Genomic DNA, 119,522 nt, shown 5'->3' on the forward strand with positions numbered 1-119,522 from the left:
GGGCTCTCAACAGGGATTTCTGCTTTTAACCACCTGATTTAGGCAGCTCCTCAGCAAGGAAGAGCCTAAAATGTGAGACAGGGCTCCAAATAAAAAATTATATCAATGAACCTGTAGCATTCAGATCCGAAAGCACACCTTGATTTGCTATTAAGAGAAAAGACAGTAAGCTGCCACATTTACAAAGCCGGTGGTTGGATCTTGACTCGTTTCTATTGCTTACTCCTCGGTTATGAATTAGCAAAGCCATCCATTTACACCATCCTCCACAGAACAGACAACCAGTCAGGCCTAGAGGAAAGAAAAAGAAAATACTCCTTATTAAGCAACAGAGTACCCTGTAAAGAAAATATGCTCATTGTATTGGATATATTGCATTAAAAGTTCCCAGTTTTATTAAAATTTTATTGAAATGGTTGTCAAATTCACAGAATGAACAGAGTTTTGACAAAAAAAGTCTAAATCCATTTAAATAACATTTTCCTCATGCTTCTATAAAGAACTTAGAAATGTGTAAAAAAAATTGATGAAAGAAATCCAGCAAACAGGGGGAAAAAAATAAAATACTTTAGAAATAGAAAACTTGAGGTCATACTTTACACAAACAGAAGGTTTGACTTTTCCAGGATACCAGTGCTCACAACACTTCTATCATGTGTCAGGAAGTTCCAGCAGGACTAAGGGATGGACACTGGAAGGAGCAGAACTGAAGGAGGTACTGGAAAGATCTTTCATCACCTCAGGCTGAAGCCGAAATGAGTTCGTGAAGACAGAGCCAAAGAGCTGAGGAAACTCCATGTCTCGGCACCCATGGAGCCAATTTTTGTTTGGATTCAATATCATAGGTTTCTGCCAAGTCCAATGAAAATTTAATTTCAGCTCTCTAAAAACTGGTGTTCTCATTCCTAATTGATTGATTTGGTTTAGCTCCCTCAGATCGAGCTACTGTTCAGAGGCTAAAGAGGAAACAATTTCTTTTTGAAAATTTACCTGAAGATAAAGCACTTCCTGAACTGTTCAAACACATGAGTTGGAGAATGGAAGATCCAACTATTCCCCAGTCATTAACGCTCTCAGTTGCTCTGCTGTGTGATACAGCCCCAAGACTGATGTTCATCTTTTGCTTGGGTAAACTATACCCTTCAGAGCAGCATCCCTCCTGATTTCCACCAGGACAGCTGAGCTCCAGCTCAGCTCCCACCGCAGCTTGGCTTAGCTCTGTGGGGCTGCCTGAAGTGAGCTGTGTGCTTTGTAGCTCCTGGTAGGCTCTGGGTGAGTGTCCTGGGGTGACTTTGTCATGTTGAATTGTATCCTCATTTTTCTGTTTAGCCCAGAAATAAGTTTTGTACCTTTAAGGTTGGATTTAAGAGTGAAGGGGAGGAAGGAGAAGCGTGGAATGTCTGAGGCAGTTGTTTTCAAAACATACAGATAGGAATCTCATCGCTTCGTCTCCTGGACTGTGTTGCCGTGGTGGACAGCAGGAGAGAGCTCTCCTTTACTTTTAGTTAGTTTTTGACTAACTGAAGCAGAGAAGTTCCCCAGAAAGTTTTTTTTCCTTTTCTTTTCCTGGAATTATTTGAACCTGCTCTGGACTGGGGACCCAGGGGAGCACCAGGAGCTTGCACCTGCGGCCCACGGGGGCCTGGCCTGGGCAGCGGCATTTTCCAGTGCCAGACGGACTGAGAACAGACTGAGCTGAGCTACCACCACAGGAGAGAGACTTTCTGAATTTGTCACCTCTTCAGAGCAGTGAGAGGTTTTGTTGTTTGGTATTGTTCATTGTTTGTGCTGGGCAGTGCTTTGCCTGTTAAATTAACAGTTTTTTTCCACTTGTCTCTGAGGAAGTTTCTTCCCAAACCAGTTGGGGGAGAGGCGCTTGGGTTTGCTTCCTGGGGGAGCCCTTGGCCCTTCTCCCAAATTTGCCCTAAACCAGGACAGCGAGGTACAGGCTGCCCTGGTGGACACACACAGAGCCCACACAGCGATGGAACTGGGATGCCCCGGGGCTCCCTGTCCGTGACAGGCAGGCAGAGCTACTGCTCCAGCCAGGCACCAGATGCTAGAAATCCTGGATAAATATGTAAAGTACCCTGATTCCACTGGTATAAATTTTCCAGGCTTAGTTTGAAAAGACAGGTGTTTGCTAAGGAAGGCAGAAGTCTCTCTTGAAATTATTATAATCTGACACTCTGTCAGTCAGGGTATTGGTAGCAGTCCAATTAAATGGTGGCTGCAGTCCTGCTGGAGTGACAGATGTGGTTCAGTTGAAGCAGTGGTCCTGTAGAAGGGTGCAGTTTTCCTCTGAAGCTCCAGTGATGATGTAGATGAGCCTGGTTTTCCTCTGGAACCCAGTGGAAAAAGGCTGCTCTGATGTTCCAAATCTCAGATTTTATCTAGGTAGGAAATACTTGGCTCCTCCCCCTGGGTGGAGCATCTCACAATGGCTTGAATTTTATCAGCCATGCAGCGGGATTCAATGGGCCATTTACCAAAGATCTCTTCCTGGACAAAGGATGGGTTTTGGAAAAGATAAGGAACAGTGGTCCACCTGGTTTCAGCAGCTGGTGATAGAATACATACTGCTGGTTACATCTTGCATTGCAACCTAAAACACAGGCAAAAAAAGATGTGTCCAGGGGAACCATGCAACAGCCTGAACTTCAGGCTTTCAGTTCCAGGGATTTCAGAAAGCCCTGAATCAAAATTTCCACTAAGATCGTTAAAAAATATACCCTCCCCAGCCAGCAGGAACCCTAGTGAAGACCTAAAAATTACTTGAGTCCATAGCAAGGCAAAAAACTTCATAGCTAGGTCCTGAAGGATCGGAATGGTTTTGGGGATCAAAGAGAGAAAAGTGATATCACCCCTGCAGAGGTGGGATTTCCCTGTAGAGATAGGATTCTGCAGGATTCTCATTTCCCCCCACGCACAAACTCACCACCACACCACACATTTTAACTCACTCCATTCAACCAGTCTAAGTCTTATGATAGCACTATTTGGGTTTATACTTGAAGCATGTTTGACTATGTTCTTCCTTTTGTTTTCATCTTCTAGTTGCATTTTTCTCCAGATAAGAATAAAGTTCATGTGAGCCACCTCTTCAAGATGAAATTACTAGAAACGTTCATTTATTGAACATCTTTTAGGCGCAAGGGAATAAGTTGTTTTTCCAAGTCCAGCCATCCAGTAAGAGGTTAAGAACCAAATTTCTCTAAGAATTTAAATTGCAATTCTGCTACCCTCATTATTTACTGGTAGAATAAAACATAGCATCCAAGTGTGAGTCAGGCAATAAATCCTTATACTTAGCACAATTCTTTTCCAAGCAAACCCCCAGATCTGCACTACTTGCGAGTACAGCCTAATAGCTGCAAACATTATTTTAAGCATGTTAGCACGTCTCCACGGTAAAAAAAAACAACCAAAACTTTGAGATCTGTGAGTCTGCTCTGAGCTGGCTGATGCTTCTATGAAACCTGTCACACTGCCCAGAGCCCTTTGCTTGGGTACCAAAAGCATAATGGCTCTGTTACTCTGTTAATGCATCCCTCAGCCCAGGATAATTCATTTGGAGCAGCAACACACTGTCCGTTTTGCGGCCTTTGGCTTGCTGTTAGGTTGTGTAGGTCTGGTGTGAGGGTATCTGTACCACAAACTCAATTCAGATCAGACGTCTTTCCCAGACTAAACATCTTTCCCAATACAGAAAAGTTAACTTCAGCAAAAACAAAAAATTATTGGAAAATCTATTTCACAGCATGGTGCAACTTTACAATTTTTCATTCACATCATCCAACACAAATATTTTTGGACGTGGAAGTGCTATTTCCCATTTGCTTCTTAGAGGAAAAGGAAAGGAGAGCCCATTATGTTCAATATGCTGCTCATGGATTAATGTTGAGAAAAACAATCTGTAAAATAAAAATGGGGTCTTAAAAAATAAAATAGATTGACAAGGAAATATTTTAGCTGTCTAAAACAGATATATTTATACTTTTTGGCAAAGATCACATTTTAATTGGGGTTATTACTCACATGAGCCTGAAAATATATAATATTATCCAATAATATAGAGAATCTGACACCAAAACATTTTCCAGCACATATTATATTTGCATTTGCCAGACATGGAATCCCACAAATTGTTGTCTGATAAAGGTCTGCAGTTCAATGGACAAGACTTTAAACAATTTGCAGGGGATTATGGATTTCAACATACAACATTCAGTCACAGTTATTCGTAATCAGATGGTCGATTAGTGGGAAAGGGAATTAAGTCTCCTAAGCAGAGCCTGGCCTGAGGCTCTGTTGAACTTGCGAACAGGCCCTTCAAACCTGGGCCATCCTCCACAGGAGCATGACAGCCTCAGCTATTTAAACCTCCCGAGGAAGATGAAGCTGATCTAGATGTCTGTGAAGATAAGGCGCAAATCATCATACAGCATCAAAGATCCAAAACCCGGGATGTGCAATTTACTTCATGCAATTATGCTATTCACAGACAAAGGAGATGGAGATTTTATGGCAGCTGCTTATGTTTCCCATAAAATTCAAAGCTCACATGGGGAGACTTAGGAGGAAGTAAGGAGTAATTGCAACTTACTTCCCAGGGAAACAGGGACCTGAACTGGAAAAGGATACAGCAAAACCACTGCAGGACCAAAAAAAAGCAATAGGGACAGAAATGCTCCTCAGGGCATAAGTTCAAATACGCAGAACTCCTGGAAGATTCAGTGAGCTCTGATACAACAGTCACCATGCTTCCTACTACGACTGCAGCACACATGGGGCATAGGGGAAAATTTTCTGGCTTGCTATGTAAAGGGAGGGTTGGGTAATCCAGCACAGGCACCAAATGCTGCTGAGTGGGAGCTGATCCCAGTCAAGGTGCCCCAGGCAATGCCACCTTAAGAGAGATGCTCAACCTCCCTGGGGCACCTTTTTTCCAGGTCATGTCCAAAACTCCGAAGAAAAATATAATGGAACTCTCATTTTTTTTTCTCATGCTTCATTTGGTTTAACCTAGGCTGGGTTTTGTGGACCTAGTGGCTCCACCAAGGAGGTGGTCATGGGGAAATGGGGACAAATCTCACCTTGAAGAAACACGAACCCTTGGCAGCCATACCTACTGCTGAAATGAAATGTCATGAAATCACAGTTGCAGGCAGAAAGACCTGGAGCTCAAGTTTTGAGTTTGGTTGTACTAAACCTCTGCTAACAGTCATAATTAGGGATTGCAGATCATTGCCAAGAACATGTGCAAAGAACCCAGTAACACCCACGTGTCAAGGTTTGGAATCATGTCATCATGGAACATTTCAGGAAAGAATGCATTTAATGGGATGAAATAGTAGAAAAGGAATATAAAAGCAGGTGTTGCTTTCACACAAGTCTCTGCACACATTGAGGGAAATAAGCAAAATACAGATGAAAAGATGGACCTGGATGTGGAGGTGCACTTGGAAGCAAGGAGTCTAATCTAACTACCTTAGACAATCTTTGCCTTGGTCCACCATCTTGGAGCTGTAGTAAAGAATAGCAAAACATAGACTTGAATACCTTGAATGTCAGCTGAACACCAAGGTTATACTCAGTTTTTTCCAAAATTTCCACAGGGTCATTCTTTTCCCCCTCTTTCTATGGAGAGTACTGAAAACCACTTAAAAGAGTGTGTGCTGAATGTGTGCAATAAGGCCAAAGCTTTCCAAGTGAACTAAGTGCTGGCAAAACAATCCAAAAGGTTGAGAGCACTGGGAATTGCTCTGGTCCATTTAGTAAGAGTAGAAGAGCACCACATCAGTAGTACAAACAGCCCTGCTTCCCACAGCCAGGAATCTCTGCTGGCCAAGGAAAGAAAAGAAAGGGAGGCTCAAAAGAAGCCATGCACATGCTTACACTCCATGCTTTGGCAATATCTGCTTCAAGATGCTTTAATCTTTTCCATGAATCAGAAAGCCTAGTATTCACAGGCTGATCTTCCTTTTCTTCTTGGAGACTTGTTTCCTTGAAAACAAAGGGAATCATTGTTTCCAGAGGGACTCCGTGAGCTTTCACAGAGCACAGAGCTGTGCAAATGAGGAATTACACAGAAGTCCACAGGTTAAAAGTCCAAAAGAGATTGTAAGTCAATGAAAAATTATAAAGCTTGGTTATTATGTGTCTTCATTTTCATCAGTCTTCTGAATTAAGCAAAGTCAAAGTTCAGTTTTTTGTTTCTCAGGGTAGACTCAAAACACCAGTGGTTGCACCCAGAAGCCTCGAAATCACATGAAAGGGAAGCTCCTGGTTTTGCACTGCATGATGGCAAGAGCAAAGCAAGCGTTAAACAAAAGATGCTCGTTTTTTTCAAGTGGCAAAGTCATCTCACTTCTGATGTTCAGATTGCAATATATACACATTTGAATCCTCTGATGTGAGAACTGGTCCTGTTTACTAGGACAGCTCAGACTTGGGTCATGGCAGGGGGTCAAATAAAACAATAAGAAATTAAAGTATATCCTGAGAAATAAAAACTGTATCCTTTTATTATCTGATAACAACATTAATCTAGTATAAGAGATGACTGGAAATACTCTTTACAGCTACCAACAGCACCTACAACAGCTACCACAGAGCATTTTGAAACAGGATACGGTGACATCCATTTTACTGGATGGGCTCCTGAGGCAAAAAAGAGGCAAGAAGTGACAGTCCACACACTCACCCTGGAGAGCAACTGAATCTGGGGGCTTTGCAGGTGTAAAACCACCACAGAAGATTGACACATCCTCCTCAACTTACCAGAGCTCCATGCAAGCTTTTTGGAGCAAAACTGACACCTGTGTAATTTCTACAGCATCTGTGCTGGGAATGAGACTATGTCAGTATAAAATTAGTACAAGAGATAGGAGTCAAGCCTCCTAGGTAAAAGCCTTGAAATTCTTGTCTCTGATCCACCTGTCAGCATGAAAAACAAAATGGTTACCAAGCATGAAATTCAGCTTTTTAGCTACTTTTAGCTAAAAATCTGAATTTATAATAAGGAATGCTACAACTATTAAATGATTCATGTAGGTCTTCCAAGTAGCCATGCAGATGGTGCCACTTGAGGATTTTTTAATACCACTTGAGATTTTTCACTGGGACTTTAAGTTTTCCTGACAAATGACCCAAAATTTCATGAAATAATTCCATTATATAGAAATGACACTAAGGAGAAGTGCACACTTCTCAGCCATCCACATGCTTGGACAGGGGTGGCCTTAGTCCTGCCTGGACCAGTGCTGGTCTCCAAGGAAGGGCACCCAGGAGCTTGCATATTCCTGGTGCTTCCAGCCATTGCCCATATTCTTATGTGACTCTTCCTGTTTGGGGCATGCAGTCAGACTGGAACAAACACAGAGCTCATTTCCAAACTGGCTCCAGTACCTTACTTCCTCATTGGTGCCATGGCTTTCCTCATAGTGTGCTATTCCTCTTTTCTGTTTTTTTAACATTATTAATTGTCCCCATTGACAGTTCTAAAGCGTTGGTTGGGTTTTTTCCCTTCTGATAAGACAAACACGTTTGAACTAAACAAGCCTTAACAAATGCTGGAGATACACATTGCACCAAAATAATGAGGGAGCTCTTTAATACAACACCATTATATGTATGGGCAAGTTGTTGCACTGGAGCAGTATGAGCTTGTCAGATTAATGTGAAATGGTATTCATTGAAAGAATAGGTACAAGGAAGAACAGCAGAAAGTATTCTGCTATATAAACATGCAGCTAAGCAAAACCTTTGAAAAAAATAGGACACATGCAACATTGAATAATTGCTGTACAAAACTGTCTGATGTCAATAAAATTACCCACAATAAATAGAACTGTTTCCCCAACAAAGACAAAAGCACAAATTAAGTCTCAAATTTAGTCAGGTCCAGATACATAAAACAGAGAGAATTAAGAGCTGTCAATAGCTGCTGATTTGCAAACTATAAAGCTGAAATAAGCAAACAGAAAAGTGACAGCATGATGGCTGTTAAAATACACAGGCTTACAGCAAATTCAGATAGATATGTACAAAGTTACACTTCCTAAGCCACTCACAGTTAACTTGTCTGTATTCCTAATAATGTTAATTTGCTAAAATCAGGAAAAGGAAAGCCGTCCTTCACACCCGTGTTTGCCTGTGTGTGTGTGTAACATGGGCAACGGACTTCCCAAAGCACAGGGCAGAGTGACTCACATTGTCAATATAACTCCCCAACTTCATAATTAAAAGGAGGTGCCAGTTTCATGCTATTCAAAGCATATTTTGAAGGACAAATGCTTTGTGGCCTGACAGCAGACCCGCCTGCAGTACTGGGCAGCATGTGCGAAGCTGTGTCCGTGAAGCTGAGCTGTTCTGCTGGATGTGTCACAGGAAAGTGAGACACTGTGAGCCTCCTCTTCCACACTATGCAAGAGCAAGTCCATAGAGCTCTGCCTGCCTGGTGCCCCTGGCACTGCCCTCTCTGTGTGTGACAGTGACAGCTGGTGATGCATAGCCCTTGGTGGGTGTTTCAGCATGAACAGGCTTGCAGGGAGTTCCTGCCCTCACTGGAGGGGTTAGCGATGGAAAGCTGTGAGATGGGGCTTTGTAAGGGCACACCTTTTCTGGTGTTCACACAGATGTGAAATGCAAGGAGCAGTGTCACCACTACCAAAACAAGAGATGGCAGCTCTGAGGACGGGATGTTGGCTTCTCCACATCAGGGGAGCTGTGTTTGCAACCACCCACCTCAAGAGGAGATCCTGGCAGAAGGAATGGATTCTGCCTGAGGGAGCTCCTCTCCAGCACAGTGACCACAAGCATTAGCCATTCCTAAGCATGTGCAAGTGGTGGTTTGCAAAGAGTCCTCCCAGGCCAGTTGGATTGGACCAGAGGGCTCCAATCTGATCTGGTCCTGCTGAGTTTGTGCCTTCAGGAGGAAGGTCATGCCCTGCCATCATGACCAGGGTGATTCTGAGTGTGACCTACTCCTGCTCTGAGCCAGGGCTCAATCTCCCCTCCCAGCCCAGCTCCCCACTGCCTTCATGCAAGACACAAGAATCTGACCTCCAGAGACACTTTCTGGAGGACAGAGATCATCATCCATAGGCTGCACATGATGTGACCTCACACTTGGGCATTTGCCTGCTCCAGCATGTCTCTCCTGTCACTGATAAGGTGCATCTGGATCCTCCTCACATGATGAAGGAAGAAGGCAAAAGTCCTGCTGCTGAGACTTCCAGCACAGCATCGGCACAGCAATCCTGGAGGGAAAGGGCTTGCATGGAGGCAGCTGCCCCACTGCCACCACCCAGGGCTTCCAGTCACTTGCTTGCTCTTGCTCTTGCTCTTGCTCTTGCTCTTGCTCTTGCTCTTGCTCTTGCTCTTGCTCTTGCTCTTGCTCTTGTCGTTGCTGCAGGCACTGCTGCTCAGGGGAAGATGATAGCTGCAACCCAACACAGAAATAATTAACTGTGGGAGACCGAGGGGAACATGCCACGATGATCAAGAGCCTGCAGCCTGAGGCAGCCCAGAGTGTCAGAAGTGAGCAGCATCTCTGCGCCAGCTGCCACTCAGCGTTCTAATTTCTAGCGGCGAGGCATGCCACACCGGCCCGCCCTCCGCCCGCTGTCGGGAAACATCTCCGAGTGGGAATTTACACTCGGAGGATTTAACAGCCTGCCCTAGGCTGCGAAGGAGGCGTTTCGGGTTTCGCGGCTGCCGATGGACGGTGGGAGCCGAGTGCTGCAAAGGGAGACACCGCAAGCTGCGGGAGGGCTCCCGGGGCAGCACTGCTGGGTAGCGATTCTCCAGCTGCAGACACCCAGGGACTCTCTCCCAGCCACCAGCTTTAACATCAATAATCCCGCAAATAGCCACTGGGGTTTAACTTGTCTGGATGAAAAAAGACTCAAGAAAATGAAATAGCACCATGCTATCTGCAGTAGATCAGCAAGTCCTGCTGCCCAGGGAAGAGAGAAGAAGCAGCTCCTGTCTCTCTTTTCCCTGGGATGGAGAGAAGCTGAGAAAAGTTCTGAAAGAAGAGAGGCAAAGCAGGTCGGAAACATTGCTGGGTCCAAGAAGGTGAGGGAGATGACAGCCCAGCCAGGTCATAGGGACCGGTGTGCGTCCTGCAGGACACAAGGACACCCCATAGGGACAGCCCTTCTGATCCAGTTCTATGAGGAGAATTCCAACCAGAGTCCCTCATGGCATAACACTGTCAGGGAAGAGGCTGGAAAGAGGTTTGGAGGAAAGCAGAGGGCCATGGTAAGGCAGCTGGGATAGAGAGAACAGGCTGAGCTCTAAGGAGAGGAAAGCAGAGCCAAATACATCTCACTCAGCTGGGGGATAGCAAAGGGGACATAATAGGAGCCTGAAAGTGTCTGGAGGTTGTAAACATCAAGGAGGGAGAGAAATTATCTGCAGTTGTATAGAGGGCATAATTAAGAGTAATGGGCTGGGATTAGGAAGGGAAGGGTTTAGGCTAAATATCAGGAAATATTTCCCAATGATGAAATGTGTTAGGCTGCTGAATAATCCTTCCAGGGAAGACATGGGAGCACAGCAATTCAGATGGTTATGACTACCCATGACTAAAGCCTGGACTATGTGCTGCCAGGCGTAATGGATAATGTAATTTTTGTCTCTGGCCTCCAAGGTTATTTCCTTTCCATCTCTACAGGAGGAATACCTTATCAAGTAATGCATGCTTTGAACATGCTGCTCCTTTTGTCAAAGACAAAGAGGCTCCCAGTTCCCAGCCCTGCTAGGAGTGTCACTGCAGTCAGCGGATTAGGGATGCATCCTGCTCTGCTGGTCACACCTCTTGCCTCTAGGGCATAGTCACTTCTCCCAAATTCCAACCAAAACAAGTAAATGCTGGAAAATAGGGAATAGAAGCATTGCAAGTTTGTAGCAAATTTCTTGTTCTGCCTTATTTGTCATGAGACAGATTTGGACTGACAGCATCAAACTACTACTTCAGTCAAATCTAGGAAGCTCTTGTACCCCACAAAATTTGTACCTGTCCAGAAAACAGGATTTCTGGTCATTTTCACGGGAGGGTTTCCGTTCAGACCTTAATGAGGAAGAGTCAGTCACCCAAACAAGAGGAAGGCAGCACAGAAAAGCCATCAATCGAGATCTGACTCACTGCATTTACATTTGTAATTAGAGGGCTGGAAATGCTCAGCAGCAGCATTTGGTGACAGAACTAGAACAACATCACCTTTCATAGCTCTTGAGAAAAGCATCAGGTACAATTCCTCAGCCTCAGCAATGCCAGTAGGGTGACAGGGCTTGGACATGGAATGAGGAGACAGAGATATAAATTTTCTGAGGACAGGTGTGCTGAAGCTTCAGTCATACCATGTTTCTCCTGTTTATTCACAGTGGACAGCAGGAGATCAGCATAGGTCTGAGCTTCAGCATTAAATGGAGATTCCAGATGCTGAGCATCAGTGATGAGGCAGTCAGGGAGAAGTGCGTTTTCTGAGTTTTTAAGAGCTCCAAGGCTGGGACATGGTGGGAGGAGGAGAACGAGGGAGCTATAATAAATAAACACTCTTTAACACTGGATCTCAGTGATAATAATCCATCAAATCCTAGAGGTTTGCCCTAAGCAACTACCCAGTTTATGTACAGTGGGTTACTTCCTTTGTACAAAATCTTTCATGCATCCGTATTTGCCATATACTGTTTCACCTCATGTTATACCTTGTAATCTTGGCTTGTAATGCAGTTTAGAGTTACTGTATGTCACATATGGGTTGAAGTTTAAAGAAACCAAACTGCAGCTGAGCTCAGACGCTCCGTAGCACTGGGAGAAGCACTTAGTAACGCTGAAGTGAACCTGCGGAATGCTTTTCCCTCTGCAGATTTTAACACCAGCAATTTCTATGTGAGTGAGCCATGACCAAGGACCTCAGCACATCAGGGGGAGCAAGAACAGAAACAACTGGAGGTTTCTCATGGCAGTGTTGGTAAACTTTTGGCCAAGGCCAAAAGACAGCAGCAGTGCTGCAGTCACTGTTGATGAAGGAAATGAGGCTCTCATGAAGAAGCACATCTAATATTTCATAGTGTTTTAAAACTAATGAAGATGTAACAATGTGAAACCAACGGGTTTGCTGCCCTGGAGGAGCAGGATTGAAGGATGCACTACCCAGCTGGTCCCTACATCCCAGCCCATATACACCCCTCATCCCCTGTCCCACTGCACTCTGCATTCAGGCAGCAGCTTCTCCCACTATCAGATGTGAGTCACTGCCAGAGGCACAATGCCAGACCTGATGAACCAGAGGTCTTATCCGGTCTGGAGGATCTGAACTTCCAGTGTTTACTTAAGAATGAAGAGGAATAAACTCTGTTTTTTAAAGCTAAACATCTAAGTGTACTCACTAATCTGAAGAGGTACAGTAAGCAACTGTACAAATACACCTTAAATGTTTCTTGGCAATTTTTGCAGTTCACCCAGAAAGATGTGTTGTCTTTCAAGACATGAAAATCCAGCTTCCCCAAGTCCACAGGGAAGTGTTCTGCTTTTCTCTTTTGCAAGTATCAAAAAGGTGAAGCAAGAAAAGCTGCAGCCAGGTACACCTTCACACAAAATACCAACCATTATGAGCAACACAGAGGTAAAAACACCTCTGCAAACAGGATATGTGGGTAGATTTTCTCTGCAGGTTGGGGGAAACAGGGTGATTAAAGTACCTGACACCTCCATCTGTAGTGCTTGATTTTATGACCAGGAGTCTAAGCCTATACTTCTCCCCAATAGCCACATTGATCCTTTTTAAAAAATATTTCACTCCAGCCACAGCACTGAAATATCATTCAAATACATTCTGAAAGTTTTTTTATTTTTATTTTTTTTCCCTGAAAATATGAGCAGTTACTGAATTTCATGTTTTGTTGAGCAAAACCACAAGGTTTCACTCAGTCCTCATCTATAATTGTGGTGGACACTAAAAAATCTCTCGAGAGCCCCAGCACACACAGAGCCAGACCAGATCTTCTGAGTTCCTTCCACATACAAATCCTCCTGAATAACAAATAATAATATATAGTAAATAATAATTGCAATACTTAGCACTTCTCATGCATAGATCTCACAGTATTTCATTGAGCTGGATGAATGCCTTTAATTCTCTTGCTCCCAGACAAACAAGGACTTCTCTTCTGCAAACATTTTACATGCAGGTGTTTCATTTTAACCTTACACCTAGTTTTGGTGATTATGCTGTGGTCAGCCCAGTCACTGGGAGAGCTTCTTCTGTAAATGTTCCCCTCAGGAGAGCAAAAACACTAAATGTGTTTTTAACCTACAGATATGGATGATTCATGTGCTTTCTAAGCAGCAAATATTTGCACCCAAACTTGAAATCAGATGGGCTTTAAGGTCCTTTCCAACTCAAACCATTCTATGACTCCATGATTCTGTGATCTTTGGCAGGATGGTGTTCTCTGGAGCATGAGGACAGCCAAGATAGGATGGCAGGAGTAGCACCAGGAGTGCACAGGAGAGTTATTTGAGGAAGCTCCTGAGATGCAAAGCTTTTGGGTGTAACAAGATCCGGGTCTTTTCATGTGCAACTACCAAATCCACCTTGAGCATCCTCACCTCAGTGCCTTGCTCTGCTGGAAAATACACGAAGACATGAAAAATTATGTTTTTTCACATCAGCTCCACTGAACACTCTCAGGCTCCCTCTGGAAGTCATCTCTCCTTTCTGCTCACTGAATTTAGGAGACCTTGATGATAGGTTTGGTAATTAAAAATCATCTAACTACAGCTACATATAGTAGGTCCATGAATAATGAGATGCATATTTAGAAATTAGTGCAGAGTTGGTGGCATCCTCCCTGGAACCACACAGAAAGTGCAAATTCCCTAGAAATGCTGTCCCTAGTGCAACTCCAGCCTGTGTTTAACCCCATCTTCAGACACTGGTGGTAGGATGTGCTGGTGTTGAGCACAGCCAGGGCAAGAAGTGGGAGTAGCAGGGCCCCTGCTCCCTGGGTGACAGCTCAAGGCTAACACATGGCAGCCTCTCCCAGAACGACAAGATTCTACAGTTCAATCCATCCCTGCAATTAGGAGGCAATAACTCTTGGGGGGAAAATATAACAAAATATTAAGCCATCAGTTTTCATTTGTATGAGGCCCTGTGCCTGCTGCCAGAGAGCTCTATCCCATATATAGCTCCTGCCAAATAATGCACATTCACCTAATTTCCACCCACAAGCCAGCGTGGTCACCTATAAAGATTAATGTCTGGGACCTGTGCACAGGCTGGAGATAAGTTTCAGATGGATCATCAGGCACTTAAATAGTTTTAGAATGGCCTTGCAAGTCATTAATCTTAATAGATACAGCAATAATAATTTGAGACAGAGAAGGTCCCATGGGGCAGGGGAGGAGGTGGTCCTGGCTCTAGGAAAGTCTTGTTCCACTATTTAACTTCAGGAATCAAGACTGACTGGGCCAAAGTCCCCTCTCACCTTGGCCCAAAGCCAATCTCTGGGGAAGAATGAGGAATAAAGTACATACCCAGTGACAGATACGTGTACTGCACATCTCTGCCCTCAGCATCTCCTCAGGAATGAGCAAAATTTACCTGTGAGTACAAGCTCAGTCCCTGTTACAATCAAAGTTAAATGAATCTCAACTAAAGGTAGGCTTGAGTATCTATATTATACCTATATGGCTGGGTTTTTTTTCCTGTCAAGGTCTAAGAAGAAGGGTCTAATACAGGGCACATTCAGATCCAGTGTGCCATTCAGACAGTGAATGGGCTGAGATATTGCTGTGCTGTTATAGGTGAATAATACTAAGCACAGCACAGTATTTGGAGCCAGAGGTAACAACTTATCCTGTGAGAGCACAGGAGGCATCTGGATTAATTTGAAGGTATATGGACCATTTATCATCTTTCCCAAAATCCATAATGCATGGAATAGAATGCAGTAGAGATATTTGGATCGATGTCTAGACCTTAAATAACTTTTCCCTAATGCCCAAATCCCTAAGACTCTGGTTTTTGGAAGTCAGTCATCTGACAGATCTCTGGAACATCATTAAATGTGTTGCGATTTCACTGGCAAGTAAACAACTGACCACAAGCTGCAGAATCGAAAATGCAAAGATGAGAAATATATCAATATTTCATTGATGGAGATCTACTCTCATTAACATCTACATTGTCTAAGGAAACATCTCCAAATATAATCCTGGAGAATAACAAGCACTTTTATTGGAGTAAATGTGGCCTTTCCAGTTGTCACAGGGCTATAATTATTTTTAAAGAGTATTAAAGTATTACTACCATCTACAAAACTTAGTTTGTTTGTTTCTGTTTGTTGTGGGTGATCCTTGGTTTGCAGCTTGTTAGCAGCATGTCACCAGGGAATAAACACAACCACACACACAAAAGAAACTTCTTTCCCAACATCTTTCAAGGCTCTGGCTGCTGCTAATTGCTGACCACACAATTGCTGCAGGTTTTTGGTTTGGTGTTTTTTTCTTTTTTTTTGGTTGTTGTTGCATAACTGTCACTATTAGTAGTTGGGGATGCATAAATATCACGTGTTTATTACTCAGAGATGGCAGTGATGATAAAGTCAGTGATTTAAAAGGAGTGAAGGGATTCCCTCGCCACAACAAGTGTTTTCTGTGTTTCCACCTAACCACAAAGCAGTGATGCACACCTCATTTTTTCCACAAAGGATTTGTGAATTATTGATCCAGTGCAGCTGCAAGAGCCTTTTAAAAGTGATCAGAATCCAATAAACTCTGTTCTTGTATAGCTTCTTCTATTTGTCCAACACCTTTTCCTGCCTTAGCCTTCCCACATCCTGGCAGGAGGTCATCATAGTTGGTTGCAGGCACATAAACCTCATACAACATGCTGGAATCACACCAGGAGACTGGGCAGGGCTGGAAAAAGGACTTCTCCCAGGCCTCATACTTAATTTTCTTTGCATAAACTCATGGATAGGTTTTTTAAGTGACAGAGCTGCTCTGCTTTTCCTTCATGATGGATGCATTTTCCATCAGCGATGTCAGGCTGTGGATGAGGTTAGGGGGAAATGGGGACAGTGCTGGGTCTCATCCCACTGCACTTCCCACAAATCTGAGACGTAAACTTCTTCCAGTGGGGAATAGGAGTGAAGCAGGGAGGGGACTGAAGTTCTGGAAATATTGTCCTGAATGGATGATCTTGCAGGCCTGACTCACACCAAGCTCCCTGTGGAGTGAATGGGAGGGCTGCTGGACTCATACAAAGAGGGAAAATTTCATTATTGACTCCCTTCCCCCCACATGGTTAGGAAGGACAATATTTTCCAAACAATTTGTAATTTCGTTTTCTCAGCTCTTCTTTCCATTTGGCTCCAAAACAAATGTGTTTGCACAGAAACAAGCTTATTTCTTTACAATTTGCCTCTTCTGGGAAGCTTAGAAATGTTACAATCCAGTCATGTTCCAAACATCCCAGTTTCTCCAGAGAAGCAATGTGGCCTTTTAGACACTATTCCAAGGATGGACTAACAGAGAAGGCTGCAAATAAAGGAATTGGTGAGTTTGGAGAGTCATTTCTTCACTATATTTGGAAATATGGAGAGACATTCTTTTAATGAATGTTTGTGATGGTTTAAAAAAGAAATTGCAAAGGGTTCTTCTGTTTGTATAGGAACAATCTGTGTCATCATCACACAGAATACCTTCTTGGCTGTGGAAACACTTTTGGAAACTGGCTTGGCTTGGAGATGATTTGATGCTGGTTTGGTTAGCATCAGGAGGATCACCTGGTTATCATGTGCCCTTCCCACCCAACCCCCTGCAGCACTGGATACTCCTCACTGTCTTTTGGGCACAAGCCCTGGTGTGTTATTGACACCCCTCAATTCATATGATGTTTTCTCTGGGGGAGAAACTTTATCATGACCATCTTTTGTTCTGGAAGCAGAGAAAAGCAGGCACTGAGACTAATTAATCCACCTCTGAATCAAGGAAATAACATGATTTAGGCACCTGCTTATACTCTCAGCTTGTATCCCACCTTATCTCAGTTGACTCCTATATCTTGCCTCAAAGCTACATTTGTTTTTCTAATACCTGAAGCTTGCTGTTAGTGTTCAGAAATGTTTCAGTCCAACTGACCTATGTAGCTGAGGGGTTCAATCAGGCTTCCAACCTATAATACACATTCAGCAAGGACAGTTTCCCAGACTAGGAGGGGTGGAATCTGTATGTAATCTGTCCTTGCAACCCAGAGGCCACAAGCCAGCCCCACTGCCCTGCTGGGTGGTCTCTGACTCGTTGTTTGCCTCTCCACAGCTTAAACCTTTGATCCTCTCTAAAAAGGGCTTGTCCCTCCAGAAGGAGGCTCCTGAGCTGGGGGATATTCCAGCATTCATATCCGATCTTTATGGAGGAAGGATTTTGACAGCCACAGCTCAGGCTGAACATGGGCAGGATGCTCTCAGTATTTGCCCTATTCACCTGCTCATAGTAATGACTCAAATTACTTGAAAACCTTCACAAAATCAGAATCACAGGCTGGGTACAGTAGGAGGGGACCACTGGAGGTCCTCTAGTCCAACCTCCCTGAAGAATTTCTTCAGCACCCACCCATAGATCTGGGTAAAGCTTCTGCTGGTGATGAGTGAGCTGTGCCCCGGCGCTGGGCCATCTGCAAGACTGGAAGGACACGGGGTGTCTCCCGAGCTTCTCAGGCAGGCAGGCAGGCAGCTCCTGAGGACAGAGCCCCTCCGTCCTCAACATGTAAACATCTGCTGGAGGAAGACTTTTCTCCTAATAACACATCATTAAACATTGATTTAAAGACAATCATCTTCCCTCTTTTCAGTTTCACAGCACCTTTAAAACAGCTGTTAGGCTGTAGAGGGGATGATCAGCTGAACAGGAAACACATTGTTAGCTCCCAGCATAGAATGCATTAATTTATGAGCTCCTACTCCCTCTCCAAAAGTTTTATTATGTTAATATCACCTTGATGTGCTGGTAGGCCCCAGTGCCAAAGCCTCTTTCACACAGTATGTACCATCCTAAATTACAGGCTGGGTGCCTTCTGGAACTGCCTTTGGAAAACTGGAGTAAACCAGTAAGCACTGAAGTTAATATTATCTTACAGACTAACAACCAGCTAATGCTTGACATGTGAATCCCATTTACTTCTTCTCTCTATAACAAATGGCAAGTGTGGGACTGGACTGTTCCTGATTTTATGCTATTTATCATTCTGATCCGTTCCATATACGTTGTCCTTATTTTTAAGCTACAGTTATAGCCTGTGTGTGTATGAGTATGTGACCTGTTCCACTTAGGAAAGCCCTAGGCACACCTCTGCTGTCTTGTTTGCTTGGTCACTGCATGACTTTTGTGTTTTTCTCTTGAGAGGGAAACTTCCAGGGGGTAGGTATGAGAAGTGCAGTGTCTGGAACTCCAAAAGCATCCCTGGAAAATTAAAGCAGACCAAGGGCCTGGGAATAAGCAGTGAGATTAGTTGCCAGTATCACCCAGGCAGGCATCTGCCAGAACACTGCATCCTCCAGCCCGGCCAGCCCTGGCTGCTGCCTGCAACCTTTCCCCGGGTGCTTAGCGCTGTGCTCCCTGTTCCACAGTGAGGTCCTGAAACAAGACAGCATTTCAGTGGGTGGAAAAAGAAGTAAAGAAAGAGGCCATTCCTTGTCCCTGTCCCCTAGGACAAAAGCCCCAACTGGGAGGAAATTAAGAGGGCAGGGGCCGTGTAGCCAGGAGAACGAAGCCGCCCCTCGAGAGAGGCTCGGCCGGGCGGGAGCCGCCGGACGCGGGGGGCTGGGCTCGGAGATGCCTTCTGCAGCAGGACGGAGGTGCGGGGCAGCCGGCGCCACCGGTCTCCCGGTGCGGGCGGCGCTGGCCCCGGCCCTCCCCCGTCTGCGGCACCCTGGGACGGGGCTGACGTCAGGAGGAGACGGGGAAATCTCCCAAGAAAACCCTGGAGCGGCGGCCGAGACGCGCACAGCGCCCGCCGGGCCCGGCACCCCGCCGCCGCCGCGCGCACCGCCCGGTGAGTTCCCCACGCGCGTCCCCGCCCCACGCGTGTCGCCGCCCGTCCCTCCCGGCCGGCCGCGTGCCCTGGCCCGCCCCCCTCGCGTGCGCCCCGCTCCCCGGTCCGGCCCACACCGCGAGTGCCCGCGCCCGTCCCGCGACACCGTCCTGCCCCCGAGCCCCGCGCGCCTCCTCCGGGCTCTCCGGGCGGCCGCGGGGCCGCAGGCGCAGCCAGGGGTGCGGAGCGTTCCGGGGCTGTGAGACAAAGCCGAGCCAGAGCGTACGACCGGCGCGGGGAGCGCCCCTCACCGCGGCCTCGCCTCGCCTCCCGCCCCGCGCTCCCCGCTCCGCTCTCCGCGCAGTCCTTGACATCTTTATACCGTGTATAAATTCTTTCGGGGCCTCTGCGCTTCGTCAGCTCTGACAAATGCGCTGGGAAGGGCAATTCCAGAGGGGTTACCTCATTTTATAATTTTTTTTATGTGTATATATATTTAATTTTTTTTCCAAACGCACCGTAACGTTTCCAGCCCCTGGCGCTGCTACTCGGGGCGCTCCGCGGCTCGTCCTGATGCGCTCGGCGGGGACGCCGGTGGCGGCAGCGATGCCCGGAGCCTTGGGCGGTCTCGGCGGGGCTGGGGCTCCCCGGGACGAGCCTGAGATGTGGGTGATGTGCACCGGGGCTGCGCGGTGCCTCAGCGGGGCCGCGCTGCCGCGGTGAAGAGACGGCTGCTGCCGGGGATGCGCAGGGTGGGCGGGTGGAGAGACCCTAGGCCGTAGATGAATCTTCCTTTTCAGGAAAATAATACTCTACAGCCCCTGTGCTTTCCTCTTTTTGGTTTGAGTTGTTTTGGTTTTGTTTTTATTTTAATTTTTAAAATAGGCACCATCTTTGGGAAGTACATGCATTGCGGGTTCCACGCAGCTCCTGTAAATTCCTGGAACTGGGGGAGAAATGTTTTTTTCTCCGCGTGTTAACCTCGCTTAAATAGATGTGAGGAATGCCCATCGATGTTGTCTTTCGGGGATTTCATTTTCAGTCTCGCGTTAAAAACTTTGTCACTAAGGGAGTTTTCTATTATTTCTAATATTTATTTTCTGCTATTTTTCCCCCTTTCCCCAAATTTTGCCAACCACACTGCAGACAAACACAAAGTTCGAGTCACGAATTGAACATAAAATGATACGTAGTGCTTGAATCAAGAACCTAAATGTTGTATGATTTTTTAAAATAACAATTTAAATATATATATTTTCCACTTAACAATCCAAAGTCCATGTTCTCCAGGTTATTCCCTGCACCAGCTCCAGCCGCCTATATAAAAACTGACTTCTGAATATTTCCTGAGGTCTACTTCACTGACAGAACTTCCCAAAAAATCCTTCATTTGCCTGAAATATGAACAAAGTCCTTGGAAATCTCGCGCTGGAGCCGTGGCCACATTTCCCTGAGAAAGTTTTAGACGAGTTAGAGGCGCCTGAGACCGAGGCAAATTTTTCCTACCGAAATCCACTGCCGAACAACCTGGTGGCTCTGCCAGTTCTCCTTTACAGCGCATTTTATTGTTCATGCATGTGTTATTATGAAAATGTGTATTTCCAAATATATATATTTATATAAATATCTCATTTTTGTCGGGTTTACAGAAGGGAGCGCATTTCTCCCAGAAAATGACAGCAGATGAAACAATTCATTATTTCACTCTCGTGATGAACCGCTCGGATATGTATTGCTTCTAAATAACAAAAGGGGAGGAGAAAACATTCTCTAGTAAAGCCGAATTCCTTCGTTAGACTGCCTCCTAAACGTGCTAATAAAACTAATTCGTTTTATTTGCCCTGAACTTTTATATCTAACCCGGCGCGCTGATTAGCACAGCCCTCTGGAAGGCAGTGTGTTCCTATCTCTCCCCGAGATGTGCCCGTTAAGATACGGCCGTTCCCACAATGAAACTGGAAAGAAAAGCGTCCCGTGCCTTTATGTCGGCGGTGTTTGCTCCTGGGGCAGTGGAGACAAGCGTAGCTGCGCCGGGAGCAGCGCAGTGCTGCCGAGCAGCGGGGCGAGATCAACCCTTTCGGGATAAATAAGAAAAAAAAGTCAGAAAAAAAAATTGAAAAAAAAAAATTTTGAAAAATTTGAGAAAAAATATATATGGGGAGGGGTGAAGAGAAGAAGGAAAGAAAATAAGATAAAAATTTAAAAGCAAAAAGTATTAAAGGAGGGAAAATAAACAAAATAATATAGACGATAAGCTGAATGTGCTCAAAGGTTAATTATTTCTCTGATTTTGCATTTTAAGGCAGGAAATGTGTAAGTCTTACAGAGATTCACTGCTATTCTAAGCACATTAAAGAGTCCAGTGCATTATTAGAATATTTCAGCCCTTCAGGAAATGTCCTCTTGAAGGGAAATGTGTTTCTCCCATCCTAATGCTGGAGCAATTAAGAGGTTGCTTGCCCAAAACAATGCGGGGGAAACCCACAAAGAAACCTAATGTCGTTCATTTTATATGTAGACTCTTTTTTCTCCTGAAGACGAATCTAACAAATGCCAACGGAGTACTCGGGCCTCTGATTATCCTGTTTCAGAGACATTTTTTTGAGCCCACAAAAGAGCCACATTTCGGGATGTAAAGATGCACAGAGTAATATGAGCAGGCTGCCTAGCAAACTCCGGTGCCCCTTCCTCCGTCAATTAATCAGAAAAGCATGTTCGCTCTGCCCAGAGAGGGAATTGTGTGGCTATATGTGATTTCCCCATTTTTTTTCCCCCACCTAGGGAAAAAAAAACGTATTCCTGAGCTGTCCATCCTCCGACGCTGTCATTGCAGTGCACTGACACTCTCCCACTCCCATCAGGTTTATCAGAAAGAAATCCAAACCGCTGCTAGCAGCAAATACATATTCTCTTGGATCAGAGTTCAGTGCCTGTGGTCTGACAGATGTGAGGAGGGCTGGAAGGCAGTTCCTGGCAAGGGTGCGACTGTGCCGAGGGGGTTGGGGGTAGAAGAAGTTGTCCCAGGTCGGACAACCACGAAATGGTTTTATTTTCGGGGTGCTGGTAGAATGACGGTCGAAGTGAACCAAGCACCATCCCACTCCACCCCTGGCTGCTTCCAGCTGCAGAAACCCGAATAAGAAAACCGTTTCACCAGACGTCAGTCGCTGCATTTCAAGAAAGCCTTGGGGTATCATTTGTATCTGTCAGAAAACATTAAGCCTTCAACTTTTTTATCCTGAGTTTTTTCAAGCGCTGCCGCTGGCCGCCGCGCCCGGGAAAGCCTCGGAGCGGGATGCGGATGGCGGGGCGGGGAGGCAGCTCCGGGTATCCCAGGTGCCCCGGGAAGTGTCCTGGACCAGACGCCTCTTTGTGTTTCCCCCATGTTCTTTCAGTGGCGGGGAGAGCCGAGGTGGTGGGGTAGGGTCGGCCGGACCGAGAGGAGAGGAATGGGGCAGGGAGGCAGTCGGAGGCCAGGGGGGCCGAGGGCGGCCGCTGGAAACCCTCCCGCAGAGCATCCGCGGTGCAGAGGGGCCCTGCGCTCTCGCGGAAGGCGGAGGCTTGGCCGACATATGGAGGGACGAAGACTATGGGTCCAAAAGGGACTGATTTCGTTTTGCTCTACTTCTTAGGAAAATTGCCGTCCTGGCTGCGCAGAGGACGACAGGCCGGCCGGGAGCCAGCGTAATTTTCCACCTTCCCCTCCTGAGCGATTTAACACGCACTTTGGGCTGGATTTCTTCCCTCTCTCTGTTTCCCTCTTCACCCCGCCCGTTGGGGACCCTGCTCTAGCTCCGGCGGAGGTCGGGGGGTTCCGGGGCTCCTTTCGCCGTTTTGGGGTTTTGTGTCCTTTTCCCTTCAGGTCGGGGCCACGGTCGCGCGGGGAGAGCAGAGCTTTGCCTTGCGCGGGGGCATGAACGCGGATCTCCACCTTGTGCATGAGGTCATGCTTTTCATTTGGGGTGATGCTGTTTTGGGGCAGGACTCCCCTGGAACACTTCCACGACGGACATCACCCCCACGGTACAGTGCAACAACCACCCCCGCTCCCCGCAGGGCGCTCCATGCTCCTTGGGGCATCGCGCAGTCCTGTGAACGCTCGAGCGTGCATCGTCAGACCCGGCTTCTTCTGATACGCGTGGTCATCCCGTGGGTCAAATCTACGCATCAGCAAAGCGTGCTCGCGGGGCGCTTTTTGGTTGGTTCCATTATTAAAAGCTGTTTTCCTGTAGCAGGTCCCGTCTCCTGGGTTCAGCGAACGGGGAGCCGGGAAAGGTTGGCGGTCTTGGTTTGGGCTTGGTTTGGCCGGGATTGCATTGTTTGGATTTGACTTGGCATGGTCTCGTTTTGGTTTGGTTTGGTGTGCTTTGCTTTGCTTTGCTTTGCTTTGCTTTGCTTTGCTTTGCTTTGCTTTGCTTTGCTTTGCTTTGCTTTGCTTTGGTGTGGTGTGGTTTGACTGAATGGACTTGAGTTTGGTTGAGCTGGATTGGGTTTGGTTGGACTGCGTTTGTTTGAATTGGAGGTGTTTGGACTGCGTTTGACTGGTCTTGGTTGAACTGAATTTGGTTGGGTTTGCCTTGGAGGGCTTCTCCCTCCTCTCTTGCCTCACTGCAGCTCTGTTTTTCAGAAGACTTCCCTCTCTTCTCGTTCTCGGGTAGAGGTGCTCTTGGGAGGAGGTGTCTTCATTTTTGTAATAATTCCCAATAATTTATAGACTGAATCTGAGTCTATACAACGGTAATAAATCTGAAAAGGGAAAGCTAGCAGAGACTGAACCTGATATACGGCCCAGGTGGTTTGGCATTGGCTGAAACCACCACAATCAGCCGGGGATGGAAGCCCCTCTCCGAAAGTAGGGACGCCCTCCAGACACCTGGGAGTGAAACGGCCCTGTCCCCTCGGGAGTAGTGAAAGTTCCACTCTCGGACAGACGTCTCTTCTTCATGGGGCTGTCACTGGCGTGGCCAGCGCTGATTTATTTCTAAGCCATCCTTAGTTCTCGGGTTATTTATAGCAGGAGGAAGTGGTGCGGTTTTATTTGCAGGTTTCCAGCCTTTTACAGATCCCTGACGCAGTCTCTAGCCGGGGGTGCCGGGAGCGCGGTGGCAGCGCGGGAGCGGAGCAGCGGTGCTCTCTGGCCACCGCACGCGGAGCGCTCCCACGAAAAGTTATCCCGCCACCCCGGGTCCCTGCCGGAGCTCCGCCGGTCCCATTCGGCCCGACCCCACCCTCTCTCCGCCTCTGCCTGGCCCTTCCCACGCCCACGCAGGTCGCGGCTCCCCAGGGACGTCCTGACGGGGTCTCTACGGCCGGGCTGCTGCGGCCCCTCCTCCTTCCCGCAACTCCTCAGCCCCCGGTGGCTGGGAGAAAGGGGAACCCGAGCCCGGTGCCCCCATCCTGCCCAACCAGTGGTGCCGCTGGGCTGCTTTCAAGTCCCAGAAAGAGCAGCCGGCTCCGAGTGGGACATCAAGGTTTGCTTTGGGTCGTAGCTTGTCTGAAAGGTGAGACGTGAAGTCAGGGAGGCAACAAATGACGTCACGCGAATGGACCGGTGACGTAGTGCCTAGTGGAAGTCGCTGCCGGCGGAGGGGGGGTCCTCGCCAACCTGAAGCAGAGCGCGCTTGGATGGGAAGAAAGAGGAGAAAGCGCAGATCTGGGGGTGACCGCCCTGGAGGCGCGCTCTGTCGTGACATAAATGTCGCGAGCAGCAACGGGAATAACCGGGAGGATTTGGTTCTGTGCTGTAAGACTGTGCCCGCTCCACAGAGTGCGGAGTGAGAGGATGGCCTTAAACCCACGAAAGACGTATACGACACACACAGAAGACAGATACATGGTATGGATTAGGTAGATATAAGATACAGATTAGATAGATCTATGATACAGATATATTTTACAGCTGCCAACCCGTGCGCAAGTATGAAGTAAATATCCGCCCACATCACGGCCCGGGCACGGACAGTCATGGAGACTGTCAGGAGAGAACCAGGAGCTGCTCCTGCTCCCGAGGGCCAGCCCGTTACTCTCTGTTTAAGGGTGGTATAGGGGGATGTCTGCCCCGGTGACATTCCAGGAGGAACCGAGGGCTGCAGTCTCCTGGGAAGACAACCGAACCCGGCATTACCGGAGTCGCCGCCTCGGCAGAATCACGCCGGTGCCCGGGCAGAGCCTATCTTTGCTCCCAGGCAGCAGGAACTGAACCTAGAACGCGTATTTTAAAACTAGATTTCGTAGAACAGAATAAAAACTGTAATTAGGTGTATTATTAAAAAAAAAAAAAAATTAAAATGAACGAAGAAGTGCCGCCTCCGTTTCCGAGGCTGCTGTGAGCAGTGGGTTTAAAATAGCCGGAGGGAAGCCAGACTGTTGGCAGACTCGTGAAATCATAGAACTATCAAGGTTGAAAAAGACCCCTTAGGTCAACGCCTCCCTCTAGCATGGTCCGCTGGGCTCCGTCCCCCTTCCGCCGAGGGCGGGCAGCCCCGCAGGCCGACCGCGGGGTGCTGCCCACAGAAATAAAGGGGAAAAAAGGGGACGGTGAAGGGACTCAGACACGGTGCACGTTTGCAGTATATTCTCCTCCCTGGGAGAAAGGCCGCTCTCACCTCTTGCTTCTCACACGGATGGAGTCTCCTCCATCCTTCCCGTGCCTCCTGCATCAGCTGAGCCCCTCGAGGTTTAGAGACCCTGGTAAATATTTGCATTTTAAACCATGTCCATCTTAAACAGCCCCGAGGTTGTCTGGTGCACCTCTGGTGCTCGAAATTCCCAGTCGTTTACAGACTCCTGAGTGAAGTTCAGCCGGGAGCAGCGAACAGGCAGAAGGACGTCAAGATGTCACTAAAATAAAAAATCAACAAAAAGAAAGAGAGCTCGGGGGAGCTGACCCTGACAGCACCCGTATGTACATTCTCTGAACGGTGCTTAAGACCAGAGGTGAAGGGGTTCGGAGCTTTGGGCTCCCCACGCCTGGGGTCCTTGGGCCTTGGAGGGTGCTGCCGGGGGTGCGGGGTGGGCCCGACTCCATCCCCCCGGCGGGGTCGGAAAAAGCCTGCACGGCTGGAACAGTGCTTCACTCCACTTTTCGATAAAACAGTTCAAAAGTTCTGTCCCACATCTTTACTTAATTTGAAAGCAAAATAGAGTGTCAGGATAGATCAGTTAAAGTGAGCCGAGAAAGCAGAGAGGAGAGAGGGTCCTTTCCCTAGGCAGTCATAGCCAGGGTCTTCCTCTCGTTTCCCTTCTCTTTCCCCTCATCCCCAGTACCCGATGTTCCCACCTTCCTTCTCCCGTGGGTTTTCCGCTTCGCCAAAACACCGAGGTGTTATCCAGGAGGGCTAAAGCCGTATCCCGGCCTGCATGGGAAGCACCGGGGACCGGCCCTGCTCCACACGCCCCTGCCTCGGGACAGGGTGCACCGGTGACCGATGCAGGAGAGGGGGTCTGCCAAGGAGGGGTGAGGGTCTCCCACCCCCTCCTCGCCGGCTGCCCTGGACTGGCACAGTCGCAGAGGCCCCTCCTGAGGGTCACTGGGAGTTCGGCTGCAGCAGGAAAATTATTTGTTATTAATCATGTGCTGAAAGATGATGTGATGGGAGAGATGGCACTGTCGCTGCTCCCTGGGCTGCACTCCCCCGGCCGCTAGGCAGGGCCCGGGCAGCGTTGTTATAACCCCCGCAGCCTGGAAAATAATGTTTAAAAAATTTTAAACCAGTTCAGACAGAGCCCACGGCCCAAGCACCTCTCCACGAACATATTGCCCGTGGGACTGAAACATGTGGTGGAGTCGTTCAGCCCCGCACAGAGATGGTGAGGAGTGCGCCGATGTGCATCCACTGCTGGATGCGGAGGTTCCCCGGGTCGTGAGGCCCAGCCTGGAAGGGTATGGGGATACCTGTGGGGATTCCGTGCTGCGAAGGGGCGCAACCTGCGCGCTGCCGGCTGGTAGAGGATTAGGAAGGGGGGCGAACTGACGGGATGCTGGGGGCTGGCGGGGGTCCCCAGAGGATTGTTCACCTTTCCATTCGTTTGTGAAATATTTTTAATACATCACCGAGTTTGGGGGAGGAGGCGGGTGAAGAGAAGGAGGAGGAAAGACACCCCTGAAGGAGCCACAGTCAGGCGGCGGGGGCCGGGCAGCAGCTGCGGGGGTCTGCGGCTCTGGCCGCGGGCGCTCAAGGGGCGCGGATGGCGGGGAGTGCGGAGGCAGGTCCCGAGCGGCCGGGCTGGGCCAGCGCTAGATGGAGTGATGCATGAGCGAGACGGGGAGGTTTTAACCTTCAGGGGGAGGAGCCCCGTTTAACTACAGGCATTTGTTCTAGGGCAGGTCACTTTAATCTCCTTAGCTTTAAACTGTCCAACTCGCAACTCGCGTTTCTCTATAAGGGATCTTTACTACTTCCCTGCCTATGCGGCCGGAGCGCAGTGCCTCTCCCCAGCAGAGACAACCGCCTTCCAGGCACTGCTCAGATTGCTTCCGACACCCTTAAAATAATACTGTTAGTAATAAGTGGATTCGCTTTTGGGTTTTGTTGATTTTTTTTTCTTCTTAAAAAAAAAAAGAAAAAAAAGAAAAAAAAAAAGAGCTCCTTGTTCCTTTCCGTGTGGAATAAACACCTGCAAACTCCCCCAGGCAGCTCGGCGCCCCTGCCATGGATTCCTTTAAAGGTGGAATGAATTTGGAGAGACTGCCTGAGAGCTTGAGACCCCAACCCTCCCATGACATGGCTTCCAGCTTCCATTTGCAAAGATCCTCGGAACCCAGAGACCCGATCGACAACTCAGCCAGTGAATCCTCTGACACGGAGGTGCCAGGTAACCCTCCCCCTCCCCGCGTCCCCCGCGGCCCCGGCCCGCTCCCCCCGCGCTGCCTCCCCCTCCCCACCGCGCCTTCCCTCCGCGGGGCGCCCGGGGGTGCTGTGCCTGCACCCCCCGCGCAACCGGAGGCGATGGAGGGACAAGGGTGAGCAAGAGCTGCCGGTGATCGCGGCGGCTCCATCCCAACCGAGCCCCGGGAATCCGAGTGGGAGGCAGGGGCCCTCCTGGAGCTGCTTTCCACACCGCGACCGGTTCTGACAGCCCGCCGGGGGAACACATGGCTCCATGCTCCCGTCCCAGGAGCTGCTCTCTTTTATTTATTTTATTTATTTTTAAATAAAAAGCTGTAGTTATTAATTGATGGGGTCGGGAGGGATGGGGGATCTCTCTGGGGAGGGTGGTTTTGCCGAATGTTTCTGAAATAATGTCAGCTTTTGCCCGGGTTTATTTTCCAGCTCGAGTGGTGCAGAGATGGAAAAAGATCTCTCTGTCAGCGAAAAAATAATTTTAAAAAGAAGGAAAGGACAGGCAGAGCCGGAGAGGCAGCGTAGGGCCAAGGCAGGCAGTGCGGGCCTCTGCGGAAGGGATGTGCGCGGCCGCGGAGAGGTTTTTCGTGGAGCCTGAGCGCTTTCCCCGCAGGAAAAATGAAGGATCCCCATGCCCTTACCACCGTGTGCGAGGGCTACAGGGAATGCTGTGCTCTCTCAGATTGCACTTAATTAAAAGAACAATTTTTTTAGAATGACAAGGGAAACCTAGAAGAGAGGAACAAAAGCTTCAGGAAGGAGCGTGATATTCCTTCTCCAGCAAAACCATTTCAGAGGGAGTTTATGTTTATATAATTTTAATTTTCTAATAGTTATTGCTCTTCGGAGTTTCAACCTAGAGAGTGGCTGCGACAAGAGTCAGTCCCGAAGTGGCGGCACTCGGTGATAGAGAGGATTTGGGTTGTGCCTCCCGGCCTGATTCGCAAACAAAGTTAGAGACCGGCGTCTGGAAGGGACTCTGAGATTAGAGGGGATTATTGGAGATTAGAGAGGGAGATTTGCTCCATTTTGCCCTACCCCTGTGTGTGACCCCTCGGTGCTGCCGGAGGGCTGAGGAGCTGCCTGCTTTTTTTCTCCGAGAACCTGAAAAATACCTTTAAATTTTAGTATTTTTTTAATGGGGGAAAAAAATAGTTAAAAGCCGATTAAAGATGCCTTGCCTTACGATTTCGAATTGTATCACAGCGCTGCTCTGAGGCGAGATTTTTAGGGAAGACCAAGAGAGTTAAAGTCAGCGCTGGGCGAGGGGCCGTGGCCGGAGTCCATCGGGACCACTGCCGCTGCCCGATGGCCCCCGGTCCCTCTCGGCCCGGTTTATCCAAGCTATTCGCGGCCGAAAGCGCTAGGAGTTGTTTTGGCGGGGATTATTTTTGTTTCTGTTTCGCCGCCGTCGCCGGGCCACGCGGCTCTGCCGGTCTAGGGACGAGAGGGCCTGGGGAGATGAGGTCTGTGCTGGGAGGCCTTGGTTGCGCTGCAGACCCCGCAGAGGCATCGGCCCCTTTTGGGGGTCCAGTGAGCATCTGAGGTTCGCTCGCACCCTCACCCCTTTTCCTATGGAGGGCTCCCAGTAAGGTGCGATTCAAGGGTGACTTTGCAAGGACGAGTCCTCCCGGGCTCTGGATTCAGCATGCGATTATTTTTAGACTCCCTCTTACGTCGCAGAAGCCGGGGTTGTAGAAATGCCCCTGGTTCCGCCGGCGGGAGAAAACCCTCTGAAAGTGGGTTTAAAAGTAAATCTCTTTAGAGGAGGAGAAAAAAACTCTAAACGAGGAAACTCATCGCGGTTTTTCCTTTCTGCAGCAGCAGGACTGAGGCAGGGGGTTGGCCGCGGCCCCCGGCCCTGCACGGCCCTGCCGCACCTTCCCCGCGCCGCCGGGGCCCAGCCCGGGAGCACTTTGGTTCAGGGCCTGCAGTCCCTCTCCGAGAGCTTCAGCCGGCACAAACCAGGCCGAAACTGGGCTGGGAGAGCCGGAGAGCCCATTACGAAAAAGAGAGGGGGTTCGCAGGGCCGGTGTTGAATTCCTGCTCCCAACCCGCGCAAATCCCTGACGACAAAATCCTCCCGGGCAGTTTTTTTCCTTTCCTTTTTCCGATATGATTTTTGCGGGGGGCTTCGCTCAGCCCTGTATTAAAATAGACACCAAAATCCTAAAAGATGAAGAATAAAATAATTATGAAAAGAGAATGAAGTGGGGAAGTGGAGAGGGGCCTTTTGCTATTAATTGCCTCTGAGTTTTCCACCCTTGCCCTTCCAAAGTTTCCTGTCCCGGCCGAGCACAACAAAGACAATGGAGCAAAGATCACGCCTTGGTTTGGAGGGAGCGAGAAGGTGCCGTAGAAAGGCGGAGCGGCCGGTGATACCGGGACCCCGCTCCCCACGGATTCAGTCACCCATCGGGCCCACTTCGAGCCGCTCTGGGGGGTCCCTCCTGCTACATCCCTGGGTGCCCTGGGTCCGGCAGGGATCTGTTCTCCTTCTCCAGCCGTCCCGGGAAAGGCCAGGTTGGGCTGCGGGACGCTCGCTGGGTGCAGAGCCCAGCGGGACACGAGTGGGTACCCCACCCGTGCCTCCGGTGAGGTGGGCAGCGCTGAGTGCAGGGCAGGGGTATCTGTCTTTGTGTGCCTGTACTGGGGAAAAAAACTAAGGCAAAAAAACACAAAACAAAACAAAACAAAACGGGACAAATAAATCGACTATCCCCAACCCGACCCCCTCGCAGAAAAAGAGCGTAGCGGAGAGCAGAAAAACGAGGACGGGGCCGCCGACGACCCGGCGAAGAAGAAGAAGCAGCGGCGGCAGCGGACTCACTTCACCAGCCAACAGCTGCAGGAGCTGGAGGCCACCTTTCAGCGGAACCGCTACCCCGACATGAGCATGCGGGAGGAGATCGCCGTCTGGACCAACCTCACCGAGCCCCGAGTCCGGGTAAGAGGGGCTGCAGCCCCACCGGGTACGAACTCTACTCTGGGGCAGCCGGAGCATGGGGGCTCGGGGAAGCTGCCCCTTCTGGGAGGGCTGCGACGATTTGCTCTGGGCTGAATTTTAATGACCCAAACTCAAGGCCAGAGAGGAGAAATTCAGCTCTCGGCCACGGAGAGATGCCGCCCGGAGCGAGTCGTGACCGTCGGCCTCGTACTGGGGACCGTTTCGAAAAGTGGGCGGCGAGCGGCGCAGGGAGCATCTAAAGGCCGGGGTGGGGAAGGGTTTGACTGGGGAGGGAAGAACCCCCTGGACTGGACGAAACGCGGCGCGGGAATGGAGCAAGCTCCCATCCGAGCAACTTTCTCTTGCTGTGGTTATTCCCAGTAATCGCAACGGCCGTCTCCCAACAAACCACTGCCCCACGCTATTCCGGCGGAGGGATGGCGAGATCCACTCGGCAAGGCGCGGGTCTCCGTGCCGGTCCCTCCCGGCCGCGCATCCCCAAAGACCGCGGGGTGTTTGTGGAGGCCGAAAGCGAAGGGCAGGGGATGGGGAGCGGTCACAAAGACAATATGCCCTGAAAACACAAACTTGTACCGCGAAGGTGCTCGATTTTTACAACACTTCGGAGCCTATGCTACCATATAGATATACATCTGGTGTACATATATGCATATATTGTGTGTATATATATATACATATATATATATGTGTATATATGTGTGTATATATATATATACATATGTATATGCCCCCTCTTAGCCAAACTCGAGGGGTTCGGTAATGTTGTGCACACGGTGAGAAACATATATATATATATATATATATATATATATATATATATATACACACGTTTGTGTGTGTGTGCTTCGGCAGCTCCTTAGAAAGATTTATGAGTGAAAGATCCTGGCAAAGAACGACTGGGCCGAAGCGGCTGGATCTCTATCGATCTACCGCTATGTCTCGGTTTGTCCATCTCCCAAGTGCTTTTTTCCACCCGAGACGCTTCCCCGCGGGATTTCGACAGTGGTCGCACACCACGGGACCGTGGGCTAAGCACGGGAGGTAAACGGGAACTGCAGAGCGAAGCCCCACCGCACAGAAAATCCACTTTTTCTTTTTTTTCTTTTCGTTTTTTGTTTTTAACTTGGCAATTAAACTTTGATGACCAAATCGGATTACAGAGATTCTGCTTTAAACATTTAAAGTAAACACCCATCTGAAACAAATGCGTCTGAAAGCATTGTCTTAATTGAGTTTAAAGCAAAACAAAGCCTGAGCATTAATGCTGGTTAAATATTTGAGGGAGCAAACATAACTAAAATATGAGTTGCAATTAACATAATTTCGTTCTCTTTCTGTGTGGAGATGTTTGAGTTTAATGTTTTGAGATGGCAGATTGCAAATCTAACCTTAATTTGCTATGAGGGCCTTCCTTTAAAATGTCTAGGAGCCATAATTAAAACTATTACCCTCATTTTCAGGAAATTCCTGTCTGGAAGCACCTTCCGAGGAGTATATTACAGGTTTTGAACATGTTGGCTTTCGTTTCCTATTTATACGGGATTCTTTTTATTATTGTTATTTTTTAAAATAGACTCCGCCATCCGTTCCCCCACGGAGTTTCCATCCTTGAGCCCGGTATTTAATAATAGTTATGCCATTTCTGTGCCGGGAGGGGAGGCACCAAGAGCCGCCCCCCGCCCCCGCCCCGGCACCGGAGGGAACGCAGCCTGCGCGGGGCCGGGAGCCCCGGTGTCCGCAGGGAGCTCGGGGCCCTGGCTAGGTGGAAGAAAGCCGGGGTGCGGTGGGGAGGATGCTGCAAGGGAGGCTCGCAGACTGGGCGCAGGCAGCAGGCAGAACGATGCAGATTTTAAACCAATTTTTAAACATTTTTGAAGCTGTCCGTCTTCCGTCACGGGGGACTCAAATGCTTTATATATAAATATATGGATATGTATTTATATATAAAAATAGTAAAAGAATAAGAGTGAGATTTAAACCGGTTTTTTGCATCAAACATCAAGATCAGTCGCTCTTCTCTATTTCCTAGTTAGGGCTGTAAACTGTCATTAGATATAAAGGCAGAGGCTGCATCTATCCGAGGGCGATGCGGGGATTGATTTTTTTTTTTTTTTTAAACCTAAACATACTAATCCAATCCCTTTTTTTATGATCTGTAACAGGGGACTTTTATTACACAGCATTAGAGTTCGGAAACGCGGCAGAGCCGGGGCGAGCTGGCCCTAATCAGAGCGGGCCGTCTCTTCGGCCCCCGTCTGGCTCCGGGAAAGGGGCAGCGGAGCCCCCGGGGCTGGGAGGACGCGGACACCCGCGCAGGCACCCTTAGCACAGAGGCGGCTGCGCGCATCCCGGCTGGCACAGCCGGCTGAACAAAGAGGGATGCGCGCAGAGCCCTGCGGAGCGGGACCCCTTCCCGCAGGGGCAGGAGGCGGCGGGGATAGGCAGTGCGGGGCCGCGAAGCCTGCTCTGGAGTCCCGGAGGAGCAGGCCGGGCCGGGGGAGCAGACGCTGTGCTGCGGATACCTGCGCTCCCCTGCGCGCATCTGCGCATCCATCGGTGGGATGGGGAGCTGCCATGGCCCCGCACTCACCGAGACGTATCGCTCCCCCCTCCCCACGCAGGTTTGGTTCAAGAACCGCCGAGCCAAGTGGAGAAAGCGGGAGCGGAACCAGCAGATGGACCTGTGCAAGAACGGCTACGTGCCCCAGTTCAGCGGGCTGATGCAGCCCTACGACGACATGTACGCCGGTTACCCCTACAACAACTGGGCTACCAAAAGCCTCACCCCGGCGCCACTCTCCACCAAGAGCTTCACCTTCTTCAACTCCATGAGCCCCCTCTCCTCACAGTCCATGTTCTCGGCGCCCAGCAGCATCCCCTCCATGAACATGCCCTCCAGTATGGGCCACTCGGGCGTGCCGGGCATGGCCAACTCCGGCCTCAACAACATCAACAACATCAGCGGCTCCTCGCTCAACTCGGCCATGTCCTCGCCGGCCTGTCCCTACGGGCCACCGGGCTCGCCCTACAGCGTCTACAGGGACACTTGCAACTCCAGCTTAGCCAGCCTCAGACTGAAATCAAAGCAACACTCCAGTTTCGGCTACAGCAGTTTGCAAAGCCCCGGCTCTAGTTTAAACGCCTGTCAGTACAACAGTTGACGGACTTGACACAAACCACCTCCGACAAAACACCGCCGACAAAGCAAAGCAAAAGCAAAGCGACGTTTAACGGAAAAGAAAAGAAAATAAACCCCATGATGATTAAAAGCAAAACCCAAGCAAGTGAGAGAGGGAAAAAAAAATAAATAAAATAAAATAAAATAAAATAAAATAAAATAAAATAAAATAAAATAAAATAAAATAAAATAAAATAAAGCACACGCCATCCCCCCCCAAAAAAAAACCAAACAAAAAAACCCAAAGCCCCAAAACCTCCGCGACTTCGACTGTCTAGGAAAAAAAAAAGGAAAGAAGGAAAAAAAAATAACCGAAACAACCATGCAACCAACAAAACAGCGCTTTTAAAATGAAAAAAAAAAAATACCCCCCTCTAAAACCGTAAACGGACCAGAAAACTTTTGCAAGAGACACCGAAATCTGGTACATGGATGAGTTGCAATTTTTTTTTCTCTGGATTATGCGGGTTGTATGTGTTTACTTGAACTTGCACAGGAGTCGGTAAGGCGGCAGCTGCCCAGCGGGGAGGGCGGCAGGAGGGGACGCCTCGGTGGTAAGAGCTGGTGGGACGGTTCTTGGCCGCTTGTAGCACGGGAAGAGTTTGGTTAATGTTTACCACTGAGAAACAGAATCACGCTCGGGAAAAAAAAAAAAAAAAAAAAAAAAAAAAAAGGTTGAGGAAAGAGGGGAGGGCTACAAAAAACAAATCGCAGAGTAGAATCTGCGGGGGGAAAATGGTTGAAATATTAGGTATGAAACTATTAAAATAATAATAACAAGGGTCAACCACTTATATAAGATTATATTTATATCTACCGTTGCGTTGTGCCGGATCATTGTCCTTGGCCATTGAATAAACTGTTTTTCAAACGCATGATTCTTGACGTTTTTTCTTTAGTTGGAAGCTCTAATCCAGTCATTCCTGATACTAAGCAGTTCAAGGTTCCTACCTCTTCATCCTTTCCAAAAGACTGCAGTATCCCCGGTTGTGAGAGGGCACAGAAACTCTTCAGAAGTGCGAAAACTGTTCATCTTTTTCCCCATCCAAAGACTTATCCTGAAAATGAAATTATAATTCATCTTTATTTAAATGTAAAGGGGTGTTTTTTCTCTTTGAAAAGCAAAACCGAAAACCAACACCAGTTTATAAAGTCTCGGAAAATGGTTTGTTATGAAGTGATTTCAGATACTGCATCTCTGCTAGAGAAACAGCGAGCTTCGGCGTCCAGAAAGGCTCTTAGCAAAGCTGAAAGCGTTCCTTGCTTTTCTAAATGTGAAGGAAAAACAAGGAACCAAAAAAATTCTTAAGGTGTTATTATCTTAAGGTGTTATTATGTAAATATAGATACTTTTACAAGTGCTTGTTGGGAAAAAACCCAAACAAAACATGGAAATTATAAATATGATTTTTATTAATACGCATTAAAAAAGCATATGAAGTTTAATTGCAGATATATCTGTTGCTTATTTTTGTCAATACTTATTACATGTAGATGACAAAGAGACATAAAATGCACACGGTACTTCTTTCCCAGTGTATTTCACACCTGTGGTAAACGTTACCCTGGATGTTTCAATTATGCTATTGTGGATAAGGATGCAGTATATATATTGTTTTATAAGTTATGTTTTGTGATTTTTTTTTCAAAATTAAGAGCATGGGAATAAAAAAGAAAACTCTAAAAAAAAAAAACAAAGATAAACGAAATCTAGAAATGCCTTTAATGTTCTTTTCTAGCTGTGTCTAAGAGAGCGACTAAACAAGAAGAAAAGCAACTTTCTTTCCCCCTCCCCGTGGTGGCATTTTGGGGAGCCCTCCTCCCCCCCGCTTTCCCCGGTAGTCGCGCCGTCTCCCCGCGTCCCCCGCAACGTCCCGACAGGGAAGGAGCCCCTTTCCCTGCCCCCGCTCCCTGGCGCAGCTCTGGCAGTGGAAACCTTCCCCAGGTCCAATTTTATGGCAGACTGTTAGCGCTGTTTGCCGGAGCTGAGGATCCAGCCTTCCTCGCCGCTGCATTGCTGCATCCCACCAAATCCCAGCGCTCCGAGCCGTGGACCGGGTTTTTTCCTCCCCAAAGAGTTAATCCCTGAGCCCTGGAGCACCCCCGGTGGGTCGCAGCCCTGGCACTGCTCCTTCTCCCACAGCTGCTCGCCCCGTTTCGCTAAGGTGCGTTTTTCTCTTGTTTCTCCAAATTCTGAATTTTAAAGGTTGTTCGATTAATTCTCCCTCTCCTTTAAGTTTTTGCAAGCACAAACCCTTCTGATTTAATTGCTATTTATTTACTATTTGATGACTATTTATTAACTATTGCGATTACTATTAATGTTTTGCCCCAAATGCCGTAAATGATATAAGGAATCAATGAAATATGCGGAGCCGGAGGCAGGAACAGCCATCACCGGGGCCCTTCCCCAGCCCAAACGCGCTCTCTGCGCGGCCGCGGATGGCCCCGTTCCCCGAGGATCGCAGTTCTCCGTGCCCCGGTGGCTCCTGCGCCCGTCCCGGCCCTGGGGGACTTCGCAAGAGCTTTGTTCTCAACACGGGGGCTCAGCAGAGCGGATCCGAATCTCCCCGGCTGCTCCATTCCTCACTACAGCCACGGGAGTGTCACTCGAGCAGCACAGGGACTGATTTTCCCCCAGTTTCCAGGCGGGAGGGGATCTGCCAGTCCTCTTCTGGGATTTTAGCCAGGATTTTAGGTGTTCGTTTTCTCCTGTTCCTGGAGAAAAGTCCATTAGTCCTAAATCAGAGCAGCGGCGTTCACGTTTTGCCAAAACCTGCCCCAGGTTTCAGTTGTTGTAATCCTGAACCACCCAGCCCCTCCTGAAACTGTCTGCAGGAAAGAGTTGGGGGACAAGGGACACAGCCTTCTCTTCTGGTGTCCCTAGCAAGTGTCCCCCCGCCCTGTGACTGTACCACGGAAAGTTATCTGCTGCTGCTGGGCGACATTTGGGCATCCTGATACATTTATGGCTCAGGGAAATTAAAATTCCAAGGAGACACTGAGCAGAAAGCAGCTCCTTCACCTTCCCTGTGCAGTTTTACGGATGCCCTGCTTCCAGCAGCCTTTTGGTTTCCCCCACAATGGTTAGAGCTTGAATTATTTGGGGGTTTGGAGTGTTTGAGGCACGGCTTTTGTCTGCCTTGCCAAGCACATTTTCCTTAGCGATGTGTCTTTGGAGGAGCCCAGGTGTGTGCCCACATTGGGGGCAGCTGAGGAAGGTGTCATTTAATGGTTCGTTAGTCCCCAGAGTCCCCACGGGGGGGCGGGGAGGATGGGGAGGGCAGTATAAAACACCGCTCACCACCACCCTTCTCACTTTGGTTTTTGAACTCCCGTTGCCGGCGTCTGGCTGGTGGGTGTTTCCACACACCGGAGGAGATGGTTTTCCATCCCATGCCTCGCCCTGCACATTCCTCCCGGTGGTTTCCAGTGTGTGAAGCTCAAGCTGGAATTCCTGAAGCTGCATCACTTCCATCTCGCGTGGCTCCATCCCGGATGGACCTTACCTTCCAGCGGGTGCTGCACAGAGTCCCCAGACTCCTGCCTACTGATTGCAGGCTTTGTCAAGACAAGCAGATCCTTAGAGCCAGAGAAATACCGGAAAAAAGTTTTCCATTTGTTCTGGGTATGCTGGCATACCTATTAGCATTTCCAAAGCAAAGCTGCCTGGGAGAGAGTTTTGCTTGGGTTTGGTTGGGAATACTGTATGGTCCTGAGAGGTCCCAGACCAACCCAGGAGTTGCTGCACAGTGGAGGCTCTGGTTGCACCAGCCCAGACGAAGTTCACAAATACTTTATGCCTCAGACTGTGCAGTCCATTCAAGATTAAATGCCTTCTAATAAAAAGCTGTGGTCAGTTTAATTCTAAATTGCATACTTCTCTTTATCTGTGGCCTGGAACTCAGCAAACTATGCAAAGTCCCATTTAAATTAATGGGATGCTTCAGTACCAATTTTAATGGGGTTTTGTATAATAAAAATAACACCTAGAAATGCCTTAACATTTTGCTGCAATCTTGCAACAAAAGTCAGTGGAACTGGGATAATAAAAATACAGGTTTTATATGAAACCTATGAAGGGTTTGTCATTAACTTCAGTGGCACAGATTCAGGCCTTATTATTTTAGTATATGCTTGTATAAGTAAAAATTACTTTATCAATTAAATGAGAATCTGTGACTTTTCTGTTTCAGTCTGGCAACTTGTATGTGCAATATTTCGTTTGATGTTATCAAAACAGCCAAACTATACCAACTTATAAACTAGCTCATATACAAGGACTGAGAACAAACAAAACCACAAAATTTTACATTGCTTTTGCTCAGTTTGCCCAGCAAACAAAGCTGAGTTTTTACTTCTAAGAAAATATTTCATGTCCCTCCCTTAATCCATCCAAGGGAACAGTTCTCTGCTCAGCCTCATAGAAAACAGTAAAAACCTCCTTCAAAGTAAAATATATTTTAATTAACAGAACTGCAAAATAAAATCCACAGCTATGCAGCAAGCCTCCTCTGCGGCTCACCATTGTGTGAACTGCTTGGACAAGCTGCTCTTATTAACAAGCTAGAATCTACACTGAGTTCCAAACTGATTAAGCAGTAGGGCTCCAGGCAGATTTTCTATCAAAAATGTTTCAATGGCAGCCTGCCTGTTCTTCTGTAGAATGATGAGCTTTTTTACAGGAAAAAATATTTGTTTATCCCCATCTCCAATTTCTTTAATGAAGAAAGCATATGCACAAAAATTTATTTACCAAATGACTTCCCAGCAAATAAAAATTCCCATAGGAAATAAAAGAAGAAAAATGAAAGAACATATGTATTTGATTTTTTCCCTCCTTCTTCACTCAAGTAATTTCTTGCAGAAAGCCAGGTAACAATGTTCAGTCTCTGTTAGAGACAAGCAAATTTGCTCACAAATCTTCCCAGGAGATCAGTGGAGCTGAGCGAAGGCTTGTGCCCAGGGGCAAGCCCCACCGATGTAAATGAGGAGCCCAGAACCAGCTCCTCCCAACACCTCTGCGGATGCAGCCCTACAATCCCTACACCTCGCAGGAGGCAGCCTGCGATTCGTCCCTGGAATAACATGTAAAACACTACACGCTTCGGGTTGCTAATTCAAGTCTTGCAGAGCAGCTTCAGACCTCCACCATCACAACCCCCTCCAGAAAACCTAAGTGTTAATATGCAAAAACCAAAAATCTGACCGAGTATGAGCAGGGACAAAGTAGTGGCTGTCCCCCAGAAGCATAAAGTAATTTATATTATAGGGTTCAAAGTGATGGTACATACCTGAGTATAGGAGATTAGCGGTGGGATTTTCAAAAGCCATATGGGAGTAAGGACCAGATTAAAAAAAATTCACTGAATCAGTCAGTCTTGGTGTGAGATTTTCCTAGAAGTGAGTTAGGCACCTGGGATTTAGATACTAAGAGTGAGACTTTTAGAGGGATTTAGATGTCTGAAGATACAGCTAAGTACATAGTGGGATCTTTGAAAGCACCCAGTACCAGTGTCTACCAGAGGTTTCTGCTCTGGCTCCTTCTGAGACTCCTCTAACTGCCTGGGTGAAACTATGAGAACCCAACCCTCTTCCAAAGGCTGGCTCTTGGCATTTGGGCACCCACAAAAATTCCCATTCTCCCTCCACTCCTTTCTTTTCTTCTTTTTTCCCCCCAGAAAGTTTAGAAGGAGAGTTCACTCTTTTAAGAACTAATTCAAGAAAGTACTTCAGCACACAAGGAAATTACTCAGTGAAATGCTTCTAGGCGTAAGGTGAAGCCCTGATCTCAGGGAGCCCAGCTGGAGATCTGTCACTGGCTGCAGAGCAGTGGGGCTGTGGTCCATGGGTAACCACAGCACTCTGCTCCTCTGCTATTAAAGTCAGCAAATTAAAGTTGCTTAAATTTAAGCATAAACTTAGGCAAGGTGCAGAAAGCATTTTGGTGAATTGTGCTCTCACTGTCTCTGTTTTAAATCAGATCCCAAATTTAGTCTTATGGTCTCACAAAGCAAGACCCCGCTCTTTAAACATTTACAGGGGCAAGTTTTGAACCTTTGAAGGAAAACCTGGAAAGGCAGGGGAGAAGATTTGGGGGCCAGCCTGCTCCCCCTTCCCAGGGTCTGGGGAACATAGACATCAGCCTCCCCTCCCTGCTCTCTAGAAGGCAGCAGCTTGGGAGCATCCAAGAAGTGGGTTCGGAAGTGGAGCCTGGGGCTGGAATGTCCTGCAAAAATATCTCTCCACCCACATACAGACCATGAGCTAAACCTTACCAGGCAACAGCTGGCACCTCTGCTGGTCACATTTGCAGGGGTCATAATTTGAAAAAGCAGAAATTGCCAATCCATGGTCCTGTCTACCTTCCTAACCTGGACCCACACCGTTATTTGTCCTACCTCTACACACCCCGAAGCTCTGCCATCACAGACACCTATTCATTCCAAGGCTCCCCCCTGCTGTGTCTATTGACCAGTTTCACATTTCTCCCCCACATACCTCGTTCCTCACCTGTCTATCCTATACCTGTCTACCTCAAGTCTACCCGGAGATGTGATTTAACCACTGGTTACATACCTCTGTTCTATACATCTTCATTTATCTGATCTCTGATCTGAAATCATGACTATGAGTTACTTATCTCCATGTACCCTTTGAGCTGTCTGCTATAGATGGACATATTTCACATGTTCATCTCCACCTTGAATCCACTTATTTAGCCAACTCTGCTTCCCCATTGCCAACAAAATCATGTTACTCTAGAATACATAAACCTGACAACTCCAGCTCTGACATACTTACCTAATCTTCTTACGGTTTAATACGGTTTCGTATCAGCTAAACAAAAGTGTATCACATATTTCTATTCATTCTTCTAAGATGCAAGGTTAAGATTAAGATAGAAACAGGGTTAAGGCTTATGGCTTAGAGTTAAGGTCAAGGTTTGTTGGAATTGGGTAGAGATTGGTTTAGAGCTGGGATACGGTTGGTTCAGCATTTAGGATTACGTTTGGTTTATGGCTGGGTTTGGGTGAGGCATGGGTGAGGTGTAGGATAGAATTGGTATCAGGGTCAATGGGAAATCTTAGTTTGTTTTAGGATTAGGTAGTGGATGCAGTTTTAGGTGAGGTCGGGGTTTGGATTAGTACTGTGGCCAGATACTTTTGGTTTAGTTTTGTCTGAGTGCTATGTAAGAATAAGCATTAAGCTAAGAGTTGTCTTTGTGTCAGAATTTAGAATTAGTATTAGTTTTAGGATTGATTTGAGAGTCACATGTCAGCCTTGATCATGTAATTTCTCAATGCTTATTTCTTCTGCAAACAGATCTGTTCTCTTTCTGTCCATCTACTTTTCCCTCCTACATACCCCTGTAGGTGTTCATTGGTGAGTTTCATAATACTTAATAATCCATTTTCCCCATGTTTTCTCATTTACCTGACCTCTTAGCCTGTTTTGCATACATTCATGTCTCACACATCCGATCTATCTCACATATACTAATCAGTCTCATCCCTTCTTACAGCACTAATGTATTCATCCCTTCTAACACCCTTTGCCTGTCATGCCCATGACATCAATGTAACTACTGCCACAATTAACGATATTTTTTCAGTTTCTTTTATACATACTCATTAAGGTAGCGCCTGTGACTACTTACCTACCTAATTAATCTGATGCAAATTTCAATTAATCTCTCTGGATTTCCATAATACATCTCAAACTATATATTTTCATCTCCCTCCTTGTTCCATCCATATTAATTTCTCTGTTCACTCGTACCCACTCTGATGAGCTTCCTGGTATCCACTCATCTGTATGTGCACCCACATCCCTCTTCATCAATCATCCTGTCCAAGATTTAGTCTTCCATTAAGCATCTTCCTAATTCGTACCATCAGGCTAATTTCTCAACACTCCCAGCTCATGAATACTCCTCTGTCTCCTTATCTACCCGATACCTGGTCCAACCTGTTAGCTTGCTAATTGTTCCAAGCTTGTTTTTTCCAGCATAATCTTTTTATTCTGCATGAATTTTGTATGTAATATATTTACTCCATTGCTATTTTACCTCACTCCTCCTAAAGTGCTTTTTTGCTTTTTCCCATATCTACTCCCCTGTCCTGTCTGTGCACTTCATCTTTTTTTGTGTGCATTGACTCCATGCTTTCTCCAGTCCCCTACGTCTTGTACATCCCCTTTTTCACAGTTCTCTGTCTGCATGTTTGCAGGCAGTCTTGATCACCAGATACCCCCTCTATGGGCGCTACTCATCTATTATTCTATTCACTGCTCATCTATTAACTCTGCTATTGTTCTTTTATCTGTTCCTCCCTCTATCTATTCCCCATAATCAATGCCCCATTCACACTATCAGAGCAGTTTTATTGTCATATGTTTATTCAATTCTTCCGGCTATCTTGCCATTCCTTTACCCAGACAACACATATTCTGTCTGCTGTGAACTTATCCCTCTCAATCTAATATCTTTGTCTCCTGGCCTTTAATTTTTTAATTTGTTCTTTACAGTTGTATCTTGTCAATATGTCTAGCTAATATGAGCTCATCTGATAATTCAGCCTCTATATACTCCTATCTCTTCATCCACCCACCTATCAAATTTCCACTCAGCTGAACATGCCTCAGAATATTCCCAGTATTTCCAGTGGATCACCTTTTTCTTGCTACATCCATTTTCCTCTGTTAGATATGTTAGTGCCACTGCTGCTCGTGTCACTTGAATTTATGTAGCCAAACATCTCTTTACATACCTGAACAGGTATGTAAACACAGCACCAGTTCATGTGTTTATTTGTTCCCTACATTCCACTGTTTTCTCCTCTCTCTATACTTATCTCCTTGCTACCTATTACAGCTACAGACAATACCTGCTTTCCATATTTCAATCTATCCAGATTACATTTACTCCACCTAAATTCCCAGCCATCCAGCAGTTACTTTACCTACCCAGTTCAGATTTCTTGCTTCCATATTTATACGTTCCACACCCCTACAACAAACCAATACCTGATACACAGAGATCAATTTGCTCATTTTAACATGGCCATCAGGCTCAGATATGCTGCAGTCCATTCCACGCATTTTTAATTTTTCTCTGTCAGACTTATTTCCTTCCTTCCTTCCTTCCTTCCTTCCTTCCTTCCTTCCTTCCTTCCTTCCTTCCTTCCTTCCTTCCTTCCTTCCTTCCTTCCTTCCTTCCTTCCTTCCTTCCTTCCTTCCTTCCTTCCTTCCTTCCTTCCTTCCTTCCTTCCTTCCTTCCTTCCTTCCTTCCTTCCTTCCTTCCTTCCTTCCTTCCTTCCTTCCTTCCTTCCTTCCTTCCTTCCTTCCTTCCTTCCTTCCTTCCTTCCTTCCTTCCTTCCTTCTCCCTTACCTAGCTCTGTGTTTTAAAGTAGTTCTGATTTATAGCAAATCCAGCCAGCCCCTCTTCTGTCTCCATATTCATTCCATGGGTTCACCATGCAGCCTGTTAACGCCCTCATTCCCAGCTCCACTACTCAGCCATCCATCCAGCTGCTGGATAAACTTTCTACTCACCCAGGCAGGACTTGCTCTAACACAATACATCTCACTTCTATTCCTGACATGCATCAAGACCACCTTTACCCCTGGCTAGACCACCCAGTCCGTGTCACAGGCACAGGCTTTCCTCCACCATCACATCACCTGCATTAATATCAAATTGTCCACCCTCTGCACAGACCTTGTGTATCTATCTAATTATGCCAATTATTCTAATTTATCCATCCCCCATGTACGTGTATATCTCTACCCATTTAATTATGTATGTTTATTTCAAATGTCCATCAATTTACACCATAAAATCCAGCACATGGGGCCGTTTGATCTGGGTGCCCAATGCACTCTCTCTCATTAGACAAGATGTAATTCAGTTCCACATAACTGTGGCACTCTCACTGATCCAGTCTTGTATCAGACAGATGGGCACAGGGGTACAGAAAGCAAGAATGGATATTTTCTGAGTAAATGTCATGTAACCCCATGAATCTCAGAGCAGAAGTAACAATCAATTGTGAACAAGTAGAAGTTTGCTTCTGACATATTGGAGGGGTCAAGGCCATTGTGCTAACAAAAAGAAGAAAAGTGCATGTTGTGAACAGACAAAATAATCATCTCTGCATCCTTGAAACGTGTGATTTTCATGGTGTGGGATTTTGTCATCATACTACCAGTGTAAAAGAAGTCATATCAAAGGCTCCCACCTCAGCTTTCCACTCTTTCTTGTAAGTTTTGTTTCCTGTTTTCCTTTGGCACTGAGAATCTTTCCCTGATGAGGTGAGTCTAAACCTGCCTGCAGCTATTGTGGGGGGAGTTTCTATCCAGTAAAATTGGTGTCCTCTTCTTACTCTTAGATATCTTTTTTTTCCTGCTCAGATTCTGGACCCTGACCTGGGTTCAAACAAAAGCCTCATAGGACCAATCTGCATGGCTGAATGGGAGAAAAGCTCTGAAGTCCTGACTTTGGAATTCAGATCCAGGAATTTCAATTATCAGGATGCTGAGCTGTAGGATTTGGTTTTGAACATTTTGCTGTTATTTTCTATTCTCAATTACTCTCCAAAACCAAACCAGTATAATTTGCTGAGAACAATCAGGTGGCAACGACTGACAAAACAGATTTAGAAGCATATGGAGTTATGCTTCCAAGAGCCATGGAGGGAGCTGAGGACTGGGATGCCCCAGGAGGCTTTCCTGAGTCTTTGCAAGCTGCACACGTGGCAGGAACTGGGGGAGTGGAGGGCAGGAGTCGGGAAACTCTTGGAAAAGTGTCATAAATACCTCTTGGTATTCCCTGAGATAGCAGAGCCGTATATGCACTGGTGGTTGCAATCACAAGCCTCTGTGAGAAATTGTTTGTCTTGGTCTTTGCATTAGGTAAATGCCCAACCCAAAATCACTGATAACAGCAGACAGGAAAAAAAAAAAAAAAAAAAAAAAAGGAAAAAACCCCCAAAAAGGGAAACAAAACAAAAAAAACCCAACCCAGAGACAAAGTCTCCTTGGGCCTCCAACAGCAACAAAAAAGGCAGCAACCAGACAGCCATTTAGTGAACATCTCAAAGCTATCTACCGCCTGCTGGAGGGGCTTTAAAGGCATCAGATTTGTGTGTTTGGCTCAAGCCAAGTGAATTGTAGTCTAAAGCTTTTCCTTGAATTCAAGGCTGTGTTTACTGCAGTCAGGGTAAGGGGAAGGAGGCAACCCCAAAGCCCTCCCTCCTCCTCTTCCCCCACCCTGCAAGCCCCAGGCTTGAAACTTTATTTAAAAAAAATTACAAGATTGAATTTCAGTTTGCAGGATTAGGGAGATGACTTTTAGGGGCTGCTTGTTGGAAAAAAAGGAAAGCAAAGCAGCTGGGAGGGATTAGGCTGAGCTGGCGTCTGCACTTTCAACTGATTCAATTTTGCTCCACAAGACATTGTATCTGAGCCTTTCTGGAGACTATTCAAAGCAAATCATTTTCATTTTACCATTTGGTAAGGGATCAGAGTCTATTTTTAGTGTCTTGGAAGCGTCGGAGGTTTTCTCTCTATCCTTTTCTTTTCTTTTCATTTCTTTTCTTTTTTCTTTTTTTTTTTTTCTTTTCTTTCTCCACTTTCTTCCACAATTGAATATCTGCATTTGGGGCATCAAGAACAGGCATGTTTGGAGGGAATGTTTACCACAGCCAGCAGCTTAAATTTATTTTATTCCTCACTTACAGAAGAAAGGGCACCCAGAGAGAGAGAGAGGTTTGGGCTGGCAGGGCTGTCAAACTACTCTCTCAGAAAGTCTCCCAGAGCCCAGACTATGCATCAGTTTGGGTGTTTTTTGGGTGATTCCTTATGATTTTGGCAGATCCCAGCAGTTGCATGTGGCTCACTGCAGCCTGTGGAGCTGTTAGCAGAGTTTGGGATGGGTTCCTGCCCAGGAGATGCTGAGTGGTGATGGTGGAGGGGGGGACATCAGGATACATTCGAGGGTACAAATTGATGTTTCTCCAGGTAATTCCCACCCCCCACTCCCCCTCCAAGGTTAATTTGACAACTCAGAGTTGTTTTGCAACATCTTTGTTGCCTTGGTTGCATTTTTCATTGAAAAAGCCAGAAATCGGAAAACCATCTTGAAAATAAGAGGAAGATAAAGTCTTACCACTTGGGAGTGAGACTTTTCAGTTTAAATGCATCTTTCCACATTTTGTTTTTTTCGTAATTTCACTTTCCTGTAAACAAAAGAGTTTGAAGGGTGTTTTCTCTTTCTTTCTTTCTTTCTTTCTTTCTTTCTTTCTTTCTTTCTTTCTTTCTTTCTTTCTCTTCTTTCTTTCTTTCTTCTTTCTTTCTTTCTTTCTTTCTTTCTTCTTTCTTTCTTTCTTTCTTCTTCTTTCTTTCTTTCTTCTTTCTTTCTTTCTTCTTCCTTCCTTCCTTCCTTCTCTCTTCTCTTTCTTTCTTTCTTTCTTTCTTTCTTTCTTTCTTTCTTTCTTTCTTTCTTTCTTTCTTTCTTTCTTTCTTTCTTTCTTTCTTTCTTTCTTTCTTTCTTTCTTTCTTTCTTTCTTTCTTTCTTTCTTTCTTTCTTTCTTTCTTTCTTTCTTTCTTTCTTTCTTTCTTTCTTTCTTTCTTTCTTTCTTTCTTTCTTCTCTTTCTTTCTTCTCTTTCTTCTCTTTCTTCTTCTCTCCCTCCCTTCCTCCCTTCCTCTCTTCCTTCTCATTCTTGGAGTTGTTTGGTCTGGTACATTGCTTCACAAACTGAAACGCTTCTACAGAAAGGGGCACAGGCTGGATGAGGGTCTCACAGTAACCTTTGGCCTTCCACAAACACCTTAGACTTTGGGGAGGACAAGGGCTTTTGCAAGAAATGGTTGAAAGCCTTTCTATTATTTGCCTTGCCACAGATTCATTGTATGCCTTTAGGGCAAGTTATTTATTGTCTTTGCACCTTCTCTTACATAAAATGCTTGTAGCAGAGAACAGAAAATGATAAATGCTGGAGTGTTTTCCACCTCACAACGTATTGCAAAATATCACTTTGCTCCAGGAGCACAACTGCCTTTTCTGCACCCTAACGCAGAGACTGCAGATAAACAATGCAATATCAAATGCTGCATTTCCAAACCAAAAAATCCAACCTTTGGACTAGAGTCCTTCAAGATCAATATTTTTCCTTCTTCTGTTATATTCTCCAGGAGGTTTTTCCTATTAGTGATATGTATAAAGTATTTGCTTTGTGTAACAGGGTGCAGACTATATTCCAAAACAGATGCATGAGTTTATTCAGTTTAGTATGTAAAACAGGGGAAGGCACTGTCCATCCCTGAAGGACATCCCTGGGCAGTGTGGAGTGTTTTGGAGGGACATGGGCAGGAGCCCTCTTGGGACTACCAGACCTTTGGGACACACAGGGCCACTCACAATGAACACTTACACCGCAAGATGCAGCTCAAAAGGATGGATCAAAACAACTAGGAGGAATGTAATAAAACACCTCCTCTCTGTGGATAGAACTGTGTGAGAAACCCTAAGAGCACCAAATCCAGAAAATAGGCTGTTGGTGAAGGCAGGGACACTATCCCCCACCATGAGAAGGACCTTCAGGAAGGTTTGGTGAGATGCCCAGGATCAGCTATTCCTTAAAAATGAGGAAAAAGCCTATCCTGCCTTGATCTTGATGTCCTGGGCTGAGCCTGCAGCCTGGCTGGGTGTTTTGGCCACAGCAATCCTCCATCCCACAGAGCCAGGCAGCAAGAGCTGAGAGCCATTGTAAGAGCAACAATTCTTTATTCACAAGTTAGAGCAAAAAAGGGATCTGCAAGCAGTGGGAGAGAAGGGGGTGGGGGGTAAAACACAACTGATCTTATAAACAAGACCCTTAAAAAATACCATACATGAAGGCCCTTGCCCAAGCTTTTTATTTATCAGTCTACAGTCAGAAGAGGAGAATGCAGTAAGTGCGTGGCGCACAGGGAAGTGGGGTAGGAGGGTCTCTTCTAATAAAAAAAATGGACCTGAACAAAGAAAAAGGTTCTGCTAAACTGATGGAGGCAGATGGCATCAGCCCCACCATGTTCCCTTTCAATTGCGGGAAAATATAGTAAAGCAATTTAATGAAAACGCTTAAATAAGCAAACAGCGCAGTTAATTGAACCCATATGCATTAGGAAGGAAATCTAAAGTATACTGATTCATTAAGTTTTATATAACTGTAAACCCCCAGAACCTAAGACAGAGTAAGAAGCCATGATGAAGTGCCAGCTAGAAGGGGACCTTCTACCCAGCTTCACTTCGATCTGTTTTGTTATGACAAGAACAAGTGGTTTTAACAAGTACACCATAAATCAGGAGTGTGCACTACAGCCTGGAGTCTTCCAGGTATCAAACTCTGCTGCAAACACGCATTCGTTTTCCTCTGGTAGATTTTTTTATCTTCCAAGACAGAAATAACTGGAACTTGGATCTGCCATCTGCAAAGAAAAAAAGGAGGGAAGAGCTGGTCCTTGAGGTCTGTATTATGGTTTTTTTATTCAAGAAAACTTGGTGTTGCATCTGGATGACGTTCCCTGAGACACTTTTAACTGAGAGCTACATGTCCCTCACATCTGGCTTTGACAGGTCAAACAAACTCCTTTTTCGGCAGTGAGCATGGCTCACCAGCTGCGACATTTGGATAGAAATAGGATAGATAGGAAGCTGGGACTGGAAAGGCAATTGCTATACCCAAGTTTAAAAATCACCCATAAATAAAATCCTGGGGAGAAAGCAGCTCTGGCACCATTGAAACAAGTTTAAATGTTCCCTTTGATTACAAGAAGGGCAGAACTTCAGATGAGGAGATCAGGAAACCTCGGGAGATGTTCGATTCAGGATTTGCCTTGTGGGATTTGGAACTGGAGGTATTGACTCTGTTAGCTGTTTTCAATGAGTTCTCCCTGGTTCATGAAACAAGATCCTTTCAGTTTTCAGAGAAATATGGTTTACTGCAAATAAAATCCAGCAAGTGATGATGAATTGATCCCAAGGCACAATTGTGAGCTGGGTTTTGGATTTTTCAGTGATACTGGTTCAAAGTGTCATTGCAGTGAACAAAGACCTTCATCCTCAGTGATTTGGGTCTGGAATGAAGGTGACCTACAGCCAAGAGTAGGGTCCCAAGGTAATTGGAAGGGTATCCAGAGCATCCAGGCTGGTCCAGGAGGTCATCAGTAACCTGTGAAGATACTGAGGCCTTTCCCATCCATATTCACCTGCAATGTGCAACTCAGCAGATGGAAGATGTAACAGGAGAAAAAACCACAAAGGCAAAAAATTGCAAAAATTAACTTTTCATTTGTGAAGGTTGACAATGGAGGCTAAATCATTGCACAGTGCAATTCTTGCTACTCAGGACTGAAAAACCCCAACCACTTGAAAATAAGCACAAAGAAAGCAGACATCTTTAATGAACATGCAGAGCATTATGGGAAAAATATATTGCTTAAAAAAACCCCAAGCAATAAAAACACAATAGATTTCGAGGCTGGGTCTTCATAGAGACATACAAATATAATGGGTATTTTTGTCTCTCTACAGATAGTGCCGTGGGTATCCCAAGGGATGGGAGTGATAGGGGCACAAAGGTGCTTGGAGTGACCCGACCCTGCCACCCAGAGCACTTCGGCCGTGCTGCAAAATAGATGCAGCCCCAGTCTGAAGGAAAAAGTTCTGCTGGTAGGTGACTACTGCAGCCCCTATTTGAATTTCCTGGATGTCAGGCACAGTTAATGTCAGGGAGACAGAGGGAGAGCTGAATTGTTGGCCCCAATTCAACAAGGCACTTAAGCACAAGCTTAACTGTAAGTACGTACTTAAGTCCCTCCTTATATAGGAGAACATATGTTAACACCTCGCTGAAGCCTGGGCTAAGTGCATGCTCAAAGTTAAGCGTCTGCTTAAGAGCTTTGTTGAATCAGGACTGTTGTTTACTTCCAACAATTGATGTCTCCTGGAATATCCACATTTCTAGTTGCAAATCTCACTCATCTGTTTTCTCTTAAGATTATTAATAGAGTCATTCTTTAAAAAACACACGGCGATGCAATCCCTGACAATCTGCAATTGCTGCCTTCAGGAGAGCAGGGAACCAACAAGGCAGGAGCATTTCCATAGACATGCCTTATGCCCTTTATTTTTCTATTTTATTCTAGGGAGTTTAAGGGAAAGCAACAATGTTACAAAACAATGTGGAGTCACCAACAATTTAACTTGATTACAAAAAAAATGTGTTTCCAGTTTTAAGAACCATAGAGATTGCTGGAATATAAACTTGTAAATGAGAAATTGCCTATGTAAATGTGTGTCAGGTTAGTATATATACATGAAAATCACATAAATATAAAATTAGTCCAATAAATTGAACAGCTGTGTCAGGAAATCTTGAGCTATCAGACATGGCTTAACTCCACCACCAGGTAGAAGAAGGGACATTTTAGGGAAATTAAGATAATTCACAATTTGTGTTGTTTAATTATTCCCATTCCCAAGATGATAAGCCCCAAAGAAATAATGCTCCTTGTTAAAATGGACTGTAATGAGTCTGGGATGTCAGGATGCTCTCAGGAATGACAGACAGGTAAGGTACAGAATGTCTTTTTGTGTCTCTACTCCCATTTGTTTAAGGTTTATTTTCTTTTGCCTAGTTGTTGGTCATCTGTCCTGTGCTCTGCTTCCCTTTGGGACCAAGGCTGGACCTGCCAAGGTGCCGCAGTGTCCCAAGACAGACGAGTGGCCATCCCAGCTGCAATTTCTCTGCCCGGGGCTCGGGTCTATCACCAGCCGTCCTTGCTCTGCCGGGCGACTTCCCAGCAATGCTGGAGACTTAGACCACAATAGAAGGAAATCACTAAAGCTGAATTGCTCCAAGTAAGACCTCAGCAGGGTTTGACTGGTAAATATTTAACAAGGAAAGCTCCCTATCCTCTCCTGGTACATATTAAACTAATACATTTATTTTAACAAGGGAAACGGTTTCCCCAAGCTCCCGCTCAATTTGAGCCCTTGACTTCTACAAAAGCCTCAGTAAGGTTGGCTTCCTGGGGCTCAGTAATTCACTGGGACTAAACGAGTGATGGCTCTGAGCCATGAACTTGGAGTCTGGAGGCAACAGGACCCACTTCTGATCACTTCAGCCATCCTGTGGAGCCAGGTTGACTGTATCCCATCAGAGTTTTCATGTGTTGGAAGCAGTTCTCACTCCAAGTTCTCCCCACAGAAGCTTTGCAAAGCACCGGCTCCACCAGTACCCATCCCATACTTCCTTGATCCCTGATGCCTCTCCCTGTGCTCAGATGGAGGCAGGTGCAACGGGCAAGGACATGATGCTGGGAGAGGGAGCAGCTCACATTCCTTATCCCCCAGCTGGTGATGCTGAGGGTTTATTTCCCCTTGGCTCTGCTCTTTCATCCATTCCATGGACCAGAGGGAGACTGGCAACCCGCTGAGCAGAAGTGTTTTCACTACCAGTGATCCTCTGAGATGCCCAAAGCCATTTCTCCTCAGGAAACCCTGCTGAGCCATCTCCTCATGCTTTCTGACCTAAACAGGACACAGTCACAAATGCAGCCCCACACATGGGAGCTTGGTTCTCCCCAAGACTTTCCCACAGGACTTGGGGCTCTGTCTCACTGTGGACTGTGCCCCTTTGTGCTCCAAGCAGGAAAGTTGTTGCCCAGTGAAAGCTGTCCCTGCTAAATGTGCCATGAACAGCTCACAGAACACATCACTGCTGCCACAGCCCATCCATGGGCACCCACAAACTGCGTGGCTGCTTTTCCTGCCATGGCATTGCTGCTACTGGGGGCCCCAGAGATGGTCCCATCCCCTGCAGGCAGTGGAGGCTGCTGGTGCTATTGCCTGCCATCCCAGCTGGCAGAGCCCAGTGCTGCCCTTGTGGCTCTGAGGCTGCTGGACTCTCTAGCTCCCTCACTGATATTAGTTCAGACATTCCCTAAAGGAAATAAGAATCTCTGAAAGCGACTCCCAACTTTGCATCTTTGCTCCGAGCCATTCCATGACTCCAGCACTTCCACTCTGACTCACGGGTAGAGGGCAGGTTTGAACAACTGTAGCTGCTTCTGCCAAGGCAATTATGACTCCTGGCATCACAGCCCAAAAGTCTCTGGGAAACCTTCCCTGCTCAGCTTACCCTGGTTGCAGTGTGTGAGATGATGTGTGACATTCCCAGGAGAGATTGCAGGCACTTGAGGGGGGAAACAGAAGATATAAGATCTTGATGCACTGGGAGGAGTTCCCTCATTCCATAAACCATCTTCTGCACACTTTGGCATCTCTCCCTATGCCTGATGGGTAAGTAGTGCTGGGAGATCCTTTCAGGTGATGCAGTGAGCATGAAAACACCCAACAGAATTTTCTGTGGCCTGAGTATCTGATTTCTTTTCTCCTGCCACTATGATCTGACACGTTTACCCTTCGTCACCACTAAAATGTGTCTCTAAGTATCCCTTTCTCAAATATTCCAGTCTGTCTTCAGTTCTTCCCAGTATTTAATAAATATCCCTCTTGGAAAGGGCTGAGGGGAGACAAAGAATGTTTGCAATGTTTACCTTACCATCACAAGCAAACAGAAAGTCTGTCCCTGATTCTATCCCCACCTGTCCCAGCCCACAGCAGGCAGCGAGGTCTCTCCCGCTGCCAACAATATCAGTAGGAAAATCCTTTCCACTCTGCTTTTCTGGGATTTTGATTCCAGCAAGCCTTACAACAGCTTGGCAGTACAGTAAATAAGAAACAGATTTCTGAATGTTTTGATTTACCATCTTTTTCTTTGTAGCATCTAAGCCCGGGGGCTGAGGACCTGACTCCAGAAAGTCTCCATCCAGATCACCAACTTGCATCCACAGGCAGTAACCCCATGGTGAGGGAGGACCTGGAATGGGCTCAGCCTGCCAGGGGAGTATCCCAGATGAGTGTGTCCCATGCAGAGCAGCAGCTCATCAGGCCAACAGAAATCCACACGCATCTGTTCAGAAGTGCCCAGTTCCAGTGCAAAATGGAAAATTGGACAGAAAAGAAGCCTCTGGAGCACATCCCGTGCTGAGGGTGGTAAGCCATGAAACATTCACTGCAGTTGCTTCTGTGCTGGTCTGAGATGTTGTGCTGTTCCTCCCACCATTGTCCCCAGTTGCATTTTCCTCACATGATATTTCACACCCATGAGTATTTTAATGACAGGTCTCAAAGCACTAGGACTGATCCTCTTCCCATATTAGCATCAGTCCAGGATAACTTCATCAGTTGGAACAAGCTGTGGTGCAAGGGCATGCAAGAGGAGCATGAATGGCAGGACTCAGGTACTGATCCCTTCTATAACAGAAAACCCATTTTCAGGACTTTTCCTAATCTTCTTTTAACTGGACTCTCCACTTGAACTAGGGAAGTTCCCACCAAGTTCAAACCCTTCCCTACAATATTCCTTGAGACTGCTCCAGGTAACATGATGTATGTATCAGAAAGTGATGCTACCTATGAGTGTTGTATCAAATACAGAATTCATCTCAAGATTACCTTTTGTGCAGAGCGAGTCTGGACTCTACTCAGTAGCACAATTTTGAAACAAACTTTGAGCCCTTTCTCAAGTAAAATCTCTGTGGGATGTGGTTATCTTGCAGAATAAAGGCTGTTTTCCCTGTCTAATTCACCTAGGTGGTGACTAAGCTCATGAAGCATTCCTCAGACCATGTGTTATTCACAGATCTTTCATCCAACACCTTCTCCCAGCGCAGGAAAAAAACATGCTGCAACCTAATGATGGCAGAGGGAAACCTCTTCTCTGTCCATGTCTCATTGTCATGTAACTACATTGCTCAGGGTCTGCAGCCTTGGAGAAATAAGTCATGACACCTCAAGGAAGGCCTCTGGAGAAGACCAGTCACTGGGCTACATATAAAACCTCCAAACTTTATCCTCATAAATGAATTTTCCTCTTTTGAATACAATATTTCACACATTGCAGATTTGGTTTTTGAATACATCAGAGTCAGTTAATGGGCTCAGATTAGTCCTACCCTGGTTTCAGCCAAAGTCAAAGTGGCAGCTGTAAGAGATGCAGCCTCCAGCACCAACACGACTTTGAGCAGAGTCCTGTAGTCTGCTCTGCAACAATGACTTGCAAAGTAGGCAGATAAAGCTCGTGAATTTTGTAATGCTGGCACTCGGATGCCATGGTGCAGGGTAATCGCAAGGATCGTGGAGGGAATATTTCGAGGGCAGAGCTTCAAAGTATTGTCTAGATGCTGCAGGAACTGATTCTGGCATGGATTTATTTCCCAATCATCATTTTCTCTACTATTTTCTTAGCTACTACAGCCCTTGTTTTAATCTCAGGTGTAAAAGAAGGGCAAAGTGGATCAGAGGCAGTCAGTGCCTTGGCTAGAAGGGACCATCCCTGCTTCTTATGCATGTGTGAGCTGGACATACCAAGAGGGAGGACCTGGAATTTGTCACCCTCCAAACCAGGCTCACAGGTGCTTCTCATGCAAGGGGTAACAACCCCTTGTGCAGGTGCTTGCAAACCTGCTAGAACCTCGCAGCAGCAGCACAGCTCTGTGTGTGGAGGTGCTGCATTGTGAAAGGTACAAGCTGGGAGCAAAAATGGTATGGGCAGCTTCCGTGAGCAGTCCAGTGATGTCCAAAATCCAGCCATGGACACATGCACACACCAGTTAATACGACAGTAATGGTGGGCAGTGCTCTTTACTAAATAGGCAAAGTCCTACTAGGTTATAGGACAAAATCAGCATCACCCTGGTCAGCAACTTGGGAAGTAATTGAAAGCAGTTTTATAGGTGCCAGATCCCACTGAGCGACAGACCAGTAAAACTATGGCTGAGTCTTCTGAAGGATGGATGTGAGGATGGAGCACACAGGCCAGACTCACACTGCAGGTGTGACAATGCCTGCCCATCCCCACCTCTTCTGACACCTGGAGAACTCAGGGCACTTTACAGGAGACCAAATTACCCTCTCACTCCCATGTTGCACATTCAGGAACGGCTTCACTTGCTTTGGAGCTGATTCACACAAGGTACTAACCAAATAAAGGGCCATGATCCCAAAAGGCTGGACCAAAATCTTTAAGCAGTTAAGCTTGGAGACTGCAGTGAAGGAGTGGTGCTTCCAGGATGGGCATGCCCTGCATCCCTCTGATCTGATCACCAAATACCTCCAGGCTGGGCAGCCAGAAATGGAGGTGGACTAGGAAGAGCTGGGTGTTTCCCCAGATCCAGGTTTTGGGTTTTAGCAGTCTCAGCAGCCTCAGCAGAATGGGCAGGAGGCTCTTTCCAAGATGCCAAAGGGAAACACAGCAGTGGGACCCACCAAGCCATTGGTCCTCACTCCCTGAATCCCACAGCCAGTACTTGGCTGACCCAGCATCAGGGCCAACAACATTTTTATCACACCAGTTTAAACCATTAATAATTGTCTGCCCAAACCCTCCCAAGCTTCCAACATTATATAAACGGAAGTGAATTAAAATTATTTTTTTCCATCACTGTTTGAAATGTGCAATGCTTTTTCTAAACTGCCCCATGAGCAGAAGAGAGAGGGGGGTTCTGAAACAGTTCCCTGGCTTCCAGCCAGGTCCCAGCAAGTACTTTATATCTCACTTCAAGACAATCAGAGCAAGGGTTTAAGAGGCTTTGAACACAAACAGTGTTAGGTTAGTTAAATCCTGCTTTGAGCAGTGGCGAGCAATGGAGACATAAACAGATTTCATTTGAACCGGGCTTAATGTATCTGCGTTTACAGAGTCTCAGCTGATTTCCACATACATCAGAAGTGGTGTATATTTAGTGTGGCAGCATGGTCCCATGGGGAGGGCAGCCATCCATGTAGGTGCCCGGGCACCAGTGCTGACTGCTCGTGCACCTCTCAGCAATACCCACCACTGCTTTATCTGCAAAACGGAAAGAGTTTACTCACTTCACAGAGCAAACCTGGAATCAATTAATGTCTAGCCCGCATTTAGGAGAGGCAAAACACTATATAAACATTATGTATCATTTAGCTTCTGAGGAAAAGCCATTTTCTGAAAAAAGGGGCCTCTCCTTTCTATTTTATGAAGTCTGGTTCACACTGGTGTAGGCCTTCTTGACTTTTTTGGCCTGGTCCTAATTTTCACCAGCCCAGATTGCAGGAGACTTGAACTCACAAAGTACATTAATTTGCCTCATTAATAAGTGGGGGTCTCCTTGCTGAGCACCTCCAATTCTAATTTGTCTGCTCAATGAGTCTCCCCAGAACAAAGCTGAGGCCAGCATCACACTGCCTGTTCAGCACCAGGATGGCTGTGGGCTCCTCCCAAGACCAAAGACATTGTTCAGAGGGCTGCTTCTCACTGCCCTTCCTGCCTGATCAAAGGAGTTCAGCAACATCCCAATGCACCACTTCTCTGAGCAACCTGTGCCAGGGCCTTCCCACCTTCACAGAGAAGAATTTCCTTCTAATATCTGTTCTTAATCTACCCTCCTTAAGCTTAAAGCGATTCTTTCTTGTCCTGTCACTTCATGCTTGTAAGCCGTCACTCTCCATCTCTCTTGTAGCCCCTTTAAGCACTGGATGGGGCTCTCAGGTCTCCCTGGAGCCTTCTTTTCTCCAGGCTGAACAACCCCAGCTCTCAGTTTGTTGTCAGGTTAGAGGATTTTACCACTCTCTACCTTTTAGGTAGATACTTGTGATGCCTGGCCCCTCTATGTATCCAGAGTTACTCACCGGTGTCATTGTTGCGCTCTCCTGCCATTAACATTTTATTTTCAGTTAAAAAATACCTCCAAGACCCTTTATGACAGGCATCCCTTCACACTGGTTGCTGTCCTGCAGTCTCCTGCCCTTGCACACCTTTCCTTCAGCCTGTCTGAGCTCTTCCTATAAACACAGGAAGGCTCAGGACTGTTTTTCACACTACACAAAAGTTTTGTCTCACCACTAAAGGAAAACCAGGATTACCAAAAAGCCACATCTCAGGCTGGGGGTACCAAGCAGGGTGCTGCTGCTGCTGCTGCTGCTGCAGGTGCAGTGCTGCTGGTGAAAGCCAGCCCTGCATTTTTGGGCACCCAGGCATAGCAGCAGTCCAGGCTCATGGACTCATGACCTTGTCACTCACCCAAACACAAATGCTGCAGGAATTGCCCCTGTTCAGTGACAACTGTGGTGTGGCCCAAATAGAGCCAGTGATGCTGATAACTCAGTCATAGCCTTTGTAGAGGGATTTGCTAATATAAGTAAGGAAAGGACCTTTACCTTTGGCATCATTAGCTCTGAAACCTGCAATAACTATTTCTAGGGATAGTTTTTGCTCCCCCTAGCTTGGCTCTGTGCTTGAAGCTAGCACAGGACCAAACCTGCAATTCAGAGAAAATTCCAAACAGTACTTTTTGCGTCACCCACAGGCCACAGAGCTGAGCTACCCCTAGTAAAACAAAATTTTAAAAGGAGGAGAAAAATTAAAAAAAAAAAAAATTGGCAAGAAAAAGCACCAGGAGATTGTACATGTAGAGTTATGTGGGCTGTGTTTCTGGAGGAGTGAATAGAGTTGGCATGGCTGAGGGAAGATCAGGTACCCCACACCCCACTGATTTTCCATCTCACTGGACCATATGCTGTGGAGATGTCAGAGAAAAGCAGGTTCTCATCTCTCCACCAAAAGGGTCACATCAGGAATAAGAGCACCACATATGTTTCCATCATGTTGTCAAAGTTTTAGGAAGTATCCCTCATAAAACACAAAATGACTACAAATGAGAACATGAAAAACAAATTCAGCAGGAGCTTGTGTCACTTGCTTCTCCCTCACCCTTTTACGAGAAGCTCCTGTTCTCAGCTCTCAGCTGGCTTGGGGAAAGCTTTGGGGCACAAACACTACAAATGGCAATCCAGGGCTGGGATTGGAAAGGCAGATTTTGGAGAGCAATGCAGACGAGCTCTCTGGGGTTGGTGAGAGGCAGGCACAGCCTCAACAGTGGCAGGCAGACCTCTGCAAGATCGACTCACTCTGCTCTGTAGGGGTGCATCAATAATTTTTCTTAGATACTGCTCATGTTGGGGTCTCATTTACTTTATGGCTGTAAGCCATAATATACTGAAAAAGAGGATATTTTCTAGAAATTCTGCCCTGTGAGAGTCGAGTGGGCACAGATCGCCCAGAGAAGCTGTTGATGTCCCAGCTTGTAAGTGTTCAAGGGCAGGCTGGACAGGACTTGGAGCAGCCTGGTCAGGTGGAAGGTGTCCCTGACCATGGCAACAGGGCTGAAACTAGAGGTTCTTTAAGGTTCCTTCCAACACAAACCCTTCTGGGATTCTGTGTTCCTCTGGCAACGCTGAACTCACACTGATTGTGCAGAATCACAAGGAATGGTCATACAAAACTACGAAAAACTCACCTAATGTTATCCCAGCAATGCCATCAAAGACACAGCTCGTGGCTGCCTGATGGCCAGGTCATCAAAGGCATGAGCACAGTAGCAGAGGAGCCCTGAGCCCCCAGCATCCCTGCTGCAAGGCACATACCCCTCTCCCCCCACAACCCAGCCAAGAGAGAGCCAAACCCCCAAACGTACATTCCTCCCAGGCACTTCTTTTGGTCACCCCCAGAGTCATTTCTTGGTCCCTGTCACAGCACAGGAACAGGAGACCGAGCTGGGGGTGAAGTGAAGCTGTGCAGCCAGTCCTTCTCTGCTAATCCCCACTGCCTGCATGATTGGAGGGGTCAGGGTGCCTCAGCCTTCATCATCTCTGGCACATCAGCCTCTGCCATCTGTCACTATGCCCAGGCCTTGGGCTGCAGCTGTGTCCTGGCACACCTCATGCTGCACACAAGAACGGCTCCTGCTCACAGGTCTCCTCTTTCCTTCTCCAGTTACCCCGAGCTGTGTGGGTGTGTTTGCACTAGAACTGCCAGATGAGGCCAAGCAGGTTGTTCCAAGGTGCTAATCAGCATCAGAGCACAGGAACAAGCTGCTTTGTTCTGAGGTATCACAGCCCATTTCCTCAGTTCGGGTTGGTTTGCGGACTTGGAGCAGATCTTTTGCTGTGCCAAGGCTGCTTGATCTTAGAAAGAGGGAGCTGGCAAGGAGAGCACTGGAGGCCTGGGCTTTAGTCCCAGCCTTGCCACAAGGTTTCCAGGAAAAGGATCTGGGCTGTGATCCATTCCCAGCCCACAGCTGCTCCAGCTCTCAATGGCAACATTCCTCCCTCCATCAGCAGCTGCCCTCAGCACAGGGCCAGAGCTGGTGGCTGCACTTCCACCCACTTAGCTCAGAGAAAAAAGAGAAAATATTTTCAGAATTATTTTCAACCAAAAAGGCTTGTTCATCAATCATTCTGGCATATTTCAATGAAGTTTTGAAGCACAGGTTGTAGGCAGAGCTCTGACAGCCACCAAGGATCACGTTCTGCCTAAAAGGAGTTTAACTTTTCTCCCTCTCATGATCTGGTGAAGATTTTACTCTCATGCCTTCCACAATCTCTCTCAGTATGCCAGTATGTTCACAATGGTGATATTTCAACCTGCAGGGAGAGAAGAACATGGTAAAAAGATCCCCAAATGCTGTGCAAAATGGAAAGGGGCCACATCTAAGGCACAAGGAGAACTGCACCCTTGGAAAGCACCCCTCCATCCACCCAGCAGAGCAAGGAGCAATGGAGACATCCCAAGTATTTTGAGTGATGAGCCTCCTGACTCTTTAGTATCTTTACTTTCTTTAATATCTTTCAAAATAATTTTCTCCCAAAAGATCAAAGGAGGCAACTCAGGAGTGGCTTCACAACATGTACCATGTGCACACAAAACATTTCTAGAAGCCCCAATCCTGATAACTGATAGGGAGGAAATAACACAGAGACTCCTGACAATAACCAGAGTCACCTGGAGTTTTGGGTAAAAGGGAATTTTTTTATATCCAGGGAATTTTTTCTGGACTCCAGGCCAGACTGTGGGTTTTTTAAACAATGGGTATCAAGCTGTGATCATAGACTTGAATCACATTAAGGTTAAGCCACGATATGTAAAACTCAGCAGTCTCCATTTGGGGGATTTGTGGGAGGCTTTTCTCATTACATGGTTTAGACTTGCTGCCTGGGGTTAGTTGTTCCTCACACAAGATCCAGAGAAGTCCATTGCTAAGGGAAAGCCTAGAATAGCCTGGACTAGTGCTGTAAGAAGTTCTCCTCACCTCCCAAACTTTAAAGCAAGCACATTCTCCAGCCCCACTGTCCCCATAAACATGGAATGAGTTCACATCTCTCTCCTAGGTGTGCTGAGGGGAGGGACATGTGAGCCAGAGCACAAGGATGAAGACTTGCTCAGGGCTCTGCACTCAGGGGAGACCCAGGACTCTGTGAATCCCAGGACACGCCAGAGTTAGGCACAATGAACAACAGTGAAAAACAGTGAGTTTTCCACCAGGAAATTGATCACATTTGGGATGAACCTTGATCCTGCACCGATACTGAATGCTGCTGGGAAATTACATTAGTCCTCCTGATGGAAAAAAACCAGTCTGTTTCCAGCATGTGCCATATGATGGTGCCTTCCTAGACTCTCAGCACTGCTCATGCTGAGAATATACACATTTTCCCTAGGGAAAACAGATTCAAAATATCTGTTCCAAGAAAATAATTCTGTACCTCTAAAGGGTACCTTGTTCTGTGACTTGGAGTCTCTCTTGTAAGAGCTGCTCCACCATTACTGTTCTGTGTGTCCTCTTGGAGGTCCAGGAAGGGCAAACACAGGTCAATAAATGGGATGGTGAAACAAAACCCATCCATAATGATGATATCAGAACAGCACTAAGTCTTTTTGATGTCATCCAGCAGCTCACTGAAATATTTAGTGATTTTGTGCTATGAGAAAGAACAAGTGTAGGAAGAAAGCACTGTCAACAAGAAGGAGGTGACACTTGGGGCTGTCACCCCATAGATTCCTCCATTTGCTTCACACCAGCTGCTGGCTGGAAATGGGGTTGTCTGTGATCCCCATCCTCAATGCACTTTTGGAGAAAGCAGAGGTGCCAGGGAGAGCAGGAGCTCCTGGGTGCTGATGACATGGGGATGCTCATCCCAAGGGACAAGACTGGGGTCTCCCCAGTGCCCACCCAGTCGGGCAGGACTTGCAGCTTTGCAGGGACCCCTGCCCTTGTGTGGGACCTAAACCACTGACCCACTCAGTCTAGTACTGAATGAGTGACTTTCTGGCCCAAAGGCAAGAACACTCTCAAACAAGTCATCCTGAACTGGTTATTTTTAAATCACATTTGCTAAAAGCAAGAATGAGCAGAAGAGTTGGGGGAAGCAGGGAGTCATGTTGCTCTAATAATATACATTTCAGTGGCAGCTTTACTGCATTTATTTCAAGTCAGATTTGCAAAAGCCCTTTATCAAGCAGGGCAGAGCTCTCCTGTAGAACGTGTTTCAAGTCCATAGCAGCATTTTGGATACGTCACATCCCTGGGCTGTGAGAGCATGAGATGGAGCATCATCTCCTGCGAGTGCTCACAGAAAATTTGTCCAAGTCATTCTGGACAGGGTTCTTGGCTTGACATGACCTAAAAGGGTCTCTTTTTAATCTTCCCTTTGAAGTTAAACAAACTCAGACAAAGCACGACAAAACTGATTAAGAGCTTCCCCCCTCTTTAATATACTTAAACGTCTGTGTGCAGTTCGAATACTTTTAGCTGCACATGTGATGAACCTACCAAGGAGGTGCATAGGATCTACAGCCTGGATAATCATAAAAGTGGGCAGGGAAAGAAAAGGAAATTTTTCCTCTACTGAAAGCAGTTCATCCACATCTTTCCCTGCTAAACAACATCTGACATTTGCAGACAGTGCTGACTGCCCACAGCCCACCTGCTCCAGTGTGACAGGGTTGGTTGCTCATGTTCTGAGCACAAACTGGCAATAGAACAATATCTCTGCTACCCTCAGTGCCTGGCTGTTCCTCCCCTGCCATGCAGGATGGGTCAGGACAAGAGACAGGAGTCTGCAATCATTTCTCGCCTCTAAACCTACTGAGTTTGGTACGAACTACTGGAGGAGCCAGCAGGGACCTTTCCTGCCTCCCTGCACACCAAGGTCTATGGCAGGCACAGCCTGGGACTAGCAGGGCAACAAAAGCCACTCAGCCCCCAAAATCAGGTGACGTTTTTACCAGGTTATGTCATGACAGTGGGCAAGTTTGGTCTAGGGCACACGATTGTAAAGAAAACCAGCCACCCAGAACTGGGGGTGACAGGAGGACTATAAAACTCTCCCAGCAACTGCAGGCAGGCCAGTGCCTCCCATGCAGGACCATCAGCTCATTTGAGGCTGCCAAGGATTCTTTGCCTGCTTCAGGACTGCTTCAGAGTTCTGTGAGCTCTTATTAAGAAGGAGCTTTGTGGTTCACAGTCTGCACAAGCAGTAAACTACATTGAAATTAATCCCAAATATATTTTTAAAAAGCAGAAAAGTTGATTTTTTAGGTTAATCCCCCCCCCTCCTTTTTTTAACAGAAAAACCTGGCCTTTTGAAAGTTTTATTTTGAAATTGAAATAAAGCTGAGTGAGGCCTACACTGAAACAGGGATCACAGCTAACAGAACGTCTCTGTATGGAATACAACAAGGAAATTATTTCCTCAAGGTGGAAATTTATTGCTCCAAGGTGGAAGGCAGAGTGGTTTAAAGAGGTTTTTAATTAATAAAGGGAAACGTGCCAAGAATGTGTTGCATGTTTGAGCTCTCTGCATTAAATACTACTAACCTGTTGAGGGCTAATTTAGGCTTCAATTAATAACAATACACACAGAGGCATAAACAGCCTCCTGCACCTTCAGCAAAATGCATTAAGATGGCTCTATCACATTTTAAACAAATTTTAGGCAAAGAGGTGCTGTTTCTTGGGGTGCCAAGTAGCTCAGGGCACTTGTCTCCTCAGGTCAGGACACAAAGCCAAGTACCAAATGCCCCTGGAGCTGGAGAACAGCAGCGTGGTAGGTCTTGGCAGGATATTTATAGCATCCCTGGAACAGGAAGGGACTGTGAGACACTAAAGAATTTTTTTGTTTGGATTTTTTTCCCGCAGTAATGCCATTCTAGGCATTCTCACCCAAAGCCAGGATGCTATTTCCCAGTGGTCCCAGTCTCTTAGGTGTTAAGTCTCACTGACTTCCATCAAAACCTAGTCCTGCATGGCCCAAATTTTTTGAAGTCATTTACACTCTAAAACTTGCAGATTTGTGCTGAGTGGGATTTTTTTCAAAGCACCTCAACATTTTAAGTGTCTCAGGGGGAAATGGTGCCAAATCTTATCCTACAGGTTTTCTTCCTCATGGTCTCCAGGTGAGGCATCTCTTGGCACTGGGTTCCACAAGTTCAAAGTGTGAGGCTCTACCAACAAACACACACCCTGATTTAAATGTCTCCCCACTTTGCCATGCATCAGTTTTCTCTCTCACAGACAGTCAGCCCAAACTGGAGCATCTAACCCCCATGTCTAAATAATTCATTATTTCATGCACTTCTGCATGTCCTCCCTTCTCCCAGTGACACAGAATAATTAACATATAAAAGTCTGGTGATAAGTGAAGTTTACGATCCAAACTAGAGGAATGAAGGCTCAGAAGTGAACATTATAAGAGCTCTGTGCCCATAAACATCCCACTTCTGGTGGGCTACCCAGCCAATTAATTACAGGCAGAAATTCTGGCTGAGCATTCATTGCCCACATAAGCTCCTTGCTGAAAAATAAACCTCCAGATTCGTCAGGAGAAAACAAAGTAGAAGATGATGTGCTGGAGAGAAAAATACACACAGACCAAGAATAGGACATGCCCTATATTTTACAAAGAGGTTTTTTTGTATCTACTCCTCTGTAGTAAAAAAAAGTTCCCTTCTTTAGGGAAAAAGAAACTGTGCAAGATTACAATGGCCAAGCCATGGGATTCTCAAAAAATCAGTAATTATTAATTTTCACCTTTTCTCATAAGCTAATACAAGCATCAGCCCCTCTTGGGCCAGGTGGTCCCTGACACTTGGGTACAGGAGAGTCTCACACAGCTCCTAGGTTTGGATCCTCGGCTCTGGTGTGGCTTAACCATTGAGCAGAGCTCCACACTCATCCCTCTGCTGTACTCGAGGAGCTCGAGCATGCAGAAGGTCTGGAAACCATTGGTTGTCCCCTCTAGGTGAGTGTGTGTGGTGCTGTCCACAGGTGAGACACACGGGGCAAAGACAGTCAGGAGCATGTTCTGAGATCATTGAACTCCAGAATGGTTTGGATTGGAAGTGACCTTAAAGGCCATCTCGTTTCACCCTCTGCCATGGGCAGAGATGCCACCAACTAGATCAGGTTGCTTAGTGTCCCATCCCACCTGGCACGGAACACTTCCAAGAATGGGGCAGCCACAAATTTTCTGGGAAAACTGTGCCAATGTCTTATCATCCCCAGAGTGAAGAATTGCCTCCTAATATCTAATCTAAACTTGCCAGTGTGAAGCCATTCCTCCTTATCCAGTCACTTCAGGCCCTTGTCCAAAGTCCCCCTCCAGCTCTTCTGTAGGCCCTTTAGGCACTGGATGTGGCTCTCAGACCTTCTCTTCTCCAGGCTAAACAGCCTCAACCCTCCCAGCCTGTCTCCAGAGCAGAGCTGCTCCACCCCTCTGAGCACCTTCTGGGCCTCCTCTGGACCTGCCCTATCAAGCCCACATCTTTCCTGTTGAGCGCCCCAGCACTGGTCACATGCTGCAAGTGAGGTGTCATGAGAGTGGAGTAGAGGGGGAGAGCCCCCTCCCTCGACCTGCTGGTGATGCTGATTTTGAAGCAGCTCAGGGTGCAGTTGGCTATAAGAAGTTGCACCCGTTCTCTCAGTAGGGGATGGGACTTGTGTACAGCTTCAGCAAAAGCTGCTTGGTGTAAACAGCAAAAAAATCTGTGACCTGGAGAGAGGGGAAAATGAGCCCAGAGAGCTGCCTGTGGCTGCCAGACCCTGTACACTGAGCCACCACTTTCACATTAAATGTCCCAAAAAACATATCTCTTCCCACAGGGACCGTTACAAGTATGAGGGAGCTCACTCCACCACAGTCAGCATCATGGGTCACTGCCCAGTGTAGGGGGGTCCTGCTCACCTGTCCACACGTCATGCACCCCACTGGCCCCCCAGAGCCTGGCATGTGCCACTCACTTCCCTGCAGGAAGCCTGGTCCTGCAGTCAGAGCTCTCAGAAACCTCTGATGCTCATGACTGGGTTTCTTGACATTAGCCAGGCCTGACTATATATTACTGGGATATGCAATTAAGGCTCAGAGGATTGCATACAGTAGCTGGCTTTTGTAAGACAAGGAAATCCAGGAGTGTGACCAAGAGGGATTTTTCAATGTGAAAATTGAGTGCTTAAGGGTGCTTAAGCCAGCTGAACCAAAACCTCAAGGGGGAAACGGCTGACTAGTAAAGGAGCAAACAATTGCATTTTAAGAATGGTAAGTATCAAACAGGTGAGGGGATCTGAAGCTGAAATGCATTTCATGCAGACTCTGGGCCAGTGCAGGCAATGGCACAGGGGAGGACGTTGAACTGGAAGCCACCCCAAGTGCCACAGGAGTCAAACTCCCACACCCTCTATCCATTCTCTCCAGACCATAGCACAGGGAACACACTTTGCAACAGCCTCAAGTAAATGCTGTAAGGATCTAGAAAGAAAATTTGAGGCAACACATTTGTCATAGGAAGAATCTGGATGCTCCATGTGCCATTTCCAAAATGTGTCCATGAAACAGCTGGGTGCTTCTTACCTTCCTCAAGTGACTCTTGGCATGGCTTGGAGGTGTAACTTGCTGTTTGATGTCACCACCTTATGAGGTCACTTCCAGAAGAAACCATAGAGGCAAATGCTGGGGCAAGTTCCTGAATAGACAAGATTCTGGTGTTAGCATGGGCTGATTATTCTTAATTTACTCGGTTTGCATTGCTGAGCAGCTTAGGCACACACCTGCTCCAGTCAGGAGGAGGAAATCAGCCATGGGGATGCTGTGTGGACATGGGTATCATCCCTCCTGGCATCCCAGGGGAACAGCCTGCCTCCATGCCAAGGTGGGAGCAGCCAGCAGTGAGATGGAGAGCATCCTCCCATCCTGTCACCTGGCTAACAGCAAAAACTGACGAGCACTCCCATGAAGGGCTGTGCCTTTGAGTTTTAGGGGATCATCCTCCCTTTTTTGTGCACCCATCACGTCTGGAAGTGGTGCAGAAGCCCAAGCACAGACCTGTGCTCTCACTGGAACCCTTCCCAAGGCTCCAGCATCCCTGCAGTCCATGTGGACCGGCTGACTCTGACCAGAGAACCTCTGGCAGCCATTCCTGGGCTCTTTCCAGAGTTCACTTGCAAATGAGTTGCCAGTTCCTCACCAAAGAATCCAGCTCTGTGACAGATCTTCAGCTTTTATGTAAACATGCCAGTGGGATAGCTCATATCCATGATTGCTCCTTGCCTTGGATCTTTAGGAGAAAGAGCATTAACAATTACCAATTTACTTCAGTTAGTCAGCAGCTCCATGCTGCGAGTCTGGACGCTTCATGAGCACTTATTCCAGGACACACACGTTTCCCGAGGTATAACTTTGAGAAAGCCAAAAATATCTGTTTCTTGGAGCAAATCGTGGTGAAAAATTGAAACTAACTCATGCAGAAGAATTCATTAACTTAATTGACAATCCTCTCATTAATCCAAGGCTGAAAGGGCCAGAGGAAATGCACACACCTAGAAGAAGCTGTGAAAAGTGCAAAGCTTTCAAAGATGTTTTTTGCAAGATTGAAAAGCCCCTCGAAGGAGGGAAAGGCAAAGCAGGGCTGAGGACCTGGCAGGCTACAAGACAGCACAAAGACAATGCTGGAGCAGGGATGGGGCAACCTGGGAATTGTGCTCATCACACAAATCCATGGACGCTGCACCCCTGATCTTGTGCTGAGCCATCTGGTGCACATAAACCAACCAAAAATTCCAATGGGATTCACCTTGTGGTTTTACTCTGCTGAATCCCAAAGGCTCCAGAGAAGGCCAATGAAGAGGCAGCAATGACCAGCACAGCAGACTGGACATGTCCCAAGGGATGCTGTGATCCCTTTGTGATGTTGGAGCCAGGGATGTGTCATGTACATTTCAAAAGTAACCACATCAATCTATCTTTCCAGACTGGAGAGCTGGCTGGGTGAGGACATGTCCTTGTCAGCTTTTTCATGTCCAAACTGTCCGAGGTGAGAGATGTTAATTAACAGAAAACCCCACCTCCTCTTCAGCCACTCCAGCATCAGTCTGGGTGGCAGAGGAGTCTGGAGGAAGAGGAAGGGCAGGAGAAATGCCACTGAATCCAGACTGAGCCATAACTCACAAACTTTTGCTTTCTAATGTGTTCCTGCAGAGCTGTGGGACCCCATTCCCAGAGTCCCATAGCACATCTGATGCTATTGCCTCTCATTTCAATATGATTTTTGCAGTTTACTGGACCTGAGATCCCACAATGGGGAAAGAAAAGGATTATTCTCTGGCCCTGTTTCAGAGCTGGTGCTGGGAAGGTCTGATCTACAGCCACACAGGAGCTGAGCAGTGATCCCAACACACAGCACACTGCAGGCATCTCTCTTACTCTGCTCTCTCAGCCTCGAGTTTCTGCTTTTTAATTTCCTGTGGCCACAGAGCACCACTGGAGGGTCTCCTAGGGACAGTGTTTCCCATACACCATGGTCAAGGTTGGTGGGGGTGACACAGTAAGTTATATCAGTCTCAGCACACAAGAGTTGGCAAGAAGGCTATTTCTGATGAATTATCCAAATATTTCAAGCCACAATCAGCCTTAAAGCAAAAAAAACCCTAACTCTCCAGGGGAATATTTAACCTGGTGGTGGCTGGTGACCTGAACCTGGAAGCAAATGGGGCAAGGTGACTGCAGGAGCAGCAACACTCTGCCTTGGGGTGCAACTTGGTGGTCTCTTGGGGAGCAAGTACCAAGCTGCCTGGGAGGAGAAGCCAGCACAGCAGAGGAAGCTGCATTTGGGCAGATGCTTGAGCCCTATCTTCACAGAGCAGCACAGCTCCAGCAATGCCACCACCTGGGAAAGGCCCAAAGCTTGTACACTGGCTACTTTTGCTCAGAGCAGAGCAAACTACGTTTTTCTCAAGAGGAGCCTTAGGCTGAGTTTCCTGACCCCAAACGAGCACCTACCACTAAATCCTTGCTGTCCAAGTTTGCTATGAAGTTCCAGTTCAGGGAGACTGTCCATCTCTTCCCCATGTCCTATTTTAATATTATTATTTCCATTTCACAGCAATGCTCACCTTGTTTACAGGTCTGTGGGATGCTTCAGAAATTATCAAGAAATTACTACATTATGGGTAAATGACTAAAATTATGGCTAAACAAGCACTGTTCATAAAACTTGAAGCATTTCAAAGCCGTCCTTCTCATTCCTGAGTATTTTCGCCTCCTTGTTGGTCAGGATTCTCAACATCCCTAGCACAGCTTTGTGCCATAGCCAGACAATGCAGCTCTCTGATCTGAATTAGCTGATGGGGATTTTTTCCCTCAGAGTATGTAAATATGTATCAATATTCTAAACCAAAGACCTCCCAGTAACTAAATATTATTTATCTTAAATTTATCTTCAAACTAAACAGCTTTGTCACATATGTACAATAATAAAGAAACAAATTACAAAGGAGGAATTTGATTTTATTGGTTTTATTCAAAGCCCACTTGTTATACATAAATTCTGAACAACAGACTTTTCACAGTTCATTAGAGATGTTATCAAAACTTTGAAGCTCATTTCACTTCCCCACCAGTAACAGGAGACATCACAGCCTGGTTGTTTGTTTTAGTTTTATTCACTCTTCACAACAGCGACCATTTTCAAACCATATCAGGGAAATCCTCCACTTCACTGAGGAAAGGCACTCGTGAGAAAAGAGCAGCTGAGCACGAAGTCTAAATTTGGGTCTTTTTAGGTATTAACTTGATATCCCAAGTAGGGTTACTGACAATAAAGCCCAAAATCTTGCTTCCTGTGTGTGACCAATTAGCACGTGACAGTGTGTTTGCTAAGGATTTACAAAAAAATATCTTTCTCATTTTATCAGCACAGTCACTTGGGTGGCAGCCCATGGCATTTTGCATCCCAAAATATCTTAGAGACCACACACCTCACATGTACCCCCGATATAGATTTTGGCAGTCGTGCATCTCACTTCTCGGTAGCTGGTGGCTGTGCCACTGGTGTCATCTGAGCAATGCACTCCGGCATTTCGGAGGTGTCAATCTCCCGGGAGCTGCTCACAGGGCATGAGAGCATGCTGGGGACACTCCGCAGGGGGACTGCAGGGGGAGGCCCTCCTGCAGGCTTTGAGCAGGATGAAATCTCCCTGCCGGCACTGGAAATCTGTCTCGGGGAGGATCATAGGATAAAAACAAAGACATTTCAAACTGCGAAAAAAATTATTTTAAATGTTGTCAGTGGGATCTGCAACCCCTGCAACAACGTTTGCAACGAGTAATTATAGCTATGAAAAAAGAGTGGGTGAGCATAGCTTCAGTCAAACCCAGCTTAGCAAGAATCCTCCTAATGCCACTTCCTTTACCACTGGCAGCCCTGGCCAGGGCTCCAGGCACTTGGCCAAGCCACTCCCCATCTGATCCAGCAGGCACTGGAGCATTATACCACCAACAGTGGCTCAATCCTGCAGGGTTCTGAGTACTGACGTGGCCGAGCACTGACCTGGCCAAGCACTTAAGCACATGCTTCATTTAATGGTGTGAGAGCTGAGAGCTCACCGGGACTTTTTTGTATTTGCAATGGCAGCACTAAAGTTTTCAATAACTCCAAGATCCAGTCCTGCACATGAGAGTGTCCTAGCCAGCCTGAATGGGGCTTGGAGCAAACTGATCTAGTGGAAGGTGATCCTCCCCACAGCAGGGGGGTGAAACAAGATGAGCTTTAAGGCTCCTTCAACCCAAACCAGTCTGTGGTTATGTGATTCTATACTCTCAGATGGGGAAAAGCTCTCAAGCAGCAACTCTGGACACAGCTGTTCCTGCCAGTTGAGCTGCAACTCCAAGGACACATTAGCAGCAGCTTGCACTGCTCTCCCCAGTGTCCCTGCACTTGTCACCGATCACTGGCAGAGATGATGGTACCAAGCCAGAGGGGACCGACTGACTTGGCCAGGCTGCTCTTAGACTGTTTGATGTGCAGGTATGTACAAATCTATAGGAGAGAAGTGGCAAGGCATGGGGGAAGCTCATATGGCAGCTGCCACCAGTCCCGTGGGCTTGGGGAACACCAACACACATGGGTGGGCTCCTGGTTTCATTCCAGCTCAGTTTAGTTTCTAAAAAAAAATTGTTGAAAACTTATTTATTGCTGGTTTATCCACTAAATCCTCCTGCAGAGCCAGCAACGGGAAAGGACAAGCACAGGGATCTAAAAGGGTCTCAAGACTAAGGTACTGAAGGTCAGACAAGCTCAGCCACTCCTTTATAAAATATCTTCCCCCTACAGGTTTTGGAAATCAGGATTACAAGGAAAGAGGGATCCCATTTAAACACAAAATATAGGTGGACACTGTATTGAAGCTATTTACATCATGGTTAAACTGAGGCAGCAGCTTTGTCAATAAACTGAGCCAGCTTCACATCTCTCTTGGTCAGTCCACCGCAGTCATGGGAAATCAGAGTTATCTGAACCTGTCACAATGGAAAAGAAAGAGGTTACAAAGACATTTTGATCTCTGACACGTAAGCTGAATAGCAGTTCACTGGGAACACTGTGTGTCTCCATAGTGAGTTGGTTCTACTTGGTGCTCTTGGTAAGCACAAAGCAGGACCCTCCCTGCTCATGTAAACCAGAAAACGCTGTAGGTGAGCAGGCTTTACAGAGCCTGGAATCTCACCAGATGAGCCCCTTTGCAGAATAACACAGGCTTCGCATTCTTGGGTTTCATCCAAGAAAAGGTGTCTGATTAAGTAATTCACTCTTTACATTTAAATTCCATGGATCAGTTTCATTAAGAATCTGGGCCAGTGACCAAGCTGCCAAGAGCTGGGTCAGGGGCTCACATTTTGTTTAAAAGCAGCATCTCAAAGGTGAAAAAATTCTTAAGCTTGCTGCAGATTAATTAAAAAAAAAAAAAAGGTATTGGTGACACAGCTGCCTCACCAGTCTGTTTAGACTGAGCCAGATAACAAGTTGGGCATTATTTTGTCTTGTCTTTGACTGATATTTTGGGAAGACTCAAAAGGAAAATAAAGACAAATTCTGAATATTCAAGAAATTCAAGAAAATGAGGAAGAGTAGGTGATCAGGTTTTTTTCCAGTCATCATTTAATGTCCCTTGAACAGGGTGACATGCAGGGCTGATAAGGAAGAGTCTCTGCTGGGAGCTTCAGCTGCAGGGAGAGGTGGGATGTCTTGCTCTGGGGGTGGTGGTCTGAGCTACAGGTTGCTTGTCCACACATCCTTTCTTTGGTATATTTTTAGTGGGATTGCCATTTATTCACTAAATGCTACAACAAACAATGTGATATAATGCAATGAGAAGTATTAGAAAATAAAACTGAAGTAGAGCAATAATTTCTCCCTTCACACAGCACCTTTTATTCGAGGGTTGCAGTAATCCTTGTAACCCTTGTAAATACGAGACCACCATCAGTTCGGTAATATTATAAACAAATTTTATAAGCTGCTATGTTAAGACATAGGAGCTTAAAATTTTAAAAAAATCAAATCTAAACTGAGACTGCCAGGCTCTCATTTAGGTACCAACAGTCTGCTACCCTACACTGCTGAGTTCCTGACCTGCTGCACAGACAGGCATGAGAGCTGGTGAGTAGTTTTAGAACAGAAATGTATTCAGGTTGGCTAAATAAGAGTTTAAAGGCTTCTGTTTTATTTTTAGATCTCAGTCAGAGAGGTGAAGCCACAGGCCTCAACCATACAGCTGGCAGCAGGCGCAAAGAGCTTCATTCTTGATTCCTCACCACTGCTAATCTCAGCATCTCTTTAAAATCTCAAATCTCTTTATAGAGACACTCCCCATTCCCTTACCTTGTAGACAAGCTACAAGTAAAGGCAGAGAGAATGGGCCAGTGGTTTGGTCTCCTTAACTCCACTGCTCTGTGAGTAACTAGGAATAGTGAACACGTTACCTTGCTGTAGACATTAAACCATTCCGGGTGGTGATTCATCTTCTCTGCTTGTAGTGCAACACGTGTCATAAATCCAAAAGCCTAGGGAAAGAGAGAGCAAAGAGGAAAATACTCCTCCACCTTCCAGGATTGGCAGTGGATTGGCAAGATTCACTCCAAAATCTCAAAATCTCCTCAAGATGCCCCAGATGGCTGCACCATGGGTTTGTGTGTGCTCAATAGGCATTTAACTTCTCATGCCACTGGTGCATTTCCCAGTATAGCTGAAATGATCCCCTGCACACCCTGGTAAATCACCCTGCTCAATGTGACTTAGCCCAGGACTCAAAGCTATTGCATGACAGCAATGATTTTACCTCTGGCATCAGCAGGGATTTTAAACATCCATCCCAAGTCTCCCATCCCCTACTGCACCTTAGAAATGTGCCACTTCTAATTAAGCACCATGCCACAGTATAATCAACACTGCTTCCAGAAACACATCGCTCCATTTAACCATTCTGGTATTTATTTTACTGGGGAGAAAAAGGCAGCAGGTGGGCCTGCCCCTCTGCTTTATGAGACATGTTTTCCCTTTAAATGAGTTAAAATAGGTTTTCCAATCCTCTGTCCCTACATGCTCCCCCAGGACGCAGGTTTTATCATAGGCTCAAAAGGAAAATAATAGCAGGCCCTTGCCAAAATACTTAGAAGAAAATCACTGAATTATAAAGCAAATTAGAATGTCCATGCAAATCAAGACTGTAGTTATGCAGTGGGGCCCGAAGGGCCTGCGAGTGTGAGCAGGATGCCTGTCAGCAGCAGGCTTTGTTCATACCAAGCTCCATCCATTGGGTTCAGGACCTGAATCAACATGCAAAGCTGGAGGAACATCCACATTACAGTCTGGTTCACATTATAATACAAGCTCCACAAAACCATACCTGATTTAGGTAGGTTTTTAGTGCTAATTTATGGATGAGAAAATATATAGCCCACATTCCACCAAGCAATGGCCATTTCAAACAAACATGTGGTCGATGAATAACATATAATGGTTGATAATAGTTTCAAGTCTTTTTCCCTCTCACAAATTGCAAAAACCTTTAAGGAAAAAAAAGAATTGGTGCCTGGACGAAGAATTACTTTGTTGGTCGCTTTGCCAGTCAAATTAATGCAAACGTTATAATCAGAGAAAATCATTCCAATGAGGTTTGTCATTTGGAAATCACCAAACTGTCAGCAATTAAAAAAGCTTTTCTTCTTTGACCCAAGTGCTTTCCAAAATTCAGAAGAATCTAACTTGCCTTGAAGCTCTAGCTCAGTTTAGTTTTACTTTGAGTGAACAATTACTTTTAAAAATTTGCCCATATTTCAGCAGCATGCTTTGAAGTAAAAAGCTGCAAGTTGTGCATCAGATGTTAGCAATGATTTGGAAAACTTCTCCATTAACAGTGTTGATTTAAATGTTTTTAGAGTGTCCGTGGTCTTAATAAGAATGCTCTTTTCAACACAGCAATCTATACACAGATATATCCTCAAGAGTTTAAAACTTGATGTGTCTGCAACCAAACTGCCTGTACAGAAATAAATAGCAAGGGAAAAAATAAAAACAAATTTATAAAACCCCCTAGCAGGTTTGTGTATGCTCTGTTGGTATCTGTTCATCCCAGGAACTCACCCACCCAGGTACAGACCCAGGTCACACTGCGAACAGCCAATGATGGTGAGACAATCATTGTGCTAACGAAAGCACACAGAAAGAACTACACAAGCAAATTACTCTGAAAAATTAATTTGCTCTGTAGACCTTCCTCCACACTTCAGATGACAAATCCTCCTCATCAGGAGACAACCAAATCCCCCCAGTCAGTGCACCAACATGACATCTCACTGCCCCTTCCCCACAGAGAGTAGTCTCCAGCTGGATAAAATGGACATCAGTCACAAAACTGTTCACCCTACCAAAGATTGCTCAATTTGAGGCTGTCCAACTCATGAAAAGGAATAAATTCCAGCACAGAGGACTCTCCCCGTGACATGTCCTGCTGCTTGTTGCTCCAGTTGCCCTCAACTGTCCCAATCAGGGCAATCCAGTGTCAGAGTGAAGGGCAAAGTCTGCCTGCCTCTGTGCATGCCCTGCGCTGCTTGGAGACGTTCTCCCTCATTGCATATTACTCACAGCAACTTACTCTTTGCATTTTAGTTTACTTTATTACACACAAAATGTATCTCTCACTAAAAAAATGAGCTGTGGTTCTACTGAGCAATTTCACCAACACAATCTCCATTAGGGTCTTAAATACTTCCCCTCAATAATTAAATGAATTGGAATGCTATTGTTTATTAATCACCTTTATATTTGTAGAGCCTTAACCTTTCTTTGGGAAAATACAACTGGCTCTGGAAGGAAAAGATCTTTAGGTTTGATTAGATATGAAAACTCTATTACACAAAATCAGTTTGGACATTTCTTCACGTCTTGAAACTTGATCGGTAATTTGGTCTAATTGGTGATCAAGGAAACTATCTTGTGATCAATTAAAGTAATTACCGCATTCCGGCAACACAACCAACCTTAATTTGAGCAGGAGTCTGCACTTCTTCAACTTTAATTAAAAATAATGAAAATTATTATGCAGTCTGCAGTGCAAGATCATTGTCAAGACTGCACTGGTGGGCAGAGTTTATCAGACCATCACACATTTCTGGATAAAAGTGGGACAACCACTTCACTCATGACAGTGAAACCCAACACAGTCTTGAGTTTCACTCTATTAATAACAGGGATCTGCAGTACCTCAGCCCCAGACAAGAACTTTTTCTGATTTTTCCCTCAAAAATAAAAAGACAAGAGAAAGAAAGGGTTTGTACATTTTCTAGAAACCATAAAGAAGTATTAAAAGAGACTTTGATGCAGTAAATATTATGAAGTATTCTGATTTTTCAGTAATAGGCATACTAGACACATTTTTAACCTAACCTTTTTAGGACATTTGGGCTAAAAAAATATCCAGACATTCAGGGGACTCCACATAAGTAGATCCCACCATCCAAGGTGTGGCAGAGTGCAGAGTCCCTGCAACGACGCATGAAGAGCAATATAACTAAGGGGTGAAGCAATCTGGCATGGACAAGATGCCTTGGATGCGCTGGTATGTTTCTTCCCTGCATGTCTTTTAAGATCATGAAAAAAGGAACTAAAAAATGACGGTGTTTCAGTTGTAACTTCACATCTAAAATGTTTCTTAAATACTAGCAGCCCTATTATGTCTCCATGAGATAAAAAACAGGGCTACTCTTAGAAAAACAAGCTAACTAAAAAAGTGAAAGAAACCCAAGGTAAACTTTAAAATAATTCAGATATCTCATAATGTTTTGAGACTGATCAAGCTGCTCTTGAAATTGATCTAATCCATTATCACAAAATAAGACTTAATGATACTTTTGTTGCCTGAGAATGGGAAACCCAGGGCCAGACACTTTGTTGTCAGAAGTGAAAGAAAACATAAAATTTCATCCACCCCTCTGCTCTGCACAGCACTGCACAGCTCTGGGAGAACTGCAGGATCCCAGAGCTAATCTGCTACTATTGTTCCTTTCACACTTCTTAAGCAAGGAATCCATTCATCTTAATACTTTTTAAACACGCTGCTTTTGTACAATGCTTGCCAACATTATCTTGATGAGTTATACATCAAAGGCTCACAGGTTGTTGGTTGTGCTCATACATCACCCACTGCAAGTCCCCCGTGATGGATCATCCCTGTACATCTCCAGAAGCAAGCAGCTGACAGTACTTGACTTGAAGTGGAGATATTTAAGTAGAACAGCTGAAAGGCTCAACAATATAACCATGCACACTTTTAATTTGTTTGTTTGTTTTAAAATGAAGTGTGCACTCAGGCTTCTTAAATCCTCTGGATGCCCAGCCAAGGAAAGCATGTGCTAATCACAAGTACATTAAGGTTTTTGCCTCCCATCTGTCATTATAACGTTGGAGGTAGCATTAACCCTGACCTGCAGTGCGAGGACTACCTGTCTTCCCTTTCCCCGCCACCCAGGCTGCGCCTGTACCATTTATCAGTGGGAAATTAATAAATTACTCAGGTTACAGTGACACTGTCACACAGGAGATGACTACACCTCACACATTTGCTCTCCACTCACCTGAGTAAAAAGTACCCAGAGTACAGCACGTATTCTCCTTAGCAGTTTGACACTTGTAACAATAAAATCAATCATTAAGGTTCACTTCCAAACTCCAGAAGCTTTCACATATCCCGCTGACATTATTACCTAACGGTGAGCTACAAGCAGATAAAAGGAAAAAGCTCTTTAAAGTCAAGATATTCTAAGTCAGAATTAGCTGCTAGTCACAAGGGCTGTCATGACATTTTCTGCTGTGTTCTCAGGAAAAAAACGGACTTTGTTTCATTTTGATTCTATTTACTTCATCACGAAACACTCTTATCCAATAAATATGCATAAATCATGTCACAAAGCTACATTCTTTATCCGAAAATGACAATATAGTTAAAACACACAAAAAAAGAGGAATCTAGTATTTAAGAAGGTGATGGCAGCACAGAAGGACAGGTATTCACTCCCAAAACCACATGCCCATATTGGGATTCTTCTCTGTTGACATCATCAGTCTGCCTGAATCATCCTCAGGGACACTGGATCCACATGGCATTAGATATTTTCCTCCTTTTTTCTGTCTGTGTCTGGATTCATACACAACATAAATCAGGTGAACATGTTCTCATTGCTCCCCCTCACTTTTTAACATCCATCCATTAATGGGACAGTAATTAAGAATGCAAATAGTCTTGCACCAAAATAGAGCTAAACTCAGGTTACTCATGTCCCCCATCTCTCTGCTGAGGCTTCAAGGCATGGACAAGGCAGATCAGGCACTGTGCCTACGATTCCCTCTCCATTCCACCCCATCCTGGCATGGGCAGCCAACAAGGTCTGAAGGTAAACACCACCTGATGAACCACTAGTAGAAACCTGGTTTCGTTCTCTTTAATAGCTCAAGCAGCAAAACATTGTGAACAGAGGCAACCTTCCCATTCCACAGCATCACTTGTGACTGGGGAAAGCAGTGCTCTTAACTCTGAAGGATATTAATGAGGGGAAAGGATGGAAGAATAATACCAGAATAATACTCTGGCATGGACTGAGATGCCACTTCTGTCTTCATAGCAAGATCTGAAACTGTAAAAAACTCCCCAACTCTAATTTCCAACTGAATTGTCAATGCTCTTCTGCATTCACAATGTTCTTTGAAAATCCAGAGCTGACCACTCCCATCCCCCATACCTATCTGCAGGCATCATTTACACAAAAGTGCAATGCTGCTTTACACTCTAAAAAAACTTACCTATTTACATTCCTGTTGCAGTTGTAAACATTGCTGTGTTAGATATGCAGCAGAGAACGTGCAAACTTTTACACCATGTTCTCCGAAGAACGCTGTTTCTGTCTCCCAACGCTTGTTTACAGTTATGTCAGTTAAGAAACCAGCTTGCCAGCTCTATATCAAACATTTTTGACAGCAAAAGCAAAAACACGGATCTATTCTAAGTAGTTTGCCCCTCTGTATAATCTTGGAAAAGGCATTCTTGCCTTTGAGTCTAAAAATGTTTATACGTGGTATATTATGCAAATAGTTTTTATATATTATGAAATAATGCAAGCAAAGCTCAAGTTAAATTAAATTCTTCAACAATAACCTTGCCAAAGCACTGATTTTCCTATTAGAAAAATTATTCCGATTTGTTGATCTTACATTGGATGAAACATACTGTAACAATCTTCATAATTTATGTCCTGTTGGGACACAATGATTTAAAGTAACATAATACAGACCAGCATCACTGCTAATCTAAACCACCTGACCAGATAAACAACAGTTTCCCCTTCTCTCTTCACTGAGAGTATTTCTGTTTATTGTCATATGATTTACCAATTTGAAGAAGATGAAGAATAAATGGAGGCAGAGAGGAGTGGAGCTGGGAGGCACAGCCTTGCCTCGGTAGGGACATTCCTCATGAGGTACTGGTACAATGTCAAGAGCTGCAGGAGATGACCGAAGGCAATTTCATGAATGCTGTCCCAGGAAAAGCCCACACCACTTGTAGCAAAGGGAAGTTTGCACTCACTCAGCATCCTCTAGACCCAGAGCAGCACTAGACACAACACAGTCCTGACAGTGCTGGAGATGCAGCTCTCCAAAGGGATTGGAGTTCAAGGCTTCATCTTCACAGCTCAGCAGTGACTGAAGCTATGACATCACAGAACCAGAAGGACAGAATGGTTGGGCTGGAACGCACTTTAAACACCATCTAGTTCTAATCCCCTGACACAGGCAGGAACATATTCCACTATCCCAGGTTACTCCAAGCCCCATCCAACCTGGCCTTGAACACTCCACGGATGGGGCATTCACAGCTTTTCTGGGCAACCTCTTCCAGGGCCTCACAATCCTCACAGGGAAGAATTTCTTTCTGTATCCAATCTAAATCTACCCTCTTTCACCTTAAAACCATTAACAGTCTTAAAGCAGATGTAAGTGTCATTTGCCCCATCTGAGATTCAAACAGTTTAAAAAGCAAATTCAATTCTTTTGCTATGGTCAATGGGCACAGATTAATGCAAGGAAAGGGACTCTGAGGAAAGCAGAGAGCACTCAGCTGCTGCACTTAAATCCTGCCCTTGCTTTGCTCTCCTCTCCCTCTCAATCTCATTTAGTAAAAAACCCTTGTGTGCAATGTGCCCAACAAACTTCAACCTGATCTTTTCTAAGCATGTTTATATCAGGATTTTAACAACTGCTGAATTTAGGCCTTCTTCCTCTTACTGATAGTAACAAAACACAAAATGTTACACGTGTTGTCTTCTTCTTCATCACATCTTGACTTTTCCAGCAGCCTCCAGGCTGAGGATATTTTTTCCTGTTCTCCTTTTTATTTTAAGTGATTGCATTTGCCATGATTGGCTTTCATGAATAGAACACAGATAATATTCTTGGTGATTCAATAAACAGACTTCACATCAAAACGAACCACCTGTTCCACCAGAAAGATTTTATAGACTTGATGGAGTAGAAGTGAGAGAACATGGAGATGTCTTAAGGCAGCATAAAAACATTCTGGAAGTGATAAAAGTTTCAGTGCCAATACAACCATATTACAGAATACATTCATTTGTTTATAGGTAGACAAATATAATGATAGTTGCCCATAACAACTTCTGCAAAATAAGTAGATACCCTAAGTCCCAACGACACCTGGAACTAGGTCATGTAGTATTTGTGATGCATCATTTCATAGTGGAATATAGAAAAGAAATGCTTTTATTTTTCCCTTTTTTTGTTTCCCAGGTCTCTCAGCACTTATAAACATAGACAAGTAAATATTATTTATTAAAAATTGTAGATCTCTAAATTACATTTTCCGGGGGAAAAAAAGAGGAAAATAATCCCAGGTTTCAGGACTGAACTAGAACATGGAAGAAAACCTTCAGCCACATCATAATCTCAATGCGGCTCTCCATCTCCCAAGCCATTTTTGTGTGCTTTGTGTTAAAAAATGGAATATAAAGGTTGTGCTTAGGAGGTTTGCACTAAATAAAATAGCTATATCAAGAAACATGACTTTTTAAATTGAGCTTTTTGCACCCTACCTAAAAACATGAAATAACCCAGTGAAGTCCCCGTTAACTGAGCACCTGCTAAAGTAATCAGGCACTTAAAATAATAAACTCTCTTGGCTGCACAATTGAAAGAGCAATGATAATTTGACATGTTAAAATTAATGTTTGGTACAACCCCTGGCTGTACTGTAATAAAGCCATCACACAAACCACAATAAAAATAAAGTAGTAACAAGGTGCAGGGAGTAGCCAGTTACAACCTTCTGAATTCAGGCACCTGAGCCCTCTGCTAAGGCAGAGAGCAATGAATCATTCTCGACAGCACAGTGCCAGCCCATGACACGAAGGTACCATAAACCAGAGCAAATCAGAATTATTTTAAGTGAATGTTCCACTTTTAATAGTTTCTCAAAACCTCTGACTTTTACAGAGTGCAGGTATGGTGTAGAGGAACAGAGAAGTTCATTATCCCATCATGCCACATTTTGGATGAAACAGATTTGACCAGAGCAGAACAAAATATTCTGCAATTTTCCCCAATGTTTGTTTTTACTCATATGTGAAGGAATTGTTTCATTCTGTAGACATGAAAGTGAAGTTCACATGCCATCCATGCTGTTGATAACACAGGGATGCTCAGACAAAATTCTCCTTGGTCTTCTGGCCAAGATTACATATACTATCAGTTTAACATCCAACATTTTCTCTGCTGAGCATCCAAGGGCAATCATATCCTGCCTCTGATAATCCTCTAAATCTCTGCCATTTATGATCCTAAGAACACATCAAAGAGTGGTAAGAAAGGCTTTGCTTTATGATGGATTAAGAGAAAATGTTGGTCTCATGACCATTTCATCTTCCACTATCCTGTCAGCTTTTTTGGTTTAGTTGTTTTTTTTAAAGACAAGTTCAGCAATTCAAACATGCAACAGAGAAAACATGGTGGAGATGTGAGGAATTTGGACAGGTTTTCCCATCATTCTCTTGGCCAAGACAGAAGCTAGAAAGATCTAGAGATTTGCAATAAAGCAAACTAAGGACCATTTACTGCAGATCCAGTCAGGGAATCGTTTCACTCAACTGAACTGCTGAAGGTTTCCTACCATACTGCCAGAACAAGTTTTAATGTTTGGACACCTTTTATAGTAGAAGAGTTTAGAGGATACACAGGGACAGTGAACTCAGGAGGAGACTTACTGGGCCAGCACTGGCAGGCTGCTAATTTATATTGCACCATAAAATTCAAATCTTATTTTGAAAACAAGACATTTCAAGTCTAGAAACAGCAGATCATTTGGGAAAAAAAGAGTAGGACAGACCAAGAACTTTCCCCGAGAAGATGGAGCATCCTTCAAGTTCCTCACAGTCGGGTTCGTTTCCTGGTTTCCCATGCCCACTGCTCCCTCTGAGATCTGTAGGTCACCTCGATCTCAGCTTCATCTCCTGTCTCTGCTACTTGGAAGAATGGCTGGATGAGGTCACAGAGAAAAGGATAAATGCAGCTACAAGAAGCTCTGTTATTTGAACAAAGCTCACCTAACTGCCAACAATTCAGGTATTCAACCTACATTTAACATTATCCACTGTCTTCAGACCGGTTCTTATGCTCCAGCACATGCCTGGAAGTGAAAGACTATGTTCAATGAGCCATATTTTAAGAAGTTCTATGGGTTTTTTTCTTGGTTGTTTTTTTACCAGAACACAAAGGTTTCTCTGGGCAACCCACACTGCTTGTACATTGGTCCATCTGGAAACAGAGACACAGGCTCAGAAGGGGAGGCAAATAGTAATTCTGAGTCACTGGTGAACACCAAATTTCTTTTAGAAATTCATATGATCACTCCACAAAGGGAAACCCTTTGTACAACTCTTGGATTTTTTTGTTAGATTAGGCATTACAAGACACAAGGCTTGTACATTTAACATCATTTTTGCACACTACAAGCACTGTAAAACAGAGTAAATGTTCCCTCAACCAGGGACACCTTGGACATACATAGACATATATTTAACTATCTGTTGTTATTCTCACCCCAGTCCAAGGAAAATCATGGTATATCACGTAATCAGGGCTTTTTCCTCTGATCCTAGGAATAAATAACATTTTCCTTCGAAGCATCCTTGGCAACAAATAAACCCAACAGCACAGCACTGACTCAGCACAGGTCTTCCCACTCATCACTGTGTTCCCACCAAACCCCTCCAAGACATCACAACCAGCTTCATGTTTGTCCAAAATTACTTTTCATCTCAGCCAAACAAAACTAAAGGAATAAAGGGCAAGGGGAAGAGCAAGAAAGGAAGCTCGCAAAGGAAGCCCCCAAAGAAGCCATGTGAAGTGGGTTTGCAGCTTTATAAAAGAAGGCAAAAAAACCTCCACATGCCTCACCCTGATAAACGACGGCCCTGCCAGTGGCTTTCCAGAGCAGATGTAACATTTTAGCCAAACGTGATTGTTTGTGAAAGAAATAATTCTGATCAAAACCCAAAATTGCAGCCAGCAGAAGAGCTGCACTTTGTCACGCTAATCCACTCTGACAGGGAGCAGCGAGTGGAGATTCCTACTGCGAGAGGAGCAGATGCGAAAGGTCAGCACTGGCCCGCGACTTCAAACCCCTTAACGTGTAAAACAGTGTGCATTAAAGCCTCAACCGGCTCACGGCGGGATTAACGGATGTCCGCTAAGTGGGTTTGATGTGCTTTTGGTGAGTAATGGTTAATTTTGAAATAGGGGCGTTGTAGTTTTATTTTCGTTTATTCAGCCAGCCGGAGTCCATTTTTAATTACAGCTGCAGAGAACGGTATCTCAAAGCATGTTGCTCCTTTGTGGGAGTATGAAAAATTGAGAGCTGCTGGTGCTAAAGGCAAATTACAGTTTGAAACCGTAGGCAAAAGCAAGGGGATGCAAAAGGTTGAACAACCAGGATTGCATTTAACCAGCATCATTCCAGTGCCCCCTTAAAAATAAATTTTATTGCATAAAGGAATTTCAAGAAACTAGTTTTCCTTACCTAAAAAGATAAAAATATTCATCTGAGTCACCATCTTCAAAAGAAGCAGACATACTTGCATTTTCCCAAATGAAGCTATTCAGCTGAATTCAAACCCATTACATTTTCCATTCATTTTCCAAAGGTGTTTTATCATGGAAAGTGCCCCTACTGCAGCTAAAATTAGATAGACTTGCTCCCATTTATCTCTTTGAGCACTGTCCATATGGCTAATAGAACATCATTTGTTCTGTTTAATTGAAACAATCAATCTGTGCAGCTGAAAAAAAAAAGAGAAACTTTTCTTTTGCTACAAATCTGTAAGACAGCTTGTGAGATCCAAAAGGCATTTTGACAAATAATTTCTTTTGCATTTTTTGATCGATGCATGCAACAAGTATAAGACAAATGGTGTAATAATTGTTACTTGAGTGGTAATAAATCCATCTGTTAAGCAAAGCATTTGTATTGGAGTCAACTGGAGAGTAGCCCAAAGGTCAACTGGGCAGATTTTAAGCGGTGGAGTGCATAAAAAGACTATAACAGGTCTACTGAGGGAGGAACTCAACAATTAGAAACATCACACCCCAATAATTATAAACAATAAAATATTGGTATATTCTAGGGAGAAATATGACTTAGCTCATCAAGAAAATGAGTATGCCAAATTACAATTAAGTCACAAAAAAAAAAAATAAAACAGATGCAAACTCTACCATAACCAGGATGAGGTGTTTTGCATGGTGAAGGAGATGAAGGACATATGACCACTTGTGAGTCTTCAATTTAAAGATAATTATTTTCATTTAAATATAATTAATATTGTAACATTTTTAATAATCCCTGTGGCCTGACACCACTGGCAGTGCCACAATGAAATTGTAATGGTGACCTGGGTACTGTAACAGCACCTGTCACAGGCAGGTGGGACACAAGGGTAGTGGCATCTGCACACACAGATCCTGGCAAAGAGGAGACAGGATACTCAACAGCACAAAGAGGAACCATCACCTAAAGCGGCTACAGGAAAGATGGGGAGGGACGGAACAAGGGGGAATGGCTTCAAACTGACAGAGGGCAGGGTTAGCTAGGATACTGGAATGAAATTCCTCCCTGTGAGGATGATGAGGACCTGGCGCAGGCTTCCCAGAGAAGCTGTGGCTGCCCCATCCCTGGAAGTGTCCAAGGCCTGGGACAGTGGAAGGTGTCCCTGCCCATGGCAGGGGTGCAGAATGAGATGAGCTTTGAGATCCCTTCCAACTCAAACCATTCTAGGATTCTATGGCTTTGTATATGGCAGGCCATGATGGCTGTGAGAAGAAAACAAATACCTTATTTCCCAACTCCCAGCTCCAAGGATTTAAATTCTTCTTAGACATAATCAGATCACACATTTCCATGACTACAGACCTCCAAGCTTTGCATAACTTCTCACCACTGACTGCCAATTAACTGGAAGCATCACTGGACACAGGACATGCTGACCAGAGCTCCAGTGTCATCTCCTCCTTCTCCAAGGCTAAGGAAGGAGAATTGCAAGCTTCCAAAGAAGCCATCTCTCTGGAACCTCTCATTTCATTTCCTCCAGACCCTGCACTACCTTAATGCCACAGGCAGTGGCAGGCAGCAGCATGGGTAGGTGGATCACATCCAGGTCCCACAGCTGTACCCTGACCTGCCAACTCAAAGGCAAGACTCTTATTTACTCAGTCAATCCCAAGAATAAATTCAAGGAAGGTGGGACCATCCAGGTATCATATATTTTTACTCTGCTCTGAAATATTTGATGCAGTTCATTGACTATTGTTTCAGCCTGCAGGTTAACCTCAGTCCCAGTCCCAGAAACTTCACTATCAGTTTCTAATAAAAGAAAATGTCAATAGGCAAATACGACCAAAATTCATTATTTTCAGATAAAAAGATATTCCCAACTTTGTAAACCCACTCATAAATAATTCTGATTTATCATAAATTGGTTATTGTATTCATAATCGCTGGGAAGTTAGTGAACAACATAACTACCAACAGAAATACTTTCATAACTTTGCAGGTGCACAAATCACAGCATATGGGAGAGGACTCAAAGGATAATGGAAAATGAAGCAGTTTCAGAAAGCCAATATGAAAACCAGCACCTACCTATCCAGCACCTATTTTTAGTCAACAGGCAATCAAATGCAAAACTCTAGCAGAAGGAGCTGGCAGAGCAATACTACATTAAAAATGGTAATTCCCCTCAAAATGTATGAAAATGGGTCCAACTTTCGATTAGCAGAAGTGATAGTTGGGCTGAGGCTGCTAAAGCTTTGACACAGGCTGCACCTGACAACAATCACTCCCTGGGCTCTGAGAAGATTCACACTCAAGGACTAAATTTGTCACAAATGGGTTGGTTTCCGATCCTCCTTTAGCCAACTTGCTTTATTCTGACCCCCATTTACAAATCAACTTAATGGGCACTGGGAGTGCTATAAAACTTAACAATGGAGTGATTTTAACCTTTAAAATATAGTTATGAAGGAGAATGTTGGAGAGCTCCTTCAATACTGGAAAGCAAATTAAAACTAGACATTTTTTAACAGTCTTGACAAATATAATCCTAGTTACCATGTAAATTTATGGTAAGCTGCTGTGATATTAGCCACAGGTGCTACTTTTAATATATGGCCTGCATCTGGCTGGGAATAAAATATCTCAAGAGGACTGGAAATGACCTCACTATCAGACAATGGAGAAGAAAAAAAAAAACCACAAGACCGCTGTGGCATATAAAAAGCTGGAGATGTGGTCCACAACTGAATATTTACCATAAAATTCATTTTAACTCTGCAGATTGTAAGTTAAAGGACATAATGTTTTCAATACATAAAAGGCGTGGACGTATTTCAGGCAAACAGCCAAAAGATTAAGTACATAAAGTGGCAACGAAATACACTACCTATATGTATAAAACCAAATTTTCCAACCTTTGATGAATGTAGAAAACAAATCAATGTGCCAGGAGTAGAAAAAGGAAGGAAAGACCCAGATTATATTGAAGGCACTGGGACCAAGTACTGCCACTGAAAAAAATCAAGAGTATGCATTGCATATCCTACCATTTGTTTGATGTGTAACTGGGATCATACAACAAGGATCATCAATTTAAAGGGAAAAATCTGAGCATGTCCCCCCACAGCCAAAGAAAAACTGGCATCACCAGGAGGGAGAAAAAAAGGCAGGTACCGTAACATGCTCTGTCTGATTCTTTTCTCCCAGATTCCAAACAAGAGAGATAGCAAATCTGGAAAGGAAATGCAAAATTAGAATAATAACTTATTTAATACTCCTAGATTTTTTGCACATCTTTAAATATGTTCTCAAAACCCAAGACACAAATTGCAGTGAGACACATGTGCCTTTACTCTTAGTGCACAGCATTTCCGTACCGTTCCCTCCATTCAGGCTCATCTTCCACTTCCACCCTCTTGCCCCAAAAGACAAAATATGTATCTGAAATAGCTTTAAAACTCTTAGAGCATTTGATTTCCTGTTATTTTAGAAAATGATGTTAGAGGTCTTATGGAGACTTCCTACATAATGTTTCTGGTGGTTTTTTTTGGTTTTTTAAACAAACTTAATTAAAAACTTACCCTATAAAAGAAAGCAGCTGTAAATTCTGAACCTGACCATCAGTAAACTTGCCCACCTTTGTAATTTCCTAACTGCATTTGCTGCCTTGGTGTGATTACCTACGGAAATGCAATCACACAGGCAGTTGCCCCTTAAACCCTCTGGTCAAATCCAACCAAGTTTGACAAGAGACATGGAAGTCTCAGAGCTAAGATGCTCCTGCAAATTCACGGAAAGTGAACAGCTGGATACAGGACTCAAACTGAGCACTTGGCATCCTGCACTCACAGCCTTTCACAGCTGTCCTCCCCTCCTCAAGACTGGGCTTGAGATGAATCTGGGAGAAATTCACATCTTTAAACCAGGCCTGTCCCCTCTTCCAGATCACTGCTCCCAAGGTGAACTGACCTGAAATGCTAGTAGAAGTTATCAGCATGATCTGGAGGCATAAATTAACTTTCTATCCCAATTCCCAATTTTGTTCAAGCAGACTAGAAGCAGAGGGCTTGCTCCACTGCAAGAGAACTGTTTTGTTTCAGTAGCATAAAGACGTGAATGGACGACAGCATCCCTTCGTGATGTTACACCATGGCCTGAAAGCCTCACCAGCCACTCTTCCCTGCCCTGCAGCCTGGGAAAGAGGCACCAGAGAAGCTCCCTGATGTGGCTGCGATGTTTGTAGAGGCTCATGAGCACCCAGATGCATAGCTGGGATTGGGACTTGCCATGGAGTGCTGCAAGCCCACCTCCTCTTCAAAACCTCGCTCATAGCCAGAGGTTTCTGCCAAGCACATGTTCCTTTGGAAAAGTGATTCAACCCAGGGGCTTTGAGCAAGTGCACCCCATCAAGAGTCCGGGAGGTAAAAGACTCCAGTGTTAACTCATTACCTGCCACTCCACAGTGGCAATAGCTCAGGGCAATTGCAAGGCATAAGGAAGAACAGAGGTACTGGTGCCATCAGCACAGCTCTTCTGGACACAGCACTCTCCTCTACAACTGAATTGCACTCTTACCCCCACCACTGGTGTATTGTATTTTATACGAGACGCAGAACACCAACCCGCAAGAAGCCTGTCTCACATAATGGGAACATATAGCCAATGCCACCCAGTCCCAGTTTGGGGGCATCCACAGCAACAAAACCAATCAAGGGCTTTCAGCAGAAATCCCAGGCAGGTTTCCAGCTTATTTCAGAGAATTGTACCACTGAAGTCCATTTTCATGAAAATGTATCTTCAGACTAACAAACACCATCAGTGCTTTCAAATTCTGAGTTACAAACTAATTCCCTGAGCCAGAAGTGTCATTAGCTTGTCAGCCTTACAACGGCAGCTCACTGCTGATCACTTTTAACTGAGCTAATTTCAGCCTGAAAGCTTCAGGAATCTAAATAACTCGTGTTTCACAGAAGTTTCATTTCATTCTCATGCTGAAAATAATATACATAAACCAAGGTCATGTCTACACATTTACACAACTTTTATTATAAAGTTGTGTTTATATTCTTAACATCTGTTGACATACACAGACTTTGTAAACCTGGCATAGATTTTGAAGCCACAGAATTTTCCATGCATCATGAACATTAGATCCAAGAAGCAATAAAAAAGCAATGAATACATTAATCATACCAATATCATCTGCAAAACATAAATTTGAAATACCTTTCATGTTAGCTCAAGTACTTTTTTTTTTCCTTTTGGGTGGGGGTATTTTTTTCCACACCTGATTTTATACCATCTGTAAAGGGGCAGCAAGAAGATCACTAAGGAAATGACATTTCTCAGTCCTTTGACTTCTACTAAACACTTTAAATCCTGAAAATAGAATATTTATTACATTAAATGAAAGCAGTTGTACCTACAAGTTCCATTTTTTCATTACAGGACTAAATTCTCAAAGCAACAAAGCAGGTATAGCTCCACTTTTGTCATTTGTTTCCGAGGTTTTAGTAAACACAGTATTTACTAATAGTCATTATAAATACAAGCATATATGCATAATTTAATAAAATTAAGCATACATGCATAATTTAAATTTATATTCAGCTTCAACTTATCAAAAGGCGAATACCTGCTCTCTAATACCAGCTAAGGATCTAATGCCCTTGAGATCTGCATGTTCAGCCTGCTTCTGGACTACAAGAACAGGAATGATTTCTGCCCTCTGCAACTGCAAAGGGGGACACTGCAGTAAATCCAGTAAATAAAAATCAACAGGTGAAATTCTGCCTTTAGACATTCACATTTACACTTGATCCAACCAGAGCTGCTTAGAGCACCCACTGGCATGGATTTTTCTCCCAAGTGGAGGCAGAAATTCCATTTTGAAGCCAGCTCCCAGCCTCTGCCTTACATCCATGAAAGCAGCTAAGAATGAAAGACACTGTTCTAATATTTCCCAAACAATTCAAGTGGCAATTTTTTAAAGTACTCTTCCCACGACTACAGGTACTAAAAGTATAAACACACAGTTCATCATTTATCAATAAGCTAATTTACATATACTCAACTTCCTATACTGGTATGTGCTCCATCCACCTTCAGATCAGGAAGGCATATGGATATCTACCTATGTTCTATGATAAATCTGCACTGTTATAAAACCCCCATAACTTTGTAAATTTTTGTCAAAGCAATGCGTTTTCCAGTATCCGCTGGTACAGGACACTGATTTTCTCCTCATTTGTCTGTTAGCAGACAGCGACTGTCTAAATCAAACTCAGTTACTCATTTACAGTGGGCAAAACCACTTTTTAATTAACTTTGGGAACAACTTCATTTCTAGTTGTGCTGAACCAACAAAGACTTTGACCATAACCATGCAGAGATGCCATTTCATGAATATTCAAAGTCAGAACATCTCAACTCTTCCAAAGTTCACTTTTATCCTGCCTCATTCCTGGTTGCTCCATCCCCCAGCTGCCTGCACATCTCACCAAAGCTTCATGTGAGCTCCCTCTCATGGACTTCTCCCCTTCACTGTCCTCTGAATGAACTGATTTGGTTCTATTTGCTCTTTATTAACATTTAGGTTAAAATGTACTCAGGGCACTGGACATGCTCCCCAGACCAGCACTGTTCTGCTAATGAGCTGGATTTTTCTGCAGTTGTTTTCTCTTTTGCTTTCTCAGCTCACCTCACCCACTTTCTCTTTACTGCCTGGGCTTTCCTTACTATGACAACTACTGAAATAGCAAAAAAAAAAAGGGCCAGCATTACAAATTTGTTGTTTATCCAGCTCACTGCGGTTTCCTAAAACATCTTGTCCTAGGTTTAGGCACAGCCATATAAATAAACAGCTCACAGCATCGCTCCTGGTCCCTACACACACTCACAGTATCCCCAGACTGGAGCTTGCCATGTCCCTCCATAGTGAAGGAAAGAATCAGCTCAGTGAGACTCATCATCCCAACAAACCCCTGGAATTTCTTTCCCTCCCAAGAAAGAGCTCACCCCTCCCTCAGAAATAAAAGAGAAAGGAAATGCATGCTCTGGGAATGTGACTTTTTCGAAGCAATGTCATGATTCCTCAGAAGGGAATTTTCAGTGGGATGTAGTTGAACAGGGATCTCAAGGCAAATTCAGTATTTCTAAAGCAAGTTTGTAAGTGATGTCTAAGACAAGTTTTTGAGTGTGAGATGTGGCTCAGGATCCTGTCTCCAAACAAAAACCCAGTGAGGTAAATAGAAACCAGCACTTTTGCACTCTGTGTGCCAAAGACACTGCAATCAGACACTGCAAAATCAGCTATTACAACTCAATCAAGGATATACTAGAACTTTGTCTTCCTGTTTAGAAGGTGAAACGTTCCTATTTTCCCCACCTTGCTTGCCAAAGGTTTCTGTTCTTTCTTATATTTACCCATTTTTTTCATGTATTTCCCTGCCAAAATTGATCCCGACTGCCCATCAGTTATGTATTTCCAGCATTTATTTGAGTGCTAGTAATGAAAAAAAAAATCAGGATCAAATACTGCTTTGTATGATTCCACAATACCAACCTTGACCCTAACCTGAATATTATAAACAAGAAACTGTAATATTAGAACAAACCTACTTATCAACTACAACATGGAATTAATTTACTCCACCTAATGAGATCAGAATCTGAGAGCAATTCATCAGAGCAAATCCAAGAGGATTTGGCCCCACCAGGATACTCCCAAATTTCTGAATATAAATATTTTCCCATCAGGATTCTATGGAAATTAAAGCAATTACATTTCCTTTATATTAAAAGTGGCATATAACAATCATTACCTGATTAAAATTTTTGAAGTTGAACTCCTTGTAGATGGCATCTCTTTCTCCCAGCTCAGACCAGCCTGAAGCTTTGAGATCCAGTAAAACTTGATTCCTTTCCTCTGTTGTCAACCAGTGAGATTGGGAGGACTATTCAGGGAAAAAAACGAAGGCATGGCAAGTGAAGATGAGGTTCTTTTTTGTACAACAGTAAGAAAACCACACGATGAAATTGGGGTTATGTATTGTGCAAAGGTGAGGATATGGAAAATTCACTGTGCAGTTTCTTACTATTTATAATTTCACAGACCAGTTTAATCTAAACCAGCCAAAGCCTATCATTTCTGTTTGGGCAGGTAAGTTTGGGCAAGCGCTTTTTCTACAAAACTAGTGAAAAACAGACTCTTTCCCAGGAATGAAGATGGACATCAGCATACCTGTACCCCTGGTCATCTGAATTACCCAGATGCTGTACCATCACGTTTAATTTTCAAATGTTCCATTCCTAACAGTAAGAAAAGGATGATTTATATTATTTGCTAAATGTACAATTATAAGGCTAAAAGATATCAGGAAATACCTATTTCAAAAGAGAGAAGAGAAACAGGAGATTGCACTCTATCTACTTTGTATTTTACTATTTTAAAAAAGTGGGAATGGACTTTTAAGACAGCATGCGCTGAGCTTTGTAACTAAATTAAAAGGAAAAAAATGGGAATACAGACACAATTTCAAAAAGTTTGAAGCTACTGGTAAAAGCACTAGATTCTGCAAAGCACCAGTGTTTAAGTATGGTTTACTTAAAGTGACAGGAGTCCTTCCTGATGCCAGTGGGAGCACAGACATGACAGATCAACACTCTGCTTAAATATCTGAATCAGGGGCTGAACCACACACAAGGCCAGAGCCAAACACAGAGGAACGTTCTGTGCAGCCTTTGGAAGAGGTCTGATACCTTTTCTAAAAGCAGGGACTAAGAGCACCTTCCTCAGACATATTCTGAACATTCTGATATTCTGTCTCAGACTCTCACGATAAATGCAATGCTTTAGTGGGAAGAACCTTTCTCCCCAGTACAGCCACATTCAGATTAGTTTAGTCTTGATTTTAGCAGCTGGCTCAGCTTTTTGAGATCCTCCAGAAAGGCAGTTTTGCTCCAGAAGTTCACTCAGACATGGGAGGCCAGTGAGGACCTGCTGCCAGCTCAGCACCTCAGGAGTTTTCACCTTTGCCAGCTGGTGCTCCAGTGGGAGACCCAATGCCACCAGATGGGGCTGAGAGTCTGAGCAGAGCAGGAATTAATGCAATTAATGCAACCTGAACAAGGCCTTAAGCTGCACAAGGACCAAGGAGTAACATTTTCACCAATTACATAGGATAAAAAGTCCCAAATGGAGTAAATCAATATAACAGCAATACTGCTGCTGTTTGTGTTTAGAGGGATAGAGAGATGTAACAAGAGATGGGTTTTACAGTCCCAAACTGAACTAATTTAGGCTCTTTACACTTCAAACACAACACTGGGCTCGCAACAACACAAATTTCAGATTTTTCATTGCTATAACTGCAGCCATAGGCATAAATTTCTTACAGTCTTCTTTTTTTTTTAAGAATATACAAAAATCACTAAAACTAAAGGCTGTCTTGAAATGTACTGTTTTATCTGGCACAAGATGAAATTAGTCTGCAAATGCATAAAAAATCATGAGGGTGGGTGGGTTTTTTTTGAGATAGCAAAGTCCAGGACTGTGATCAGGACGCAACACAAAGTCCACTCCTCTAGCTAGCAGAGAGATGTCCTGTGCCAGCTCTGGAGATACTGCAGTGCCCTTCTGATACCTCACCTGACACATGGCCATTGACAAGACAATGCTGTGACTTGAAATTCGATCACAGGGTTTTAAATAGAATATGGAGACCATGTTTGATGCAGGCCCTGGTGAACACTGAGCACATTTTGCATTGTGGAGGCCACATCCTGAGTCAGCCCCTTGGCACATCATGATGTTCAGAAATGTAGCAGAAAGCAGCAAGGAAAAAGATAAAGTGGAAGATTCCAATTGTGTTTCCATGCTCATAGCCCCCAGCAGCTCATGATGGGCATGGCCAGACCCTCAGGGAAGCAGAATGAGCACTGGGTGCCAATGCTGACTGAGCATCCCAGGTGTTGGCACATGACCCACACTCAGGATCCCGGGGCTGTTGGGTGGTGGGGTTGACCAAGCGATCGATAATGTTTGTTCAGAAGCGATCGATAATGTTTGTTCAGAGGAAACTTAAGCAAAACAGCCATTAAGTACAAAAAAAATTAAAACTCTCATGCCTGAGGGGCGAGAGCTGAACCCTGCACGTGCTGTTCACTATTACAATCAGCCGTGAGGTAGGATGGCGGGGGGGATACGGGGAGAATCTTAGAATGATCTGGGTTGGAAGGGATCTTAAAGCCCATCTTGATCCACTCCCTGCTATGGGCAGGGGCACGTTCCACTACACCAGGTTGTTCCACACCCCATCCAGCCTGGATGAACACTTCCAGGGATAGGGTAGCCACAGCTTCTCTGGGTAGCCAGGGCCTCACCACTCCCACGGGGAAGAATTTCTTCCCGATATCCCATCTAAGCTTCTATCGACGTGAAGCCATTCCCCCTTATCCTTTCCCTCCACGCCTTTGCCCAAAATCCTCTCCAGCTCTCCCCATGCCCCTTCACGTACTGAACGGCGGCAACCAGGTCCCCTCGGAGGCTTCTCCAGGCTGCGCAATCCCAACTCCCCCAGTTCCTAGGGAACAGGGGCGGGAATTGACCCGACCCCGCGGCCTGTCCGTGTGGGACCCCTCCACTCCGCGCCCCGCCACGGCCCGGCCCAGTCTCCCCTCACCATGGCCACGGGGCTCCCGGCGCCGCCCGCCACCCGCCACACTCCCAGCAGCGCCCGCCGCAAGCCGCTACCGCCGCCTGGCATGGCCCCTCCGGCCCCGCCCCCGTCGCGCCCCGCGGGAGGAGCCGCAACGAGCGGCGGAACCGGAGCTTCGAGTGCCCGGCAGCGAAGGGAGACGGAGCGAGAGAGTAAGGGGAGCTGCCTCCGCCGCAACAGCAGCCCGGGACTGCGAGCGCTACCGGAAAAGCGGCCACCGGTCAGGAACGAGGAGGCTCAGGCACCGCATCGTTTTGTGCAACTCCCTGGAAGGGGGTTGGAGTGGGGAGAGACTGATGCCTGCAGTGAGAGGACCAGAACTGGCCTAAAGCTGAGATTGGAGGAGTCAGATCGGATACTAAAAAACCTTTTCACTGTCGGGGTGGTCAGGCACTGTACCGGCTGCTCAGGGAGGTGGTGGAGTCACCATTCCTGGAGGGGTTTAAGAGGCGCCCGAATCTGGCGTTGGGTGATGCGGTTTAGGGGTTACAGTGGCGGTGCTGGTGGAGGGTTGGACTGGACGGACTAAAAGGTCTTTCCCAGCCTTGATGATTCCGTGATTTGTGACACCTACCCGGGAGAACGGCCGAGCGGAGCTGCCGGCCGCGGCCGCGGGTGGTATCTCGCGCAGTGAGCAGGCGGGCGCATTTCCACCTAATGAGACCGCACGGCGACAGCCCCGTTATGTTTGTAAACACATCCCCGTTTCTTTAGCGGTGCAGACATGAGCACCACGGACAGTCCAGCCCTGGGCCTCTCAAACGAACCGGACGGCAGAGGCAAGAATGCTCGAATTTATCGTTCACAATCTTTATTAATAATATCCATCCTAGCTTTATCTTCAGTCACACCAAAGTTTTACCAGTGCAGCTTCCTTTTTGGACACAGATATACACGACCTCTGGTTTCCAGAGGAAAAGATAGAGCCAGCAGGGAAATACGTGAAGAATTACGTTGCAGGGATATGAGCTGTCTGTCAAACAATAAGTCTTAACACTGTTTTATCTTAGTTTAATTTGCTCTCTAAAGCACCCTATTAGTGTACTCTGGCAAGCCTCCACCATGATAAATGCCATGCAATCATATAATTCAAACCCCACACAACATACCAGTCCATACCTTAGCCAAAGCACTCCATAGCAATTATAACTTTAAAAAAAGCCGTGAATTCTTTATGTGGCCTCAAGTGGAGAGTGTGGAACTAGAAAACATGGTACTAGAAATTTAAATAAACATTAAGACTGGTCTTGCTAATTTAGGCAGGTTACACTGAAAACCTGATTTATTTTTTTATAAAGGACAATTAATACAATTTCATCCAACAGAAATGTGGTAAATAATTTATATACACACAAAGGAATAGTGAGGTGAGCTTGGGAAGTGACTCTAAATCTCATAAAGAATTGCTGTTAAGTCAAAACTCAGAGCAAAGCAAATGAGAAAACCAGCACTGAACTCCAATGCCAGAGGTGGGAACAGTCACCTCCATGGGAGTGAGAAATAATTTAAAATATCTTCATAGTTTATTTTATGGACAGTGAAAGTAATGTACCAAAACCTCCCTTCACCAGTGCCTTGCAGTGCCACGCAAGTGTGTACGCAGCATGTACAGACCAATGTGCTGTAAAAATCTTCCCTGATCTACAAATTAGAACTGTACCATGAATTACATCAAATTCCATAAAAAAGCCAATCCGAGCAGCTTAATAAATACTTTAGTTCATGTTTTTTCATATTTGTTTACTTACCACAAATGTGCTTGTCACAGATTCAGTAGCTGATAAATAAAGACAATTTTTAGTCATTATTATAAATTACAGCCAACAAATTCAACATTTCATTCTTAGGTACTTCTAGTCCTTAGAAATTCCGACTTTACCAATATATAGAAAATTCTGTCCCTGTTTGAACATCTGAGATTATTCCTGATGTTCGTGCTCTTGTCCTGGGATGAGCCACCGGATGCTCTCAGTGCGAATGGTGGCGTACATGACAAAGCCAGTCAGGAAGAGCACAGAGAACAGGAGCAGCCAGTCTATGCCCTTCGTCAGAACACTTGGCAGGGGCCCTTCCCAGTCTTCCTCTGTCACAGCCACATCGCTTTTAGCTTCTATCCCTAAAAAACAAAGCACAACATCATAATCACAAAATTGAAAAGCTAGTTCTGTCTGGAGGTTTGTTCCTGCTCTCAGACTAAGGCTCAAACACAGACAGGTTTAAAATTTTGGTGAGATGGCCCTTGTACATTAACATATACCCATTTACTTATATAAAGCATATACCTGATTCACTTATATAAAAACTTAGTGATTTTTATGTGTATTTGCGTAACAGGAGAAGGTTTATTCTGTCCTCCCACAGCACAGCCTTGGATAAGTTGTGGGGGTTTTTCAGCGTCTGGAAATTTAATTTAGAGTCTATTCAGGAATCTCATTTTTGTGCATTTCTGGAAATTGAGATCCACACAGCACTTCAGTGTGGATTAGAAGAGAGCTAGCTGGGTGGTGAAGAGTTTAATTTATTTCATTCTCAATTAAATCTTTGGGCAGGAAGATATGCTCCATCTTTCTGGCAGCCTCTCTAGCTACTCACTGTTCCCCCTCTTCTGTGACAGCAGCCCAAGGAGCTGAGTTTCTGCTCTCAGCACAGGCTGAAATCCAGCTCATGGTGACAGTTGATTAAGTAAACCTCTGCTGGGTTAACTCTCAGGGTCTTTATGACACTCATTTTAAAGAACACACACAGGAAAGCCAAATTTGGACCTTAAAGCCAGTTGGTTCTTCCCACTGACAAACCAGGGCTGATTTACACACCTGTCTGGTTAAAGATGAAGTCTTTCAGGGTTTCCAGTGTTCTGTCTGTATGATTAAATCTAGCCATAGGTTTAGCACCTTGGAAAAGGAGGATATTTGGTACAGCCACAGTTCCAAATCTAGTTGATAAACTACATAAAGAAAAAACAAAGCATGAAGGAAATTAAATCTTCTGGGGGAAGAAATAAAGACAGTCACAATACCAAAAGTGTCAGTTTCACTAAATAAAATTGTCACTTTATGTAGAAAAAAAACCCACTCCTGTTTTTAAAACTCAAAGCTAACAGAAATAAACTGCAGCTAGAGCATAGGGAGTGTAAGTTACCTGCTGTGCTGGGATGCATCCAGTGCCAGGAAGCGAAGAGTTGGAAATGCTCGGGGCAAAGAGTTAAAATGAGGTGCCAGGCTGGCAGAAAAGCGGCACCACGGTGTATAGAACAGGACCAATGTACAGTCACTGCTGTTTGGGTTCAGGAACTCCATCAGGTCCTTGGAGAAAGCACAAGAACGAACATGGACAATTATATATTTAACAGAATTAAATTCTGTGTAGGGATGCAGCATTCAGCAATCGATTAGATACTTGGCAGTACTGATCAAGCAGACACACCTTTTAAAACAGGTAAAGAATTGTATATAACCTTTTTTAAAGGTTGTTTTAGAAGTTTATTACTTAAAAATATATATACACATAACCGTTACAAGAAACGAGCTGGCACTAACTGCCATTAACAATTTCCAAGACCAGTCCAAAGAGCAGGAAGGCTGTACCCTGCAGGCACACAGATAACAAACAGAGGCACATGAAGCAACCTGTAACTCCATTTTTTTTCCTGCGCAGGATGGCCCAAAAAGCCTCCTTGCCCTATATTTTCTTCGGTAGAACTGAGGACGTTACACAAGGAAATTCACTAAATCGAGGACTGAAATCACCAGGCTGACTGGGCACCCTCACGCGTTCACACCAACATCGGGCAGTGAGTGGACCACCCGAGTACCTGGGACACATTCAGGATCTGCAGCGTGAAGCGGTCGATGCCCGTCATGTTCCTTTCCTCGCAGTTCACCTTGGGAGCCTTGGCGCTGTCGGTGCCGTTCTGCTCCTCAGCGGGCGCGGGCAGCACGGGCTCCAGCACGGGCTGCTCCCGAGCCTGGGCGGCCGCGGGGCCGCTCCCCGCCAGCCCGCATGCATCGCCCGCGGCTGCCCCATCGCAAGCCCCCGCCGGGCCGCCGCTCGCCTCGGCCGGCACCGCCGACAGCAGCACGGGCTGCTCGGCCAGGGCCCCGCTGCCCAGCATCGCGTCCGCCATCTCAGCCGTGCGGTACCGCACCGGCTCGGGGCCGCCCGCGCTCTGCTCCGCCGCCGCCCCTGCGGGGAGATAGAGGGACGGAAGGAGGTGTCAGTTCCGCGCCCCGCCCGCTCCGCGACCGCGCACCCAGAGCCCCCTGGCCGCACCTGCGGGAAGGGTCGCACCGAGCCAGGCCAGCGCCAACAGCAACCGCCGCATCCTCACACACGGCCCCGGCCGCCGCCGTCACGTCTCCCCGGACAACGACCGCTTCCGCCGGACCTCCGGGACACTTCCAGTTCCGCTGCGGTTCGTATTTCCGTGGGAAGGGCCCTCAGGGTGTGAGGGTGGTAATGGTAGGATGGGCTTGCGCGCAGCCGGGCTGAGCCCTGCTCGTATTAGGTACAAAGCGGATGGGTTTAATCGAGTTTTCTCGCGGCCCTGCTGAACTCCGAACTGGGAGTGTTCAGCCTGAAGAAGGCTTCGGGTGATCTAATTACGGCCTCCCAGTATCTGAAGGGAATTTACAGGAAGGATGGGACAAGACTATTTACAAGTGCATGTTGTGGTAGGACAAGTGAGAATGTTTTAGATTAGGTATTCGGAAAAAATTCTTTATTAAAATTATTTTAAGAAAAAATTTACTGTGAGGATGGTGAGGCCCTGGCACAGGGTGCCCAGAGAAGCTGTGTCTGCCCCATCCCTGGATTGTTCAAGGCCAGTTTGGATGGGGCTTGGAGCAACTTGCGATAGTGCAAGGTGTCCCTGCCCATGGCAGGGGTGTGGAGCAAGATGCTCTTTAAGGTCCCTTCTAACCCAAACCATCCTATGATTCTGTGACCCCACCTTGCAGGGCTGAGCCCACACGGTGTGGCTGGAACCGCTGCCGGGGCCAGGTGTTGGTCTGCTGATGCTGCCGGAGGCATTTCACTGTTGATATATATTAGTTCAGGTCGGAAAGTTCTTGCAACGAGGCCAAGTGCCATCTCATGGCTTCGGCAGGCTGCTGTGACTGAGGAGTGACTGAGAACACAGAACGCACCCTTGTAGCTCATCCCAAAGCCTGCTCTGTTACAAGCCAGCGTTGTAGTCCCAGCACTTCCTCACACCCGCAGCTACCTGGCGAAGAATTCGCTTACTTCCACGCTCGTCAGGGAAGCACGGTCACGTCTGGGAGTTGTTTGCACACTAACTGTGCCTTAACCTACAGCAGGCTGGGGTAAGGGTAAAATGCGGCAAACTAAAGGCGTATTTTTAAAACTAGAAAGAAGAGTTCTTGTCCACCGAACTTAGCAATCGAAGCTCCCAGGCAGAAAAGCATGGTAAATACTCCCATATTCCTTTCTAGGAAATTATATTTTTCCTGTTGCAGAATTAGTTTTACTTTATTTCAGTTTAATAGTGAAGCCTCAAGACTATTTGGGGCATTTTGAAAATGAAAACATTACTTCAAGTGCTGACACATTTTTATTTTTTTTTTAACACACTTCCTTAAAACTGCCAGCAGTGCACAATGAGATTTTGCCAAAACTCTGCATCTGTCAAAATCTGATAGTTATGACCTAGGGAAGCATGAACCATGCACACTGGAAAAGGGCAGGAAAAATCAAGTGCATGTTTATAAGTAAAGATGGGGGTCATTTATTACAGAAATTGTATTTTTGGCTTTGTTTTTACTCAGGTGTACTTCTCCGTGTTCCTTACAGCACACATTTTCTCACTTGAAGCTTTTTCTTTCCAGTCCAATTTGCAAAAGCACTAATAATGAGGACATAATAGTCTAAAAATAGAAAACATGAGGTTTGCACATAGAGGGAAAACATTTAATTAGATCGGCTGATACAGAGCAAGCCTGAAAGGAAAAGCACAAAGGGAATCCAAACTGGTGCAGACTAGCAAACTGCCCCATCCCCCCTTCTCCTTATGTTTGAGTTCAGTAAAAAACAGCATTTTCAACTTGAAAAAAACTCCTTACTGTGAATTTAATCCTAACATAAATATCCTTCCTGCCATAACACAAATCAAAATCGTACAGGTTTTTAATGGTGTTTAACAGGTACGACATAACTAATTCATATGGTACTCTTTGTGCTACTTGAAGAGCTCACATAAAGGAGGTACAGAAACATTAGAGGGCCGGTCCAGCACCAAAACAAGCCCTGGTGTCTCACCATACACAAAACTGAGGTTATGAAAAACAGAACCACTTTAAGACTCCTTGAAGATATGCAGCTTGTGTAGCTGATACCCCAACAATGCCAGTCTGCCAGCATGAATAAATCCTGAACCGGCCCTGTCATGAGACACCACACCTGGCCTTATACACCAGCTGTGCACTGAGGCACAGACTCTCTGCAGCTTCCATCCTTCCACTCATTCCACGGCAGAGAACACAGCAGCCATGGAAGCAGTCAAGCAACTTCCAAAACATCTGAAAAGGCTATATTCTTGTTTGATACAATTTGTGACTGATAAAATATCTAATTAAGGTTTCTTAATCTGAGGAAATCTTAGGGTTTCCTCACAACAAATAAAATAACACATGTTGCTCATGCAACCATGTCCAGGAACTGAGATTCTTAGACCAGTATGTAGCAGACTGCTGTTGAACTCTGTTCTGAACATATCCAGTCACCTTGAAAGCCAAATATTTAGAATTATCAGAATGGCCAACTGAAAAAAAAAAAAACAAAACCAACCAACCAACCAAATGTCTTTTTCAGGTAAATTCAAAGTCTGCAAAATAACAGCAACTGACATTTGGAATGTTCCAACGCCAGATGTATTCAAGGCCTTTGAAAGTTTACAGAAAAGAAAAAAAAGGGTGCTGGAGAACAAGCAGAGGATGCAGGCCTGGAAGTCTGGACTGCAGCTTCTGGTGGGTAGGACTGCCTGTTCTTCCCCAAAATTACTAAAAACTTCACTAAGAAGAAAAAAATTTAAAAGTGTTGAATGGCAGAGTACATCTTACCAACACAGATAAAATGGAATATTCCTGGAATACAGGGATAAATATGTCTTATCACAGAATAATGAATTATGACCACCATTCCATGAAAACTTTATTTATATATATACATATATATTTATTTACTTTCTTTTATAGATTTATTTAAATTGATTTCCAGGTGCAACAGAGGAAAAAGTTAGCAGTTGACTGTTAATCCATACAGGCTTATAGCTCCTTTCCTCCTATTTTCTCCTATTTGAGTGAATGGACAAGAACACTTAAGTTGCTGTCACACTGTTTTCAATTCATTGAAAAATAAGCAACATTCCCATATCTTTTGACACCTTGCAACTCATAGAGTCTTTTTGCCTTAATGCAAATATATGTAACGTGCCTGTAACAAGTAGGTAACTCTGTCAACTGGCATCTTTAGCCAGAATTTAAAAGATTAAAAAAAAAAACAGTGAAAAATGGTTAAGTTTTAAAGTATTAACTTTATTAATAAATATACATCCATATGATGATGTAAATACAGATCATGAACACTACTCCATTCCCATACACATAATTGCACACGAGTAGCTCAGGTTCATGGACATAAAAACATACACAGTATCTAATCAGGCTTTTTTACAGCAGAGGACAGGGTGCTGATACTCGTTATTTAACAGATTACTGTTACCCCCAAAGTAAACCTGTGGAAAAGCAAATGATGAGAGATTGAAGTAACAGAAAGTGGTTCAAATTTCAGAATACAGATTCTTCTATTTAAAAAAAAAGTCACAAGGAGAAAGGTCTAGTCTCTACTAAAGTAATAAATATATTTAGTGGTGTTAAAATATATGCATTAAAATAGAGAAGAATAAACTTTTTGTAATCAGAAATGAAGTTTGCAGTTCCAAGTATTTATGATTGTTATCAGCTGTTCTAACTCTCAACTCTAAGGATAGCATGAAACATTATTATACATATAACAAAGAACAGCAGAGTCACAGCTAATGAAACCATTGCACAAATGACTTCACATTGCTCTGCCTTTTAAAGCTCTTCAAAATGGGGGAGGGAGTTAAATTCTCATCTGAATTACACGGTGTATTGTAGTTCTAGGTAATTCTCTTCACGGATACATCACTTTTCACTGACAAGGCTTTTGTCCTGACTGAACATTAAGATCCTTCAGACAAAATGAAAATATATTCATTCAGAAGAGAGATCTTTAATGGCTCTAGTTAATTTGATTACTTTAAACTCAATCCAAGACATAAAGAACATTGCTTTAATGACAAAGCTAAGTGCTGATTTTAAAAATACCATCTTTGATATCAAAGTCAGCTGCTTCTGATGGTATCTGATTTTTTTTCTGCCAAAATATGGTGCTAGCATGTTGAATCTGTCCAGTGCAAGACTTTATAGTAGCAAAATTATTTGGTTTTAAAGTTTAAGTAAATTTAATCAGAAAATGGATAGTAGTTACTATATGTATCTTAAACAGCGAACTTTATAGCAACATTAAGGAATAATAGCAAGCTAATACATTTCATTTATGTATAAATAAGACATTAGAAACTTGAAAATTAAAAGAAATTATTAAAACCTAAACTTGACATGTCGGTCTTCTGAACAGTGTTAACACATAACAGTGATCCTAGCTTATGAATAGCTGAATTATGATATATAATATAAAATAAGCAATTTACCTTACAAGTAATGTTTTCATACTATAGGGGGAAAATGCCAGTTTTCCCAGTGGCACTAATAAAGTTTAGGCATTAACATGCTGTTTCATTGTTTCTCATGAAAAGAAAAGTGTTGAAAAAAGCACAATGTATTTTGCAGAGTATACACAGGAAGAACAGAAGTCTTTGAAAATTCATTTCTAGTCACTTTGAATCTCCTCTTTTTTTTTCCCCTCACTGCACGGCACCAGTAAACTCTAGTCAGATATAAAATAAAGCGGAATTACGGAACACCAGCAGTGCACTTCTGATCTCCCTCCTAAATCCAGAGCGCCAAGCAGCACACTGCAGGCACTCTGAACACTTTTCTATTTGATGCTCATCATTTCACAACTGACAACATTAATTAGTTTTTTTACTGGGATTATATTTCATCTGATATAATTAATAAACACTGTAATGAACAGAAGTTGCTTAGGTGATTTCATTATTTCATCAGCATACTTGAATACAAATTATACTAGCAGAACAGCACTACATCTGCATTATCTCCTGACACACAGCACAGCACCATTGAGTGGATGCACAAGTGAGGAATGGACAGGAGCAAACAGGATCAACAGGAGGTACGGAGTGGAGTTTCTCCAAGGTACAGTGGTGACATGCAACACGTTCCTTGCCAGCGAGGTGTGACACTCCTGCAGTTACACATTCAGCTGAAGAGGACTGCTTGCCCAGCTGAATTCAGGAAAGAACTTAAAGCAGTCTTTTGTTGAAAAATTATCTGATTAAAAACAGCCAATACAACAGAGATCCTGAGGGTGAATGAATTCACGTTAGCATTTTGCATGTGTCAGACAGAAGTTACATCTTCTGAGAGACTGCTAAATTTCAGACTTGCGAGTTTGTTGAGGAACAGAACGTACAACTGGACTTCAGAGCTTCAGCATGAAGAAACTATTCCTTAGTAGCAATTTAGCTGCCATTAGTTCATCTATTGACTAAGGAGCCATCCAGTATAAATTGAGGTTCATTGTCTTAGTTGCCAGTGCATATACAGTTCCCCCAAAACAATTCAACACACCTATTGTAAAGTACAGCAAAAGTCCAGCTCAATGTGTTAGGCATCACTGGAACACCTGAAGGCTTGCTGCTTTTTTCCTGATAAAAAAGGTATGAAACATGACATCTGTTTCTTAAGTTGTCATCACTGAAATCAAGAGGTCTAGTCAAAACGACAGCAGGCCAAAATAGCATTTATGTTAACAAAAATGACCATCATCATTACCCATTCAGCATAGGCCCAATTAACCCAAATTTTATTCTCCCCCAGATCTGCAAACTCTACATACTCTCCCTCCCCAGGTATTTCAATTTATCATAAAATCATTTTATAAGTGAAATGACTTAAACATAAACTTTCTTCCAGATTTAAAGAAAAAGTTTTAGTTTCAGTAAAATTAATTTAGAACAAATATGCAACACTGAGGACTGTTTTTTTTTTTCTTTTGAAGTCTGGATGAAAGTATTTTATATACACACACATTCTCCCATACTTAAAAAAATTACACCCAATTGAAAAAGAACACTTTTTGGGGAGGAGGGGAGGTTTTAGTTTGAGTCAAGAAAGGTATTTATAGTTAACCAACAACATTTTTTTCCATTTGCATGCATAGATGAATTACTCTATATCTGGGATCTAGCAGTGCAGTAAACGTAATTCTGTTTGCATCAGCTATACAGTTTGCTTTTATAAATCATGAAAATTGTGTCCTTTGGTAGATCTATAAGCTTCCATAACTTAAATATAGTATAAATGTCTAAGAATGAAATAACTATTTCCAGGAATATCTGGCAAAACTGAGTCTAAAAATTTGGCAACAGTATCTATTTAAAAAGTTTAATCTGTAAACATTAAAGGTTATTACTTTAAAAGCTATTAAACTGTTGCCATCTAAGCACAAATTTGAAAGGCAAAAGCCAGTGTAAATAGCTATTTACAGATTTAAGAACATTCTGTTTAATATTAATCAAGTGGCTAACTAAAATGAACAGTACTTAATTTCTTATAAAATATTTCAAATTGCAAATTATTATTTGTGGTTTGGTATACATACTATTAGGCATTTCAAAATTACACAGCAGAATCCTGTAACAGTGTAACTAAAAGAACAGCTCTCACCTAAACGCAAAGTAACTTGTCTTTGTAAGGCGCTGTGAAGCAGTAACACACTGTACAAAATGCTCAGGTTTCTTTAGTATCTTCCAAAATATTTCTGGAGCATTAGTTGAAATTCACTTAATGCTACAACTCCAGAAATAAAAGCCACTGGAAATTACTTTAGAAAAAAAGGTTGGGTTTTTTTTTTGTTTAAGTTTTTAAGACTATTTTAAGTCTATCTGAGGTCTGTAGAAGGTCCTGCAGAAGTGGAAAATGTGGCTTGCCACTCTGTTTATCAGTTTTTCTTACCAAGTAAGAACTTGACTGGCTAAGTTCCTTATTGTGGGACAGGCCACACCATGAACCATCAGTCAGCTAATTTCTGTCCTCCTTATTTCAATTATTTAATGCATAACCACACATCTAGATTTATGAGAGATTGAACTTAAAACTAGGGATATGGACATTACTTAAGTATTGACACCAAGGCATAATGTATCATTTTAGACTTCCTTATAAATTATGATTTAAAATAACAGAAGCCTCATTAAACCAAAGCCTTCTCAACATTCTGTAGAAGTTATTAATTGCACCTGTAGGTTATGGCATTATTGAAATAAAATCTAGAAGCTCAGACTTAAGCAAACATTCCAAGAAAACTCAAGAAACATGCTCAAAATCAGCATAAAGCAGATTAGTAAGGAGTTACTCATTCCCTCCCTTCATTCATTAGGCTGTTTGATTTTGCTGCTAGTTTCACCAGCAGCATGGACTCCTCTGCTATGCACCATAGGGTAAGGAAAAGCTGCACTGCCACAAGTATAATTTAGATTTGCAAGCCGTGATAGAGCTTTAATGCTACCTGGAGGTCTGCCTGGGCTGACTTTGTATCCTGCTGCTTTAGTTGTACCCAAGGGTCTGCCTGGACTTGTCTTAAATCCAGCTGCTTTGGTGGTCCCCAGGGGTCGACCTGTGCTGGTTCGGTAACCTGCTGATTTCGTGGTCCCTGATGGCCTTCCACGTTTCCCGGAGCGGTTGAGGTTTTTCTTTTTCTTTAGTTCATCTTTTGTCTCTAAATTCCTGCCACTTGTGGTCTGCAAGTGGGAGTCGTTCAAGGCATCTTGTCTCTGGCAGGCAATGGGTTTGTGGCTGACTGCGTGGCTGTACTTGCTCTGCTGTGTGGCATAGAGGTCAAACTGATCCGCAGCCCTCACATTGTCTTCGTTCAGGCAAGAGCTCTTGCCGGTCCCACAGAAAGCTGGATTACCGCTGGCAACAGGGTGCATCATTTTCTACCAAAAATAGGAGAGGGAAATACATATCAATATATCATAATACTGCAGCGTTCCACAAAGGAGAATCTTTCAAAGGCTACCTCTTTCATAAAATTCGTCTGAACCACTTTGTCTGTTTTTAGTAAACAGTATTGATGTCAGTCAATTACCTTTAAAATGAGTTTTATTGAGTCTTCATTTGAGGTTCTGCACAGTAACCTTTACACATAGTTAAAAAGGTCAGTTTAAACCACGTATTATTCACATATGTATAATTAGGGAAGAAGTTAAAAAACTGAACAACAGCATTTCAGCAACCAAGACCTACAATATTTGCTCATCTACAATTCCAAATTTTAACCTAATCTCATCTAAATCTTAATTGTTCTAGCTCTAAGATTAATATGTGACTCAGCTGTAAGCCAAAGAAAGATATGTTGTAACTCTCTTGGTATTGAAGATACAGGATCCTAAAATTTTTTTTTGTTTGCTTAATTGCAGCAAAAGAATAAAGTGCTAATCAGTTTTCTTATTTTATGTCACAATTAATGTCAAAGAAAGAAACACATAAGGCATTTGGCAACACAATGGTGAATAGTTGGGAAAGCACAGGGATGAAATGAATTTATAATGAAGTACAAGATGCTGGATTGTAGAAATGTCATTACTGTCCTAGTTAGGAGAGCACGTACAAACTGCTAGCAATGTCAGCACTGAGATATGTTGATATTGTTGTCATTACCAACAACTCTGGGACATAAAGCAGTAATATCTTCCATTCAACTATACTAGTTCATAAATCAGCTGCAAATACTCAAAGTCTATAATGGTAATATTTAGCCATGCTGAAGACAAAATTAAGCCAATAAATATCTGGCCCTTCAGAGTATTTCTATGTCTTACAGCCACACGTAAGACACCAAAAATGTCCTCCCATGGTAAATGTCACAAGTAGATGAGGTCTAGAAGATTTATCATCTTTTCCCTACAATAGCTCTGGAATATCACCTACAGCAACACAATTTAAACTCTACCATTGATTACTGAATTTATTTGGCAGTTATGAATGGTTCCTGCCAGCCAGAAAGAAAGCACACAGCACAGTGTATTTACCCTGGAGTAAATCCTTGTGCTTTTTTCCCCTGATTACAAAGGATACATTCCCTGTTGGAACACTCAATCTACTCTGGCTTGTCAAAGGCACATTATAGTGCACATTACTCTTGTGCAAATATATGAATATGGGTTTATGTCAAATAGTGAAATTATGATAGAAATATAGTTTAAATATTAGATGTTCTAGCAGAATAATCCAAGTGCTACAATCCCGGTGCACTATATGGGGTACAGTAGAACAAAAGTGAAACCACTGTTACTGCAGCTGCTAACGTCCAAACAAAACAACTAAGAATAGTTTGCAAGCCTGCACTTAGCAAAGGACAAAGGAAATAAGCTCAGGGCAAGAGACCAGACAGACTTTTCTGTGCAGCAATACAGAAAGAAGCTTAAGGTTTTCTACAATTAGGAGTCAAAAAAATGTTACCTTTCTTTAACCCCACTAGAAAAGTGCCTGCAATATCACAAAAAATACCTGAGATTTTTCATGATATGTAACTGCAAACATGAGGGTTCTATAATGTCTTTTTGTTGCAGAGAGAGTAAAGCCCCACAGCTCTGAAAGGCTGTTCAGCTGTTTGTTGATCCACTAGAGACACTTGGAGTGGTGAAGAGCATTCTTGTCTCAGTACTCATTTTAAGCACAGGAATACTAGCTTTGGCCCCAAAAAACTGCTCCAAGCTCAGTTGCCACAAAGAAGGATCAGTTGAGCTGCCCAGTATCCAAGGAACACACCAGAGCTGGGAGAAGGCACTGAATAAAAGCAGAGGCCTCTGGTATTTTTCATGAGACCAACCAGGCTCACACTCACTCCTGTGTTACTTTCTAATTCTCTGCTTCTTCTCATTACACTTGAGGGGATTTTTCCATCCATCTTTCTGGGGGAGAACCATCCTAAGTACTCCTAGACAGTGAATATATTCTGCTGTAGCTGAACAAATGCTGGAGCTTCATCACCATATGTGTGTGCTTTGTGTCTACTGCAATACCACAGACAAACACTGACTTCACACACAGGCCCTGGCTGATGATACTTCACCTTCCATCTGGCAACAACCAGCATCACTGGAATGGATGAATGAAGGAAGACAGCAAAAATTAGTAACGGTTTAAATTTCTTTCTAGAGGAAGCTTAACAATCCCCCCTATTTCAGTGGAAGACTGCCAATAGGCTTTTTTAAATGTGTTTCCCCCATCCCCCCGCACCATTTTTCATCAAACCATGCAAATTTCAAGTAGTAGCCAAGGTTTCTCTTCTATCTTCTTTGATTTAGGACTTTTTGAAAAGTTTTTAAAAGGAAATCTGTAATCAAGCTTAATTACCCTAGCATGGAATATCCAGCATGATTTTCCTTCATTCACATTACAGCAGGGAATAAAAGAATGAAGAGAGAATCCGTAGAGCTGAAGCAGGTTTCTTGGCAGGAAAATATACATTATAAAGGAGAATTGGTACAAAATGCAAAGCTATGCCAATTAAAAATTACACTCTGGCTAAATTGTATAGCTAAACACATACAACTTTGTGTGCAATCATTCTTGAATAAAACCCTCCAAAAAGTTTCCAAAAGATAGAACTTTCTAGTTTTAAATCTGTAAATAGATATGTAAAAATATTTGCAACAGTTTACTTAAATGAGTTTTTAAACTGATTTAACTAACTGGCTGAATATCCCTGTATCAACAACAAACTGCAACAAGGAAATTTAGTTGTATTTCAAAAAGATTTTAAAAATTCAAAAATTCAAAACGTGAAAGTGACTGTAGAGGATTTTCTGTACGGATCTTTTAGTGCCTAGTAATTTATATCTATACAAATGCTGGAGAAGGGAGGAGGCACTAGATAAGCTGGCTTTGGGAAACGAGAGGGAGCTTCTCATGCAACAAAGCACAGAAGTTCCAGTACTGCTAGGAAGAAACAGGACAATCCAGCTGGGACCCACAAAGCTTTGCTACAGAAGGATATCTGGACATGGTCATGACCCCTCCTCATATCCCTAAAATACAGCTTTAGCATACAGCTCTAGCTCACAGCTGATAAGGCTCCTAGTATAGTTATGGCCCATATCTCCCTCCAGGAAATTCTCATTCATGACCTGTTCACTAAACAAAATTGTAGTATCAAATCTACTCAAATCACATTACATAAAAACATTATCTTGGGCTGTGATGTGATGCCATCTTTGGCTTTCAAACATCATATCTTGCCTTCTTCATGGGCATGATTTAGCTGCCAGTGTAGACAAGATGAAACCTTTCATAAGCAGAGAAGTTCACAAGGCCCCCCTGAACAGGCACTTGCTTCGTAGTTATTTTATACTGAGTACTGGGTCTGAGACCCATTATCTGCACTGAGCAGAATAATCAGTTCCAGCACAAGCAACTGCTCTGCTCTCACCTACCCGAGCCTGCCTTCTGTGGCCTGGTGAGTGCCAGAACAGACCTGACTCAGCAAGTGCCTCTGACTTTTGCTAAAACACACTGAATCACAGTAAAACAGCACAAAACTTGAAGTCCATCTATATTACAGCTTTTCAAATTATGAATACCAGGAAGGGTAAACTCCTCACACCAAAAGGGACAATTTTGCTTTTAATATGGGTTAGTATACAATACCTACTCGTTTTTCTGACATTTTTCACTGCTGAGGTTGCAATAGTTTCCACAATATCAATGGGGCTGTGGAAGGCTGTAGCAGCACATGGTCACCATCATCCAACACACACAAAGTTTGTGACTCGCTACTTAATAACACTTAAGCAGCCACTAGCATCATTTGTGCACAGCTCTCTGAAGGTCACTGCTGCCAGTGAACATCACGGGAGCAGAGCACAGGCCCAGCTCTGTTCAGAATCTCTTGTAAATGACACTCTATGCTGAATTCCACAGCCCTGGGGAGCATCACAGGGCTCCTTTGCTTTGCAGGAGGGTTGAGCAGCAACAGCAGCAGGAGGAATATATATATTCCCTTTCAAGACCACAACAGAAATATGGTGTCAGTTCTGTTCACTCTTAGGATAGCATGTGTGAGAAATCCTTTCATCACTCACTGAGAATAATTAATTCTATCAATTCAAATGTTTTTCACATGTCGTTTTTATTGTCAGCTCCTTTTCCACACATTAACTCTTGCTAAAGTAGGGCCTTACCCAGTTTTTAAAACCCTGTAACTGCTTGCTTTCACAAAGATGTGCCTTACCTGGAGTATTCACATACATGTAAATACTTTTGAAATACTAAGTATGAAATTCTATCAGTGGCACAACATATACTGTAACAGCTGAACCTACAACTGAAATCTTATCTACCTGTGAAGCTTGATAACCAGCTTTTCCACACTGTGCTTATGAAGCCCTTTCCGCTGTTGATTTTTAATATGATTTTTCTCTCCATTTGCACCAGTTAAAATGTATTTAAAACTGCCAAAATATAAGAAATCATTTCTTTACAGCAGTGACTTGCTAGAGTTACTATGTGACAACATAAGACTGCAAATCAAGAGACAACATAGTTTTGGAAACAGTTTCTTTCTTAATTATTCTTAGAAATTAAGAGTTCCCCAAGCAATACAATTTACAACTATGGTCCTTCCCCTGGTGACCCAGAGGCATTTTCTTATATGACAGAAGTTAAGAGAAGAGTTATTTGGAGCTGAAACACCCACCCACTTCAAACTTCCCTTCTCCAGATGTGCCAGGCAGAGTGGGACCCTTCCCTCACCAGCATCTGTGCCTCCTACTCCTCACTAGAGAGTTGCAACCTGAGTGCGGTCTCTGCGCCCCCCGGGAGTTCAAGTCTTTTGACTAAGACACCCTAGGAGAAAAAAAGCTCTCCAAAGCCTAAGCACCAGCTTTGTATTACAGACAAAGCTCTGCTGCTCTCGCAATGAGTTGATGTTGGCAAGCACCGCTAGGCTAAGTGTCAAGTAAACTGAACTTATAGGGTTCACTCATTATTTGATTGCAAAACCAAGCAAACAAGTAATTCTTAGGCTTTCTAACCCTAAAAACCAAATAACCTATATCCAAGGGCAAAGTTTCACTAGGTGCTAGCTGACTTCTAGATGTCAGATGACTAAATGTCAGCTGACTTCTTCCCACCCCAAAATTAAGATCCTATATTATGATGATGAACAGGACACCTTGAAAGGCTTAAGACAGCTTCACGAAAATTAAGGAAGATGGTATCAATTATTTAATTACCCCTACACCTCCAGCCACACTGACACAACTGACAGTTTGATTTCATAATCAACAGAAACCACTTTGAATCCACCCTTTTTCTGAACGGGACAATCTTGCCCTTTCCTCTTCTCCCACATTCCTACTCCTTCTGCCAACACTAACTATTTTGCAAAAGCAGGACAAATCAACACCAGGGATCAGACCCAGGTGAATACTAATCCAACAAGAAAGCAAAAGCAACAGTGTGTAGGCATGGGGGCAAGAGAGTAACAGAAACTCACATTTCCATTAGCACAGAGACAGTCCCAGGTCAGCCTAAGCCACATTGTCCAGTGGCTGCTACTGTTACTTAAAAAAAAACAACAAGATCTCAAAAAGATGGTCTTAGTGGACTTCAGACATCTAGATGACAGGTATGACAAGTCCCAAACACAGCATGGGGAATGGAGATTGGAGAAAAGCCCCAGAGCTGGGGTTGGAGCAGCACAGAATCGAGGCAGCCATTAGGCCAGACAGACTGGCTTAGGAGAGTATGGTGAAACTGCACTCTCATTATTCTGTGGTTCTGCAATTACCAAACTTCAAGGCAAACCAAATATGCACATGAATGATGGAGCAGGTAGAGGTGGATCTTTATAAAGAAAGGATTATTAGCGTTTGTGAATTGTCCATTCACCTTAAGGGGCTATTCCCAAATAAAAAGGAGCAGTCCTTGCCATAGCCTAGAACAAGGGCTTTGAGGAGCTGGAGATGCTTATTCATCTCAGTGGGTGTTCTCGCCCACCCGCTCTTCTCCCCAGGGCTGCAGTCTCAAACAATAGCTCGAGAGGTAAGAGGTGCTCACTCATCTCAGTGGGTGTTCTGATCTACCCTCTCCTTTCCCTAGCCTCCTATCACAAAAGGACTTTCAAGCTTAAGAGATGGATCAAGTATCTCCTTCCTGATGTGCATTTTCACAATGTTTCTCTGTGCCAGGACCTTGCAGAAGGCTCTGGACACCTGTCCACACATCCAAACACAGCCATGGCAGCGTCCTTGTGTGAGACTGCAGAAAGACAAAGTCCACTTGTTGAATCTGTTCAACAATGGCCAATGGAAAAACATGCTGGACTTTTTTTATTTAAGGTTGCATCTAAAACATGAGGGATACAGGTATAGACACATGCACACACACACACACAATTCTAAGAGAAACTGTGGCATCTGAAGACTGAAATAGAAACAAACCTAAATTTAAGAAATATGTTAACGGAGTGCTGCTCCTACCCTTTCATTTTACACAAATAAAAACCACATGGATCAAAATAACTGTTAATCCAGGGAGAACTGCACACAAATTTAAACTGCAACTATTCACTAATTAATTACCCCAGAAGGACTATGCACAAACAAGAATGCACTAAATTATCCGTAACTGTCCACGAGAATACACAGCACTGACGCGCGTCATGTCAGAACGTAAAGAGGCACAGAAGGGACACTGTGAGGCTCTCCAGGTACCCCGGTGGGCAGGTGAGCGAAGGCATCCGCTACTTAGGTGTGTCAGGAAATACACCCATGGGCTGTACGCACACATCCAGATGGCCCACGCGAATGGGAATATGCTCTAAGTAAACAGCCCTGCACACACAACTGCCTCACGCACACAGGGTGCTGCGGGTGCTGAAGGGAAGAAGCAATTCCCGGCGGCAGGCGGGAGAGCAGGAGGGCCCAGCCCCACCTGGGCTGGCCAAGGGCCAGCTGAGGGGACAAAGGGGAGGCACACACCTCCCTCCGACTCGGCTGCAACCGGGAACACCGCGCCGAGGGTGGCCGCGCGTGTCCCGTGTCCCGCGCAGGGGGCACGGACAGGGCCCGGCCCTCGGCCCAGGGCACGGCCGGTCGGGGACAGCGGAACAGGCGGCGATGGCGCAGCTCTCTTCGGGCGGCCCCGCGGGGCCCGGGCACCGCACCCTGGGGCGAGGAGACCGCGGGATCGGCCTCAGCGGCGGGGAGGGAGCGGAGGTGGGAGAGCTCCGCTCCCCTCCCCTCCCCCGCCGGCCGCGGCTCCATCTTGCCCGCCCGCCGCCTCCCGCCGCGCGGAGCAGAGGCCGAGGCCCGCGGGCCCAATCCGCACCTACCTGAGAAGCTCGGGACGGCGGCGGCGGCGGGCGGAGCAGCCGCCTCCCCACACCGCGCCGGGCGGCTGCAGGGAGGGGACGGGCGCAGGGGAGGGAGCGGCTCTGCGGCGGGCGCGGGCGGCGGGGCAGGCGGGGCGCGCTCCCGAGCGGGGCCGCGCCGCGGGGGCGCGCGCGGGGTGGGGCCGGTGAGGCCCCTCCCGCCTCCGGGGGTCGGGGCCGCGCGGCCGCCGCCATTTTGTGGGGCGGGCTGGAAGAGGCGCGGCTGGTGAGGATACGCTTGTGTCCCGAGTGCTTGAGGGCCTGTGCGTGGCCGCGCACATCCCTGGCAGCGGGTAAGTATTACGGGTGTTTCCATCACTGTCGTTTGGTTAGAGCAGTGTGGTGTCTTCTGCGTCAAAATGACACACAGAATCACAGGCTCACTTCGGAAAAGATCTCTGGGGTCACCGAGCCCAACCTGTGACCAACACTACCTCGTCAAACAGACCATGGCAGTGAGTGCCACATCCAGTCTTTACTCAGACACCTCCAGGAACAGTGACTCCATCACCTCCACTCCACCACATGCTGCAATCCATTACTGAATAGTCCAGCTTCAGGGCTATTAGAATGATGTATTACATTAATTCTCTCTGCTGACTGCAGTGGGAACAGCAGCCATTTCCAGCGTAGCTCACACAGGGTTGGGTCCGAGCATGGACCATCGGTGTCTTACAGCACCAGTGTAGGACTGCTGGTTATGAAATACTTAGCTTTGTTTCATCTATCTGTGTTCTGAAGAGTTCAGTATTGCAGTAGCACTTCCTTATAAACACAGGAACAACAACAGCAGGAATTGCAACTTCAACTGTTTCCAAAAAGATGCCATAGAAACATGAATTTTAAATGCCCAGCACATTTCACCATCCAACCTTTTGCCCACTTGGGGGAGGGCTGTGACCAACGTATTTTTTAATCCACATTTGTTAATTACTGTAACAGATTCCTGCCCTTCTAATTAGCACCCTTGGTCTACGGTCTGAATGACCACATTGGTCCTTAAATGACTGACACACAAAAGAGCCTGAAAAATATTCTGCATTATTCAGATGACATTTTAGATAATAAAAGCAAGAAAAGACCGGGAAACAAGAACCTGCAGCTTTCACAAATGGTTAATTCTGCTTTTAAAAATATTTTCTTCTCCTGCTGTTGTTTGAGGAGCAGACTGCTGTACTCCTAACACTAAGATACTCCATTTCTAAATACTTGGAGCTCTTCAGGCCAAAAATTCCTGTGAAACATCCTGCCAAGATGATGATTCGTATTCTTGCCATTTCTTCCTAATGCTTGCAGGAATCCTCACTTGTAATATAAGAAAGCAGCAGGGAAAAGCAGCATTTATTTAGCTTAATTTAGCAAATGATTCAGTATATTTACAAAGCTCATCTTTCTGCTGTTCAAACGCCTGTTGGAAATGCCGATGAAAAATGGTTCCGTTTGATACCTTTTCGGTGTCCTGTTATTTTCACTATTTTAATCTGGAAGGTTATGAAGTCAGGCCGGGCTCAACCTCCTGATTTCTGCAGAAATTGTTGGAATGGTCTCAACAAAACACAAAAGCCATCAGATCTTAAGAGGAGTGGAAGTGCAATGTGAGGCAGTGAAAGGCTCTGTCCCAAGCTGTGAACCTGGAACCCAGCTGTTGTGAAGGCTGTTGCTGGCACAGCAGAGCAAGATCTAAATGTCTGAGCTGGAACTGCCATGGCTCTGTGACAGCCAGGTTGGTGTCACTACCCTGCACCAAACTCCAGGTAAACCCACACCAGCTGAGACAGCTTAAATTGTCGTCTGGTAGCAACAGGGCTGTAGGGACACATATTGAGAAAGTAAGAAAATTACAGCCTGAAAAATATTCCAGGCTGGAGCTTTTCAGCTCTGTTCCCAGCCGATAAGCTGGGCCAGCTCAAGGCTAGGGAGAATTTCTCCCAGGGTGATAATTTGGTCAAAATAAAAAGGAATTAATAACAAGATAGAACACCTGTTGTGGTACATGACCAGGCCCTGGGAATGGGGTGTCTTCTCTCTGAACCAATCATCTTTTCTCTACTCTTGGAATTGCGAGTTATGCTATAAAACCAAGTATGTTTCTGAATAAACTTGTCTCTTTCTTCCTATCATGAAAGACCATGTAGCTGTGCATCTTATTTCCGCCACACTTAAAGGGTTAAAATCCCTCCCCACGGCTACACAGGGCCTAGTCCCCTCTTGTGAAACTGTGCTAATAAGAACAGGGACCAAACACTGATAAACTGCTCTGCCACTGCCTTCTTTTGTCACAGCTCCCAGGGTCTGAAGCACGGGTGTTCCTCCAGTTGCGAATCTGCTTCCTCCTTTTCTTCCTCTAAAGGACTGACTCATTAGCAGTACCAAATGATTACATTAATTATCTGTAAGATAAGTGATGCAATGAAATGTTGTCCCTTCCTACATCCAAACCACAGTGCCATTCTCTTCCTCTCTCACTGGAGGAAGGATCCATATTTTCAAGTAGAGGAAGGGCCTCAAAGCACAAGCTTCTTCTCCCAATACAGGAGCTTCTCGCCAGTCCTGGGCTCCAGAACATGATGAGCAAACAGGGAAAATTCAGTATGGGAACTGCCACGACCTCCTGTCTATTTAACTCTGAATTACCAGAGCTGACAATTTCTACAAATTCACTTCCTTGCTAAGATGCACACGCAGAGGAAATGTAGGTTTTAATGAAAATCCTTAATCTTAACTCTGAGTGTAACATTTTCCTTGCTTGGCCATTTGTTTCAGAAGAGTTGCCATGGGGTATCTGTTATTTTGAGAAATGTTTATGATGATGAACTTCATTCTTAGAGTGGCCAAGTATAAAATAACTTAATCATATGCTCACTCTGCAGTAGGTTATTAATAATTTCTTAGCTCAATAGAACAACTTAGATCTGAGATGTTAATTAATTTACCTCTGCTTATGCTGGTCAGCTTAACAATCTTGTATCTGTCAGTTTGACTAAAGGAAAATATTTAAATCTGTTTCAGATGAAAAGTCTCAGAGAAGCAATGTTTGGGTAGCAGTCACTCAGACTAATGGCCATTTATTTAAAAACAATTGTTTCCACTCTAGCTAAAACTATGAAAAGAAATCTTCCTGCCTAGCACTGTATAAACATTGTACAAAATGTACATTTTGGGACAAATTTGAGTCCAGCTGTGCCCCTTTTATTTTTGCATTTTTAGTTGCTCTCTGCCTCCACTCTCCCATACAGCCAGCCACAGTTAGCTGGAAGCCAGAATTTATTCTGCAAATGCCCAAGCTCTAAGAACACAAACTTGTTTAAACTGAGACCATATTTGGAAGAGATCTGGGTCAAGGAAAATAATCAAAGGAAAGTGCATTCCTGTAGCATCACGTGAGGAGGCGACAGCGTGCACACAGGGCCTGGTGCTAATGCTCATGGATGACCCTCAGTACCTCCCTGCCACTGATGTTCAACCTGAGAACCACCTCACCAGCAAACCGAGGCAAAGCCAGGGCCTTGTAAATGAAGTACTCAGTAGCACACCATCGATAGTATCATGACCATGGCAGAAAGTTAAAAACTAACCCAGGCCAGCTCCACAGGCTCTATCCTCACAGCCACACTGTCTCATTGTCTGTAATCCTGCCACTACTTTGGCTGAAGTAATGACCATTTCTTACAACTATAAACATGCCTGAAAGCACTGAAACACCAGAGTATTCTCTCACTCCCCGAACTTCCAGCATTCTTTTTCTTATTTTAGGAAGATCCCAAAGCCAGCCTTTGGTGTTTGTTTTATATTCGGCTGCCACAATTGCAGAATTTCAGGAAAACTTTTCTTAACAAAACTTTTTAAATTCCACTTGGAAGACTTGAGTACAAAAAGCCTCTACAGATGGTTCTTTGAGCCTCTAAATATTGTATTTAATTAGCAGCCAAATGCACATTGACTAAATTGCAGTGCTTTAATTGTACAAGTAAAATCTCAAGCAGCCAGCACAGGGAACAGCTACAGAACATGCTGGCTGTGATCTACACTCATTGTCTGGTTTATGTTTATAGCATAAAGTCAGCATGCAAAATAGGCCTTGAGCTGCCTGTTTTAAAAAAAAAGGTGGCAACCATGTTCCATATAGTTCAGGGAGTGTAACATTCTGAACTATGATTGCACACATTTTTTATCTTGCTGCAACTTTTTTTCCCCCACACAAAATACTGGATTTAGTCTCTCCTGTTTTCATGACTAAGGCATTAATCCTTCACGGTGGTGGGTTATTGCTGTTTGAATCTCTGGTGGGAGTCACTTGCATGGAGAATGAAGGAGCTGGGCTTGGAGGAGGGGTCTCACTCTACCTCCCCTCTATGGTGTGGGCCTGCTGCACGATGACACCACCATCTTATGTGACGTGCAAGAAAATGCATGATCCAGTGCCTAATGCTTTCATCACTTTTCCACCCAAAACATCACTGTTCATCCAAGTACTGAGAGCATAAAGGCAACCTTGAAAGCTGGTAGCATTATCACTGGGCAGGTAAGAAACAAGCTCTGCTTAGGTGTATTTGGGTAAAAAAACAAAAAAAACCCCAAAAAACCAGAATCCCTGTGCTCTTCTCTCAGCTGGCAACATGAATCTGACCAGGGCAGATTCACTGGAAAGCAGCCAGATCATGATGTTTGTAAAGATCCTGTCTATATCCATGGACATATTTGTGAATAATTACATATAGCGATTTTCATTTTTGAATGGTACGTTCTCCAAACTTTTATTCTCATCTTGTTTCCATTGTTTATTTCCCCGTGTATTTGTTAATTTGAGAGCTTCTTTTCCTTCAGCTTTTACGCATTTTACTCCTGTTTTCACATATCCAAAGACCTTCACTGTGACTTTCTTAACTGAGTCTGGGCTGTGCTGCATTGCATTTCCAGCACAAAAACAAAAGTACAAGCTGTTCACATCACCCTTCTCCAAAGAGCGTGAGGTTAACTGTCATAGGAAAAAACACAGAAGCGGTGCAAATGCAGAAAACAGAGGAGCTATTCAGAAAGACAGTTTCTGAAAAATGTACATTGAAACTGCTTTTATTTTTGCTGGAATTAAAAAAACATAAGAATATTGACATTGCATTTAAACCCCCCGGGAAGTTAAAGATTATACATTTTTGCATCTCTGAAATTCAACAAAAGTATCACCATCATGCCTTTTTTAGGGGATATCAGTCTATAAACATTTTGAACCAAGATTTTTAAAGACATGAGGCTGTCCAAATTCTGCAGTGCTCTTTATTAAATATACAAAATGTGTCACTCTTCTGGGAAGTGACACTGTCCAAAAGTTAGACAATTAAACAAAAAATTTCTAGGAAAGACATCAAACCCCAGTTCTTAAGGGAAGGAAAACTAGTGTATTTAAATGTAAGCACAGAGCTTTAGTTTGGGATTTCTGTTTTAAGTTTTGAGTAGTGTTACTGTGTGTGCTGCTTCTCTCTGCTCTACTCCATGGATTAACACTGTCAAGTATTACATCAGGAGTGTTCTTATCCTAAAAGTAGTAGACTGTTAAGCTGGTATAATCATTCCTTTGCTTCTTCCCTGTATTGCAAATAAGGTACACTGACACAGTAACGGACAGTTGTATGCAAACACCAAGAATCACTTAAATTACCTGAAGTTTGGAAAGAAAAGTTGTGAATTTATACAGCCATGATGCACATGGTATGATTTGTCTTCACCAGGCTTAAACCAGTATATACACAGCTGGTTTAAAATGACACATTTCTTCTCAATGTGTCAGGTAGGAAAAGCTTTCTATGAAAGTCCTTTTGAAAGTCATCATCTTGAAAGTCCTGCAGCTGCTAGAATGAGACAATTCAAATTGATACTGCTTTGGCTGCAGACAAGCAGACAGAAGTTAAATGCATAGGAGTAGAGTCCATCATGAATCCTACTGGTTATAGGGATGAGACCTCAAAAATATCGGTCTTGCCTGTCCCAGCAGCTTATTGACTGCAATGATAGTATTTGTGGAAATTTATTCATAAATACTACTATAGATTTTTACTTAAAGCAATGTCCTAAAAATAATAAAAATTACAATCCTGAGAGAATAATCACATTAAATGTATATATAAGAACACTATAAAAGAATGATGTTGTATTTCATTACAAAAGAGGTTTCTCTTTTTTTTCTGCAAATTTATTTTTAAACTAAAACAGGCTTTCATTCTTATGTCACCAAA

At 44.8% G+C, this 119,522-nt stretch overlaps 4 protein-coding genes and 1 long non-coding RNA gene across 7 annotated transcripts; 1 reads left to right on the forward strand and 4 right to left on the reverse strand.

The window, feature by feature from the left end:
* Window positions 1-8,981: 8,981 nt before the first annotated feature.
* LOC106857360 (uncharacterized) lies at window positions 8,982-65,992 on the reverse strand. The gene is made up of 3 exons (XR_015806984.1): window positions 65,868-65,992; window positions 34,993-35,099; window positions 8,982-9,445 (listed from the first exon to the last, which is right to left on the reverse strand). It is a non-coding gene; the product is annotated as an uncharacterized LOC106857360 (long non-coding RNA).
* On the forward strand, window positions 27,704-34,024 carry PITX1 (paired like homeodomain 1). The gene is made up of 3 exons (XM_014883376.2): window positions 27,704-27,866; window positions 30,637-30,842; window positions 33,485-34,024. The coding sequence occupies exons 1-3, from the start codon at window positions 27,704-27,706 to the stop codon at window positions 34,022-34,024; spliced, it is 909 nt and encodes a 302-aa protein (XP_014738862.1).
* A 2,799-nt stretch (window positions 65,993-68,791) lies between the features above and the next one.
* On the reverse strand, window positions 68,792-93,735 carry PCBD2 (pterin-4 alpha-carbinolamine dehydratase 2). 2 transcript variants are annotated; one of them, XM_088173694.1, is made up of 5 exons: window positions 93,637-93,725; window positions 90,778-90,909; window positions 86,129-86,186; window positions 72,270-72,350; window positions 68,792-70,808 (listed from the first exon to the last, which is right to left on the reverse strand). In XM_088173694.1, exons 1-4 carry the CDS (start codon window positions 93,718-93,720, stop codon window positions 72,283-72,285), a joined length of 342 nt encoding a protein of 113 aa, XP_088029820.1. In that variant the 5' UTR covers window positions 93,721-93,725; the 3' UTR covers window positions 68,792-70,808; window positions 72,270-72,282. The 2 variants fall into 2 exon arrangements, with proteins under 2 accessions (XP_088029820.1, XP_014738921.1); XM_014883435.2 differs by lacking the exon at window positions 86,129-86,186 and having other exon boundaries at window positions 93,637-93,735.
* A 731-nt stretch (window positions 93,736-94,466) lies between these two features.
* On the reverse strand, window positions 94,467-98,067 carry TXNDC15 (thioredoxin domain containing 15). Its single transcript, XM_014883369.2, has 5 exons — window positions 97,942-98,067; window positions 97,484-97,854; window positions 96,811-96,974; window positions 96,486-96,616; window positions 94,467-95,788 (listed from the first exon to the last, which is right to left on the reverse strand). Exons 1-5 carry the CDS (start codon window positions 97,991-97,993, stop codon window positions 95,592-95,594), a joined length of 915 nt encoding a protein of 304 aa, XP_014738855.2. The 5' UTR covers window positions 97,994-98,067; the 3' UTR covers window positions 94,467-95,591.
* A 3,131-nt stretch (window positions 98,068-101,198) lies between these two features.
* On the reverse strand, window positions 101,199-113,397 carry C15H5orf24 (chromosome 15 C5orf24 homolog). 2 transcript variants are annotated; one of them, XM_014883443.2, is made up of 3 exons: window positions 113,257-113,387; window positions 105,424-105,853; window positions 101,199-103,561 (listed from the first exon to the last, which is right to left on the reverse strand). In XM_014883443.2, exons 2-3 carry the CDS (start codon window positions 105,848-105,850, stop codon window positions 103,521-103,523), a joined length of 468 nt encoding a protein of 155 aa, XP_014738929.1. In that variant the 5' UTR covers window positions 105,851-105,853; window positions 113,257-113,387; the 3' UTR covers window positions 101,199-103,520. The 2 variants fall into 2 exon arrangements, with proteins under 2 accessions (XP_014738929.1, XP_014738927.1); XM_014883441.2 differs by lacking the exon at window positions 101,199-103,561 and having other exon boundaries at window positions 105,140-105,853; window positions 113,257-113,397.
* Between the last annotated feature and the right edge of the window lie 6,125 nt (window positions 113,398-119,522).

This window comes from Sturnus vulgaris, chromosome 15, assembly GCF_052056855.1.
Source record: "Sturnus vulgaris isolate bStuVul1 chromosome 15, bStuVul1.hap1, whole genome shotgun sequence".
NCBI lineage: Eukaryota > Metazoa > Chordata > Aves > Passeriformes > Sturnidae > Sturnus > Sturnus vulgaris.

Bases quoted from the DNA above. Each gene is read 5' to 3' on its own strand.
- PITX1 (XM_014883376.2), top strand. From the start codon at position 27,704: ATGGATTCCTTTAAAGGTGGAATGAATTTGGAGAGACTGCCTGAGAGC. The intron at 27,867-30,636 runs GTAACCCTCCCC...ACCCCCTCGCAG, and splicing joins CTCTGACACGGAGGTGCCAG to AAAAAGAGCGTAGCGGAGAG. The intron at 30,843-33,484 runs GTAAGAGGGGCT...CTCCCCACGCAG, and splicing joins TCACCGAGCCCCGAGTCCGG to GTTTGGTTCAAGAACCGCCG.
- PCBD2 (XM_014883435.2), bottom strand. From the start codon at position 93,720: ATGCCAGGCGGCGGTAGCGGCTTGCGGCGGGCGCTGCTGGGAGTGTGG. The intron at 72,351-90,777 runs GTAATGATTGTT...CTCTTTCCCTAG, and splicing joins ACTTCAAAAATTTTAATCAG to GCTTTTGGATTTATGACACG. The intron at 70,809-72,269 runs GTAACGTGTTCA...CCATTGTGACAG, and splicing joins GGTTTAATGTCTACAGCAAG to GTTCAGATAACTCTGATTTC.
- TXNDC15 (XM_014883369.2), bottom strand. From the start codon at position 97,993: ATGCGGCGGTTGCTGTTGGCGCTGGCCTGGCTCGGTGCGACCCTTCCC. The intron at 96,975-97,483 runs GTACTCGGGTGG...GCTTTCTCCAAG, and splicing joins AGATCCTGAATGTGTCCCAG to GACCTGATGGAGTTCCTGAA. The intron at 95,789-96,485 runs GTGTGTAAATCA...TTTGTTTTTTAG, and splicing joins CTTCATCTTTAACCAGACAG to GGATAGAAGCTAAAAGCGAT.
- C15H5orf24 (XM_014883441.2), bottom strand. From the start codon at position 105,850: ATGATGCACCCTGTTGCCAGCGGTAATCCAGCTTTCTGTGGGACCGGC.